The sequence below is a fragment of the Gobio gobio genome, assembly GCF_949357685.1.
Source record: "Gobio gobio genome assembly, chromosome: 13".
NCBI classification, from domain to species: Eukaryota; Metazoa; Chordata; class Actinopteri; order Cypriniformes; family Gobionidae; genus Gobio; species Gobio gobio.
In genome coordinates this window covers 41,497,139-41,625,296 of record NC_137106.1, presented here as the reverse complement: position 1 = coordinate 41,625,296, position 128,158 = coordinate 41,497,139, and the positions used below count along the sequence as shown (strand labels likewise).

At 38.7% G+C, this 128,158-nt stretch overlaps 2 protein-coding genes across 3 annotated transcripts; one reads left to right on the top strand and one right to left on the bottom strand.

Moving 5' to 3' along the window:
* Window positions 1–36,927: 36,927 nt before the first annotated feature.
* kcnk5a (potassium channel, subfamily K, member 5a) lies at window positions 36,928–108,440 on the bottom strand. The gene is made up of 5 exons (XM_079832393.1): window positions 108,028–108,440; window positions 50,286–50,397; window positions 49,874–50,040; window positions 49,558–49,726; window positions 36,928–39,635 (listed from the first exon to the last, which is right to left on the bottom strand). Exons 1-5 carry the CDS (start codon window positions 108,211–108,213, stop codon window positions 38,710–38,712), a joined length of 1,560 nt encoding a protein of 519 aa, XP_079688519.1. The 5' UTR covers window positions 108,214–108,440; the 3' UTR covers window positions 36,928–38,709.
* Window positions 74,127–80,671, top strand: LOC307135757 (uncharacterized protein). Of its 2 annotated transcripts, XM_079832396.1 has the most exons (6): window positions 74,127–74,154; window positions 74,654–74,713; window positions 75,229–75,274; window positions 75,426–75,581; window positions 78,538–78,591; window positions 78,717–80,671. In XM_079832396.1, exons 4-6 carry the CDS (start codon window positions 75,450–75,452, stop codon window positions 79,029–79,031), a joined length of 501 nt encoding a protein of 166 aa, XP_079688522.1. In that variant the 5' UTR covers window positions 74,127–74,154; window positions 74,654–74,713; window positions 75,229–75,274; window positions 75,426–75,449; the 3' UTR covers window positions 79,032–80,671. The 2 variants fall into 2 exon arrangements, with proteins under 2 accessions (XP_079688522.1, XP_079688523.1); XM_079832397.1 differs by lacking the exon at window positions 74,127–74,154 and having other exon boundaries at window positions 74,671–74,713; window positions 75,229–75,307.
* Window positions 108,441–128,158: the final 19,718 nt, after the last annotated feature.

Sequence of the window (128,158 nt, the reverse complement as noted above, 5' to 3'; positions counted from 1 at the left end):
CGGCGAGCCCGTGTCTTTCCCTCGGCAGAGTCTCCTCTGCCGTCCCAGGTACGTGTTGTCCCCCTCCACGAATTGGCCGGGGCCACCCCTGGGACTTCCGTATTTTGTGCTGCCCACGGCCAGCCCATACGTGTATTCTCCACATGTTAACTCCCTCTGGGCATGATGTGGCTTCCGCAGCTGCCTTCACAGGCACGTTTTCCCAGCGTTATCCAATACAGTCAGCTGAATGGGTCTTGCGGAACAGCAGCTTGGACTCTCCCTGCGTGAACTTTCCCGCCCGCATCAGATCGGGGTCTGAGGGGCTCATCGCTGGGCGCTGGAAGTGGTAGTAACTGTGGCGTTTTCCATAGGGGATCCCAATTCGTCGGTACGTCCGACGTACGTCGAACGTGACCGACTGAATGGGAACGTCTCGGTTACGTATGGTAACCCTCGTTCCCTGAAGGAGGGAACGGAGACGTACGTCCCGTCGCCACAGTTGCTGTACCATCACTGCAGGTTGAGCCACTAAGTTCGGCTCCTCAGTGAAAAACAGCGTGCATTCGCTCTCGCTTCCTGTTTATACCCGCGGCGCGGGGCGGAGCGCGAGATGCAAATCTCGCACGCCAATGGCCCATTGGCCTGTTCTCTATATCTCGAAGCTGATAGGGGCTCCCTGAAGTGATCCCAATTCGTCGGTACGTCCGACGTACGTCTCTGTTCCCTCCTTCAGGGAACGAGGGTTACCATACGTAACCGAGACGTTTTTTACAATAAATTTGTTTTTTCCTTTTAATGTATTTCATTTAATTTGATCTTTATCTCATTTTTAATAATGTTAGTCTGTATTTTTATTTTTAACTAAAAGTCCTATAGGACAAGTGTTGTGCAATTAGCTTTAGCTAAAAACACTAGGATGGATACATCAGATGACTGTTTAAGTTTATCTATGTTTTTTGTATCTGTCCCTATCTAAATAAACTTAAATACACCAAATAAACCACTTTTATGGAAAGACAAAAACGTTTTGGGTGCTCAGGGAGTTCAGTGAGATGTTTGAAGGTGCTCTTTGGGGTCGGGAATTTAAATGAATGTAGAAAAAAGGAAAATGGCATTCTTTTTCAAAATTATTAAAAGCCTTTATTTTACTGGCTATTTCATTATGTACAATTTAAAAGACATGGGGAAAAGCAACCCACGCATAGCGACGCAGGCAGCCTTCTTCCAGGTGTGCTTCTCAAACAAACAATTTCCCCTTTAGTGTATACTAATTACACCTGAGTGACAGGGGCTGCGTTCGAAACCGCATACTTCCCTACTATATAGTATGTAAAAAGCAGTAGGCGAGCGAAGAGTATGCTCGAATCCTTTGTATTCATAAAAGAGTAGGCGAGAACTACCAGGGTTTTGGAGTATTTCTCGCGAGATTCGGACGTGCGTATACTGATGTTGCGTTCGAATATGCCTACTTACCTACTATATAGTAGGCGAAAACAGTACGTGAAAGGAGAAGTATGTTCGAAACCTCAGTAATCATAAATGAGTAGGCGAGAAGTTCCCGGATGGCCTACTGATTCCGCCCAGATTGTGAAGCACCCATCGTCGGATACTTTTCTATCCCTGCCTTCCCATGAGGCCACAGTAAAGGATACGTCAGGCGGAGAAAAGCGAATCAAATGTGAGTATTACAAACCAAAATCACGGTTCCTTGTGTTAAAATCGCATTTGTTGGACTACTGTAGAGTAACGTTAAACTGTTGAATTTGTTGAAAGTGTAAAGACGACAGACAGTATAGTGTAGTTGTGATTGGGCTGTAAAAACACGTTTGATGTATGAGCTCCAGTAGGCTAACACACACACACACACACACACACACACACGTCTCCAAAGTGGATTTACATAAACGATATACTTAAAGATAAAGATGCTCAATAAATGTTTATTTAACATCTGACAGGAACATTTTCGATAAGTATTGCAGATGACATCACAGCATGAAATAGACATCTGATCAGAGTGATGTGTGTGTGTGTGTGCTATAATGTAGAGTTCACTGTGGTCAACACTGCTTACTTTACATGAACGTGAGTAATGTTAATAGATCTACATAAAGTAACTAAACATAAGTTATCTTTTTTATTTGTCCATTATACTGTTGATGAATTGAGGAACATTAACACATCAGCAACTACCTCAACATTTAAGGCTACTGAGCACATAAACTTTTATGCTTTTATCAAGGTGTTGTTTAAGATCCAGGTAACATGAATGTTGTCTGATGTTACAGGGGCAGAAGAGCACGTGTGTGTTTATCTGGTGGAGACTGGAGAGAGGGTGATGAAGGAAGGCTGTCATCAAAGGCTTTGAGTATACTACAGAAATTAATAAAACATACATTTAAATCTTAAGTTGTATTTTATTTTAATTTCAAACAGAGTTATTTAAGCACTTTTCTGATTCTTGATGTCTGTTCATTTGCTGCAGAGCTTCTGTGGTTGAGCCTTGCTCAAGGACACACTGGTGGTGACGGCTGCGGAGATCCAAGCAGAAACCTTCAGCTTATCAGTTCAGTGTTTAGCCCACTACACCACAAAAGTCATAAAGCTACAATACAAATAGCATGTAATTGTAAAAAATATTAAATCAAATATGGCAAGAAATAGGATGCGGACAACATGAATTGTAAAGCGTTTTAAGAAGTCATGCTGATGGAGAGCAGGCACACGGATGTTTGGAGTAGACATCAGCAGTCAGATTGTCCCGCACATGTTCTCCACTCTTGCTTCAAGGTTGTGGGGTTCAGAAGGGACAGGAGGGACATGATGGACGGCTAGGACAGGCGAAGGTGTTTACGGTGGTCAACTGCTTCATCAAGCTGTGTTGAGATGGCAGCAGATGTGGGGTTCACCGTCTGTAAATGTGTGATGGTTTGTTAGAACAATACGTTTGAATAAAGCTTTGTTTCATGGTGACTTATTCATTTGTGATGTTTACTTTTATTCATTATTTTACTCATTAATTCATGTTTCCTATTGTTGTCAGTAAATAAAATATTTTATTAACTCATGCATTTATTCATTGCTTGACTGAAAATTGGTATTCACATCGGCTGCATTTGTTCTAGTGTATTTTCATGCATCGCTATGTCATATGACAACAAGTTGCATTTTGCTTGTTTTACTAAAACAATATCATTTTCAGTAAAAAAAAGTAATATAATTAAGTATTGGTCAGCATTTGTTATTATTATTATTGTAAGTGTTTTAGTGGGCAATTTTGAATAGTAATAACTTACATTTTAAGAGTATAAAATCAACAGTGTTCTCCCAAGGTGAGATCTTCGAGCAGCTGAAAGAGGTCCTCGTTGCAGACTGAGGGAAACTGCACAGGTTGGGCTGTGGAGTTATTGATGCTTTGAGCTGTTACTGCACCTGTCACTCATAGGCCTATCTTTTAATTTATAATTACATGGTTGTATCTTGAACAATCCTAATAATAAAACAAATATCATGGGTTTGCATACATTATATACAAAGAAAAAACAATAACAAGGTTAGATATCTTTGAATAAGGGATTGAGGGATAAAACAGGAGTTAAATTTAAAAAGGAAAATATAAAGGAGATTTAGGCCAATTTTGCTTGTGGATGACATGTTTTGCATATAAAATAAAGAAATTAACAACATATTTCAGAGATCACGATTGTGGGTTTTGGTAAGGATAAAACTGGGTCAGATTAGTAGGGTTAATATCACAAAATAAATGGGCAGCTGTTTCTTCAACAAGCCCACACAATTAGCAAGTTTAATCAATATTAAGATATTTATAGATCGATTAATTAAACCTGTCACTCGTCTTTCAAGTTGTTGCGCTTGAGATAACGTCGTAAGGTCACATGATAACGTCAACATGGCGCATAAAGTGCGGATCGCATTCATACTTAACGAGATCAGGCAATATAGTACCTACTCTTTTAGAGCTCGTTAAGTAAGTACATATTGAAAATGAGTACCTACTCAATGAGTATGCGGTTTCGAACGCAGCCACGGTAAATTACCACATAAATCATGCCAAAACAATCCACTAGGTGGCAGGCTGTAAATGTTCACATGCAAAAAAATAAAGAACAACAATCCACTAGGTGGCTATACATCGTGAATATCCACATACAGAGAGAGTCCTATGAGGCGCCACGTAGGATTTAAATCAAACTTCGCTTATCAATACATACATAACACACGTGCATATACACCTATAAATTAATCGCATATACATGTATACTATTGGATGTTCAAAATACATATATGAAATACACGTGCACACTAATATGAAATCCACACCAATACATATTATGTTAGTAATGAATGCATACACACTTGTGAATAACTTGCATATACATATAAACTTGACGCACGCATAGACCTATAAATACTCGCATATACATATAAACTTCCTTGCATATACATAAACACTCGCACATACATATACACTCACTGCACGCAGACACACCTATACACACTCGCACATACATATAAACTTCCATGCATATACACCTATAAACACTCGCACATACATATAAACTCGATGCGCGCATACACATCCATAAAACACTCGCGCACACATACAAAATAAAACGTGGATGCATGCTTTAGTTGTGTATATATGTATATGCGAGTGATTTCATATGTAGATGTGCGTGAACTTTTCAGTGCCAACGGAAGGCATTTCAGTGTAAAAGGAAGTCATTTCAGTGTAAAAGGAAGTCATTTGTATGTACTCGGAAGTAACCTGCCTATTTACCGCATTTGCAACTTTGCAATCATGGAGAGGGATCGTGCTACAACTGAAGCAATTGGCATTTTGCGAAATGTGCTTGCTTCGCCCACTATTATTATAAGATCAATTGCTAATTCAGTTTAATCGAATGTGTCGCCTTCTGCTCAACTGCAGTCAGAATCAGAAACTGAATTGCGCACTTTGTTTCGGCCATCGGCGCCTGCTGTACAAAGCATCAATCACAGGCCAACATCATCTGCCGGCAAAGTATATCGCAGGGCTCTCAAGTCTCACACACGCATTTCAACCTGCTCACACGCCACACCTTGTATTTCTCACGCAGAGAAATTTCCAGGATAATGCCCACCAAATTGCGCTGCTATTAGAGAGGAATCAAGTGAGTTCCACATAGAGTTCAGAAGTCCCTGCCTCACACCAGCCAATGAAATAAAAAATACAGCTACCGAACAGCCAATCAGAAAATAGCATTGCTGTATCCGGGTAAGATTTAGATATTCCCGCAACAACAACGTTTACATTCTGCCACCTACTGGTGGTTTAGTTTAGTGTTTTCTTTCCAACATTTCTTAATTGTATATTCAAAAATATTCTTAATTGTATATTCAATTTTTTTTTAAAACAATCTCATAACATTTTTCAGTGTAAATGATTTAATTTGATTGGCAACAGCCCTACAGTGTCTTTTTTATAGATCAAATTTAAGAATATAAAATGAAAGCTGAATCATAGCCTATATTTAATAAGATTATGGGAAAATGCACTTAATAAAAAGGTAAAAATATCAAAGATATGCAGATTTAAATATCTCAAAGCTGACTGAACACTGGTGAGACTATTGCTTCAGAATAAATTATATTTGCAACACAGTAAATTCTGAAAAGAAATATTCCAAATTATTATGGATTATTAATTTGCCTCTTCCCTGACATATTTCTTGGAAATAGAGAAATGCAAGAATTAATACTATGTACACACACACACACAGGGCTGGACTGGGGCTAAAATTCGGCCCTGGCAAATCCAGCCCAATCGGCCCATGAGTCCCTCTTGAATGTTTTAACTGGGGCCTTAAATTGGAGTAAATAAATAAATCTAGGACAGGGACAACTAATGATGGATATTATCGAATTTACTGCAAATGCAGATAACAAACGTAATATTGCACTTTTGTCACACAGAAATGCACTTGACAGTAAACCACTGATTTTGAGCTAGGATACATTAAAGTGAATTTACTGCTTTTAAAATCTGTCATCATTTACTCACTCTCATGTCGTTCCAAATCTGTATGACTACCTCTTCCATGAAACATAAAAGAAGATATTTTGAAGAATGTTTGTAACAAAGCAGATAGAGCAACTATTGACTACCATAGTATTTTTTTCCTACTATGGTAGTCAATAGTTGCTCTATCTGCTTTGTTACACACATTCTTCAAAATATCTTCTTTTGTGTTCAGCAGAACAAAAAAACTCATACAGGTTTGGAACAACTTGAGGGTGAGTAAATGACAGAATTTTGAATTTTTGGGTGAACTATCCCTTTAATGCATGGGATCCAGGCTTTAAAGCTGTTTTGTTGAATTATAATTTAATTACTCTACACTCTAAAAAAAAAAAGGTTCTATATGGCACCAAAAATGGTTCTTGGCTCGTAATGATAGGGGAACCTTTTTTAGTGCTATATAGCACCAATTTTGGTTTAACTGTAGGTCAGTTTGGGCATGGTAGTCACAGGTAAAATCATGCTCCTCATTGCCATAGGTATAATATGATTTCGAAAATAAATAAATAATAATAAACTATTGAATTTGGTTGTGCTAGAGTGACAAGTTTGTAGTTGTGTGTACATTGCTGTTTTGCTGTATTGCTGTTTTCCAATTTACCTCGTGATGTATTTACATGGTCGCGGCTGTTTTCAGCTGATTCACCACAGAATCTTTAATGTTCCCATATCACACGATTGTATAAAACAACATTCGGAGTCAAAGTGCCGGTTCATCACTTCATAGAGCAGCAGAAACGCAGCGCACGTTCGTCGGCGGCAGCGCTATTGCACCAATATTCGCCTTTTGCAGTTTCATGCGCCCAAATGTTTAAACAGCGTCTAATATGGACACAGTCTATGGAGGAGGGAAGGTCTCTCTCGCTTTGGCCTGTCAATTCAGAAGACAAACCAATGGGCCGCTGTCCCTGCATGATGGGCCAGTCCGTGGCAAATAAATAACCTTGTATCGGGCCCAAAGTGCGTCGGCCCACCGGGAAAATGCCCGGTATGCCAGATTACCAGTCCAGCCCTGCACACACACACACACACACACACACACACACACACACACACACACACACACACACACACACACACACACACACACACACACACACACACACACACACACACACACACACACACACACACACACACACACACACACACACACACACACACACACACACACACACACACACACACACACACACACACACACACACACACACACACACACACACACACACAGAAATGTTAAATTAAATAAAAAAATATATCATTATTTATTATATATATATATCATTATATATAAATCTAAATGTAAAATCTAAATGTTAAATCTAAATGTTAAATCTAAATACAAAATCTAAATCTAAATGTTAAATCTAAATGTTAAATCTAAATATAAATGTTGAATCTAGATTTAACATTTAGATTTTACATTTAGATTTAGATGTAACATTTAGATTTAACGTTTAGATTTAACATTTAGAATTAGCATTTAGATTTAGATTCAACATTTAGATTTAGATTTAACATTTAGATTTAGATTTAACATTTAGATTTAGATTTAGCATTTAGATTTAGATTTAACATTTAGATTTAACATTTAGATTTAGATTTAGATTTAACATTTAGATTTAACATTTAGATATAACATTTAGATTTAGATTTAACATTTAGATTTAACATTTAGATTTAACAATTAACATTTAGATTTAACATTTAACATTTAGATTTAACTAGGCCTATTTAAAATATCTCTAAGTTGACAAATATTGTTGTAAATGTGCTAAAAAAGTGACCGCCAAAAATTCATACCAGTTTTTTAAACATTGTTTAAAGCTAAATGTGTCAAAATGTTGCTGTTATTTTCAGCGTGAGTCGCTTTACAAACGGCGCCCCATATAACAGCTATTAAGGTCACTCTGAAATTCATGTCGATCTGCATGAGGAAGACCCCATTAATGACTTCCTTTTACACTGAAATGCCTTCCGTTTGCACTGAAAAGTCACGCACATCTACATATGAAATCACTCGCATATACATATATACACAACTAAAGCATGCATCCACGTTTTATTTTGTATGTGTGCGCGAGTGTTTTATGGATGTGTATGCGCGCATCGAGTTCATATGTATGTGCGAGTGTTTATAGGTGTATATGCATGGAAGTTTATATGTATGTGCGAGTGTTTATAGGTGTATGGAAGTTTATATGTATATGCGAGTATTTAAAGGTCTATGCGTGCGTCAAGTTTATATGTATATGCAAGTTATTCACAAGTGTGTATGCATTCATTACTAACATAATATGGATTGGTGTGGATTTCATATTAGTGTGCACGTGTATTTCATATATGTATTTTGAACATCCAATAGCATACATGTATATGCGAGTAATTTATAGGTGTATATGCATGCACGTGTGTTATGTATGTATTGATAAGCGAAGTTTGATTTAAATCCTACGTGGCGCCTCATAGAGTCCACTAGGTGGCTACATTGCAAGTTAAGCCCAAACAAATACATACAGAAAATGATTACAAGAAAGGACTGAAATCTATATATATATAAAATGCTTCTCTCTGTAAAAGTAATTTTAATTGGTCACCACCCCAAATGTTCTTTTTAATCGTTTCTAAACCCTCAACCATTAGGCCTTCTGGATTATTGTTGTGCACATTTTGGAAGTGTTTTGCCATAGGATAATCCAAAATGGCTTTTTTAATGGCCTGTTTGTGCTCGGATACTCTGACGTCTCATGGTCCGGCCTACGTAAAAGCATCCACATTTACATGATAACCTGAATACCACAAAAGTAGTGTTACAATTAATGAATGCTTTTATGTTATACATCTTATTTGTCTTGAAATCACATAATGGTTTACATTCTTTAATGTTGGAACAATGATTGCAAGAGCCACATTTGTAAGTACCATTTAACTGTCTGTGAAGCCAAGTAATCTGTTTTTTGGCAGGAAGATGACTTGGTACTAACATCTCGTAGTGTGGGAGCCCTCTTAAAGCTAATTTTTGGAGGTGCAGAAAATACTTCTCTAAGCACAGGTTCACTCTTAATAAGATTCCAATTTGAATGTATTATCCTTTTTATGGGATTGGCCAAAGAGCTATATCTTGTAACACAATAAGCCTGGTTTTGATTAGAAGATTTTTTTTTTCTTTTTCTGCAGTAGCTCTGATCTAGGAATGGACTGAGCATTATATACAATTTCTGTGTGATAGCCCCTTTGTGAAAATCGACTAGACATGATTTTGGCTTGCACTTCATATTCACTGTCGGTATCACAAAAATGTCTAAGACGTTGGAACTGGCCAAAAGATATATTATTTTTGAGCCAATTTGGATGAAAGCTATCTGCTTTTAACATGATGTTTCTATCTATTGTTTTACAATACACATTATGGAGCTTCCCATCTTTAAATGGTTAGATCTAAAAAGTTAATAGTCGTTTTGGAATGTTCCATGTACAGTTTTACATGTCATTGTTGTTCAAGTGATCATAAAACAGTAACCACTCCATATCAAGAAAATATAATCAATGCACCCCCCCCCCACCATTTTATCATGTCACTGTAGTTGTTAAAATAGACAAAATTCTTCTCACATAAACCTAAAAAAAAGGTTAGTTAGGGGCAAAGCATGCACCCATTGCAGTACCCCGAACCTGAATGTACAATAGGTCTTGGAAAAGGAAAACATTATTTTTAAGTGTCCAGTCAGTGAGCTGAATAATGAATTCAGAAGGAGGCAAAGAATCATAGGCATATTCATTTGAAAATGTTGTAAAGCTTTCAGTCCGTCATCACGAGCAATATTTGTGTACAGGGACTCCACATCCAATGTGACTAAAAAACAGTTGTCTGGAACTATAATGTCACTTAAGACCTTCAACACATGAGTAGTGTCCTGTACATATAGGAGGGAAGCTGTTGAGCCAATGGCTTGATGTTGAAGTCTATAAATTGCGAGGCTGGCTCTGTGAGAGAACCATTAGACTATATGATAGGCCTGCCCCGAGGAGATTCGAGAGACTTATGAACCTTTGGGAGCATGTAGGTATTCTAGGATGTTGACAATGAAGGAAATCATGCTCCTGTTTTGAAATCCACCCAGTGTCCTTGGCTGTGAGCAACAGTTCTTTTAATCTCTCTTTTGTGTTGTCTATTGGATTGGACAATAGCCGTTGATAATAGTCTTGATTGTTCAGTTGACATAAGGCTTCTTCAACATATTTGTCTTTGTCCATTACCATCTTGGATAAGATTTGCATATTTAATGAGCTTCAGCTTCCCTCAGTATACATGTGGGAATTGTTTTGAAAGCGTCTGGAGAAACGCTCACAGGACTCGCAAAATATCTTTATCAAACAAATCTCTCATTACCACCTTTGTCCATTGATCACTTGAACAACAATGACAGGAATGTAAAACTGTGCATGGATGGAACATTCCAAAATGACCATTAAGTTTTTAGATCGAACCATTTTTAATAGTAAAGATGGGAAGCTCCATACTACTACGTTTCATAAAACAACAGATAGAAACACCATGTTAAAAGCAGATAGCTTCCATCCAAATTGGCTGAAAAGTAATATACCTTTTGGCCAGTTCCAACGTCTTAGACGTATTTGTGATACCGACAGTGAATATGAAGTGCAAGCCAAAGACATGTCTAACCGATTTTCACAAAGGGGCTATCACACAGAAATTGTATATAGGCTAATGCTTATAGGAGAGCCCAGTCCATTCATAGATCAGAGCTACTCCAGATAAATAAAAAAAGATTTTCTAAACAAAACCAGGCTTCTTTTGTTACAAGATATACAGTGGCAAGAAAAAGTATGTTGACCACTTGCAGAATCTGTGAAAGTGTGAATAATTTTAACTAAATAAAAGAGATCATACAAAATGCATGTTATTTTTTATTTTGGACTGTCCTGAAGATATTGGTTGATTAATGCGTTATTTAAGCAATATGGTTGAGTTTTTGCGTTAGCAAAGTTATGTGTGTTTATGTTCAAGTTAGTTTAGTTCATTTACTGCCTTATGTAAAAATGTGTGGCTCTCACTGTCATGGAGAGAGATGTGTAGGGGAGGGGCATGCCGATTTGGCCTTGACTGCAATGTGCTTATTCTGTGTTCAGAATAAAAGGAGAATTAAGACATTACTGTCTCCTGCTGGTCTGTACTGACTGTGCTTTTATTTATCAGAGACACTAATGGTCGTGTGGTGTATGGCTGACGAGCGCTCATATTTTCTGTTAGCAATTAGCTTAGTACAAGATCAATTGCTTAGCTTAACTCTGGTCAGCCCGTACTGCAATATTTTGCATAGAAAATGAAATACATGTAGTCCACAAGACAAAAAAATAGCTGAATTTATTAAATTAACCCTGTTCAAAAGTTTATGAACCATTATTTTCTCTATACTGTGTGTCGTTTCCTGATGATCCATGGCTGTTATTTTGTTTTATGATGGTTGTTCATGAGTCCCTTGTTTGTCTTGAGCAGTTAAACTGCCCAATGTTCTTCAGAAAAATCCTCCAGGTCCTGACCTGCACATTCTTCTTTTCCAGCATCTTTTGCATATTTGAACCCTCTCCAGCAGGAACTGTATGATTTTGAGATCCATCTTTTCACACTGAGGACAATTGAGGGGCTCAAACACAACTAAGTTGAAACATTCTCTGATGCCAGGGATGGGCAGTATTTCAGATACATGTATTTAAAATATGTATTTGAAATACAAAATACTATTTCGTATTTTAAGGCCTTTGGAAAAAATTAAATGTAATTTGTATTTAAAAACATTTAAGATGAGTATTTTTGTATTTTCAAAATACTTTGAGCCAGTCAACCTCTTTATCAGGGTGTTGTTTTCATGCATCAACCAGTTCAGACCAGACATGCCTCTCCCCCCAACCCCAACATTAAAGCACAACTTTTCTGGAATAAGTTTGTCATGGTCAATATCGCCGATGGTTGACGTCACACAGCCTAAACTCCGCCATTTTGGCAGGGAAACAGGCGGGCGCTAGAGCGGCTGTTACATTGGTATCTAATAGACTGTTACAACCTTACTATTTCAATATGATGGACAGTTGATGTGCGCCAGGATGCCAGAACAGGCGGGGAAAGCAAATGGGAAATAATTTTATCACAGTAAGTTGTTGAAATGCCGTGAATTTAAGTTTATTCTTCATTCATACTTTTTCCTCATGCACCCAATGATAAAAATAAGTTCCCATTAAATACAATACTTAATCGTGAATAACATAAGTGCTTTTATATATAGATAACACCAAGAAAGGCTATTTTAAACGAAATTAAGGATCAATAAATAAATAAATAAATAAATACTGAAACAAAAATAAGTACATTTATTGATTATGATTTATTTGACATGCACAACACGGACCTATGGAACAGATGCCCACAGCGGTGCGCTGTTTTGGATGGGTTCGTGTTAACTGCTAACATATAACGTTAATATAACATATAACCATTCACATGTTTTCTCTCTTAAAATGTAAGCGCATGTAGGCCTGTATGTCAGCATTGTCATATACGTGTAAAGAATTGAAGGGTGCGTCTCAATCAGCTCCCTGGTTCAGTAGTCAGGGCACTGAACAGGACATAAGTAAATGGGCTGACTCCCTGATCAGTGTCCTGAAGTGTCTGGAGTCTCTCTCTCTCATAGGATCAAAGGGATGAGTCGTTTTGAGAAAAATCAGAGATGCTTTTCTCTTCCCCAGCTCTGCATATTAATTAGTATCCCTACTACAAAGTTAGATTACACCACTGACTGGTTTATGACCAGCCAGAGTGTTACCAGAAGATACGATGATGGTCCTGTGAGAGCTTCAATCAGATCCTAATCAGCCAGACCTCTAACTCACCCTCATTTGAGAATGGCCGGAGAATCACCTCAACATGCACATACACAAGCATTCCTCTTTATTTAGCCTTTAATTAAACTATCCCAGAAATTACAGATATGATGATTTCTTAAAGGGTAACTAAACCCTAAACCAACTTTTTTTAGTTAATGATCTGTAATACTGGGGCTTTATTAATGCTGTTCATTGATTCGAGTAAATGTTTTGACATTTGAGTATAAAGTGTTTTAATTCTATAAAATATGGTGTAAAACCGCCAAAGTGCTGCCCTCTTAAGGTTGAACTGTGGCTACTGCAGTTGAATTTTCCTATTGGACGTTGTGGTACATCGTGACGTATGATGGTACCTCCAACGGCTCACTATCCGCGCCCCTAGCACGAGCTCACCACGCCCTCAGAAATGTTTCCCCCAATCACATGATGAGAACGGCTTCACTCCAGTATGAACTGTCATGTTACATGAAGTAGAAACATTATGAATGAAACTGACTTGACACTTGCTTTAACATTGTATTGAAGAAAATACGATTAAATAATGCAGTACGCGTCAGGCTTTTCTTGCGATATTATTGCCGCCCGTCATGTATACAGATAATTTTCATACATGAGACGCGCTTTCAAACCCTGACACGCAAGTGGTTGCCGCGGACGCAGATAGATTAGGTCAGTTCTCTTGCGCGGCTGCTTTACTGGCATCGTCGGCATAGGGAGTTAACGCAGTTTGAGCCAGCGGCTCGCATTGATAAGGCTCCGGGTTTGTGTCTACAGACAATCCACCCTCCTCCACTTCAGGTGAAGGTAGGAGAAATGACCGCTCTGTTGCAAAGCTGGCGTCACTCCAGTCATTCTCCATCTTTGCGACTCGCGAGTCTGACAGCTGTCAATCAATCCGTCACTGCGGGTCTCAGGTGCACGCCCTCCGCTCAGTCCCGCCCTCAGTTCGTCTCCTCTGTCTCCGCTGGGCTCTGCCCACTTTTCCAGCATTTTTCAAAATTTGCCAGTGGGTGGAGTTAAGCTCTGAGCAGGGGATTAGTTACCCTTTAAGTATATGCATGCTTCCTATATTGTATATGTTCATGTGATGTAAAAGTCATCTTAAATGCTCAAAATGGCTCTGTAAAGAAGATATACTGCTTTTATGTGTTTAAAACCAAGGCATGTTTGATGTCTAAAGGTTTCTTTTTATTTGTCTTAGTCAATGGTACAAAGTATATGATTATGAAATGAACCGTTAGTATGTTTAGTTCTTTTGGAGTAAAACGTTACTGATTCTGGCCTCCCGCAAGAACATTCCATCGAGTAATAAAATCCGAACAAAGAAATTTGAAGCTTGTGCGGCCCAATCAAGCTGGTTGTTTAATTTGAAGATCGACGCGCTGCGCGACACAGCCGGCGGTGTGCTCCATCAGCGCTCCATCATTGCGCACGAGGAACCTTCTTAGCTTGGATGAAATTAACTTTCCCTTCCAAGACACTCGCTTCTAAACACCTTTAAATCTCCCGCGGACCGACCGAGAAACGCCAGCGCACGCATCTTGCTTTACACAACACAAAGAAACCATGCAAGTATCAATTCTATCGAAATTTAGATGCGTTTTAAGATATTGTACCCCTGTTTAAGGTGATAATGGTTCTTGCTGGCTCTAGTGGTTACGTTTGGGAAAGTGTCGGATCAGAGCCGATCATACCCTTCTTCCCTTCCTTTTCTTCTCATGCTCTTTCTTTACTTTTCGTTATTCTGTATCAGGGACGTCGTTAGGCCTATTTTAGGGGGGCTTAAGCTACCCCAAAATGTTCCTAAGCCCCCCTAAATGATAATAAGAACAAGAATAACAATTTGATTTATCAATAACCGCATCCTCATTCATATTTAGACACAACAAATTATATATATCCAGCTACAAAAAAATAGCAGAAAAGTCGGAAGTTGGACAGAAGTACAAAGACGCGTTGTGCTATCAAGATGATGCACCGCGTCTCGTTGCATTGGTGTGAACTGTGGCAGCTTTCAGAGCGTTGCAGACCAGAGCGCTACTGCAACTAACTGCCTGGACTTTACCAAGGTTATAATCGTTAACGAAAAAACGAAAACTAGGTGGGTTGTCGTTAACTGAAATAAAAATAAAAACGAGGCATTACAAAAAAACGATAACTAACCAAATCTGTAATGTGTGTTTGGCAAAACTAACTAAAATAAAATTATAGATTAAATGTCCTTAGTTTTCGTCTTTATCAATGTCTTTCATAGAGCAAATAACGTTCAGCTGCATTTCCTTTCCCTGCGTCTCTCACTCACACTCTCTCTCACATACACGCGCGCCCCACACACACACACACACACACACACACACACACAGCCCCTCCCCTCCATGCACACCGCCGTCTTCATGAGAACGAGTGTTCGACGTTGAAAGCAAGTTCGCGAAAGGTTGGTATCTCGTGAACACCTTTACACAATCACACATTAAAAAGTGGTATACAAATATTTTTTATTCAGAATATAATTTTTTCAGTGTGTTAATGTCGACCCGAGAAGCGATTGCTACTTTAGAAAGTTAACTAGTCGCAAGTTTGAGGTAAAATGCACTTGGGTTGTCGATGTCAAAACACTATACAAGCAGTGATTCAAATATTAAATAATGTTATGTCAATGTTATGGCTATTGTATAGGGTAAATTTAGTATAGGGTGTGAAAATTGTACAGCTGTGGTATATAGATTTAGCTCAATTTAGGTTTAGCTGTATATTTGTATTTTAGCTCAAAAATGGGTTGAATACATGCGGTTCTGTGTAATTAAATAGCATTCTGTGGACAACTTATATAGAGAGGAATTAGATATAGTATGCTATTACTTTACCATACATTTACATGAGCAGACTGATAGCATTTAAGTCATTGCTTATAGTAACTCATCAGGAGCAAAGTCTGGCCTAAGTAAATTCCCCCATGCAGCTTTGATGTGTCTAAAAGCTAACATTACAGTAACTTTTCTTTAACAGAGTAGAAATGGAAGAAGAGGATATGTCTGTCACGTTTTACTTGTTAACATCTTGGTTTCTTGACTGGTTGTTGACATAAGTGTAGCTCTAGATGTGAGTGCAAAGATTTTGCAAACGCAAGTTACAAATACCCTGGGGGCTAAGCCCCCCCTGTCTTCCAATCCTAGTGACGTCCCTGATACAGACACGCGATTTTACTTTCACTTTAGACATAACCAACTGTGTTTATGTTAACCTTGTGTGTATTTGACAGTATTAGCGCAGTAAGACGACTATTTAGTCCTGTAATCACGTGTTTGACAGGCGTTTAGTGTGCGCGCTCGGAAAAGCGCATGTTAAAACCGTGCACGCGAATGAAACCGGCAAGGCTTTAAAACGCATGCAAATAATGAACTTTCGTGATTGTTAATAACTATAGTGTTCCGTGAGTATAACTCTACCACTAACGTGTGATATGAATGTATGTCGCGTTCTTTAGTATATTGGGATGGAGGCAAATTATAGAATTTGTAGAAAAATAATTAATTAAATGCAATTCATATATATATATATATATGTATTAAGGCCTACTACTTTAGTAACTGAAGGCCTACTATAAGTCATCCCCAGGGAACTAGTACTCTACACTGTAAAAAAAAAAAATCCTAATTCTATGGAAAATAACTCTAAATTGTTTACAGTATTTTCCTGTTATTTTTTAATTATGTTTAAAACTATGTAAAATTACAAACAATATCTGTAAATAAACAACTTGACTGTTATTTTAAGGATTATATCATTAATTACAAATTACAGTAATTCTCATTTTTATACAGGAAAATCACTGTATTATTTATACAGTATTTTTCTGTTTTCATAAATTACATACAAATTCATGTAAAATTACAAAAAATATCTGTAAATTAACAACTTGACCATTATTTTATCATTAATGACAAATCACAGTCATTCTCATATTTTATAAAAGGAAATTACTGTTTTCTTAAATTACATACAAATGTATGTAAAATTACAAAACTAATCTGTAATAAAATATTTAGCTCATTATATTAAAGGTTTATGTCCATACTAACAATTAAAAATTATTCTTTGTAATTTTAAAGTAAATCTTATTAGTTTCACTGTAAAAATAAAATCGTAAAAAAAAGGTAAATGACTGTCAGCTACGGCTGCCAAACAAAAAACGTAAAATTAAAGTAAAATATCTTAATTCAAATAAAGTGCAAAAACTTTACGGAAATTTACATTAAAAGTTTGAGAGAAAACTGTTATTTTACAGATTTTTCCTTATTTAAATTAAGATATTTTACTTTAATTTTATATTTTTGTTTGGCAGCCGTAGCTGCCAGTCATTTACCTTCTTTTTACGAAATTTTTTTTTTTTTACAGTGTACATATCGACCCTCTTAACGAGGGGAGTACCAAATAAGCTCAATATCGTGGATGCTCCTGCTGGGCCTTACAACATGCTCAACATGCTACAACATGGTCATCCTCAATAAACCCGTCTCTGGCGTGTTGCCTCCGATCTTTTGAATATTCTGATCTAATATGACCCATGACCTGTAAAGTTGCCAGAATATTAATCATACGCTGTTTGTTAATTGGCCAAAGGAGAACTGGCACACCGACTGAGCCTGGTTTCTCCCAAGGGTTATTTTCCTGCATTAGGCCACCTGATGGAGTTTTGGTTTCCTTGCCACTGTCGCCTTTGGCTTGGCTTGCTCAGTTGGGGATACTAAATTTTCAACTAAATATCCAAATAAATCTAATTAGTAAACAAAGTTAACCATATAAACTAAATTACTGATCTGCCCACATTGTCACTGTATGATAATTGAAATAAGATAGATGACATCACCGTTTTCTCCGGAGCGGCTGTACGGCCGAATAAAATTATGTTGCATTATTTTCCTGTTTAACACTGTGAAGCTGCTTTGAAACAATCTGCATTGTAAAAAGCACTATATAAATAAAGTTGACTTAACTTGACTTGACTAGGGAGCGGATTGAGACGCACCCACACAAAAGAAAGGCAAAAAATGGTCTACATAAAGCTCTAAAGGGAGTGGAGGCCTTAGAAGAAAGACTTTCACATGAGAGGAGAGCTACAACACTGAAATTAAGTGTTGACAGAGCTCAAAGAGAGAAATGCTTAAACAATTCTATAGATCAAGAGACAAAAGCATTATCGTTTTAACTCCTAGCAAAGACAAATATTGACTACCTAAAACTCTCAAGGAGTCCTCAGCAGAATGACTCCCAGATCGAAAGGAAGCCTTCAACACTCAGGAGACATACAATACCCACAAGTTTAGTCAAACACAAAGCTTAAAGACAATAAACTGTCTACACTGAGCTCTGGGGGCAGAGGCATCAGCAGAATGACTGTCAAGAACGAGGGGAATCCTAAAACGCTCGCCATGGGTTTCTAAACACTACTTCTGAATAATACACTAGCTATACTGAATGTAGCTCTGAGAAGGCAGATAGGCCTACTACTGATCACTATTCTAGCACAGCAAACAAGGTCTCAACAGAATAACTCTCATAGTGAGAGCAAGCCATGAAGAATACATACAATGTAATCTAGCAAAATGTGCTTATTTCAGAACCACATTCCTAGTTACAAAAAGCTGCGCTAGAAGCTAGATTACCATAGGCTTTACAAGACAGCATCCATAAACCCATACACTTCGTAAAGAGGGAACGGAGACCAACAAACTGTCCCTTTTTTTTCCTTCTCCTAAAGGCTGGCTTGGGGAAGCTAAAAAAACAACAACAACTCTGCTATGCTTAAATACAAAGTTATAGGGAACTGGGATCTCTACAAAACAACTCACATTATTGGGAGTAGATATCTGGTGAGTGGAAACCTTTCACAAAACTCTCATATTAAGAGGAGGCCTGCCATGCAGAAGCATCGAGGAGAAAGGATTTTTCTTTTCTTCGAAAGGATGCTGGCACCTCGGCAACCGCATCAGGGGAAAGACCCTGGTCCAAGTCCTTCATCAGGTCTGCTTAAGCACTGCAATTGTATGCAGTGCAGCACCAGCCTGACCCGCAGCTGTGTATGCCCTGCCATTTAAACTTGATGTTGTTTTCAACGGTTTAGATGGCAGGGTTGGAGCTCTCAGTGTCGACGCTTCTCCTTAGCTTCTCCTATTCCCTCGATATTAGCATAGTTTGCATGCTGATATTGATGGATGCGTGCAGAGTATGGGTTCTTCCATGCCTTCTTGAGCTCAGAATGGATATCTGAAAAGAATTTCAGTTTGTCCTTCTTCCCTTGAGAAGACGCTCACAGTGCACAGACCCCTCAAGGACCAAGCGTGTGTGCTCTTCACCCAGGCATGAAATGCATAGGTCGTGTGTGTCTTCTGGTGTCCAATACCTCGGACACGGATCGGCCCACTTCCTGAAGCACTTGTCACTTGCCATAATTTCAATATGTACTTCAGCAAAACGAAGAAGAGGATGACATGTTCTCTATGTGCCCCTTTTATACTTCTGGGTAGCACTAGTAGTGACATCATGGCTGTCGCCGGCCAATACAATTGTCGTGATTTTACAGTGCTTCAGTCATCAGTCACGCTGAGGCGTTCCCCAAAGTGTCTCAGGAGCAAATCATTTGTAACACAGATATAGCAAAATTAAAAGCGTTGCAGCTCTTCCTGGTAAATATTGGTTGCTCCCTACATGTGACAATTATCTCCCAAATTCTTCAACTGTCTGGGCTATGGGGCAAGGTGATAGAAAGCCTGGCTTTGCAAAAAACATGTGCAAAATATATTATGGTCTGATGAGACCAAGATTTAACTTTTTGGCCAATCTTGTAAAAGGTATGCTCGACACAAAAACAACACAAAACAAAATTATATTGTTCTGTATTTTACTGCATATGATAATTCATACTGAGAAAGTAGATCTGAAGTGGCTTCCCTGAAGTGTCAGCACAGATTGTGTCAACAAGACTGTGAAGGCCTCATCGACACGATAGCCAATGGCACTAATCCTCAACAAGCCTGTCTCCGTCGTGATGAGTAAATTGATTTTCAACCAGAGGGAACTGGACAAATATTCAGGGAAAGAACACAAAGGATTTGAGCTGTGCTCTTTTGGGGCTAAGCAGACGGGTAGAGAGTGGGAGCTGGTCGGGAGTGAGAGGTGCCCCTGGCTTGCTGAGGGCCAGCTGTGGCGGCCCGTTCCTACGTGGGTAGACGGCAGCATTGTCCAAGACAATTTTGGGGTTGGGGTTCAACGGGCCTTACTTGCTTGGTTGGTTTTAGGAGAAGGATTGACAGACTGCAGGGAAACGTACAGGTTGTATAGTGGCGCTTTATTCAGTCTGTGTGAGAATTGAATGTCTAAGTTAAACAGGGCTTTTCTTAACCTTCTCTCTCTATGGCAGGGAATAGGCCGGAGTAGAAAAAGATGCAGAGGAAGATGGAACAGCATTTTTTCGGTGTAAATTCTAAAAATAGAACTATCCAAAACAAATGTTTTAGAACAAACGTCAATTTATTAAATTATAAGCTATTTTCCCACAAAATAAACTGCTTTTGTGGGAAAACAGCTTATAGTTTAATAAACTGACGTTTGTTCTTAAACATATGTTTTGGATTGTTCTATTTTTCAGTGTAGTGAAGCCTCTCCTCCATTGACATCCATAAAAAAACTCTGGTCTCTGGTCTCCTTCCCTGCATACCACAGCATTAGCAGGTGTTATGCTCTTTTTGCCTTCAAGGGGCTTTGCTAGTAAGACCTTGATTAGCTAGTTCAGATGTGTTTAATTGGGGTTGGAGCTAAACTTTGCAGGACAATGGCCTGTTATACTGTTATCATTTACACCCGTAGAGCACGTGCTCAGAAACTCGGTTAACAAACTCCATCCATCCATCCATCCATCCATCCATCATCTTCCACTTATCCGGGGCCGGGTCGCGGGGGCAACATTCTAAGCAGAGATGCCCAGACTTCCCTCTCCCTAGCCACTTCCTCCAGCTCTTCCGGGGGGACCCCGAGGCGTTCCCAGGCCAGCAGGGAGACATAATCCCTCCAGCGTGTCCTAGGTCTTCCCCAGGGTCTCCTCCTGGTGGGACGTGCCCGGAACACCTCCCTGGGAAGGCGTCCAGGAGGCATCCGAAAAAGATGCGGAGGAGCAACGGCTCTATTCTGAGCTCCTCCCGAGTGACCAAGCTTCTCACCCTATCTCTAAGGGAGCGCCCAGCCACCCTGCGGAGAAAGCTTATTTCGGCCGCCTGTATCCGGGATCTTGTCCTTTTGGTCATGACCCACAGCTCAAACAACAAAAACATGTGCAAAATATATTATGGTCTGATGAGACCAAGATTTAACTTTTTGGCCAATCTTGGGAGACCCTACCAGGGGCATATAGCCCCGGACAACATAGCTCCTAGGATCATTCGGGTACTCAAACCCCTCCACCACGATAAGGTGACAGTTCAAGGAGGGGGTTAACAAACTCCATCTCTGCATATGATGTGCGTCTGGGTTGCTTATAACGTTTACACAGGAGAATACATCAATATGTTTCTAAATATGCAAATTGTTGTTCATCACGATTTAAAAAATAAAACCCTTATTCTGAGTTTGCATGTTTTGATGTCCACATGTTCTTGTTCAAGAAATTACAGTGGCTGTAAGATTCCTATCCTAAAGAAGTGGACAAATATTAAAGATTGTGGCCAGATTTGGACAATATTAAACAAGAGTTTGATAATGCTGTAAAGTGTAACAACAACAATCACCAGGTTGTTCGCGCCCTCTGCGGGCCTTTGTACAAAAGTGTATATTTTGTTATGCATTTTAACAGTTGTTAAATACAACCATATGATGGTTTTATGATAAAACCGACCTGATGCAGACGAGGACGAATCGGTATTGGTTCAGTAATAGACCATAACCGATTATAATGTACTGATCCTTTTCTGACGTCATTTGTCGCGTACATGCTTTGTCGTGGTAGCATACAATGGCAGAGGGAGGCGAGACGCGAGTGTGAGTAATTAAAATGCTCCAACTATTTTAAAAGCCAACATCTGGATACATTTCGGCTTTTATGAACAAGCTAAGCACGACCTGGAGAACACACGCGCTGTGTGTAAATCAAAGCTATCTTATTTATAAAAACAATTTAATTTACACTTTTACACAAAAGTGTATTTCATTACACTTTACACATAAATGTATCTCCGCAAAACGGATATAAATCCAATCTTCAATTCCCGCACTATATGCAGATTTCATGGAGTTCACGTCACCGAAAAAACAGATATGAGCTGCATTTTATTGATCATCAGCTAATTTCAAGATCAAAGACCGCAATAGGAGCGAGCGCGGCAACAGCACTGGTAAGATCATTCAGTTTCTTTACTTTTACTGAATATGATTGTATGTTGAGCACCTACGACTTTACTTTCGGTAGTGTGTGCACTGGCTTGATGAAGAGATACGCAGCTGCTCGTCTGCGACGATGCGTGCTTCAGTAGCGCTGTCATATCGGGTTATAACATGTCATATAGCCCATGACACACTTTCACCTGTTAATTTTTAGCATTGTTGCAAATTTACATATGTGGTTTCAACAACCAGATGCATTTAGACTTTAGTTTTGACTGTAATGCGGCCCAGACCATCTCCTGAAGTGGCTTTTAGTATTTTGTGTATTTGTTCTAAATGCTCCTGTTGTCTCCTGTGCCCAGACTTGAGTTTTGTTTGATACATTCAAGAAGTGTGTTTTCTTTGAGCAGGTCAAATTAAAGGTTCAGTTCATATAACTGACTGACAAAATTGTATACATGAGGATGGAGTGCATCGTCAATGCATTGTGATGCATCGTGATATCGAATTGAACCGAATCAATGGCATAATAATCAAACTGAATTGTGAGATCAGTGTAGGTTCAACTTCACACCCTTAATGATTACTTGCTTTAGATACTTATTAGATCCAACTTTTGCCTCATTGTTATTATGTATTTTTATTAATAATACATAAAATAATATTTTTTTAAATCATAAAAAAATCTGATTACTCATACTTGAGACTGGTCTTGGTCTTGAGACCATTTTGTGAAGGTCTTTCTCGACCACATTCGTACTCGGTCGATCAGTCTCAGACTTAGAGGACTCTGGATTTAGTTTCAAGACCGGTAAGACCACAACTGCTGGGATATTACTAAATTGCTGATTTATTTATTAATGTCATTAAGTGATTGGATGTAAAATGTACTGCTTCAGATGCAATCAATAACTCATTTCTAATTTGATTTATTTATTGGGGTAGTTCAGAAATGAATGAGGGATTGTGTCAAAAATGTCACCAAAATTAAAACAAATGCACACAAATTGCATCTCAGAATGGAGATCCTAATCTTGTATTTATATAAGTACTTGTATGAGATCTAGTGTTGGGTCCGAGTCCACCTTTGTCAAGTCCAAGTCTTAAACAATCAAGTCAGAGTCCAAAAGGGGCCGAGTTGGACTCAAGTCCGAGTTCTTATCGGCCGATTCCGAGTCGAGTTTGCCCGAGTCCAGAGTGTAATTAAATTGAAAAAAGATTAGAAATTGCTATTGTAAATTTTTATCTTCTATTAATATTTTAACCTTTCAACCCATTAAACCAATGGGAATATAAAATGTAACAAAAATACCACTATTACATCTAGCCATTGCCATTTAACATTTTTATTTTGTAAACAGATCAACTAGTTTCCAATCAAAAATGGTTTCAAACAATAGAATGGACATAGATATATGTAGAACTTTTATTATTACAAGTGCAAGAAAAACACAAATTAACCTGTTTTATTGTATTTAAATTATTTAAGGCCTCTGGTATCACCAAATGCTAATGTTTAGGGGTGGGGGATACTAAAATCTTATTTCACGATAATTATATGTTTTCTCAAGTATGATTATTCAAGAAAGAATAAATAATATAGAAATTGAATAAAACTATTAAATGTAAAATAAAACAAACTTCACTGTATTACATGTACAGTGATTCTTATTAAATTTACTAAAGTTAGTCAGGAGTGAGTGAGTGAGTGAGTGAGTGATTTTCTCTTTGTCTTTTGTTGTTTGATTAACAATACAGCAGCAGGTTTATTGGACTGCTATATAGACGATTAACTGTTTACATTTACTTAAGACATAATCGACTGTGTTTACATGAATACTCCGTCAGACTTGCATTTTGACATGATATATATGAATTTATTTGACAGTCCAAGTGTAAACCATTCGATAATTTGTTACTGATGATGCACAATGAGGTGGCCTCATTTCTGTCTGCCGCTTCAAGTGTATGCACCAGGGAGGCAACAATACAATCAGTCCACGGTTCAAAACATACTGCGGTTTTTAACCACAGTTTTCGGTGTGGTTGGGTTTATGTGAATTACATATAATTCACGTCTTTCAAATTCAAATCTTATATATATATATATGTAATGGGGTAGTTGTAGGACTACAAATTAGATGGACTACGAACCCCATGAGTCACACTATAAAAGGAAATCAGACATGTTGGTGCTTCCTCTTTGTGGTACCATGTGCTGGGTTTGAAAAACATCACAGCTTCTTATGCTTGTGTAATGGCAGATGAAAAGACCAGTGATTGAGCAGCATAGAACTGAAATGTGACGGTAAGGGTTGTGAGTTATGATGAATAGAGTGAGTATCTAGTTTTAACATTTGTATTTGCTTTGTTTTAGTATCCTTAAGGGAATGGTGTTGACTGTTGCCTCAGAGAATTAAGCAGATATCTTTAGCAACACAGGTATTTCTGTTAATGTAATTTACTGAACAGGGAGATTTGTTTCTAAGCTTTTTATATTGTAATTTGTGTTTTATGTTTAATGGTTTTAAGGGTTTTAATTCCTAATCTTTTATAGGGTAATCATGATTTGTATTTTCTTTGTTTTTACAGATGATGCATGATTGCCGTTTACTTTATTGAAAGGGTTTATGGCTAAATGAGTATCTGAAGAGATGACTAATATTGATTGGTGTCTTGTGCATTGAAGTGGCAAAGTGTTTGTGTTTTGTCATTTTATTTTGTTTTGTACTATAACCAGTGGGGTTCCCATTGTCTTATATATGGTTTACTCTGTTAAGATGGGAGGGAGCAATTTGTAGTGGTTTGATTTGGTGATTTACTTTTGCTTTTAAGTTTGGAGTGAAAAGGTGTTTTATTGGTGATTGAGTGTGCACTTATTTGCAGAGTTATTTCCATTGGATATGATTGGGAACCCTGTCTGTAATGGTTATATGTTTGTTTCTTTGTTTTTATTGTTTTGACCCTTTGCCAGTTCTGATTACTTGTTGGGCTATTCGTGAATGTTGTACAATAAACCTTGTTATATTTGCAAAGAAACACACTGTGGTCGTTGCCCTTTTTGAGTTCTCATCTCTTGTTAAATGATGGGGTTACATATATACATATACATATACACACTGGCAGCTCAGAGCTGTACAGCAGGATTTAAGTATGAAATTGAATGAATAAATGTAAAAAAAAAAACAGACTTCACAATAAAATATACAATGATTCTTATTAAAGGTACTGTATTAATGTTTTTCAGTCAAAAGCAGTGAGTGATTTTCTCTTTGTCTTGTGTTGTTTTATTAACATTAAAGGGATAGTTCACTCAAATGAAAATTCTGTCATTGATTATTCGCGCTCAAGTTGTTTTACACCTGAATAAAGTTCTTTCTTGTGGTGGGGAGTAATTAGATGACAAACACCAACTCCTTGGTGGTAACACTAAATAATAAGCTGACTACGCCACTCCTTTTCAGAGAAAGGGGAAATAACTACCCAATGGAAATAGGGCACACAGGTTCGTTACCATGGGAGGCAAAGAGAGGTGGATATCGGTACAAACAATTTATTTATTAAGTTCACATAAATGGATAAAACTTTCAGCCTACTGTTGCAATGCAGAGCGTCACTCAAGTCAGAATAAGACAGCGTGTATATCAACACACGGAAATTAAATTCAAATGTCTGAGACTTACCCGTAGCGGGTTGGGCTAGCTGGAAGGTGACTTATACACACCACACACTCCAAGTGATGTGTAAGCAGTTATACACCGCAAACCACTCGGTGTGCAAAAAACCACCACCAGAAGGGCAGGAAAAGCTAGCCTCCCGACCCGGGGCCCGTCAGCCTAAAATAAACACAGAAAAGAGACAACCAATATACATACACACCAATGCACTGAATACAACAAAAAAACACCAAACAAATCATACAATCATTTTCAGATGTTGTTGATGTAAAACACTCACCACAAATGAGCACTGACTTGCAGACAACAAAAAGCAAGCAAAATATTACAACTGAATAAGTTACAAAATAAACAAAATCGAACTAAAACAAAGACAGACAAAAACCAAAATAAAGAAAACAAACTAATTAACACACTTGTAGCCAGTATCAATGACTGACGAGCAAGACCGCGTGCACAGCTCAGGCATATAGAGCGGTAGAGATAAAGAGATCAAGCGGCTTTAGCGTGAAAATAAAGCTGGGAGCTAACAATGACGCATACCGCGGTAGGCTAAACTAAGTTCTTATATAGGAAGGAATCGAGTTACTGATAGGCTCTCAATAAATACATGGGAGGGAATTTACTCATCCTGCCACATTCTGTTGGACATAAAATATATTTTGGAGAATGTTGGAAACTTACCAGTTGGTCCCATTGTAGGAAATAATAATATGGATGTCAATGGCTACCATCAGCTGTCTGGTATTCAACTGTTTGTGTTCAACAGAAGAAATGAATACAGGTTTGGAACAACATTAGAGTGAGTAAATAATGACATAATTTTAGAGGTGAACTGTCCCTTTAAGGACAAGCGGCAGCTTGTTCACTAGGCTACGCTGCTGTCATTGTAAGACCTGCACACATCTAATATACAGACACACGCCAAATTTACTTTCATTTTAGACATAACCGACTGTGTTTATGTTAACCTTATGTGTATTTGACAGTATTAGTGCAGTAAGACTACTAAGTCCAGTAATCACGTGTGTTTGACAGGCTTTTAGTAGGGATGGCAGACGCGAAACAGGCGTTTCGGGGCTTTGCCGAGATCCCGAAGCGCAGATGTTTCGAAACACTGCTCCGAACTGTGGTTCGAAACACCCATGTCACGTGACTATGGCTAAATGAAGCTTCAAAGTGTTTCATCAGGTGGCACCTTCCGAAACTGCGTTGATTAAAGGGGGCGGGAACAAGCCACACAGTCACACATCTGTATAAACCTAATTCACCACAGTTTAAAAGTGAAGTAAATCCATCTTCACCTCGTGGGTTTTTGTGAGAGGAGAGTGATTTTGTGATAGCAGTGATTTTGTGATAGCAGTGAGATTTATAGTGCGCTTTGGTTAGTTATATTTAGGCTAGATTTAAATTAGATATATTGACTGATAGGTATAGACAGTGACATATAGTATAGATATAGTGACACATTCATATAGGCTAAGTTAGATAGTGACAGATAGATAGCACAGCATAAGTTAGATATATAGAATTATATTGATATAGATTCATAGGTGATATATAGATAGATATATTAATAGAATATATAAAAATGGAGGCTGCACGCAAGAGTACAGTACATCTGTGGTGTGGGAGCATTTCCATTTGGAAGCACCAAATAAAGTGAGATGTGTGTATTGTGATAGGCAGCTAGCCTTCTGCAACAATACATCATCCATGTATTTACATCATCCAAAAATATTTGTGCATGCCAGCAACAAGTGTCCCTTGTGAGAGGATTTTTTCAAAGGCTGGAGAAATTATATGTAAAAAAAGAAGTCAGCTGAGTCCTTCAACAGCAGAGCAATTCATATTTTTGAATAAAAATGTTTTGTGACAAATGTGACACATTGTGGCTTTATTTATTTTATTAATGTTCATTTTGTATAACAAACAAAATATATATAGTTCTTTACAATGACGAGGCTACAGGTTCCATAAACCCAAAAAAAATTCCATAAAACCAAGATCATGTAGTTGTCAGACAGATGGTAAATTTTTTTTTTTACATGGATCATTGTCAAGGTATTTCAGATCAACACATGGAAATGACCACTAGATGGCGCCGTAGAGACGGGTGTCAGATTGATTCGAAGCTTCGAAACAATATGACACATTTGTATGAAGGTATATTTGGTGCAAAACACCTGAACACGCGTGAGAGTGGAATTTGTAGCTGTAGATCATATCCACACATGTGTACCAATAAATTTGAAGTCACAGAGAAAAATATTTTAGGAGTTGTAAACTTGTAGACTTTTTTTCTCACTTACAAACACAACACAACAGTTACACCTTCACACACTCTTCACTGCAGGTGCACAAATCCTGTTCTACGAATCACACATGAAGAAACTCATACGCTCACATTTTTGCTCCAGTTGCTGCAGTGAATATGGTGCAAAACGCATTCACACACCCGCATCAAAAATGTGAAGTCACAGACAAATTTTGCACACCCGCGAATTAAAATGTGAATCCATGCAATGAGAGTTGCACACTTGTAGAATATTTGGTCACAAATGTATTTCTTTTCTTGGATATTTTTCTAACACAATCACAAGTTCAATCACTACAACTGCTTGAATCTGCTGCTGCGAGTCTCAAACGCAGTTTTTCCGCCTTCAAGTGACACGTTCCGCGCGCTCTCACTTTTGCACCATATATCACGCGAAATGTGGAGCAAAAGAGATTTGTGCATCTGTGAGGCAGCGGTTCAGAGAGCAGAGGATTTCGGCCAATCAGAAGAGCTCTTTTAAACCGGTGGCGCGCGACCGAGAACGGGAAAAATTCATGAGCAATCTCTCCCTAGCAGGCGAAGGCAACTTGTTCCTCTATATAGTAAAACATAGTAGGCTATAATTAATGAATGTATATAGTAGGCCTATAATTAATGCAATAATAATTGGGGGGTTGAAGTGTGAACCATTTAGGGTTTATTTTTTGCAAAATCCACATTCAAAGTAATTACAATTAAAAACAATTACAGGTGAGATGTCTCCTCATTAGCATAATGCCAACGTTAACATGTTTTATCTATAGCATAGTTATGAAAAATTGCATCCTACACATAGAAACTATAGCCACCACAACATGCCACAGATGTAATATAAATCTTAGTGAAAAACCTATTCCCTTATCTTATATTCTATTATAAAAGTATATATTATAAATCTATTATACAGTTAATCAACATGTAACATAATAAATAGGCTACAGTAGAACGTGAGATCTACTAAAGGTGGTCATGAGTAGTTTATTAAAACGCTTATTGTCATGTTGGTGCAGGAGGATGTTTTCTCAGACTCAGTGTTGCGATAGGAACGGCTCACACTTATTTTGGAGTGTTTGTGGAGTTGATGGTTATCCGCGCGCCATGCATGCACAGTTAAATGAACCGGGCTTCAGTCATGCTGCGCAGATAATTGGTCCGTTCCGTTCGTACGAGAACTGGTGCTTATAAAAGCTCAAAACGCGCGGTGTATAATTCATATCCTGATTCATGTTTCCATTACCCATGTTAATGTAGGTGTTTTTAGGCTACTTGCTTGAATTGTATATTAATTATACAATTATGCATTAATTATACTATACATTCATTAATTATAGCCTACTATGTTTTACTATATAGAGGAACAAGTTGCCTTCGCCTGCTAGGGAGAGATTGCTCATGAATTTTTCCCGTTCTCGGTCGCGCGCCACCGGTTTAAAAAAGTTCTTCCGATTGGCCGAAATCCTCTGCTCTCTGAACCGCTGCCTCACAGATGCACAAATCTCTTTTGCTCCACATTTCGCGTGATATATGGTGCAAAAGTGAGAGCGCGCGGAACGTGTCACTTGAAGGCGGAAAAACTGCGTTTGAGACTCGCAGCAGCAGATTCAAGCAGTTGTAGTGATTGAACTTGTGATTGTGTTAGAAAAATATCCAAGAAAAGAAATACATTTGTGACCAAATATTCTACAAGTGTGCAACTCTCATTGCATGGATTCACATTTTAATTCGCGGGTGTGCAAAATTTGTCTGTGACTTCACATTTTTGATGCGGGTGTGTGAATGCGTTTTGCACCATATTCACTGCAGCAACTGGAGCAAAAATGTGAGCGTATGAGTTTCTTCATGTGTGATTCGTAGAACAGGATTTGTGCACCTGCAGTGAAGGGTGTGTGAAGGTGTAACTGTTGTGTTGTGTTTGTAAGTGAGAAAAAAAGTCTACAAGTTTACAACTCCTAAAATATTTTTCTCTGTGACTTCAAATTTATTGGTACACATGTGTGGATATGATCTACAGCTACAAATTCCACTCTCACGCGTGTTCAGGTGTTTTGCACCAAATATACCTTCATACATTTGCTTCAACTGCTTCAGTGCTTCACGAAGCCTCGGTCTGCCCATCACTAGCTTTTAGTGCGCACACTCAACGCATGTTAACACAGTGCATAAGCACGCAAATTAAATGTTTAACCGGTAAGGCTTTAAAACGCATGCAAATAATGAACTTTCGTGATTGTGAATAACTATAGTGTTCCTTGAGTATAACTCTCTGACACCAGCATTGCGAGCGTGGCTAAACACCCCTAACTTTAGTGCATATGATTGGATATTTGCTTGTATCAGCGCATAGACTCACAGGCACACTCAAACAGAGCCGAAATAAACTGAGAGAAATATTTCAAACAGAGAAAAAATAATAATAATTAATTAAATGCAAAAATGAAAAGAAAAAAATAAATAATAATAATAATACGCAATTCACAAGCATGTATTCAACCGTGAATGCCGTACCGAATGGTTCAATATTATATTAAGAATTGTGGCATCCATAGTATGCACACGCAAATCCGATATATATATCGTCATATCACCCAGCCCTAAGTTATTTGGATTTAAGTTGGTATTAAAAGTTATAATAAGCAACTTACATTTCTCTAGGTTTTCTTTGAACATGTCGGTTGAAAGTCGTGCCAGTCACATCAGTAAGAGTTGATTTGCAATCCGCTGACTTTGAAGACATTGGCTGCGTTCGAAACCGCATACTTCCCTACTATATAGTATGTAAAAAGCAGTAGGCGAGCGAAGAGTATGCTCGAATCCTTTGTATTCATAAAAGAGTAGGCGAGAACTACCAGGGTTTTGGAGTATTTCTCGCGAGATTCGGACGTGCGTATACTGATGTTGCGTTCGAATATGCCTACTTACCTACTATATAGTAGGCGAAAACAGTACGTGAAAGGAGAAGTATGTTCGAAACCTCAGTAATCATAAAAGAGTAGGCGAGAAGTTCCCGGATGGCTTACTGATTCCGCCCAGATTGTGAAGTACCCATCGTCGGATACTTTTCTATCCCTGCCTTCCCATGAGGCCACAGGAAAGGATACGTCAGGCGGAGAAAAGCCAATCAAATGTGAGTATTACAAACCAAAATCACCGTTCCTTGTGTTAAAATCGCATTTGTTGGACTACTGTAGAGTAACGTTAAACTGTTGAATTGTTAAAAGTGTAAAGACGACAGACAGTATGTAGTTGTGATTGGGCTGTAAAAACACGTTTTATTATGTATGAGCTCCAGTAACACACACACACACACGTCTACAAAGTGGATTTACATAAACGATATACTTAAAGATAAAGATGCTTACTAAATGTCTATTTAACATCTGACAGGAACATTTTCGATAAGTATTGCAGATGACATCACAGCATGAAATAGACATCTGATCAGAGTGATGTGTGTGTGCTATAATGTAGAGTTCACTGTGGTCAACACTGCTTTACATGAACGTCAGTAATGTTAATAGATCTACATAAAGTAACTAAACATAAGTTATCTTTTTTTATTTGTCCATTAGTACTGTTGATGAATTGAGGAACATTAACACATCAGCAACTACCTCAACATTTAAGGCTATTGAGCACGTAAACTTTTATGCTTTTATCAAGGTGTTGTTTAAGATACAGGTAACATGAAAGTTGTCTGATGTTACAGGGGCAGAAGAGCACGTGTGTGTGTGTGTGTGTGTGTGTGTGTGTGTGTGTGTGTGTGTGTGTGTGTGTGTGTGTGTGTGTGTGTTTATCTGGTGGACACTGGAGAGAGGGTGATGAAGGAAGCCGGTTATCAAAGGCTTTGAGTATACTACAGAAATGAATAAAACATACATTTAAATCTTAAGTTGTATTTTATTTTAATTTCAAACAGAGTTATTTCAGCACTTTTCTGATTCTTGATGTCTGTGCATTTGCTGCAGAGCTTCTGTGGTTGAGCCTTGATCAAGGACACACTGGTGGTGACGGCTGCGGAGATCCAAGCAGAAACCTTCTGCTTATCAGTTCAGTGTTTAGCCCACTACACCACAAAAGTCATAAAGCTACAATACAAGTAGCATGTAATTGTAAAAAATATTAAATCAAATATGGCAAGAAATGGGATGCTGACAACATGAATTGTAAAACGTTTTAAGTAGTCATGCTGATGGAGAGCTGGCACACGGATGTTTGGAGCAGACATCAGCAGTCAGAGATTGTCCCGCACATGTTCTCACTCTTGCTTCAGGGTTGTGGGGTTCAGAAGGGACATGATGGACGGCTACGACAGGCGAAGGTGTTCACGGTGGTCAACTGCTTCATCAATATAAAGCCACAGAATTGGCACAGCTGTGTTGAGATGGCAGCAGATGTGGGGTTCACCGTCTGTAAATGTGTGATGGTTTGTTAGAACAATACGTTTGAATAAAGCTTTGTTTCATGGTGACTTATTCATTTGTGATGTTTACTTTTATTCATTCTTTTACTCATTAATTCATGTTTCCTATTGTTGTCAGTAAATAAAATATTTTATTAACTCATGCATTTATTCATTGCTTGACTGAAAATTGGTATTCACATCGGCTGCATTTGTTCTAGTGTATTTTCATGCATCGCTATGCATATGACAAGTTGCATTTTGCTTGTTTTACTAAAACAATATAATTTTCAGTAAAAAAAAAAGTAATATAATTAAGTATTGGTCAGCATTTGTTATTATTATTATTGTAAGTGTTTTAGTGGGCTAGCAATGCAATTCATTCTGGGGTAATCTTAATTTTGAATAGTAATAACTTACATTTTAAGAGTATAAAATCAACAGTGTTCTCCCAAGGTGAGATCTTCGAGCAGCTGAAAGACGTCCTCGTTGCAGACTCTGTGGGAAACTGCACAGGTCGGGCTGTGGAGTTATTGATGCTTTGAGCTGTTACTGCACCTGTCACTCATAGGCCTATCTTTTATTTTATAATTACATGGTTGTATATTTAACAATCCTAATAATAAAACAAATATCATGGGTTTGCATACATTATATACAAAGAAAAAACAATAACAAGGTTAGATATCTTTGAATAAGGGATTGAGGGATAAAACAGGAGTTAAATTTAAAAAGGAAAATATAAAGGAGATTTAGGCCAATTTTGCTTGTGGATGACATGTTTTGCATATAAAATAAAGAAATTAACAACATATTTAAGAGATCACGATTGTGGGTTTTGGTAAGGATAAAACTGGGTCAGATTAGTAGGGTTAATATCACAAAATAAATGGGCAGCTGTTTCTTCAACAAGCCCACACAATTAGCAAGTTTAATCAATATTAAGATATTTATAGATCGATGAATTAAACCTGTCACTCGTCTTTCAAGTCGTTGTGCTTGAGATAACGTCGTAGGTCACATGATAACGTCAACATGGCGCATAAAGTGCGGATCGCATTCATACTTCACGAGATCAGGCAATATAGTACCTACTCTTTTAGAGCTCGTTAAGTAAGTACTTATTGAAAATGAGTACCTACTCAAAGAGTATGCGGTTTCGAACGCAGCCATTGTCCTAGCCATGCATTGCGATTCAGTGTGTGATGTGTGTATTGTCTGCAAGCATAAGATGATGCTACTGCTGCCTGCCGGTGTGGTGCGGTAAAATCACAGGCGGGGAGACGTTAAATAATTTCTTATTTTAGTTTTATGCCGGTTTTGTTGTTACACATGACGCGCACTGGACTGCACTCTGGATATTTTCTGAGTCCAAAATGTCCAAGTCTTTGTCAAGTCTGAGTACAAATTCACCCGAGTGCGTGACAAGTCCGAGTTCATTCAAAATTGGACTCTAGTCCGAACTCGAGTCCGAGTCCAAGTTCGAGTACCCCAACTCTAATGAGATCTGGATTTTTTGATTATAACATGCAATATCACAAGAGCAAGAGAGCTGATTTCACAAATTTGAGCATGACTGCAACCATGATATTGTTTTTATAGAAACATAATTTGTTTTTTAAATTTAATACAAATTTTCTCAACATTAATTATGCTTTTGTAATTTACCAATTCAGATGAATCTTTTGTATCAATTAACACCATTTCCATAGAAGCTCAGACTGCCTTCCCACAGTTAACACCTTTTATACGGGAAGGAGAGAAACAGTGCACCAAACCTTCTCCCTCTGACTCTTGCCTGCTGAATATAGCTAGGGACTGGCAAATGTGTGTCGACTTAAACCAGAGACTAACCTTTCCACCTGAAATTTCAATGACCAACCTGCACCCAAACCTGGTCTTCTGGTCTAATTCCTGCCATTGTGGAATTGACAGGCCCTTAGGAGGAGGGTATCGAGGAGGCTTATGAAAGGAAGAAGCTGCGGTATGCCACATTGGCAGCTTGTTACGTACTGCTCCGAGACTCAAAAGGTTGGATAAGCTTTTATTAGAGGGACAATCCAGTCACGTAATCCAAAATACAGGCAACAAGTCAATATCCAGGCAGACAGTCCAAACAAGCAAACAAGGCTGGGAACGCAGGCAAAAGGGTAATCCAAGAGACAGGCAATGAATCCAAGAGACAGGCAAGAAATCCAAAAACCAAGAGCCATGAACCAGGAATAATGCTCAGAGATGCAATGTAGGCCTAACAATAGGCAAAACCTTGCAGTGAGAGACTTTGGCTGCGTCCGAAACCTGGAAAATGCTGCCTTCGGAGGACACATTTCAAGGTAGGAAGGCATCAAGGAACGTCCGAATCTAATGTTAGCTTCACTTCCTGTCTCCTGAGATACTTTTATCTGATCAATTTTTGTAGGCAGCATAAATGTATCCTTCGCTGCCTTTGATATCCCACAATCCTATGCGTTCTATTCTGTGACAGTTGACCAAAAAAAAAGATGGCGTCCGAAAGTTGCGTTTGCTGGTCAGTTAGTGTGTAAATGTACATTTTTGACCAACATTTTCAACTTCTGATGTAATTTCTAACGATAAATTATTCATGTAGTAATTACATATTTGTTAAATTCTCACCAAAGCTCTCTCTGTTTTGCTGTACATCATTAAACTGTTACACTGCCTTAGAAGTCTGTCCGAAAATCAGTTTGGCGAGGTGCCCCCTATACCCTTAAATAGGGCACTATTTGAGGGGACAGCCATTTGTAGTGGTGTCCGAAACCATAGTGGACATTTTTGAGTGCATTCATTCTATCCCACATTGCTAGGCAATAAGGAGTGTACAGCCGATGTACACACAGCTGCTGTCCGAATTTCTTGTTTTCATTCACTCCTTCAAGTGAACTGTATTAGTGGACTAAAGTAGGGAATAGTGATTGAGGGATTAGGGAGCGATTTCGGATTCAGCCAATGAGTGCTGATGACTCCGGGCAAAAGATTCTGGTTAATGTAGTCCTTGATGGATTAACAGTCTGGAATGGAGTGCCCTCTGGTGGTAATCATGACACAGCTGAAGCAGAGAAGCTGCAGGGGCTTTGTAGCCAGTTCCACCGTAAGGCTGCTGCTGATGAATTTATGGGTAAGATGAATTTGGTTGTTAATGATTTTATTTGATTGGTAACAGCTGTACTGTATATAGTGTCATTGCATAAATTGTAATTTTTACATTAAAGGTGAAAAAAGTTCTGGTATGAATTATCTTTTTTTTACATTCCAGAAACAGCTGTTTTAACAGGAGTGTGTAGACATTTGGTATCCACTGAACATAATATAAGCAAAACAAACTCATTTATTTTTCAATTTAGGCTGGAGCATATTTCATGCAAATACACACAGATAATTTGTTATTTCACATTTCCTTTCAAAGAAATATAGCTTCAAATACAATAAGTCCAAGAGCCAGATTTACTAAGTTTGCGCCAGCATTAACCCTTTTTTTTGGCATTAAAAAAAAACGAATGTCAGCTGAACTTATTGCATATGCATTTGTAGGAGTTTCCCTTTCAGACGCAAAATGTATGGGAGGACAGTATTTAAATTAAAGGGATAGTTCACCCAAAAATTAAAATTCTGTCATCATTTACTCACCCTCACGTTGTTCCAAACCTGTATGAGTTTCTTTGTTCTGCTGAACACAAAAGATGATATTTTGAAGAATGTTTGTAAAAAAGCAGATAGAGCAACCATTGACTACCATAGTATTTTTTTTCCCTACTATGGAAGTCAATGGTTGCTCTATCTGCTTGGTTACAAACATTCTTCGAAATATCTTTTGTGTTCAGCAGAACAAAGAAACTCATACAGGTTTGGAACAACATGAGGGTGACGAAATGACAGAATTTTCATTTTGGGGTGAACTATCCCTTTAATCATGCAATGTGATTTACTAAGGTCAATTTACTGCCGTTATTTACCGCCCCAAAAATGCATGTCTTTAACCAAACGCTAATTTGAGCTTCTCTTGGTAGATTGCGTTGGTCATTATGGAAATGATCTGGCATCTGTGTTCTTCAATTTCCACTCCCATCTGTGCTTTTTGTTTTGGAATTGCACCCCCACTCTAATTTGCTCTTTTTAGTAAATCTAGCCCCAAGTGTCTTCCTGAACCCACTGGTCAAAGATGAGCGAGAAAAAGAGCAAGGCAGAAATCCTATTTGTTTATTTCAAAGGGAAAATGCTCATTCAGTCCAACATTTAAAACCATACAGAGATCATCTGAACAGAAGTAAAAGTAGCACCACCAGGGAATAATTAAAATATTACAAAATAATTGAAAGATAGCATTACAAAGCACAGGAAATTCAAAACATAAAAAAAAATAAAATAAAAACCTACTTCAACCTTTTATATCACTTGGAGTGTGAAATCACATTTGCAATATGAACAAAAACCAATGCCATTAGGTTAAACTAAGGTTAGTTAAACTTGGACAGTTATGTAAATTCTGGTTTTGGCATGCATTTAGCTCATAGCTAAATAAAAAGAGTGCAGGAAACCACCAGTAACAGCTACTGACAGACCATTTTCCAATGTTTACATAGCAAACACACCGTTCTCTCAAGTGAGAGAGACTGCACATTGAGAACGAAAGAGATCTCTGGTTAAAGTGTAGCTGGCTGGGAAAACAGGGGTGGGCCTATAAGAAAAGATTGATAGTAACACCATAAAAGAGCCTTATTAAAAGAAAGGCAAATTGGTGCAAAATGTACTTACAACACTGAATATTAGAAGATATACAGTAGAATGCATATTTCAGTGCTAAAAAAAAGAGAATTATTTTAAAGGGCAAAAGGAGATTAAGAGAGATCGCTCAACACATTCTTTAACACATCTTAACACATTTGAAATGCAAACATCTACAAACAGGAAACTGACTCAGGATGCAGCTCTACACACCAGGGGGACTCGGTAGCATGACGCAAGAGGACAGCGAGAGAACACGCATTGCTAGAGCTCAGCAGAGGAAATCACATCCAGGATTTCCATGTTTCTTTATTTCTATTTCTTTTTTTTGCTTGGTGTATTATAAAGGTTATTTTGTCAGTATGCTGGTTTCATGTCAACACGGAACTAGCATCATGTCAACAAATTAGTCAGTCACCAAAACGGTAGTTATGTTAGTAAATCCTACAATGTAATAAAAATGGGTTACTCATATCTTATGCCGACTGATTCAACTACCATCTTCTTGACTTAACAGTGACACATTGAGGAAGGCCGATAGAGTATTTGGTAGAGGTAGATTATCTTTGGATAGGAGTGAACAACACATTTCAGGTACATTAAAACAGTGTCTGCATAAACAAAGGACTTGGAATAAAATCACAATGTAAAAAAAAACAGGCCAACATGATAACCCAAAACAATATTTCGGGAAGAAAATAAAAATTTGGTTTAACATCCAATAAGGATTTAACTTTTTTTTTTAAATGTACTTTTTTATATATATATAAAAAAATCACCAATATGGTGAAAAAATGCAAACATCTTAATCTATACTGTCTATAATTGATATTGTCAGTGAACTGGTTCACAGTGAATCTGAGACCCCAGAAGGAACCTAAATTGTCTAATTGTATTCATTTGCTATACAATAATTAAAAACCTAATCAGGACAAGAGCCAATGCAATATTAGTCAGCTATTGATATACATCTCTTTAAGTCTCTATGCCAATAGCTGCCCATAGTTTGGTCATTTATAAAATTGTTTTTTAATTTAAATGTCAATTCAAAAGTACAAAATCCTTAAAGAAAACAACAGAAATTCTAATTTGTCACATAAGGCTGCTCACATTGGAAGACCGATGGAAATGGGTTGTGAGTAATAACTTCTATTTTTATAGTATACACCATTTCAAGTTCATGAAAGAAAAACTTTACAAAGGTTTGAGACAGAAGACCAAATCCTATTCTGAGACGGGATCAAATGTCAGTGTTGTCCTCTTTTGAATACTCTTCCACTAGTTGCTCATAGGAGTGGCCATGGTCAGACCCATCTGTGGTGAATATGGAGGTCTCAGACTCTGAGCCCTGTACCTCTCTGAAATCGGCCTCATCTGAAGTTAAGAACTTAGGCATTAAGTCATTATCATCATCCTCCAGGTTGTTGTTTAGCAAATTCTCCTCATCAATGAAGGTGATGTTGGCATTGGGAAACATGAGGATCTGGAAACCTTTGGAGTCCCGCTTGATCAGGCCATTACTGCAGCTTCCAGGTTCAAGACATTCGTGGTTCTCTTCTGCCTCCTTGTCCAACTGATTCTCATACAGTCTCATATGGTCTCGGTCAGTGTCTAGCTCTCCTCCCCCATGCATTTCATTCATGAGAAGACATTCCTCTTGGTTAAGAAGGAAACCCTTTGATTTTGAGAGGGCAACAGCAACTCTGTCACTTAAGCTATAGCGGCGCTTCTGTCGAGGTGAGCGGTCTAGACTGAGGATGGCATTTCCGTTTATTGAAAGAGAATCACTGCAGCTATATGAACGATTTGGCGCTTTATTCTTGCTACCAGTGATGGAGCTGACACATTGATCTTCTCCTTCCTTTTCGACACCCATCTGCTTGATTAAGTCATTGTAACCTTCTTTTTTCTTGGACAGGAAGCTGAAGATGTTGATATCATTAGGAGTTGGTGGCATGTGTAGGGTCTTGTGACTTTCCTTGATGCACTGTAACTCATCCAGAGAAAGTTTGCGCCTTTTACGGCGCTTCTTTAGAGCTTTGTGAGCCTCCACAACCATGCGCACCTTCCAATTGAAGAACAGAGAGAGCCATGCCAGACCAAGATAGATCCACACCTCCACAAAGTAGCGATAGAGAGTAGGATACTCAGTATTGGGATCAACACCTAAACAAAATACAAATATAGAGGAAAAAAAGTTAGCAAAATTATATCACAATCTATCAAAAAACTTTTGTGAATTCCTTTAGTTTCAGTGTTGGAAGTGAACACCAAAATATTGTTGTTAGCATCTTTAGAACATTGCTAGGATTGCTTCTACAATGCTACAATTTAGCATTTTGCTTGCATGATTTAACAACATGCTAATGTGTTTAATAGTGCTAACATGTTTCTAGCATGACCTAACATGCTACATATTCTAATATGTCTGATTTATGTTGAAACTTGGTTGAAGATCTGCACAGGCACGTCACCTGAATCGTACTGTACGCTGAAGTAAACTGATTAATTATATATCTTTAATTTGTCATTTTTACACAGTTTAAATTTTTTATATTTTAAAGCATTTAACACTTTTCTCAAAAGTTTGTAACTTGTCATGTTTGCGCAAATGTTGGAACTTATGTAAATTAGAAAATTGTAAATTTCAACATGGTAAACGCATCCTTTTATAACTTCAATATATTCTAAACTGTAAGACAGTAAGGTCATTTTGCCTGGAAATGAGCCTAAAAAGCTGTTATACATGCCTTTCGCATATGGAATGACATCGTTATAGCAGATGAGATACTTTGTAATGGGTATGACTGTAATTGAACTGTACTGGAAGCCTCAGTTGAAGGCAACAATAACTTTTTTTTTCAAGCAGCTTTCGGCTTAAATGTGTCAGCCTGGACAGATGTCTATTCCATTCCTACAACACAATCAACAATCAATCAAACTACAACAATCTGTTTTTGGCTGACCACTACCATTTAAGGTATTACTGAAACTGAGGACCTGTGACAGTGGAATTTGCAGTTGTAGAGAATACCTCGTGTAAATTTGTAAAGTCACAAAGAAAAAATGTTTTAGGATTTGCAAATGTATTTTTTCCCCTCTCTCCCACAAATACAACACAACAGTTAGGCTACTCTTCTCAAATTCGTCATTGCAGTGAACAAATTCTATTCTATGAACCACGATACACTCATACACTCACATTTTTTGCTACCATTGCTGCAGTGAATATGGTCCAAAACATTCACACACCCGTATCAAAAATGTTAAGTCATGGACAAATTTTGCCCATCCCTAAATCAGTATGTGAATTCATGCAATGAGAGTTGTACACCTCAACTCAAATTTTATTCATAAAGCACTTTCAAAACCATAAGACTGGAGCAATCAAGTCATCCATCATACAGCAAACTCACATTTCTCAGACCTAATCAAGTGCCAAAAGCCAGACAAAATAAGTCTTTAGATTACTTTTGAAAGTGTCGAAACTTGAATATTTTATAGATAAGGGGAGTTAATTCCAAAGTGCAGGAGCTAAAACAGCAATCTCCTCTAGGCCTCAAATGAGACCGTGGAACAGTTAAAAATACTCTGAGAGGAACGAAAGAGTCTTTGAGATCGGTAGGGGATTAACATATCTTTTAAATTCTTTTATCAAGCAGTGCTTTTTAAATAAACATTAACACTGTGTATTGTATTCTGTATTGAAGCATTATCAACACAGGTGTTACATGATCCCTTTTCCTGGAATATTTAAGTCTTGCTGCTGTATTTTGGATAAACTGAAAGCATGCAACCAAGGCTTCACTTCCAGCCGTATGGAAAAAAAAGCCTGCACAACAGTCTCCAAATCCTTGGTTGAAAGCATAGTTTTCAGCTTAGACAATTTTAATAACTGAAAAAAGAAGCTTTCACAACTCAGGAGTAATTTTCAAATCCGATCTCCATTTCGATCATCAAATAAACTAAGTTCTTCACATAACACTGCATATTACTAGACAGTAGTCCAGTTTATTTCCAAACATCATAAACTCAGTCTTACCCTCATTTAGTTTTAATTACATGCAATCCACCCCTTTACACTTATGAAAATGAACAAAAGGGCCACACCCTTGATACCTACATAATCTCTAAGGCGTTCTATTCAAATAAAATGATCTATATCAAAGACTGCACACTAATCTACCAACATTAAAGCAACACCTTTCCAGGTGTCAATGCTTAAAATATAATTAGCAACCATGAATAAAGCTGACTATGTGCTATGTTTAGTCTTAAATCCAGATTGAAAAATAACCATAATATTATTTCCAGCTAAAAAAAACACACAAAAAAACACTAGTTGATTGTAATAAACGAAAATATAAAATCATAAAACAAAACAATGCAGTTCATGACCCTTTAAAACTGGTTCAACAATGGTATGCTTAAACCCTTATGGCAAAGTGCCATAAAATAAACTGCTATTAATAAATCAATAAAAAACTAGGTCTAATAAATGTCAATAACCTCCTTAAGTAGTCACGATGGAAGAACATCATAGAGGTAGTCAGCTTTAAACGCAATATGATATCTTTCAACTGAGCTAAGGAAATGAATTCAAATTTACTCAGCAATATGGAAGATTCATTGCGTCAACTACAAAGTTCCCTACTGGCGGAATATTCAACCTTATAAAAATCAACCTTAAAAAAAAAAAAAAAAAAACTCAACCCAAATCAAGCGTAATCATAATGGTCCAGACACACAAAGATAAATTAAAGGAAATCAACCACATTCAAAAATTCTTTGATTATAGGTTTACAAAGAAAACAAACATGAATATTAAAATCACCCAGGATTAAAAAAAAATATCTAGAGATAACTATAGAAACTAAAAATTCTTGTATCTGGGAGACCTATATATCAGGAAACAAAGCACCAGTAAGGGCAGGTCAATCTTCATTAATTAAACTTAAAAACTCTTGAAACTTTCAACAGGCAATAACTTGTGCTTAAATCATATTAAAAATTGCAACCAAACTTCTACCCCGACGAGTAGACCTTGAGATACTTAAATTAAACATAGTGGGTAAGAGTTCAGCAAGAGGGCTCATATCAGCACCATTTAACCAAGTCTCAGTAATAAAAAGAAAAGTCCAATCCATGCGTTACATAAAAGCCATTTAAAGTAAATGAGCATTTATCAAGGCCATATGAACTGTAGTTGACTCAAGCTGATTAGAAGAAATGAACTTAGCTCTGTTGACCCAGTTCATCTCACAGGACACAGATCTGAGTGAACCACTCCCTTACGTTTGGTCCCTCTCCCCATTGTCTGAGCACGTTATCAGATAGGAAGGCCATGGCTCTGTCGCTGATCTTACTCCACTGTAAAGGGGTCCGTTTTTCATACCTCCCTTAATACATCTGAGATGATTTGACAGATCCCAGATCTTTTAATCGGGATAACTGATCTCTGGATAATTTGGTTCTTCAAACGAATTTGCGAATTGGAATAAAATATCTGGATTAAGTTATTACTGTGCGTTCTTGTGTTCCCTGAAGAGGGCAGATGCATCGATTCGCGAAACCACGATCAGTGATGCAGCGATCAGCTGGCGGCAAGACCGCAACGTAATGACATAATTAAAAAAGCCACCTGGCAAAAAAACTTAAAAGAAAAAAACACATTTCTGAACCTTTATAAGGAAACAGCCAAACGTCCAAACCAACATAAGTTATAATAGATAAATGAAATGTGTTTAGATGAATATGATTCACAATTATATAGTATTTGTACACCCTTTACTTTTTTATTTCAATGTTGTAATTACATTTTTGACAGTTTTAAAGTTTCTTAAGGGTCAATATCAAATTATCTGCATCTCTTGCGCTGCATCAAGCCACTCCCATAATATCCATCATCACTCACATTAATGCACGGCTCAGATTAACTGTACAACATGCGTGTAAACCTCCAATAAAATTATAAAGTTATTATTCCATCACAAATAAATCTCTCAATCAAGTGGCTGGGTTTATAGTATTATACACATTATAATATTATTTTCAAATACATTTATTATTATTATTTAAAAATATTATTGCCCCTGGTTCAGTAATGAACTCTTGTAATAAAGTAGCAGTGGTTGGGACATTTTAAGTATCAACGCCGCTTAAAAAGGATGCAAGCTAATCCTGTTTACATTAAATAAGCCTGCTCTCGAGCAGGTTTAAGTTTACGGACCTGTTGCTATGACAGCAAATCCAGGATGAGCGTTGAAGAACCCAACAATCCAAGATCCTGCCAAATAGTCAAATTTACTGACACCGGTGTGGCTTTTCTTTACAACTACAAATTCCACTGTCACAGGTGCTTAGTTGTTTTGCTCCAATAACACCTTCATATTTTGCATGTCTGAATTAAATGTATGCAAATATAACAAAGGGCCATAAATGAATATTGCAAGAGCTATATATATATATATATATATATATATATATATATATATATATATATATATATATATATATATATATATATATATATATATATATATATATATATATATATATATATATATATATATATATATATATATATATATATATATATATATATATATATATATATATATATATATATATATATAAAAATTTACTTTGTAAAGGAAAACTATTTATCTGCTATATTTCTCTGTCCTTTATTTTCAATAGTTACAAATGTGTCTTTTTTTTGTTGCGGAACAACAAAGTGGAAGTGGATGCATTCAGCCTCAATCATCATTCCTTTATTTAATATAAAAAGATGCAATGATAGTTAATGGTGACAGATTAGCAGTCTCTTATTCTCTACCTTTTATGCTACCTTATGCTACTCTTTTGTGTCCCACTGAAAATAAAGCCATACTTTTTTTGGTACAGAATATCAGCGTGTACTTCAGTTTTATTCTGGAAATCAACTATTTATTTTAATTTGTAACTTAGAGACTAGTTATACTAGCCTTTAAATTATTTTGTACATCTACAAAATGCATGAATGTGAATGCCTTAATGTTAGGCGTTTAATCTTACGATTTATATATTGAGTTCTTATTTGCATTAAGTTATCTAAAGATTGTTACAGTTTAATTAAATAAATTCAAAAAAAATGTTAGCATGATTTAACATGTTGGCATGTTTCTAACATGATTAAGCAAATTTATAATGTTTTATAATGTTTCTATCAGATTATAGCACATTACTAGCATGATTTAACATTAACATTTTACTAACATGTTTTTACAAGTTGCTACGTTTTAAGATGTTTCAACAGACTTCTAACATGATTTTGCTTGTTACTACCATTACCATCTAGCATGATATTAGCATGATCACGTTAACACCTTTGTTAATTTGTTACATTTATATAGAGCTTTTCTAGGCACTCAAAGCGCTTTACATAGAAGGGGGGAATCTCCTCAACCACCACCAATGTGCAGCATCCACCTGGATGATGCGATGGCAGCCATATTGCGTCAGAATGCCAACCACACACACCAGCTGATTGGTGGAGAGTAGACAGAGTGATGAAGCCAATCATATAATATATATATAATTATATGATTGGCTTCATCACTCTGTCTCCTCTCCACCAATCAGCTGGTGTGTGGTTCCTAATCATCCCCATTTATTTATTTATTTATATATATATATATATATATATATATATAATAAAACATTTAGTATGTGTATATATGTGTGCGTGCGTGCGTGCATGTTTTTGTGAAATATCAGGACACAAATGTGTATAATGACATGGGTATGACATAGGTATTACAAAAAGAGGGTGAAATATGAGGACGTTCCCCATGTCCTAACTTTTCAAAATGCTTAGAAATCACACAGAACAAGTTTTTTTTTTTCACAGAAAGTAAACTGCACAGTCTGTGATGGGTAGGGGCAGTGTAAGGGGATAGAAAATACGGTTTGTACGGTATAAAAATCATTACATACTATGGAATGTCCTCACATTTCACAAAAACAAACGTGTGTGTGTGTGTATGCGTGTATGCATATATATATATATATATATATATATATATATATATATATACAAAATTGGGGATATAATTTTAAAATCGTTTTTTCGGTTCGGTTCTGATGGCTAGTCACATCAGTTTTTTGTTATTCTATTCTTAGACGACAGGAACAGCAAGAGGTTAAGGAGAAAAAAAAAAAATATATATATATATATATATTTTTTTTTACACTGGCAGCTCAGAGCTGTACAGCTGCATTTAGGTATGAAATTGAATGAATAAATGTAAAAATAAAACACTACATAGACTTCACTATAAAATATACATTGATTCTTATTAAAGCTATACTGTATTCGTTTTTCAGTCAAGAGCAATGAGCGATTTTCTCTTTGTCTTTTGTTGTTGTGTTAACATTAAAGGGATAGTTCGTTCAAAAATGAAAATTCTGTCATCGAGAAATGAATACAGGTTTGGAACAATATTAGAGTGTGTCAATAATGCCATTATTTGAGATGTGAACTGTCCCTTTAAAAGGACAGAGTGTTCACTACTGCACTGCTGTCAATTTAAGACCTCTACACATCTAATATAGAGACACACACGATTTTACTTTCACTTTAAACATAACCGACTGTGTTTATGTTAACCTTGTGTGTATTTGAAAGTATTAGCGCAGTAAGACAACTACTTAGTTCAGTAATCACGTGTTTGACAGGCGTTTAGTGCGCGCGCTCAGAAAAGGGAATGAGCCGGCAAGGCTTTAAAAAGCATGCAAATAATTTCTTGATTGTGAATATCTATAGTGTTCCGTGAGTATAACTCTACCACTAACGTGTGATGTGAATGTATGTCGCGTTGTTCAGTATTGGGATGGAGGCAAATTATAAAATTTGTAGAAAAATATTACTATATTCACAATCAAAAAAAAATCACAAAAGTGATTTCTAAATTTACTTTGACCTGTATTTCATTGCAGACAATATGAACACAAAATATTTCATGTTTTGTCTGGTCAATTTCATGTCATTTGTAAATATGCATCCTTTCCTGTCATTCAGACCTGCAACACATTTCAAAAAAAGTTGGGACAGGAGCAATTTAGGGCTAGTAATGAGGTAAAATGGTTAAATAATGATGTGATTTGAAACAGGTGATGTCAACAGGTGATTGTAATTATGATTTGGTACAAAAGCAGAAAGGTCTAATCCTTTAGGAGCAAAGATGGGCCGAGGATCGCAAGTTTGCCAACAAATACGTGAGAAAATTATTGAAATGTTTAAAAACAATGTTCCTCAAAGAAAGATAGGAAGAGATTTGGATATTTCACATTCAACAGTGCATAACATAATAAAAGGATTCAAGGAATCTGGAGGAATTTCAGTGCGTAAAGGACAAGGGCGCAAGCTTAAGCTGAACAACCGTGATCTCCGATCCCTCAGGTGGCACTGCATCAAGAATCGTCATTCATCTATAAGCGATATCACCACATGAGCTCAGGACTACTTTGGCAAACCTTTGTCAAGTACCACAATACGTAGTTACATCCACAAATGCCAGTTAAAACTGTACTGTGCCAAAAAGAAGCCCTATGTTAACAGTGTCCAGAAGCGCCGTCGACTTCTCTGGGCTCAGAGGCATCTGGGATGGACAATCACACAGTGGAAACGTGTACTGTGGTCAGATGAATCAGTATTTGAGGTATTTTTTGGGAGGAATGGACGTCGTGTGCTCCGGACCAAAGAAGAAAAGGATCATCCAGACTGTTACAAGCAACAAGTCCAAAAGCCAGGGTCTGTCATGGTATGGGGTTGTGTCAGTGCCCTTGGCAAAGGTAACTTGCACTTCTGTGAAGGCACCATTAATGATGAAAAGTACATAGAGATTTTGGACCATAATATGCTGCCTTTAAGAAGACATCTTTTCCAGGGACGTCCATGCATATTTCAAAAAGACAATGCAAAACCACATTATGCACACATTACAAAGTCCTGGCTGCGGAGGAAGAGGGTACGGGTACTTGACTGGCCTGCCTGCAGTCCCGACCTGTTTCCAATAGAGAATGTGGCGCATTCTGAAGCGCAAAATGCGACAACGAAGTACTGTTGCCCACCTTAAGACTTGTTTGCAGGAAGAATGGGACAAAATTACACCTGAAACACTTCATCACTTGGTGTCTTCAGTCCCTAAACGTCTTTTAAGTGTTGTGAAAAGGAATGGCAACATTACAAAGTGGTAAATGCTTTACTGTCCCAACTTTTTTAAAAATGTGTTGCAGGTCTGAATGACAGGAAAGGATGCATATTTACAAATTACATGAAGTTGACCAGACAAAACATGAAATATTTTTTGTTCATATTGTCTGCAATGAAATACAAGTCAAAGTAAATTTAGAAATCACTTCTTTTTTTATTTATTTGCATTTTCCATACTGTCCCAACTTTTTCTGATTTGGGGTTGTATATCTGCCGGAGTTGCAAAGAATTGTGGGTTATCTGCAGCAGCGAAGGATACATATCACGAACACTCCAAATGCGCCCTTCTTTCACAGGAATTTGAAGGTCACATTCAGAGTGTCCTACTTACTTTTCTGAAATGAGACAGCCTTGATGACGCATGCAGCCTTCGAATGCAACCTCTGGAGGATGCAGCCTTCGAAATGAGACAGCTATTGATTAGCTTGTTCAGGTGTGTTTGATTAGGCTTGGAGCTAAAAATGTGCACAACAGTGGCCCTCCAGGGGTGGACATTTTTTTCTACCCCTGATACAAATTATAAAATTAAGAAAAACAAAAGAAAAAAAAAGGGTTTCATTACACTCCTCCCTCTTTACTGCAGAGTTTTCCCTCTAACTCCAGTCAAATACACCTGAACAAGTTAATCAAGGTCTTCAGCATTACTAGGGTGTTAAAGGTCAAGGTTGGAACTAAATTGTGCAGGAAAGTAGACATTGGCTAGGTTTACAAGCAAAACTTTTGTTTCAATCAGAAACAATTCATTTCCGATTGCTGAATCTGAATCTAGTATTTACATGAATGCTAAACAAAGTTGATGTGCACGTTTATACGCTGTGTCACAAGCTTCAAATCAGAATTGCTTTTTGATATGCACACTGCACAAATATGCAAAGTTTCCTGCTGTTTGTGCATAATAACTATTCTCCTACATTGGTTATTTATTTTAAACCGCAGACTTTATATTTATCCATTTCTGGTCATAATTTGGAGACAATGAACAGATTTCGTTTTGCCATGCTGCTTATACTGTATTTATCACGCAGTAAAATGCCCCATCCTATGCCCAAAACCCAAAACCGTCTGTGGATGAGAATCCGAAACAAGGACTGGTGGGATGTTGTCCTGCTCCACTTCACAGACGCTGAGTGAATCATTTTAGAATGACAGGACACTCACTTATATGACACTTTATTCAACAGGAAGAACATTTTGCTCCGCGCATCATACATCATTATACTATTTCTGCGTCACTGCACATGTGCAGTCCTTTCAGTTTCGATTTTCAATCGGATTGGAAAAGAAATAAACCACCCCTTTCAATCCGATCGAGCTCAATCCGATCGATTGTAAGCACATGAAGGCTTTTCAGTCCGATTAAGCAGTCAATCCGATTTCTAATGGATTATTTGGTTGCATGTAAAAGTACATGTAAACTGCAGAACTTTGTCAGTGCACACCATGAACAAAACTTCAGTGTTTGCAGCATATTTCTTTTTTACTGTTGACTAATATACAGTAAATTCCATTGCATTTAGGGCTCATGGATTCCCGATCGATCGATCGACTTAAGTTGGCTTGGGTCAGCAGTGGCTCAGACCAAGTGTCGAGGTGTCCATGAGCAATACACCTAATCCCAGCTGCTTCCAACGAACTGGATGGTGCCTTGCATGGCTGACACCGCCATCGGTGTATAAATGGGTGAATGTAAGGCAATATGTGAAGCGCTTTTGATGGCCATGGATCTGTTGAAAGCGCTATATAAATGCAGTCCATTTACCATTTACCACAAGTGTCTATTCATTTTCTCAAGTGATCCATGATGACAAGCAGTTTTAACAACAAGACACCCACCTGCTACAAGATCACCGAAACCAATAGTTGTCAAAGTGACAAAAGAAAAATACAAGCCCTCGATATAGGTCCAGCCTTCTTGAGACATGAATACAAATGGAGGAATCACCAAATGGACCAGCACACCCCATAACAGAAAGACAGCTGTGCAGGTGAACTGTGTTTTCCGCTTTGAGAAGCCAAAAAAAGAAAAAGAAAAAAAGAACAACCTTATAACATAAAAATTGATTTTCAAAATGCAGTTAGAAGTTCTCATAGCTATTATTATAGTTTTATTAAGTTTTAAATACAATGGCTGTGTGTGGTTGTCCCTTACCAATGTTACTCCTTTCTTAGTAAGATATTGGCCAAGGTGTTTAGCTCTTCCACCAAAAAACTTTCCAAGTTCACTGATCCAGGTGAAACACAATGGCACTCCAAAAAGACCATAAAATATACAGAAAACCCTCCCTGTAGGCGTTTTGGGCGCAATATTTCCATAACCTGTGGAAAAAAAATTTTTTTGGTGAAAACTTATTGCACTTTATAGTAAATACAATTTATCTTATTACTTTGATGTTCCATTTACAGTCTGAACACGTATTTCTTGAGTATTAAGCAAACAAACAAAAAAATTGTGTGTCAATGATGGTAGCATAAATATATTAATCAGTTGTTGTTTATTTTTCTAAGAAAATCTATTTTCCTTTATTTCTCCAAGTTACTGCTTAAATGGACCAGATCCTTACCTATAGTTGTGATAACTGTAGCTGCGAAGATGACGGCATTGGGCCAGTTCCAGTTGTTGAAGGCTTTGTCTCCTGTGATGGTGACGCCTTGTCCTGCAGCATCAGACACCACCTATTTCAAAATTAAACAAACTGATGAAAACAGCCAATTTGAATAAAGGTATAACATCATTAGAGTTAATTTTCTAGAGAAGCATGTGGATATGTTGTGTCTGAGACCAGAGCTTATATCCTCTTATGCGAGTGATGTTATCAGCAGCCCCCTGAGAATGCTGATGGGCCTGCCATAGCCAAACTTCTCTAAGACATGAGTGGGCCATACATCAAATAAAAGTTTCTTGACGATAGATTGGAGTTCAGATCATGTAAAGATATCATAGAGGTATAGTGAACATGGCTTAATACATCCCTGATAAAAGAATATGTTCAAGTGCAATTATTATACAGAAAAACACTCAGTTCTCTCTCTCTCCTCTGAGACCTTGCGTGTAAAATTAGAGAATAAACATTTATACAGCTTGGATCTGATAACTTAGTAGGTTTGCTCATTGCATGTCTGTGTTTGTTCATAGTAACAACAAGACATGCTTCTGCTGCCACACAGATAGATAATATTACCTAAAGCAATGTGTCAGAAAAACTGTCTTTTGAAGCATCCTGAAAATATACAACCATACTGATATAGCAAACAGTAATCATGGACAGCTTGTCTAAGATGATTATTTGAAAGTAAAATAACCTGTTGTAAAACCACCGCTCACTTCAGCAGACACGCGACCACACTCATGTTAAGGAACACGAGCGCTAGGTGCATTCTCTGAGAGACGTTCTAACCATAAATATCTATGGTTCTTAAAACGTACTGGTCTAACAGAACAGTCACTGACAGACACGCGTCATATTTCTGTGTTCTTGCTCCACTTCATCTGCCAGTAAACGCCTCGCTCTAATAGCTCTGCTGCCGCCATGTTTGCAACACCTGGCCTCGCCTTGATGCGATGATTGACAGGGCGGGGCGGAGACTTGATCGGCTCGGATTGCATCTTCAATTCCACATTGAATTTTGCTACATTCATTGCGGGACATAATGAAAACGTAAATCGCAAGTATCTTAACTGTGGTGTAAGTGCAACTAAGAAAAATAACATTTAAATGATAATTTTGCTACAATTTTTGCTTGAACATTTCTGTAATACATTTTAATTCTAAAACTTATAAAGCGTTTTATAATAATATATATATAAATTATATGTTAAAACTAGTGTAGGAAATAGCAAATGTAAATTATATTCAATTTGAATTATCATTTTGCTCCAAATGTTGCACACATGTAATGGAAAATGTAAATTTAAATACTGAAATGCGTTGCATTTTACATATTGCATTGCCATTTTGCATATTGCATTGCAAATTGCTACACATAAGCTTCCATATGATCATGCGAGAGGCAGATCAAATATTTTCATGGCCTACTACCTCCCGTCGCAACAAACACATTCTCCACTGTCATCATCAGCATGTACATACCTACAGCCACTGCGCAATGACAATGTCTAGGCCTCCACACCCAACTCACCTCACCAGCAAACAAATACAAATAAACACTTACCAAATCATGCAGGGTACAGATGAAATGGAAAACAAAAGTATACTTTGTTTCTACTGAGAAATGTCATTGAGCTTTTTGGTTGAAAAACTATTTTATTAATAGTCACATTCAAGTTCCTGTTCGCATGCATGTTTCTGTGCGTGTGTGCGTGTATATATGTATGTGTGCACATCTTGACAGTCGTGGTGTCATGGTCTCATGTTGTTTCCACGAGCGCTGCACACCTCATTGTTTCTTTTAATTAATGAATGTCTAAAATATAAAATGAAGGAAAAAGCCCGCGTTTGAGGTATGACGTCAAAATTGGCCCGAAGCCCGGCCCCAGGGGCAGAAATAGGGGCTCTTAGTCTGTTCTATAACTTAACAGAATTATTTTTACTAGCTACTATAATATATCAAAACTGGGACGTAACAGATCTGTGTGTTTTGTATCACTAGTTCATTGCCCATTCGCGGAGCATACAGATCTCCAGATTCTGGATCTCCAGATTCCAGCCTTTATTAGAGAGAAGGATATGTTCAGCTCCTTCCCTCCGAAGCTTCGAATATTCAATGTTGATTACTACCAAAGCTTCGAAGCTCAAGGAAAATCTACCCGCATAAGGTAGCCACTCCCACTAGCCACTTTGGCGGGTTGAATATAATTTCAGCCTACAGCCAAATTAAATGCCAAGACCGATGTATCAAAATATTACAATTCACAAAATTACAATTCAATTACAAATCCTTATCGATTAACTTGCAGTTAGTGAAGGCGGGATAGGCAGAAGCGCACTGAATGACACACAACAGAAGGGCTCCCTCGCGTGAGCGCTCTGTCGCATGCGTGATCAGTTCTCCTTGCGCCTGAATAGTCAAATATACACGCACACGTCAAAATTTCCATCGTGTGGAGTATCTCGCATGAACACCGTCAGTTATGGCTTAAGTGTACGTAAACAGGTGGGTAATAACTCAGAATATTACATAGGGATGCACCGAAATGAAAATTCTTGGCCGAAACCGAAAAAGAGGAAACCAAAACCGAAAAAGCTAAAAAAATTATGCCAATTATTTTTATATTTATAATTATTATTTTTATCAATCCATTGCATTTATGGCTACGACTGTGTACTAACTTTACTAAAATCAAGGCATTGCAATTGCATAAATTAATATTAAAGTTTCAAATAATAAATCAATTACAAATTATGCCAATATTTATTTAGCACATTGCAACAATGCACAGTATAAAATAAAATTCTAACTAAAATGTTTAACTTGACCCCACTAATTTATTATTTAATGTACAATGTACAGGCCTACAGAAAGGTTTTAAAATTAAATGTTCTCTCATAAAAACAAAGTGCATTTAGGTCTAGTTCATTTTAATTTTTTCTCTGTAGGACTACTACAAGAAAGTGCATTCAGAACAAGTGCAACTGCTTAAAGATACAACTATTTTCTCTGTAGGCCTTCAACATAATAGTGTATCAAAACAAAGACTGCCATAGCCCATATGTTAACTGTAGAATAGGGGTGTAACGGTACACAAAACTGACGGTTCGGTACAGCAGTTTTACCAAATGGCTTTTTATTTTTATTGGTTTACTGAAAAAAAAAAAAGTATCTGTCCTTAAAGGGGCTATATGCGTTTTTCTGAAATTTAAACTCGCGACTGACACCTGTGGCCAAAAAACAGAACTGCTCTCATTTTCTGCTCGCTCTCGCAGCGGTGGTGACGTCACATCCGCAGACAGCGCTGGAAAAATAGGATAAAGGCTTATAGGTGCACCCACTGTGAGCGGACAAGGTGTCAGTATGCTCATCAGGAGATGTTTGAGTCATAAATGGTAAAATAAAAAGGCTATTGTTACGTTTATTTTGGGGGAAAAGTTGCATATAGCCCCTTTAAATGAATTAAATTATAACTAAAAGTTTATTGAAGATATTGCTGTAAACTATATAGGGAGCCCTTACTTGCACATTAATATTAAAGGCTGTGTTCGAAATCGCCCCCTATACCCTTAAATAGGGCACTATTTGAGTGAACATCCATTTGTAGTGGTGTCCGAAACAATAGTGGACGTTTTTGAGTGCACTCATTCAATCCCACCATGCACCGCAATAACGAGTGTACAGTAGATGTACGCGCTGGAGAATATTGTACGATGCCCGATCGGCGTATGACAGCAAAGTCCCGCGAGAGCATTTCGAGAGCAAACGAGAAACAACTCCTTATGCTTTTGAATCGTTCTCTCACTCAACCAGACGGTGTACTCTCAACGCACTGTGAGAGCCACGCCCTGAATGAATTAACTTACCGCTGTCCGACTCGCCCAATGTACCCTCATTCTCCATTACTCCACTACTCCAAAAACGAGCCAACAAGCTTGAAGTTAACCCTATAACTCTTTACTTGTGTGGCACTGAACTTACTTGGAAAGGGGAATAATAAAGTAACTAATAAGCATTTAATTAAAAAAAATAACAATAATATTTGTATATAATATATATACATATATATATATATATATATATATATATATATATATATATATATATATATATATACATATATATATATACATATATATATATATACATATATATACATATACATATATATACATATATATACATATATATATATATATATATATATATATATATATATATATATACATATATATATATATATAGTATAGTAGGCCTATATATTTCATACTTTATAGTAGGCTACTATTTATATTATGGGCGTCAGAAGCAAAAAAATGTCAGTGGGTCCTTTTAACAGAAACATTTTACTGGAGTAGATGCAATTTACAAAAAATATATTTAAATATATCGGCTTGTTTAAACGTCTGGTTGAGGAAGACACACCTATGGAATACACAATCTTCATCAGCAGCAGCAATAGTGTAGGGATAAGACGCATGACGTTAAGATTTGATGCAAATTGATTAAGGTTTGAATCCGCCTTTTGCCAAACTCGCACTGATCCTTTTTTCCATCATATATCAGATCGGAAAGGAATTTATTTTCTATGAATATGAAGAAAATATTAGAAAAGTGACAATAAAGCTTCTAACGCGTTTAATCAGTGTTTATCAGGATGAGTGGGCCCAATATCATTGGTCTTAAAAAGTGTGTGAGTCGATGCCATCTCCTGGCGAAACGCGGGAATTCATTCAATGCACGGCGCGACTCTCACAGTGCATTATGGGTATTCTCTAGCCGTCGAGCATACATCGGTTGCAAACTCGTTATTGTGGTGCATTGTGGGATTGAATGAGTGCACTTAATAACGTCCACTATGGTTTCGGACACCACTAAATGGCTGTTCCCTCAAATAGTGCCCACAGCTGAATCAATCAACCATCCATCTTCCGAACCGCACTGGTCCAGCCCAATATCATGCATACAGGTATAAATGATCCTTTTTAAGATGATTATTATATTGTTTGATTAAGGTTACATGCTAGTTTCCGTAGCAGAGTTCAGGATAAATCTTTTCATTATTACTGGAGCTGCCAAACTGCAAAAACGGCAGCCTTTCCGGCGCACTTAGTGTCCGAAATCACTCACTCGTTTTCGAAGTGGACTATATCAGTGGACTAATGTAGGGAATAGTGAATGAGGGTATAGGGGGCGATTTCGGAAACAGCCAAAGTTTAACAACAGAGCCCAAACTATTAGCCTAAATTCAGTTGCTATTTATTTTTAGGTCTAATAATCAACACTCAAATAACATAGTACGCAAATATGCAAACTTCTAAATCTAATTATAAAATAGTTTTTTATCCACTTCGTTGTTGAAATATAATCATTTATACACAGTGTCTGTCATTTTCATGACAGGTTTATTTAAACATACATGAAATAATCAAGATATCATTAACAGATTAAGTAGAATATAATGAATATAACGGCTAATATAGGTCACATATTTAGTGAAAGAGTTGATTTACTCTAGTGAATAAAATTCTGTGGACACTGAATGACTGCCTGAGGTAAATGTGATGCTAAAGCTAAAGTTACATGACAATGTTTAGTTTACAAGCAGTTATATTGACGTCTTTTCGCCGTTGAAACACTGATTGAGCGATTACACCACATATGATACTTGACAGTAAGTTGTAATGTATCCTCAACACACCTTAGATGTTCATTCATGTTTATTCTTAAGGAAGAGATGATCGATCGTGCTCACAGATGATCGCGTTCGCGCGCGCCGCGCTTGAACTGTGATGTGATCAGTGATGCCATTAAAGAGCGTCAAAACGGCATTTATCGTTTGAATTTCGTAATACATGTTGATCGATGTTGGTGTGGGAACTCGGATTGAAGTGTGTTCCGCGCTTAAAACATGCCCACTGTTAAAGATTGCATTCGGAAACCGTTCGGTTTCACAGTGAAGTCTGGTCCTCTTCTCATCGAGAACATGAGCTGCTGCAGCTCTCGCTGTCAGTGCTTGTGCATGGAGCAGACGTGGGTGTTTCTCAGATATTGAGAATGAGGAGATGTCGTCACGACACAGCGCCCCGCCCCGCCCCCCTTCCGCCATTTTGGGGGTCTGCCCGCCAGGTAATGGATTCGGACAGAGACTGGAGAAGAGATATTCTGATGATTACTATGTACATAGTTTTCCAAACTCAACTGAACATGAAGTTTTAATCCACCCAAGCCGATCTGAGAAAGCACCGGCTGGTAAACGTACGCCATTATTTCACCACAGGGTGTCAGTCATGGTCTTAACTAGTGAGCGCGATGCTGAAGTGTGAGACACCTGATCAATACGAACCTTTATTTATTTGTATTAAACATGTTGATCACTATTCTGTCATTTTTCATTGTCAGTCATTTTACTGTATGTTATAAACATGTTTATGCCCAAAACGCTTAATTAATATTCAAGGTAGGCCTAGTTGACTGTCATTTTCCTCTACTGTGTGCATCACTGTTTAAGATTAATTCAATATTTAAAGGAACTGTATGTAAGAAATGTATTTCAATTAATCATAAAATGGCCCTGATATGTCACTAGACATTAAGAAATCATGTTAATTTCAAATACTTATATCACTGACAACAGTTGTCAGGCCAAGATATTGTCATTTTAAAAGTGAAGTTGCAGCCCTCAACTGATGTTGATGTTGACATGTTGTGTTTTGGCCTGAAGCGCCACCCTCCACCTGTCTACCAATCACAAAGTCAGTAGTGTTTCAGCATTCGGGTTGCCAGCTCTGCTCTAGTTACCACAGCTGCAGCTACAAACTTTTTGGATAAACAATGTCTAACTTTACGAAACCTAAACAGCCGTAATCGTTATGAATCAGAAAAACGTCGTGACAGTGTCCGAGATAAAACAAGGATTTGTATAAGAGATGCCTTTGAAAGATGGAGACGGCTGAAAACAGAGAATAATTTGAAGACTGATGCCAACGTTGCTAATTTTCTCCTGGACAGCCAGGTAAGGTTCATCTATGTTTGGCTAACTTGTACTTAATGTAAATGGACATTTCAAATATTCATGACAGTCGAACAAAGTTATGCATGTTCGTGCAAAGTAACATTAGGTTAGCGCAGATGGAGGAGGTGGGTCATTGAATTGAAAAGGTAACTGTAAGAGCCATTTTGTCTTTATTTTAAACCTTATGTAAGTGTGTGTCCAGTAGGGGTCTCTCTTTTGGGTAATTGGTGGTTGAATATAGGTAGGAACCTTCCTTTAGGTGACATGTGTTGCTGGAGGGAAGGTGCACACAGTTTTTGACCGCTAAGCTATGCTACACTGTTATTATATGCCATGCTGAGGAAATCTGTACTGGTGAAGGATTTGGAACTGTGGATTTATTGACTGTTTGTTGGGCTCTTGCTTACTAGAAATGAGGACCAGTCACAGTAAAATAAATCTACAATGTAAGCATATTAACTTGGTGTGGACATTGCAGTGAATAAAAATGCAAACAAGCGCGTCCTTTAACAAGCACCTTCCAGCAGCCATCAGCTGCTTAAAGTAATAGACTTGGCTGCTTATAATTAGTCAAAAACTATGTATTTACTCAAAAGGAACTGAGTTTACCTATTTTTGCTTTGGAGTTTCGTCATTTGTTGAACGAGATTGATTGGAATGTTGGAGGAACTTTGCATCGATTTCATTCACATCTGAGATCAGCTGCAGCCGTGATAGGAGGACATCGCATATCTGTGGATTATATGTGTGCGTCTCTGCTTTGGGTCAGGGATCATCTACCAGCGCGTGGAAAGGCACCGGAGCTGCTCTACGACTGTCAGTAAGGGAGCTTTTTGTTCATATGGCGCCCAACGTGAAGAGGTATGTTTAGTAGCGCTACTTATTGTTGAATGGCCATCTTTTTTGACTTTTTGTGCACAACATGGGGACATAAATCCAATGCATTGGTGGTCAAAGAGTATAATTGTGCGAACTGGATTCACCTTTTACTTTGATTGTGCTTTGAAAACGGTAGATTATGGAGACTACTGAAGCTGAGCACATGCCAATGGAAGCGCTTCAGTTGAACACTAGTGTTTTTACTGATGTTGATGTTCAAATGGACAAACAAAAACGTGTTGTGAAATTAACTCCTAAAGCGTTTGTAGAAAAGGTTGAAAGGTTGCAGAGTGATAGAAAATCTGTATTAACTAAAGCTACTAATTTAAGGAAAAAGATACAAGGTCTGATGCAACAAAGAAATGTAAAAGAGGTGCAAAGTGCTTTTGTTGATTTGTTGGATTTGTGTGATGAAGTAAAAGGTATTCATGGTAGTTTGATGGGTATGCTACCTGAAAGTGAGAAGGAAAAACATGACACATGGTTTAAGGCAAAAATGATTGTGAATAATGATTGTATTTCTGAAGTCAAAATGTGGGTGTCACGTACTGAAAATGTTGAAAGTACTACAGCTGAAGTCATGAATGACAATGTTGATGGGGTCAATCCAGATGACAGTATTTCAAATGTTGGTAGTAGACATCCAAGTAAAACGAGTACAAGCAGTAGTGTTTCTTCTGCCAGAATTATAGCCGAGGCAAATAAGGCTGCACTGCTTACTCGTATGGCAGCTTTAAAGGAAAGACAAGACTTGGAGGAGCAAGAGCAGATGATTAAGAGGAAAAAGGAGCAACTGGAACTAAAGGCAATGCTAGCAGAATCCAATGCTAAACTTGCAGTCCTAAAGGCCTCTGAAAGTCGCAGTGTTTCTAATGCCTCTCATGTTGTTAAGTCTCAATTGGGAAAGGAAGAAAGGAAAGCATCTGCAACTATCTTAAATCCAATGGCAGAAGAGTTTGAACTTGTTGGCTATAGTAAAACTGCAAACAAAGTACCAGCAGTGGATCCTTCTTTGATGTCTTCTGTGCCATATCAGGAAATTCGTCAGCAGCCTTGGCATGAATGTATGGACCCAGAAAGGCGGAATGCTCAGCATGCATTAGGAGACAAATCAGTTCAACATAGACAACAAGCATCTTCTTCTGTGCCATATCAGGAAATTCTTCAGCAGCCTTGGCATGAATGTATGGACCCAGAAAGGCGGAATGCTCAGCATGCATTAGGAGACAAATCAGTTCAACATGGACAACAAGCATCTGAAATGATTCTTCAGCCACAAATGCAGAGTCAGTATGGTGACATTGGCACTATAATGCAAAAGCAAGTTGAAATAACATCAGCTCTTGTCCAACAGCAACGTTGTTCCTCCTTACCAGCCAGAGATTTACCTTTATTTGATGGAGATCCTTTTCAGTATGTTTCGTTTATCAGAGCATTTGAAAAGGGAGTGGAGGAGAAGACAAGTGGTAGTGATTGTTTGTATTACTTGGAACAGTTCACCAGGGGGCAGCCACAAGATTTAGTACGTAGTTGCTTGCACATGACCCCGGACCTTGGCTATGCTAAGGCAAAACAGCTATTGCAGGAACATTTTGGCAATAAGTATAAGATTGCCACTGCTTATCTGGAAAGAGCCTTGTCTTGGCCTGCAATAAAAGGGGAGAATGTCAATGCTTTGCAATCATATGCCCTTTTTTTGCGTGGTTGTTGCAATGTCACTGAGGAACTGCATTACCTTCAGGAGTTAGATATGCCAAGCAATATGAGAGCTATTATGTGTAAATTGCCTTTCAAGCTCAGAGAGCGGTGGAGAACTGTCGCACATAATATTCTGGAAACTACTCAATGTAGAGCTTTGTTCAAAGATCTTGTGAATTTTATTGAAAGGCAGGTGGGCATCCTAATGGATCCCTTGTTTGGTGATATTAGGGATTTGCCAACGATCACAAGACCTGTTAATCGACCAAGGCTATGTCCAGAAGGCAGAATTAAGGGAAACATCTTTGCCACTAACATTGCACCAGTGGAATCTGAGGAAACCTCTAAGAATATGAGGACAGAATTGCTACCAAACAGTTCTAAAGTGATTCCATTATGTGTGTGGTGTGCTAAGCATCATGTATTGGAGTACTGTCAACAATTCAAAAAGAAGAAGCAGAGGGAAAAGATGGACTTTCTAAAGGAGAAAGAGCTTTGCTTTGGTTGCTTAAGTGCTGGGCACATGAGTCGTAATTGTGGCAAGCGGTTGACTTGTAAGATATGTAGTCGGCACCATCCCACTGTGCTTCATGTTGACAGATATATGGCCAGTTCAGAGGAGGCGGAGGCATGCAAGTTTGTAGGATCTGCCGAAACATGTGGTCATACAGGGGCCGGAAAGGATCGCTGTCTGCTTTCTATCTTACCAGTTCAAGTCAAGGCCAGTAAAGGAGATCAGATAATCCAGACGTATGCATTCCTGGATCCTGGCAGTTCTGCGACCTTTTGTACTGAAAGTCTTATGCAGCGGCTTAATCTTTCTGGTAGAGGAACTCAGTTTCTGTTACAAACAATGGGACAGGAAAGAGTTGTATCAGCATATGCACTCTCAGGTTTGGAAGTGTCTGGTATTGATGGTAACATCTTCTATCAGCTTCCACAAACGCTCACACAGAAACAAATGCCTGTAAGTTCTGACAACATTGTGTCTAAAGGAGATTTGTCTAAGTGGCCTTACCTGGCAAAGGTTAAAGTTCCTCGCATAATGGCTAACGTTGATTTGTTGATTGGAAACAACGCTCCTAAGATGTTAGAGCCTTGGGAAGTCATAAACAGCCATGGGGATGGCCCTTATGCTATGAGAACGGCATTAGGTTGGGTTATTAATGGTCCTTTGCATTCAGGTAGCTTTGAGGCTGAAGACTGTTCTGCAGTGGTTAACAGGATTTCAGTGTGTAGATTGGAAGAGATGTTGTTTAAACAATACAACCATGACTTCAATGAAAGAGCTGCAGAAGAGCAAGGATTGTCAAGAGAGGATATTAGATTTTTGGAGATTGCAGAGAGTTCTGCCAAGCTTCAGGACAACCATTATACCTTGAAGTTACCATTTAAAAAAGAAAATGTGTATCTTCCTAACAATTTCTCTGTGGCAAAACAGCGGTTACTTGGATTGAAGAGGAGACTTCAGAGAGATGATCAGTTTTATCAGGAGTATGTATCATTTGTAAATGAAATGATCAAAAGGGGATATGCAGAGCAAGTGCCCACACATCAGCTTAAATGTGAGAGCGGAAAGGTGTGGTACATTCCTCACCATGGTGTACGTCATCCCAAGAAGAGGAACTTGAGGGTGGTTTTTGATTGTGGTGCTGCATTCAATGGAACATCTTTGAATCAAGTCCTTTTACAAGGTCCCAATTTCACAAGCACATTGATTGGAGTCCTCTTGAGGTTTAGGCAGGAGTCTGTAGCGGTCATGGGTGACATTCAATCAATGTTTCATCAGGTCCGGGTGGCAGAAGAGGACCGGGACTTTATCCGTTTTTTGTGGTGGCAGAACGGAGATTTTACAAAGGAAGTGGCAGTGTTTCGCATGACTGTCCATCTCTTCGGGGCTGTCTCCTCTCCGAGTTGTGCTGCCTTTGCTTTGAGAAAAACAGCAGATGATCATCAATCTGCGTTCCGAGAAGAGGTTGTTCAAACTCTCAAAGAAAACTTCTATGTAGATGATTGCCTTAAGAGTGTGGCTTCTGAAGATGAAGCGGTTTGTTTAGTTAATGACCTTTCCATTCTTTGTCAACGAGGAGGTTTCACTCTGACAAAATGGAGTAGCAACAAGCGCACTGTCCTGCAAACCATTCCCGAGGAGCACCGAGCCAAAGAGTGGAAGGAGCTGGATCTGGACAGGGACAGCCTGCCTGTTGAGAGAGCACTTGGATTGCTGTGGTGTGCGGAAACTGACTCCTTTAAGTTCAAAATGGAGGTCCAGGAGAAGTCCTGCACAAGACGTGGGATGTTGTCTGTTTCCAGCTCAGTATACGATCCACTTGGGTTTTTGGCACCAGTTGTGTTACCTGCTAAGATCATGCTACAGGAGTTATGTCGGAGGAATGTAGGATGGGATGAGACTGTGCCCTACGACATTTTGCGTGACTGGACAAGGTGGTTGAAGGAGCTGAATGCACTGTCTGAATTTAAAGTTGAGAGATGCGTTAAGCCCATAAGCTGTGGGTCTTGCGTAAATGCTCAGCTTCATAATTTTTCAGACGCAAGCGAACAGGGGTATGGTTCGGTCACTTACCTTAGAATCCAGAATAGCAACGGTGACATTCATGTTGCCTTCCTCATGGGCAAAGCCAGAGTAACACCTTTAAAGGTCATCACTGTTCCCCGTTTGGAGTTAACTGCTGCTGTGCTTGCTGTTCGTGTTGACCTGATGTTAAAGAAAGAGCTGAGACTCCAGTTGCAAGAATCTGTCTTTTGGACAGACAGCACATCAGTGCTCAAGTATGTTGTGAATGAGGACAAGCGCTTTCATACTTTCGTTGCAAACAGAGTCTCTATTATCAGAGAAGGCACAAAGACATCACAGTGGCGATATGTTGGCTCAAAGGAGAACCCAGCTGATGATGCATCCAGAGGAAGGAGAGTTGGAGATTTTATTAAGAAAAGCCGATGGATAGAAGGTCCCAAGTTTCTGTACAAAGCAGAAGAGGATTGGCCCAAAAATCTTGTGCACACTGCAGCATGGGTTGATGACCTCGAGGTTAAGAAAGAAGCTGTTGTAAATGTGGTAACTACTCAAGGTTCACTGAGGGGTACAGATTGGCTGATGGCTTACTTTTCAGATTGGAGGAAACTTCGAGTAGCAGTTGCCTGGTTGCTTAGGTTGAAGAGGATATTATTGTTGAGAAGAACTCTCAAGAGGATGGAGTCAGATAATGCTGATGCCAACAAGCAGAGTGCCTTGGTACAAAAGAGGCGGATGGTTAAAAGTGCAACAGGAGGACAAACCTTGTCAGCAGAAGATCATATGGAAGCTGAGCTGGCTATAATTTGCTACTGCCAACAGCAAAGATTCCCTGAGGAGATCGCTGCTTTGTCTTCTGGAAAGGATATAGTAAGCAAGCAGAGTACCATTTATAAGTTGGACCCATGGTTGGATGATGGGCTTTTGAGAGTCGGAGGGCGGCTGACACGAGGCTCTTTACCAGAAGACACAAAATATCCATTACTCCTAGCTAAAGATCAGCATGTGTCTACCCTCATACTGAAGGATTTACATCAACAGCTTGGCCATAGTGGGCGTAACCACATGTTGTCTACATTAAGAAGGAGGTATTGGATTACAGGCGCTACCTCAGCTGTCAGAAAGGTCATAGCAGAATGTTGTTTCTGTAAAAGATATAATGGCCGGATGATGGGGCAGAAGATGGCTGACCTACCCAAGGAGAGGATTCTGCCGGACCATCCACCATTTACCAACACGGGTGTTGACTATTTTGGACCAATAGTGGTGAAGAAGGGAAGAGGCACAGCGAAGCGTTATGGTGTCATCTTCACCTGTTTGGCCAGCAGAGCAGTTCACCTTGAATTGGCTACTTCTCTTGACACAGATGCCTGTATTAATGCTCTGCGCCGATTTATTAGTAGAAGAGGACAAGTGGAGCATCTTCTATCAGATAATGGTACAAATTTCATTGGGGCAAAGAGAGAACTTAAGGAGGCACTTGCATCATTGAATCAGGCTAACATTCAAGGAGTTTTATGCCAGAAGGGCATTAAGTGGAGTTTCAATCCTCCTGCTGGGTCCCATTATGGTGGGGTTTGGGAGCGAGTCATCCGCATGTTGAGGAAAATCCTCACTGCAGTTCTCCAACAGCAGATGCTTGATGACGATGGTTTTCATACAGTTTTGTGTGAAGTTGAGGCCATCTTAAATGATCGACCAATCACCAAATTGTCTGATGATCCAATGGATCTTGAAGCTCTGACCCCTAATCATATTCTGTTGCTGAAAGGAAAACCGACATTATCTCCTGGATTGTTTGATGCACATGATTTGTACATAAAAAGAAGGTGGAGACAGGTCCAATACATTTCTGATCTCTTTTGGAAGAGATGGGTCAGAGAATACTTACCTTTGCTGCAGGAGAGGCAGAAATGGAATAAAACTAAGAATAGCCTCAAGCCTGGGGACATTGTGACTATTATGGATCCAACAGCACCTCGAGGTTCCTGGCCACTCGGAAGAGTTTTGGAAACATTCCCTGACACAAAGGGGTTGGTTCGCTCTGTCCGTTTACAAACTAAAACCAGTGTGATAGACAGGCCTGTAGCGAAGCTTTGTTTTTTACACGAGTCCGTGGGCTAAGGGGTTTTGTGATAAGTATCACTATTTGTATTTATGTGTGGCTCTTTGTTATGTGTTGGGAATTGGTATGTTTGATTCATCCCAATTAGGGGCCGGTATGTAAGAGCCATTTTGTCTTTATTTTAAACCTTATGTAAGTGTGTGTCCAGTAGGGGTCTCTCTTTTGGGTAATTGGTGGTTGAATATAGGTAGGAACCTTCCTTTAGGTGACATGTGTTGCTGGAGGGAAGGTGCACACAGTTTTTGACCGCTAAGCTATGCTACACTGTTATTATATGCCATGCTGAGGAAATCTGTACTGGTGAAGGATTTGGAACTGTGGATTTATTGACTGTTTGTTGGGCTCTTGCTTACTAGAAATGAGGACCAGTCACAGTAAAATAAATCTACAATGTAAGCATATTAACTTGGTGTGGACATTGCAGTGAATAAAAATGCAAACAAGCGCGTCCTTTAACAAGCACCTTCCAGCAGCCATCAGCTGCTTAAAGTAATAGACTTGGCTGCTTACAGTAACGTTAAGGAATTGTTTGGTAAATAAAAACGGCGAGTCGTCATTGCTAACATTAGTAATGCATTATCAGAGCCCGTTTCTCTGTCATTATGCTGGGACGCTGAGGAAAACAACATTAGCACGCCTATATATGGCAATGTGAAAACGTATTTGAGACTGTAGCCTAACGTTACCTCAGTAAAAATTATTCATCATTCGTTCTTCGCATATATAGTGGACAAAACATGCTGCAAGTGGACCTGTATGACCATTGCTAATGTTATTTAGCTTTGCTGTAATTTTACTATAGTATTTTTTCATGTGGGAATGTACTTTCACATACGAGCGTTCATATTTACGATTATATTTGGCTAATCGCCATTAGTAAATTTTTGCGATTCATAATTACTTCACAAAACATCACTCTTGAAGCATGAACATAATTAACAGAAAGAATAAAAACTTACTGTGTACGACACGTCACTTGCCATTGAAAGCTCCGTGTAGCAGCCTTCGTTCCTGCTGGATCCTGCAGCCTATCTGGCAACCTCGAGTCAGGGGGAGGGGGAGAGGGGAGACACCGCTCTACAGTCATTTGAAAGTGATTGCAGTACCAGTTTTGGCCACAGTCCTACATACAGCTCCTTTAACATTGTTAACGTTACATTCATTTAAGGCACGTACCGAGCATTCATTCTACTTAAGAAGGCTGGAATAAAAGCACCAGCGCACACAAACGATCATTTAAATTTTTAGTCAAATTAATTTAAAAATATAAACTCAACAGGTATAAAATATGATCAGTAAGAGAAAAACACTGCTATGATGACGAGCACTGGACTGCTGCAGGATAGTGGGGAGATATATTTATTATTCAGAATGCACAGGAAATATATTTATAGAAACATTTCAGTGTAAGGTGGTAAGTTAAAGAGTTCGGAGTTCTGCCGTGGCAGCTTGTATGGGTCAACGTTTTTGATATCAGCTTCTCTAAATACCTCAGCTTGGCGCTGGTAGTAAGTTTCTCCCTGTAAGAGACCTCTTCTTCTCCATTTCTTCTAAGTTTTCTCGTAATTTCTCCGCTTAAACGCCGCGATGATAATTCCTTGAGCCGTCTTTCCTGCTCTGATCTCTGTATCGCTCTTACAATGTTACCCCTGGCAACCGATAGCGTGGGATCCCAGAATGGTGTAGGGCTCAGACTCCGCCCACGACCATGACGTATCTCCTCATTCTCAATACTGAAATGCGTACACACCGCAGACATGTTGCTTCAGACAAGCACGTGCAGGTCGCGGTTTCTGTTTGCGTCATCACAACATTTCGGCCGTGTTGTTTCGGTGAAAAGTATTTCGGCCGAAAATGCACTTTTGGGACATTTTCGGCCAAAAATTTTCGGTGGCCGAATATTCGGTGCATCCCTAATATTACGTTGTATTAAAATTAAAGAATTAAAATAGGGATAGCTCACTTAACGTAACTGGAGTTGATGCAAACACGGAGGCGATCGACATTAAACAGCTCACACTTTATTCCCTGCAAAACTCACAAGAGTGCGTCACAAACTCCATTCCGTCCACAGCATTACTTAATAAAAAAAAAATAACTAAATGTTAGCAACAAAATAATCCGCACACATGCACATGGGTGCTCGAGGCGCAGGGCGCACAAACACAAAACGCAGGCAGTTCAACAGGGAGCGCACACTCTTAAAGGGGCCACACTGTATTCATACTCGTTACAATGTCATTAATGTTAATCAAACAACTAGGTGTTAAATAAATGTATACATATTAAATAAACCTACTGTATCTATCTTTTTTTTTTTTAGAGAAATTTACTATTGTTTCTGTAATTTGCTTCTTTGTTCTTTTATATAGCCTAACAAAAATAACTTGTATATAAAATTTCTCATATTAGCCATATTGTCCACCCCTTGCCCACCTGCACACCAGCTGATATACACTGTAGTCTTGATTTGGGTGGTCACTCTGCATTGAAAGTTTGAAAGGGTTTTAAATCTTCTAAATCAAGTAAAATGACTCAAAATCAAGTGATTTAAGCATTCCAAAGTTAATCATATAAAATGTAATTTCCAAGCAGTAAAATTGTGGGCAGTGAAAATGCTGAGTGGCTAGTAACTTTTGAAAACCACTAGCCACAGTGGCTGGTGAACAAAAAAGTTAATGTCACTGAATGTTATATCAATATTTACTTATCACTTAGCTACTAAACCATGGTTATAAATATTTAAACTTAAAAGGAGTCCATTTATAATAAACCAAAATATGTAAGCAGAGACATCTAGACAAGTATCTCACCTGACATTGATATTAAAAGGGCAATCTTTGCAGTTTATGCAATTTGGCTCTATATATTAATTGTATCATTAGATTTTTTTCATTGGATACCATCCATATTGAAATGAAACGAAAGCAGCATGCGAAAGATTGGTGTGCAAACGATAGTTCAGGTATGTCACAGATATGGCAGATTCAGACAGGCTTAAAATCAAAGTACTCCTGTGAAACCAGAACTTTAATTTATGTAAATGTATTCTAGCAGACCCCAAAAAGAACTGGTGAACTTGTAAAAGAGCACTTTAAAATTAGATGAGTTTAAAATGTTAGTTTGGGTGAACAAGTCTAACTTTCAAAACTTATGAAACTGGTTGCCATTTATTAAGTTGCTGCATTTGTCTTCCACATTTGTGTATGTGGAAATACCGGTATGTAAAATACACTTTGTAAGCACAATTTTTGATGGTCAGGTGAAAGTGGTAGCCAAGTGAGAAGAGAGAAATTTTTTTTTTGCCCTCTAATAAAGAGAGAGAAAAAAAAACGGTTCTGGTCAGGAGTATTCAACAAACAACAGCCAAAGTGTGAATATCCAGAACTAACAAGCAAACTTCTAATTGTCTCTTGGTTATGAATTGAAATGTATTTATAAGAATCTGTTACAATGTGTGAATACAAGATGTCTGTTGCAGTCATTCTTGGCTTTTAAGCGCAGGTGGATATTTAGGTTACAAGTAACTGTACAATAGGTTACACTGTAAAACCAATGGCCAGAAGTGTTCATGTGGAACATGACAGAATCACTAACTGGCACTGCATGAAAAGTGGGATTTTCGTCAGTATGTGACACTGTAGATTGCCGTGAAACTTCAGGTTTACGACTGTGCACGGCAATTTGCAGGCAACACCGAAAACTGCCGTAAATTGTGGTAAATTGACGTGGGCCTTGCTTGGCAGTTGTCCCCCCATGACCCCCCCTCCCCTTAATTCTAGGGGAGGCTTTATCATGTAAATGAACATGCTGTGAGCTACACAAATGCAAATCAGAGTAGCAGCAGGGGGAGTTTTATCTAGGTTCTGAATTTTTTTGACTAAAACAAGTTTAAAGTTTAAGTTAAAATGTTATCTTAAATTTAAGTAAAATGTACTCGTTTTAGTACACATTACTAAATTTTTAGGGCAACCAGTTTGCTCCAATTTTTTAAGTAGATTCAACTTGTCCGGGCTCACAGTGTAGATTAATTACTCTGTATGTCATTAGCAATAACCAATGTTATGTAAAAAAAAAAAAAAAAATACAGGACAGCAGTTCATGTGTTCAACCTTTAGAGAGGTTATGTGATGCAACAAGACAATGAACCAAAGCACACAAATAAATCAAGTAAAGCATACAGTTTACATACCAACATTAATTTTTCCACCCTGCACTGTGAATGATTTTTTAAATGGCTATTAATCATAAATGTGAAAAGTACAAGTTTGTGTGTTTATAGTTAAGTCAGATTGTGTTTTTCTGTAATTGTCATTTAAATTGAGCTCACACCACATTTTATGAATTATCAATGCAGATTTTCAAGAGGTGGTTTCCTGGACAGGGTTTAAATTATGCCAAGAGTAGGCCTTAATCTAGTTAATCGTGAGTTAAAAAATTGTTGCCTGGAACAAAGATTAAGCACAGATTACTAACACCTGGACTATGAGTCCTGAACTAAAATAAACTGGATTCATTTACAGTTTTATCTAATTGCTTACACACAATTTCTGAAAATATTGCTCCATTTCTTGTAACTCTACACACAAAACATCAGACATCTCTTGCAAAAGCAACACTTTGTGCAAAACTATTTTAACTATTTCCAAAAATGTTGTTTTTGCATATATCTAACTACACAATGCACAACTGGGTGGCATTTATAGTGAATCGAAAGTTATCCAGGGATAATGTCATGATGTAGTGTGTGTGTGTGTGTGTGTGTGTGTGTGTGTGTGTGTGTGTGTGTGTGTGTGTGTGTGTGTGTGTGTGTGTGTGTGTGTGTGTGTGTGTGTGTGTGTGTGTGTGTGTGTGTGTGTGTGTGTGTGTGTGTGTGTGTGTGTGTCCGTGACTCTTTAGCTCTGCACGCCTGCATGAGCTCGGGTGTTTTCGAAAAGAATCGGTACAGCGTTATAAATATGATCAAACTAAAGACTCTACAGAGATATGACGGATGCAACACTACTCTATAGGTACTCAAGATTAACATGGAATTTACAGTTGAACTGAAATCAACTGAACTGAATCAACACTGAAGTCACTTGAGCTGAATATTGACACTATATTGGCTTGTTAGAGCCGGTTTACAGCAGAATTTGTTTTGAACTTGTTACTGAAGCTGCTATGAAACAATATATTTTGTTGTATGCATATTCTTTCTTTCTCAAACCTTAGTTTTGATTTCTAAGTGATCAATTTATGTATAAGTGTTTTCACACATGATCATTGGCTGTATGGGTCCTCAGTAAATGAATGTGGCATTTAAATGGCAAAAGTTATTCTTGTCTCTATAACTTATGGCTTCCTAAAGACACGTTTATGGGTAAATAAAATATCAATAATATAAATAAAATGAATATCAAAACATATTTTAAATATAATGAAGTCATTTTATTATAGCACTCATCAGATGTTCCTGGAAACAAAACAGAGACAGAACAGTATAAACAAACTATACAACAAACTAAACACCAAATTACAAAAACATTATTATGTGAAAGTGAATAAAGTTGTGTGTGTTTTCAGTTATAAATATGTGCTGTGTAAATTAGCCTATACTTTTAGAAATTATATATAGCCTAACTTTAAAAAACAAGCAATAACCCATATAGATAAATTATAATAATTGTATAATATTAAGCATTTACTTAATATACATTGTAACATTAGGCTACTTTACTCTAGCACAGTAGTCAGTTAAGCAATTAATTAATATCTTATATTAATATGTATGTAGCCTAGGCTACATCTAAAGGTAAGTCTGCTTTAAAAAAAAAAATATTACGCTTCGACATGTACAGAATGTGCGCGTTAAGAAACACGTTCAAATGTGTCTTCTTAACATGTTAAAACTGTGCGTGAAGCGGAAAACAGGGCGTGTTGAAGGTTGAAACAATCATAAGTCACGCGTTTCGTATAAAGACATTTGGCCCCGGGCGCGTTCCATATCAGAGCCCTAGTCCAATGAGGTGCGAGGTCGAGGTCATGGCCATGACGCGTAGAAGACGAGCTTTAAACTATTTTTTTGATGTTTTTTGCTGCTTTCCTTTTTCGTGATCAACAATGACAGGACACCGTCTTCAACTCAATCTCTGCATGGACGCGACGAACTTTTTGGACTCATTTTCAGGAGGCTGTCTTCGTCTTCATAACTCTGAGGCAAACTGCAGCCGCTATGAACCACAGCATGGGTAATGTAACGTTACGATTTAAAGAATATGCTTTTATTCAGCTGTATAAGGAAATGGGTGCGTTAATAGATCCGAGCTTAAAACTGCACATTTTGTTTACACAGACTATCCTCGCCTCATAACGAAGCCGTGAGCTCTTATCTGCTTGGAGAGATTTCCGCGAGTCCAGATTAAACCGCTGATCACGACGAAATTGTGTGTAAGTAACTTCTAATGTGTTTCTCATTCCTTGTTTAATTTTACCGTGACTGTTTTTATTAATACCAGTCTCATGTAATTGTTTTCCAGCTGCCTGTAAGACGTATTATGAATCGACACGCCGGAGCTTCAGATACAAACAACCTGAAACTGCGAAGTTTAGCTCGGAGTCGATCAAGAAGAAAAAGGGTAAGATTTATTATATTAGATCCGTTTTTTGTCAATGTGAGTATTTTTCAGGTTGCTTATTGTCTTTATGGATTGTATTACAGTTGCTGGAAGCAAGAGTGTGCTGGATGAGGTGGACATTTGGAAGTCCGCGACCATTGAACTCATGTTTGACGAGGAAGACGGCTTTGTTGACGGGGTGTCTGGATGGATTGTGCGGCCACCGCCCTCTCGCAGCCTGGAGCTCGACGAACTTTACATTACATTACGAGACATTACTGCTGCACTGTACATAGTTGTGTGTTTAACAATAAAGCTCTTTCTTTGAGTAAACCGCTGTGTTTTATAAATGAAGCCCTTTCTTTGAATGAACAGCTGTATGCTTATAAATGAAGCCCCTTGTTTGAATAAACGGCACGGTCCGTATAATTTTCCCATATATTCCTTGATGGTATGAATACTTCATAGCACAATAACATTAATATGAAACAAATTATTACAACATAAATTATATATTTATTATTATTATTATTGGGGTTTACATTTATAATGAGCCAGGGGGACCAATAATGATTGGTTTGCAGTGATCTGCCAACCAATCACGAGGGATTTTTCTTTTTTAAATGTAGTGGCTTCAGCCAATAGTGAGTGAGTAAATTCAAGTCTGGCCGTTGACTCTCTGGTTTCGCTGCTATTCATATGCAAATTAGAGGCGTCGCACCTCCGCGCGGTCTCTCAGCGGGGGGCTCTCCACCTACGTCATGGTTCGTTTACGACAATTTGTGGCACAGACGAACGCGACGTTCGCTGCCTCTAAATTGTCGAAAACTGCCGAAAATTAGGGAGATTTCCAGGAGTATACAGGCGTTTATGGGGTCGAAAATCCCACTTTTCATGCAGTGTGGTCAGGAAGATTCATGTTGTAAATAAATCATGCAATCAGTAGGCCTATACTGAATTCAAGTCCACAGAATTCCACAGAAAGCCAAGCAGATTTCAGCAGCAGAATTTTCCACTCTTCATTCTCAGAGTTGTACCCGTTGCATATATTTAATCCAATTCAGCAGATTTTCTCCCAAAACCAGCACAAAATGATGAATAGATTCCATGTGGGCCTATCACAGTTGCATTGTCCTTCATTTTGAACAGATTGCTTAAGACTTAATCTAGCCTGTGAGTATAAGGCATAAAATTCTATTCTGATGAGCTGTTCTATTTCATATGATATAGTTTAGCAAGATCACACGAGTGAGAGTGCTGCTTTTTCCCGAATATCTGCACAAATGAAAATGTGATCTTGTTTATTGAACTGTTGTATAAAATCAGTAAGTTAATATTGTGTTGCATATTAAACAGAATATTGACAATGTTGTCTGTTTTTGCTCAATTTTGCCAAAGAGTGAGCCATTGCTTCAGTGACCCATTTATAAAGACTGTCATTTGCTTCTTTCAGCCATTTGAATGACTCGATAAGTGAGTCATTCAGTCATTCATTCAACCAAGACAGTGACTTGCTGCAACCTACTGCCAGTTTTAGTTTTTTAGCGTATCATTTCATTTTTTTATTCAGATTTATATAAAAAAGCATATATATATATTATAATATATTATAATATATTATAATATATTATATAATATATAATATATAATATAAAATATAATATATAATATAATATATAATATAATATATAATATAAAATATAATATAAAATAAAATATAATATAAAATATAAAATATAATATAAAATATAATATAATATATAATATATAATATATAATATAATATATAATATATAATATAATATATAATATAATATATAATATAATATAATATAATATATAATATATAATATATAATATATAATATATAATATATAATATAATATAATATATAATATATAATATAATATATAATATAATATAATATAATATATAATATATAATATATAATATAATATAATATATAATATAATATATAATATAAAATATAATATATAATATAATATATAATATAATATAATATATAATATAATATATAATATAATATAATATAATATAATATATAATATATAATATATAATATAATATATAATATAATATATTATATAATATATAATATATAATATATAATATATAATATATAATATAATATATAATATAATATAATATAATATAATATAATATAATATAATATAATATAATATAATATAATATAATATATAATATATAATATATATATATATGGTAGAGGTGGAGGTAGAGATAGAGATAGAGATATAGATAGATATATAGCTATTTTTATATAAATCTGAATGAAAAATGAAATGCGCTAAAAAACTAAAACTGGTAGTAGGTTGCAGCAAGTCACTGTCTTGATAAGTGAATCATTCATATATTTTTCATATATTCATATTTTGTTCAAATGAGATGAAAGTGTTCAAAAAGAACAGATGCACACTTAAAACATTTCAACAAGTTTTAGATTTGAAAATCAACAAACAACAAATAAACCTAGCAGCTCTTTGCACTTTTTAAAGCTAGATTTTATTCTGTGGGATTTACTTCCTTATAATGGCCGTCGTCAATAGCAACACATAAATAATAATAATTTGGTGTAAATATAATATCTAATATTATCTCTGTAAATATATTCTCAAGCAATATTCTCAGTGTTCAGCTATGATGCATTTAAATCTACACTGTAAAAAGTGAACATGGGTATAAATTGGATTACTCGAACTATCTGAGTCTATTTACTTCGTATTTCTGCTTTCCTAATTGTAATTGGTTATTGTACACTCAACTTGAACGCATAGACATTCATAGACACACAAATATCTCACTTTCACCCAAAGTATAATTTCCCTTTAAGGACCCTCGCGTCAGACGTTTTATTCTGACGTCATGACGCACGAGCCTGTCTTGAACTTCTGCACAACCGCCATTTTCTTTTTCTCTCGGGACACGGATGAAAAAGGTAGGTTGGAAGTTTGTTCTAATTAATATACCCGAAAATGCAACTTTTGGACGTGTGGTTTAGTTTATGAGCTAATTAATGTTGTTTGTGAACATGAATACAAACAAAATTGTAAATTAACAGTTTTTGAACGTATGTTTGTGATATAGCGTTACTGAATATGTTCTATGTATACAAGATGTATTTAACGTTACTCGTTTGTTTTATAAAAATTTTGAAATGATTGAATGAGTGCAATCAATAACGTCCACTATTCGGTTTCGGACACCACTACAAATAGCTGTCCCCTCAAATAATGCCCTATTTGAGGATATAGTGGGCGATTTCGGATTCAGCCGAGGTGTTTCATCTAGGAAAAAATGTCAGGGTTTTCTTAAGTATTTAAATATTTTTTTTTTTTTTTTGTAGAAATAGTAGTATTTTCAAATAATTAATTACTTGACCTGTAGCAAAATGTTTTCTACCACTTAACTAACATGCTACATTTTTCTCCCCTTAGGACCGGAAGCTTTTTTAATGTTTTAAGACTGAGGAGGACACTTTGCTATAACGTTGCATGGCAAGTCATTTCTTTTAAATTGAATTTCTTATTTCTTCTATAATTGACAATAGATGGAATTTACTTAAACATATCTAACATTAGTAATTCATATGATCTAATGTTGTCTAATTTTTTTGACCTGCATTTTATCCTCATTAAGAATTTTCCAATTAAAATTTGCATTAACTCACCCATATGATATCCCAAATGCATGTGCCTTTTAGATTTTCAGAAAAATATATCTCTTTTGTTAGTCCATACAGTGTAAACCAATTTTAAAACTCAAAATGATTATATGACGTGAAATGTATTGTGCATGTAAAAGGTGCACAAGTACTACAGGGCTCGACATTAAGCCTTTTCATGGGCTTGTCCTTCGGACAAGTAAATCTGTCATTCACTTGTCCGAATAAAATATTTGCTTGTCCGGAAATTTGTATTTATTTTTTTTGGTATAATTTATTCTGAAGCAATATTTTAAAATAGAATAGAAATAAATATAAATAGAAAATGTCTCTCACGTTTGCTTACAGACGGCAGGAGGTAGTGAACCAGGAGCCCAGTGTCAGGAATTTCAAGGTGAGGTGGCCTGCACTTTTCAGACAGTACGAGGTATTGAAAAGAGAATTTAAAGTTCTAGTTTTACTGGCTCAATACTATTTGAGTTGATATACAATTTTGCATGTGCAGTTTGACTGTTGTTGACAATTTCTTTTTTTTCTGATTTCAGATCAATGCAGAGCTCCATAGGCTTATGGCTGTTCCACTGGAAGACACGTTCCTTGCCCAGTTAGATGTGTACTTGATTCATCTAATCAGAGTAATCCGTTCAAAAGGAGGAGCAACCCGTGAGAAGACTGCTGCAATTTTTAAAATTTTGGATCAGGTACGTCTGTGTTTTTCATTAATATCAACTACATGATCTTATTTTAGTCACAGTATGTTTAACAGTAACATTTAATTGTTAAATACTTGTTTTATAGCATAGAAATTTGAAATCGTCATCACCACCCAATCAAAATGGACAATTTAAATAAAATAAAAAAATGCTCTTAATTTACTTACCCTCAGGCCATCCAAGATGTACGTGACTTTTTTCTTCAGCAGAACAGTAAAGTTTTTTTTTTTTTTTTTTTAGCTGAAACTGGTCCATGGTGGTTACATATAATGCCATTTTTTATAAAGTCAAAAAGAGTCAATACAGAAAAAAAAAAATACAGGCAAATTTTTTTTTTTTTACAGACTGATCGTTTCAATTCATAAGACCTCAATGTATTGTTACAGGGGCCACATGTATTCATTTTTTTGTTTGCATGTTTTGTTTTGTTTTATTTACTTTTAAAGTGATGGTAGCCATTAACTTGCATTATATGAATCACAGAGAACTACGGTTTCAGCTAAAAAACTGCTATACTGAAGAAAAAAAGTCACCTACATACATCTTAGATGGCCTGTAAATTAACAGAAAATTAGAATTTTTGGTGAACTATCCCTTTAATCAAGAATGATTAAATATATTAGGGTGTAAAGCTAATAAATGATTTGTTGATGCATGTTTTATTTTCAGACTAAATTATAAATGCAACCAATGACTGATTCAGATGTAGTTCATAAAGAATTACTACACTTAAGAATTAATTTTTTGATATTTTACCCACCCCATGTCATCCAAGATGTCTTAGTTACTTCAATTGAAAAGAAATTAAGGTTTTTGAGGAAAACATTCCAGGATTTTTCTCTATATAGTGGACTTCACTGGGGTTCAACAGGTTGAAGGTCCTAATTGCGGTTTCAGTGCAGCTTCAAATGGCTCTACGTAATCCTAGACGAGGAATTAAAGGATTAGTTCACCTCAAAATGAAGTTTTTTGAGGAAATCATTCCAGGATTTTTCTCCAAACCACTGACTTCCATGACAACCACAATGTTGAAGGTCCAAATCAATGCAGTTTCAAAGGAAGGGCTTCAGAGGCTCTGCACGATCCCAGAATAGGGTCTTATCTAGTGAAACCATCGGCCATTTAAAAAAAATAAAAACACAATGAATATACTTTTTAACCCAAATAGCTCATCTTGCACTGTTCTGTGGCTCGCAGTGATTGCACAATCACGCCGAAAACGTCACACTAGACGTAGGCGGAAGTACTGCCCCAAGTGAACATGCGAGGACGAATACAAACTCCCGTAACCAAAAAACACTCCATCTTCAAAATCATCCGACATTGTTGTTTTACCTTTTTTTTTTTTGCTAAAGGACGTTTGTATTAGTCTTTGCATGTGCGCTTTGTAAACACGGGGGCGGTACTTCCGCCTACAACTAGTGTGACGTTTTTCGACGTGATTACACAATCACTGCTGAGCGTAGAGCCGCGCAAGATGAGCAATTTAGGTCCAAAATAGTTCCAAAAATATTATTTTTTATTTTATTTTTTAAATGACCGATCGTTTCGCTAGATAAGACCCTATTCCTCGTCTGGGATCACGCAGAGCCTCTGAAGCCCTTTGAAACTGCATTGATGTGGACATTCAACATTTTGGTTGTCATGGAAGTCAATGGTGTGAAGAATTTTTTTTTGTTTGAAAATTACCGATTGTTTCACTAGATAAGACCCTTATTCCTCATCTAGGATTGTGTCGAGCTCTTTGAAGCTGCACTAAAATTGGGACCTTCAACCTGTTGGTAACCGTTGAACTACACTATATAGAGAAAAATCCTGATATGTTTTCCTCAAAAACCTTAATTTCTTTTCAACTGAAGAAAGAAAGACATTAATATCTTGGATGACATGGGTCAGTAAACTTGAATTCTGAAGTGAAGTAATCCTTTAAAGGGTTAGTTCACCTAAAAATTTGATTTCTATAATTTATTACTCACCCTTACAACTATCCGTTAAAAATAAATCACAATTGCTTTATCACAGACTGAAAACATTCACATGAAAAGAGAGTGTGTACTGAACAGAGGTGGACAAAGTACACAACTCCATTACTCGAGTGAAAGTAAAAGTATTACTGGTCAAATATTACTCTGTTACAAGTGAAAGTTGTTAAAAACAATTTTTACTTAAGTAAAAGTACAGAAGTACTTGCTTCTAAAAGTACTTAAGTATCAAAAGTAAATTTCCTTTTTTATGTCAATGCATTATTTTATTATTGTTGCATTTTTGTATAAATGCACGCTATGCCATTGTAGTTTAAGCCAGTCAGTGATGCTCCATACGACTACCTTGAACTAATTTAAATACTTAAAAGTTAGAAAGCTTTTTACAAAGCTGCTGTCACTTTAAAGCAGAATGCACAAATCCTACACACTGATACACATACGATATTCCCCCAACTGTTTACGTTCACTTAAGACATAATCAACTTTGTTTACGTGAATACTTTCCAAAATGAAAATGTTTACATTTTGTGTGTATTGGTCTGTTTAAGTGCTAAGAAAGCTCTATTCAGTACTCGTGCTCTGGCATCTCAGAGACACAAAAAAAAAAAACAGACTGAACTGAACTCTTTCATCATGCTTTTTCAGATTCATCCATATGTCTATGCTTCTCTTTCTCCCAGACATTTACATTTTGCAAAAAAAAAAAAAAACTTTTAAAGAAGAAACAAAATCATCCACTGACTTGCAAAGCTGCTACAGAAATTACTTTCGACTTTGAGGACCTTGATAGAAATGTAGTGGAGTAAAAAGTACGATATTTGTCTTTCAAATGTAGTGAAGTTAAAGTAAAAGTTCCCCTAAAAAATAATACTTCAGTAAAGTACAGATACTCAAAAAGTGTACTTAAGTACAGTACTCAAGTAAATGTACTTTGTTACTGTCCACCTCTGGTACTGAAGGCCCTCATCGTTTTCCTTGGGAAAAATCCACAAGACCTTATCAAGGAGTACCTTGTGAGTTGAAAGTCTGCATATTCTATTTTGATTTTATTTTTCAGAAAAAGTTTAAAGTTGTGTTTTGTAGTTATGAATGCAAAATGTTTTTATTTTGAAAACATTTATTATGTACATTACTTTAGGTGAACCAGCGAGGTGATTGCGAGGGTGAGCTGGAGCAGCTCACCATGGCGGTGTATGTTATTCGTAAGGAGGGGGGAGAACATCACAAACCACCAGCTGACATAGGTGTCGTCATCGAGGGTGTTACAGTTTTGAATGAACTGCCTTCGTTCACATCAGCTTGTGCCTTGCTTCTTAGGATGATATACATTATGAATCTGGCCTGTCCAAAACCACTTCGCTTTACATTTGAGGTATTCCAGAAAGTTCTCTTGCAGCTCGATCAGCACAAGATGTCACCAAAAGTTCAAAGTCTGTTCAGTAGACTACAGTGAACTTAAGGTAATGTTTGAATGTCTGTGTTTACAAGAGTGTCTCAGTTTTAGTTGGATGTTTCATTTGTTTTCTTAAGTTTGTAAGACTATCCATTTGTTCATTCAAATGTCTAGTATGAATGTGTAGTTCGAATCTTTAGTTGATTGGTTCACTTTAAATTGGTGAAAGTGTAATTACCTATAACTCTAAGGTGTTATAAACATTTTCCATGATCTCCTTCCATGAAAGCACTTCTCATAATACACTTATATGGTTAAGGGATAGTTCACCCAAAAATGGTTCAAGTTGTTCCAAACCTGTATGGGTTTCTTTCTTCTACTGAACACAAAAGATGATGTGTTGAAGAATGTTGGTAACCAGACAGTTGTCGGTAGCCATTGACTTCCAGAGTATTTTTTTTTTCCTGCTATGGAAGTCGATGGGTACCGTCAACTGCCAGGTTACCAACATTCTTCAACCCATCTTCTTTTGTATTCAGCAGAAGAAAGAAACTCGTACAGGTTTGGAACAACTTGAACAATTTTTGGGTGAACTATCCCTTTAATTGTTTTTAGGTGGCTCTTTTATGGGCATATGCACTGTTTTTATATATTTTTTCTTTCAAAAATGCTTTGAATCACCATCTTATTTTCACCCAATTGACTTCAAACTTCATCAGTATAATGTGAAAACATGACAGATAGAGACATATGATATTTTATCCTGATATTTTAAATACTGTTGCCATGGCAACGTGTCAAAGATTAATAATATTTTGGCTTCTTTTAGCATTCTTGAAATAGCTTGAAACTCACACACAGATGTCAGTCAGTACACATGGGGAAAGCCTCAGAAACGGGCGGGGATGAGGGGCTCTATAGCGCCACCTTTTGACAAAAGTGGGGGGGTTCGTTTTATCTTCAGTCACCAAACTCGGTACATAGTTCTCTTCGAGCCGGACAACTTTCTAATTTACAGTCATTAGCTCCGACCAACAGGAAGTCAGATATTTTGGTTTGAACGTGAGTTTTGGGTTAAATCGGGCTCTGAGTTTTCACGTTCTCCTCGTAGGCGATTTATTCAATCTCCACCAAACTCAGTCAACATGAAACAAAGATACTGAAAATGCTAAAATGCGAACGGATATTGGATATCTCAAACTGTGTTGCCATGGCGAGGGATTAAATAAGGACAAAAAAGGGGAACAGAAATTCTCTCATATCTTGTAAAATCATATTTTGATTTCAATTAAATTAAGATTTTATGTTCGGTAATTGAACTTGGATTTATTTAAAATGACTACTATTTTTCAGATCAATATATTTATTTATTTAAAATATTTCTTTGAATTATCTATTCGGTGTCTGTGTGTGCTGCTCTCCCCTCAATGAACAGAAGATGGCAGCATTGTGTTAGTTTTGAAGCAGGATAAAAAAAAACTTGTTTCTCTCTCTCTCTCTCTCTCTCTCTCTCTCTTGTTTATGTGATTTATGAGGACACAAATTTGTATAATGATATGGGTATTACACTGGTATTACAACGTGTATGTGTGTGTGTTTAAAAACATACTAAACAATGTTTTATTAAAATGTAACCAAATAGCTTTAAAATAATATTTTTCAGATCAATATATTTATTTTATTTAATATATTTCTTCTGAATATTTATTCTCTGTCTGCCCTCCCCTCACTAAAAGGTAGCAGTGTAGTGTTATTTTTGAAACTCTTTCTCTCTCTGTGTGTGTGTGTGTGTGTGTGTTTGTTTATGTGATTTATTAGGGAAACAAATTTGTATAATGACATGGGTATTACACTGTTATTACAACGTAGTGGTTAATGAGGACATTTCATGTGTTCACATAAAAAATCTTTAAAAACATACTAAACAATGTATTATTAAAATGTAACCAAGTAGCTTTAAAAATATACTACAAATTACAATGTAAACATGGTTTATGAGCACATTTCCTGTGTCCCATAAATCAAATAGCTTTAAGGGGTTTGTGTGTGTGTGTGTGTGTGTGTGTGTGTGTGTGTGTGTGTGTGGCCACCAACTGGCAGCAGGAAGTGTGTCACTTTCAAAAATGCTAAATCACTGTCTTGTTTTCACCCGATTTACTTCAAACTTCATCAGTATAATGACAAAACATGGCAGATTTAGACATACGAATGGATTCCTGATATTTTAAATACTGTTGCCATGGCAGTGTGTCAAAGTTTAATCATCTTTTGGCTGTTTTTGAGGCTCTTAGCATGCTTGAAATTGCTTGAAACTCACACAGAGATGTCAGTCAGTGGAAATGGGCAAAGCCTCAGAAATGGGTGTGTTGGAGGGGTGTTTATCACAACATAATAGGGATGAAACGGTATGGAAATTTAACATCACGATTATAGTGACCCAAATTATCACGGTTATCAATATTATCACGGTTTTGTTCAAACGAGATGAAAGTGTTCAAAAAGAACAGATGCACACACTTAAAACATTTCAACAAGTTTTATATTTGAAATTCAACAAACAAAAAATAACTAAAGCAGCTCTAAGCACTTTTTTAAGCTAGATTCTGTGGGATTTCTTTACTTAATGGCCGTCGTCAATAGCAACGCATAACGCATAAATAATAATAATTTGTCGTAAATATAATCTCTAATATTATCTCTGTAAATATATTCTCAAGAAATATTCTCATCAGTGTTCAGCTATGATGCATTTAAATCTAGCATATTTTGTGTTAGAGCCCAAACAGTATCCAAGTGAAATAATGCATATCCATATTTCCATATGATTTGACAGTTTATTTTATTAAATATCAAAATGTGTGCATCATACCTGACACCTAGATGAACACTTTACAGTCAGTTTTATGACTGTCATTCTCTTTAAATGCTAGTGAAGTTTGGTAACGTTATACACGTTTCAATGTTGTATGTAACTTTAGAGACGGTCCCTAAATTTGCCAGCGTTATGCCAGTCATATCAGATGCGTTGTGGTTCTGCTGAGTTTTTTAAAACCATTTTCGCTGCTGAAATAGAACAAAAACAGTCAACCTATGTATGCTGAGTGAATCTCTTGCGTACATCGCACGTTTTTCTCTGCTTTGAGTGCAGATTTCAGTGATTGAGCGCGGCACGCGCTCTGAACGCCTCTGATTATGAGACATTGCATTCATAAACTCAATAGAAACACGTGTGAGTGGTTATAATGCGCAACGCGATTATAACAGATGGCTTTTGAGAAGACTATAATAAGTTCAACAGCCAGAGTGGCTAGTGTGCAGCCGAAATAACGTTATACCCGCAAATGGCGGTTGTTGTTAATGTCAAGCCCTGATTATTATCCCTTAAATGTCACCTTAGTCTTGACTGAATTTGTTCGTTCGCTTCACATTATAATTTGCCAGACGTAGTTTTGGTATGAGGTCAAAGTCCACTTGCCTTGCGTTTGTAGTTTTGAAGTGTTTTCCCCATTACAGTGACTTTCTTCTGGCATGTTCTGCAGAAGGTGACCATCTTAGATTAAGTTTCCCTCAGGACTTTTGTAAAAGCCAAAATATGACCACGCCTCAGATTTGGTCCTTTTAGAAGGCAGAACAATCCCCCAGCGCTGTCACTGCCTTCTGCCATTTCTTCTCATTCAAAAACAGCGGTGCTGCGTCAGACTGACGCTGACTGGACAAGACTTACCGCGAGTTTTCACAACCGTGATAATCACACGCGGTTTTAATGATAATACAATTTTATACGATATTACTAACCGTCACTAAATTTTATCGTGGTTTATCGTGAAACCGGTAATCGTTTCATCCCTACAACATAATTATGGTTTATGAAGACATTTCATGTGTCCCTGTAAATCAAAATAGCTTTAAAAACATACTAAATGTTTTAATAAAAATGTAAAAATGCAGAATGCTTTCTGTGATATGTAGGTTTAGGGGTAGTGTAGGGGGATAGAATGTACAGTTTGTACAGTATAAAAACCATTAAGTCTATGGAATGCAATCTGCCCGTCTTTCCCCTTCCCCCTCTCTATCACTCTGTGTGTGTGTGTGTGTGTGTGTGTGTGTGTGTGTGTGTGTGTGTGTGTGTGTGTGTGTGTGTGTGTGTGTGTGTGTGTCTTTCGGTCTTGATGATGATAATTTAACCCTTTCATATAGGCTATCACTTGAAAAAAAACGTCATGTGATGTGTTTGCCAAGATCACGTATGATACACATGTCTTTAAATTAATTATTTACTGATATAATATAAATGTATTAAAACATAAATTTCACATGATTTTATAAAAGTAGCCATTTATAATAAACTTTCACATACAGCTATGAAATTCGGTAGACACATGTAACAGCCCAATACCTACAAAAAAGTCTCTTGGTACGAAATCTGAAAACCAACAGGAAGTCAGATTTTTTTATTTTTCTTTGCTAAATTGTTGCAAATTTTGCCATTTCCAGACGTTGTACTTTAATCAACTCCGCCAAGAGATTTAATCAGATCAACATCATATTTGGTCAGTCTAATCTAAAGGCCTTTGCAACGTTAAATTGCGAAGTTTTCACTGAAGGGTGTGTCTGTGGCGGCCTCAGAAATTGTTGTTTCGCCATGAAAATGGACATTGTTGTAACTCGGACATACAATGTCTGATCTGCGCCAAACTTCACATGTTTTATTAGAGTCCTTGCCTGAAGACATCAACATGCCAATATTCAGTGACAGTCATAGCGCCACCTGTGGGCAACAGGAAATGGCATGTTTAACACTGTGATTAACTCCTCATTGAGATGCAGGGCTCCAGAGTGCGACTAAATGGTCGCATTTTGCGACTAAAATTTGAGAGTGTGCGACTGAATTTTACATCCAGTCGCACATGTGCGACCAGTAAATTTGCCTGCTGTCGGTAGGCTACTGGAGAAATTAAGAAAATACACTTACTAATTATAATTGATAGACGTTATGTCTGGCAAATTCTATCTTTGCCAGCCGTTTCTATATGAGAGAGAATATTAAACCATTTGTCCGTGATGCATTTTTGCCATTCGCAATCCAGAAGAGAGAGAAAGCGAGCGAGCTCTCACGTGGAGCTACAGCGAACACAACACCACAGTCAGCTTAATGAGTGACGATGGCCAAGAACTAAACAAAAGTTTAGTCTGCTTAAACTTTAGGGATGTGCTGTGATATTAATCTACTTTTATTTTCGATTTTGGCTTCCACCAAGAATTATAAAAAGATGGTATGAGGTAAAACTATTCCTATAGCCGTGTTCAGTCGAGCGCGACATTCTTCACTTCACAGCCTTGTGCTGTCATTTCTCCTTAAACCTAAACTAAACGTCAGATTCAGTGATTGTTGTAAACTGCAGTCTCTACTGTTGCTAAACTGCGGGATGTGTTTGATAATAAAGAGCTATTAAATGCACAATAATCCGCGCAAGGCGGATTATTTCCACCTTCAAGGCGGCTTGTGTGTGCTGCGAAATGGACCGACTTGCACGTAATATTTTAGGCTTCGTGTGCGCATCTAAACCATCAAATAAACAACAAATATCCGGTGTCAAAATGACCGGATTGGAGAGTAGTTTAACAGTTTATATCTTAAATGGGTGTAAATAGTTTGGATGATTGATAAATGATTAGTTCTACATTCGATCGGTCTTAAAGGGGCAGCGTCTAATAAACCTGCTGACGATTGAGCCATTAATTCGAATCGAACAAAAGGCAAATAGAAAATATTCACATCTCTTGAATTAATAACTTTAGCTTTTATAAGCATTAATCTATCAATTTATACAGTGAAAACTATGCAGTGTTATTTTACATTTCATTACTTTATTAGATTTCTTTGTAGGTTTGTTCTTTCTGTAATATTAATGTTAGCAGACCTTCCGAATGCCTGCACACGGGTCCATTTACAAATAGATGTTTTATATTTTTGTTCAAACTTTGCGGTTTCTTTTGCTATAGATATTTTACTTTTCAGATTATAAAGCCATGTTAATTATGTTCTTAATTATGTTTTTTTTTTTTTATAAAAAAAAAAAAAAAAAAGTATAATAAAAAGAACCGGTAAGAATACTGTTAAAATACCGGATCGATAAGCAGTCTCGCTAAGAGTAGTAATACCATTAAAACCTTAACGATACCGATACCTATTAGTAATACAGTGGAAATTAGTAGATTTGGTTAGCATGTTGATTTATGGTGTGCGCCCCTAAAATTTTCAGTTGGGGGCCACTGTGCTCCTAGTGAAAAAAGTTAGTCTGGAGCCCTGCGATGTAACCAAATCAACATCCTATTTGGTCAGTCTAATCTAAAGGCCTTGGTGATGTTATATTGTGAAGATCTTGAGTTTTCCCTGAAGGGCATGTCCGTGGTGGCCTTACAAAGTCTGATGTTTCGCCATGACACAGGAAGCTGTAGTAAGTCAGGCATAAAATGTCCGATCTGCCCCAAACTTCACATGTTTGATAAGAGTCCTGACCTAAACCCATCTACATGCCAATATTCAGTTAGTCATAGCGCCACCTGCTGGCAACGGGAAATGGCATGCTTTATACTATAATTCACTCACAGAAACACTTTTAAATATGCCATGAAATCCCAAGCATGCTAGAAACACAATAAATCTTGCAACACGTGGATACGTGCTACTGTATGTGATTTACGCCATTAAACAGGAAGTTGTTGTAACTCAGGTATACAATGTCCTATCTGCCTCAAACTTCACGTTTGATAATAGTCCTGACCTGAAGACTCTACATGGCAATATTCAGTTATAGTCGAAGCACCACCTGCTGGCAGAAGGAAGTGTGGCACATTGAAGTGAGTTTGCCATATTTCTCCTATATTGACCCGCTTAAATGCATGTCGCCCACTATTCACTGTTTTCCTGAGGCCACCGGGTGGCGGTGCATGTGCGAGGGCCCTTTCATTGCTGCTAGTAGCTTTAATGTTTTTATTATGACTGTACACAAAAAAATAGAAACTTAACAGATTATAATGATGTATAACACTTGCCTGAATGATTAAAAAAACGACAGTTATTTGAGTCTCTTTGGCACTGATAAGAAAAAAAGATCCGATCGATGAGAGGGTTAAGCTACTTGACCATCAGTTGCCATTTCGTGACACGAACATTTAAAATGATAAGCACTGTATTGACAACTAGAGGTCAACCGATAGTGGATTTACAGATACCGATAACTAGGTTGGACCGCACTTGCCGATAACAGATTAATCGACCGATAGTTTTTAAAATGGATACTGGATTAAAAAAAACATAAGTAAATTGTGCTGAACTTTATAACAATAAATAAAAACACAGTACTGATCCATTAAAATGTGCTAAATTAAAAACATAAATATGAATATTAAAATGAGAAGTTCTAACAGAAATTCTTCAGAAAATAATAACCTATAACCTAGAAACATGCATGAACATTTCATAGGTAACACTATGCAAGTCCCATGCAACAAGGATGCATTAGCTTACATGAACTATATGCATTATCTATACATTTTTACAGCATGAATTAATGAGAAATACAATTGTACCTTGATCATTCATGTTAGTTGATGCTCCGACTGTTGCAGACACTTTGCAAGCTACCAAGGCACTGGTCAAATATGTCAAAAAGATGGGCATAGCAGCTTTGCTGTCAAAAACAGTCATGAGGTTTAGTATGGTATATCTGACCTTAAAGTCTGTCCGCTCGGTTTATCAAGAACTATGCGAAAAACTAGATGACTGTGCAGAGGGCTGGCGGATTGATGCCATATCTCCAGAGGTCCTTGACTTTCTTGTTGAGTTCCTGCAACCATTTTATGATGCCCAGCGTGAACTTGAAGGGGACCAGTACCCAACCATAAACCTGGTGTTTCTGTGGTTTGAGCGACTGAAGCGTCACTGCAACATAAAAACGACTGACAGCCCCTATTAAGCCATCATCCGCAAAGATTTTGCGCAAAGTGGAGATCAAAGAACTCCAAAAAAATTGCAACTTTCCTTTGGCCTAAATATAGCCAGCTCCGAATGTTGTCCTCCTCCGAGAGACAACCTTCACCTGGAGGTTCGGAGACAGCTCAGTGACCTCCGCACCGAGGAGACTGCCACTGAAGGACCGCACCCAAGAAAGCTGCAGTTGACTTTGAGGTAGGGATGGGCGATATGGACTTAATTTATCCCGATATTTTCTAGTATTTATTGCGATAACTATATCAGTGACGATAAATGTAATGTCATTCCCCATGTTTTTGGATACAAGTGAAAGCTCAGTGTTTCCCCTACCATTGTTTTGGGGGGGGCGCCCCGCCCTCCCAAAACGCCCCCCCGCCCCCCCTGAATGAATGGCAAAAAATATTTTATCGGTTTAAAAATTAAAATTATCATTACGGTCGACAATAAGAATTGCCCGATGGTCCAGTGCCAGCGTGAAAGACACTCGGGCCAATGCTGCATCTTAACGGAAACTGATCATTTGCGCATTTTTAAGCCTTGCCAATTTAAATATTCAAGCGCTCATAGAAGAGAAAGTGTCTCTCAGTTTGCTCGTCGCGAAGCGCAGCAACAGCACACACAAGCACGGCCACGCGTCTCACAGCGCGCGAATATTCACACAAAATTATATCAAAATGACTGTCTTGTTGAGTATCATCGTAAACATAGTCGGTTAAGTCTTTTAAATGAACGTAAACATGAAATTTGCCATTCACCGCCAGCATTTATGGTCATTTTCACAAGTTTTAATGGTCCACAGAATATCTAAACATGAAATATATCAAAAGAAAGAAAATACCCACTGTTTTATTCCAGCTTCATACATTATTTTTTTAATCAACACGTGAATGTTGCAAGTTTTATGTAAAAGCAACATTTTGAGCATAAAGCTGAGAAAATCACGTTTTTGTAAAAGACTAACGTTACGTCCAAACGATGAACAAAACACAGATGTTGTAGATCGAGTCCATCAACAGCCCAAAGCTTCACAGTCCTAGAACTCGTCCTGGGGCGACATTTCATTCAATAACATAAGGCAGTTGTGATTTATATTCTGTTTAATGTTGATTTAATGTTGCGTTATTTTACATATGCATCTGCTTATGATATCGCACATTGCTGCTTCTTCGGCTGTTGTTTTGATCAGGAGATTCTGTTCTCGTCCAGGAAATGCGCTACAGCGCCCCCTATCGTATAACAGTGAAAGACGGAAAATATCGTCATTGGCTATATAAATAAATAAATAACAAGACCAAAAAAAAATATAAAAAAAATCACTCACTGCTCTTACCAGAATAACTTTTAAAAAGGGTTAATCTATATTTATATGCAGTGACATATAATTGTATGCAGACTATGCAGTGATATTTTACATTTGATAACTATTTTTGTACCTGACTATCTAGTTTAGACCTACATGAAAATAACTATTTCATATGTATATGTTTGTTCTGTTGTATTTATTTCTGCTTTGCTCGTAATTTGATTATTTGTTCTTATTTTATTACTGACTGTCTTTAACAATATAATTTTTTTTAGAGGATTTAGAAAATCCTAGAGTTAGGATATTAGTTTTTAGAGTCATAACCTTATTGGTTACATGGCTCAAAAACAATACTAGGCCTATTTTATTTTATTTATCAGTTTTTTGTGGTGGGGCCAGTCAAAATTCTGGCAGAGCAAGTTAAAATTTGAACCCCTGAAAAAAATCCTTAGCATTGAGCCCTGAAATATATTCCCCCCCAAAAATAAAACACGGATTTGCGAGTAGTAACTTTAGTGGTAAAAATGTTGTAGAGGAATGGAGAAGGTGACGAACCTAAACAGGCAAAAATTAGGTTTCTTTTTTCTTAAAAGCAACAAAATCCGGAGAAACAACTTAAGCAAAGCCAACCTCTTTTGTGTTGTAAATAGTTATGTGATGTATAAATAAATAAATGTTGTTTATATTTATTTACCAAATTAATTAATTTATTGTCTATGGCAACACCACGTATCTGTAACACTCCAGCTCCGTGACACTATTAGTTTCGGAATTTTTCGGGAACCCCCCCCCCCCTCCATACATTATATATATATATATATATATATATATATATATATATATAATACATTTTTTTTATGTAAAATTCCACACCAGCCTTTTCAGAAATGGAAAAGTTGCAGATATAATTGTCTTCTGTAAAAGTGCAGGTAATGTTTAAATAGTGCAACTGTGCTAAAAAACAATCACACAATACAAACAATAATAATTTTGAAATCAATTACAAGTTTTACATGTAAACCGATTCTGTATTTATTCATACATGGTGCAAACAGTGGTAAAAATAGCAGAAAGAGCAAAAGTAATTATCCCAAAAATGTCTTCAGATTACAAAAAAGTTTAATATAATGATTTAATGATAGAACTTCTGTAATTTGAGTTGATAAGATAATACCACGAATTCTTCCACTAATAAAAATAAACTGTACTAAGGAATAATGAGCTTCTGGGTTCATGAATATTAATCACGTTGTCAGCGCTCATTCTAACTAATTTGCTGAAATCAAAACAGGCACCGTAATAGGTGCATGCCAGCCAATGAGATTCCCGTTTGTGCATTTGTTTCTTCCTGTTCACGAAAGGCTGAATAATTCCAAATAAACGCCATTATTTTACAGGAAAATACAACAAAGGATATTGTTTACATGTAGCACGTCAATTCTGTGTGGTATAAGACTCTCTCGCTCTCTCGCTCTCTCTTTGAGTGTGTGCGAAACACTGAGCGATCTCAGTCGCGCGCCTCACACTAGTGTTTAATGTGCGTCAAATGCACTGCGCATTCATTGAGATGAACTGAAATCGTGCTTTACCGGTCGATTGAGACAGAGCGAATCTCTTAAGCGCTCAGTCCAAGTGCTCAGTGAGTGAAAATACATCTGTATGTACAGGTTCAGATTGCCCTCAGGTAGCCCCTCGTTTAGCTATGAACTCTTCCACAGCTTCCGCCATAGTTGTTTTCGCTCTGCACGCGAGATGTGGATTCAGTGCCGCCGCTCCCATTGCGCGGCGCTTAGGGCACCGAGTGCTGCGGGGGGCACCACAAGAAAATTATCTCCAACCCCCGTTCAGCTATACAAATTGACGAACGCAGCCACCGCGGCCATCATAAAGTAAACGCTTTAAGCATCAAGAGACGGCCAGCGGTGGCACGGTGCGGATGGGTCGCGCTATCAACTAGGCTTTATCGTTATTATTGCGGGAAGACAAATTCTTATTGTGGGGAGAATTTTTACCGGTATATCGCAAACGATAAGATATCGCCCATCCTTACTTTGAGGAGTGGGAAAATGTACCTGTGGCAGATGCCACTGACGATGCAGGACGACAGATGTTTTGGGCTGGTGAGGAGATCAGCAACTCAACTACCCGAAGCTTAGTGTCCTTGCCCGCGGCATCCTTGCTATTCCAGCCAGCAGCAGTAGCAGTGAGCGCAACTTCAGCACTGCTGGCAGGACCCTCGAGCCTTGAAGCCATCCACAGTTCATGCAATCCTTTTTTTTAGTGATGCACCGAAATGAAAATTCTGGGCCGAAAGCGAAAATTTTGGATGCACTTGGCCGAAAAACATGCATGCATACATATAAATATATATTTATAATTGAATGAATCTGAAAAGAAAAAAAAAATTGGCGCCGCAATTTCGGTGCACCCCTACTTTTTTTGCATAAAAACCTGGATTAGCCTAAATTTTGATGGATGGATTATGTAAATTAATCCCATGTTGCAGTTTAGCCATACAGTTTAAGATAAAAAATAGTAATGTTTGGGTAAGAGTTATTTTCATTTCAATAATCTGCATTTGTGTTACGTTAATGTTTTGTTCTGTTAGCATGGACCATTTTTGATAGACCTTTGTTCATTTAATTTAAATTGGCTATTTGATTGGGCCCCGTGTGCGCGCTGATGCGCTCATCTGTAAACATTTCAGAATGCCTTACTGCAGTTGCTTAATAAAAGCAGGCTTTCCACATTAACAAATATACATGTGTTATTGGTATGAGAAAAATAAATAGATTTCAACTGTGTCGGGCTCGGACATAAATATCTTAATGCCTGTCGGGCTCGGGTTCGGTTACTGCTCTGTCGGAATCGGGCCGGGCTCAGACAGAAAAATGCGGCCCGATCCGCTCTCCGAATACCGGCACATGTCTAGCGTATACGTATTTTTTTTTGAGTCACAGCAAATTCAGAAAACAGCCATGTTCTGCGACATTTTGATAAGTAAAGGATAAACTAGGGCTGAACGATTAATTGCATTTGCGATAATATCGCGATATGCTATAACGCGATTTCCTAACCGCAAAGGCTCTCTCACACACACACACACACACACACACACACGCACACACGAACCATAAAATAATATTTCATAACGTTCAGAAAGGTTGACGGCGCGAATTGCAATGACATTCGCAGGCTTCTTTGCACAGGATAAGCGCTGTGAGAAACTGATGTCACGCTTACAGTGTGTTCTCGCCCGCCGGTATTTTCCTTACAAATGCTCAACGAAGGCTTCATTCATGTCGTTAGAAACTTACTGACAGAAGGTTTTCCATTTCAAATGCTCACGCGGCGCATTGTGAAGAGTGCTTGCGAGCACGCGTCTGTGCGCGTCTCAAAATGCTTTTATGACGCAAAATTAATGTAAACACCATAAACACCGTAAACAGACAGGGCAAAAACATCTTATATTTCAAAAGAGATCTGTGCATTAGTGTGAATGCAGGTCTCCCGCTGTCTATGATGATGTCATGATTAATAATCAAACAGTACAGCTGAGAAAGAGAAAAATCCCTCACAGTTCAGACACTCTTAAATACTGAAAGCACTCTTGTTCATTGCTTGTAATTAGAGATGCTCCGATCAGCATTTTTGGGGCCGATCACCGATTACCAAGTTCATGATCTGCCGATTGCTGATCACAGAATGGCAGGGGAATGGGAATCTTTTATCTATAATCTTGCAGAGTTTGCACCATTTGTAGAAATGAAACTAACTCTAAATTAACTGTATTGAGAAAAAAAACTGTAGAAATAGGCTAGAGTCAAGATCTTGAAGAACCACCAAGTGTTTATTTTAGAAAACGAGATAACTTAAGGCTAATGTAGGCCATCTTTCCCAAATAAATGTATATAATAAATGTATATAATTATCTCACCTAAATATCTGATCATGCAGTGCATTTTTGTTTTTAAAGACAAATTTTCAGGTAGGTCTAACATTAGTATTGAGATAAGAAATACTTAAGACATTTAATAAGAAATCAAATGTAAATTAATATTGGTCTTCCCTGAATAAATTTAATTGGATTAATCCTTACACTTAAGGTTGCAAAAGTTAGTCATTCAAGAGCAGTGAGTGTCATAAAGGTTCATCAAACAACACAAGACAAAGAGAAACTCAGAGACAACAGCAGTTTATTCGACAGCTGTCACTTTAAGAGTGAACACGGATACGGTTACATGCAGTTCCACAAACATGAGTGTGTATCTGACCATTTCACCGCAATTTGTTCTCGCAAGCTTTTTGTGAGATGGCCTGTGTGTGTCTGTGTGTGTGTGTGTGTGTGTCTGTGTGTGTGTGTGTACATGTTTTTCTAGCCTGGTGGGGACTTCAACCTGACTGTAGACAGACTCATGGGGACTCGTGTCACCGTGGGGACCTAAATTGAGGTGTGTGTGTGTGTGTGGGCACGCGCGCGCTCACGGTCTGGAGAGCGCGCGAGTGCTGAGCGGTTTGAACACAGGCAAGACTTCAAAATAAATGCAAATGATAAACTTTAGTGACGATGTGACACTGCCTCGATTGTACAAGTGGCAAATCCTGTCAACAGTGGCAAATCCTGTCAACTGTGCAGCTCGATGTTAGTGCAGATGCGATGCGCTGATGTGAAGCCATTTGAGCATTTTGAAAGGGAGAGAGAGTGCGCGCGCACGCAGTGATTCACTCGCGCTGTTTGTGAACTTACGCAGTCATTTGAAAACTTTCTGTGAGACGCAAGTTATTTAATATAGAAATATGAATTGTACCTCACCTTCAGCGTTATAATTATTTTACCCGCGCCGGAAAGAGAATGAGACGGTGTCGCTTAGGGGTGGTGAAAAAAAGCGATTATCGATTAATCGCGAGTATGTTATGGACGAGCATGAATCGATCATTAAATTTTCAAAAATCGATTTTTTTATTTATCTAAACCTGACACTACCACCGTGTGTGTGTGTGTGTGCGTGTGTGTGTGTGTTCATTAGATGAATGTAAATCTGTCGTTAATGCTGAGATGATTCTGAGGGAACACTCAAGAAATCCTCCCGCCTCGCCTCCTCTGGAGCTCAGCTACATTAGCATTAGCGTGTTAGCACGGCTCAGATTCGCGCACAAACACAGAATAAATGCCTTCAATCCGCAGATTTATGAGCGCTTCAGATGAGCGAGCGCGACACACATCGACGCGCACATTCGCGGGAATTAAGGCGATCCTGAGGACGCGATGAGCGGATCTCACACACACACACACAGCCGGACTGATGCTGGAAACACACCGCCGCACCGACCCGCGGCTCCCGCTCACGGAACCGAACGGGCCTCGACACTCCTCCGACACGAACCCGTTTTTCTTCTGTCGTTTTTTCCCCTTTTGTCTTTCTCACGTCAGGAAACGAACGAGAGGAGCTCGAGCGCTCCCGCCCCCCTCACGCGCGCACCGCATCCATCACTCTTGACATTTTGTCACTGTGTTCTACAGTACAGTATATAAGCTGAAGCTACAGTAAGTTGTTCAAAAATTTTCATTTTGTCTTCTTAATGATTAAATTGGACAATTTTCTTCTAGAAAGACAAGGTGTTTGGAGAAAAAACTTCTTCTTTACCTTGACATGTTTCGACTGCAACCTGCAGTCTTCCTCCACCTGAACACGTTGTCTTTCTAGAAGAAAATTGTCCAATTTCTACAGTATGTTGGTTCTGATCTACTTCCTAAAGGAAATAAGCCTTTCATGTATTTGTTATTGTTTAGTTCAACTTGATGAGTCACAACACTGTGATGTATTCATTTCTGTGTAACTACACGACACTACACGACAAGTGCTTTGAGTTGTTGTTACTCAATAAAAGAGTTAAGTAATTCAGTAGCTGACTTTTTTTTATACCGCAATCACTTTGTAGTGTATTTTCGTTTACTGTTGTGAAATGGAAAATCAATAATCGCTAATCGAGAATCGTTAATAATCGAAAATCGACTGTAATCGAATCGGGACTTCAATAATCGTAATCGAATCGAATCGGGAAATCAGACAGATTAACCACCCCTAGTGTCGCTGCATATCATGCCCTCGCTCTCACGGCAGGTGTGGGTTTTATGTGTCGTCAGCATGCGATCGGTTCATGAGATCAGCCTTTTTAGAGACCGCCGATCAATCATCCCAAAGCGATTATCGACCGATCGAGATCGGTTGCCGATCAATCGGAGCACCCCTACTTGTAATATGTTTTTTTGTTTCTCTTTATGATTTACTACTTTATGTTTTGCAGCTATATTAGTTTATATATTTAAAATTATTAACATGCAATTGTTTTAATTAAAATGTTATAATGTGTAGTTATTTTAAAAAGCTTATAATTACATATATCATAATAAAAAACATTAATTATTAATATCAATCTTATTAATTTATTAAAAACTTAAAAAGGAAAAAGTTCAAGAATTGTTTTGGAATCGGATCGTGACTCCCAGAATCGGAATCGGATCGTGAGGTACCAATTAAAGATTTCCACCATTACTATACAATAATGTATTGTTGAATAATACAGAAGATAAAGAGTTTAAAAAATAATCGCATATTAAATCGCAATCTTGGTAAAAAAAAATAAAATAAAAAAAATCGCAATTAGATTTTTTCCAAAATCGTTCAGCCCTAGGATAAACCGTTACATAAATGTTATTAATTTCACACTGACAGCAAACGGCACTTTACTTGAATGCACTAAAAAAATACTTAACCTTCTGGCGCTCTACGTTTAAGAGTATAACGTACTCCATTAGCTAACATTAGTTAAAGGGGGGGTGAAACACTTAGTTTTAGTCAATCTCATGTCAATCTTGAGTGCCTATAGAGTAGTATTGCATGCTTCATATCTCTGAAAAGTCTTTAGTTTTATTATATTTATAAAAGATAGGCTGTACCGAGTCTTTCAAAAAAAACCAGCGGCTGGAGGCGCATCGTGTGGGCGGAGCTAAAGAATCACGAGCGCGCAAAGCTATTCCGTTGAGAGCGTCTGAAAGCTGACATCCTTAACTGTGGGTGGAAAAAAAAACATCCTAAATAAACCATGGCTATTAATCAGATTCAGCCATACACATGATCCAGAATCAGATCTAGAGGCTGAAATTGAACAGGAGAAGCAGCAACGACGACTACAGCAGGACGTCTCAATGGTATGTACTGTAACTTATATACTTGCTTAGTTTTACCTCATTTTTGTGTGTTTACTCGTGGTTTATGAGAACAATTTGGTTTATGGACTATTGGATGCGATTTAATGCAAGCAGTAGCAAGCGGAACGGTTTTGAACGTCAGACTAGTGCGTGTTTACATACAGGGTATATACAGAACTTCTCAAGTTGAATTTAATACCTTTTACTACCTTTTTTTAATACCTTAAAATATTTTTTAATACCAGCGCGACTTCAAGCTGCAACTATAGTAGCGTAAATGAAATATCTTTCCAAATGGAATAACATATTGCATCCCAATGTAACGAGGTCATTATAACTTAACATCAACTGCCCACAGAGATGAGAATAGAAATAAAGACAGAAGAGGAAGGAGACATCATCTTCATAGTTCGTGCAGTGAACAGAGGGAAACGAGAGCAATTTTCACAGCGCAATATAGATTTTTCTTCTTTTTCGTTTTACAGTTTCTCAATCGATTTGGTACATTTCTCCAAACTCAGGTAACAGCTCTCAATACAGTTAACACAGTGATCAGTACACTTTGTAATTGTCCTAAACAGATAGTAAATTCTCCTTCATTTCATACAAATCAAAAGCATAATTTTCTCAAAACACTGTGCACAAAAATCTAAATTTTTATCACAGCAGTTCATACAGCAAACCAAATCTTTAATATATCAGGAAAAACATTTGTAACTTTTTCATTGTTCTTCACAAAGATCACAAGCATTTTTGTACCATTTTCAAAACACAACAAACAAAACTTTGTGAATTGTAAAATAGTCAGTTGCACACCTTGTGGCTTCTATTAATGCCAAATTGTTATCTGATGAGTTAGTAATCCACTCAACACAGAAAAAGCCAATTTCCTAATCAGTCCTTCCAGAAAAATGCGGCTTTTTTTTGTGATTGTTGCGGGCAAAAATCCTTGATTATGCGGCACGTTTTCTTAAAAAATGCGATGAAAAATGCGGGATATTTATGCAATTTTATGCGATAAAATTGCGGGAACTTGCAAAAACTGTGGTTTGATGAGAAAGAGAAAAAAAGCACTACATCACAGAAAGTGCTGGAATATTTAAGTTCTCATCTTGTTTTATTGAAGACCTTAATAATGGCTCAAATTTACAAAACATTTAGTCAATCAAGTTCTGTAGCTTTACAAAAGGAATATGCTACAACTTCTGAAAAAATTAATAAATAACTTCCTGTTTTACAGATGTCGCTATACAAAACAGACATTTGAGTGCTTCCAATGCACAAAGTGCAATCTCTTAAAGGGTTAGTTCACCTAAAAATGAAAATTCTGTCATTAATGACTTCCCTTTATGTTGTTGGACACAAATTAAGATATTTTAGTTGAATTCCGATGGCTCAGAAAGGCCTCCATTGGCACAATGTACACTCTCAAGACCCATAAAAGGTAGCCTACTAAAGACGTCGTTACAAAGTCCATCTCACTACAGTGGTTCTACAATAACTTTATGAAGCGACGATAATAGTTATTGTGTGCAAAAAAAACTAAATAACGACTTATATAGTGATGACTGATTTCAAAACACAGCATCATGATGCTATGAATCATCGAGTCGATTCATGATTCGGATCGCGTGTCAAACTGCTGAAATACGTGACTTTGGCGATCCAACCCGCTGAATCGACTCATTGATTCATAACGCTTCAAACCGCTGAATCAACTCATTGATTCATAACGCTTCAAACCGCTGAATCGACTCATTGATTCATAACGCTTCAAAGCTGTGTTTTGAAATCAGTCAGCACACAGGGAAACTGCTTTGCTCTTTTGCTGTTATTTTTGTTGGCCAATGGGAGTTTGTGCTTCATCATGGTTTCACCGGTATCTATGGTTTCTCCACGGGGTTTGAAGCTTTTCGATGACGTTCGCGTCGGGTAATCACGTCACTTCAAAACGTTCCCATGGCAATAGGCGGAAATGGCGGCTCTTGTGTGAAGTAAACGAAAATTTTTCAACTTTCTGCTAATATATATGACTTTTTTTGCAACGAAAATGCGGGGATTATGAAATCATGATAGCCCCGCATATTTTGCACGCGGAAATAGGCAATTTATGCGGCGAAAGTGCGGCGTATTTGAAAAAATGCGGCCCCCGCATGAATATGCGGACTTTGGCTGATTATGCGTTAAATCGATCGCATAATCGCGTTTTTCTGGAGGGACTGCCTAATTGTTCACACAGCTGTCTTACGTAATTACAACAACTACAAAAGGGGAAGAGAAGAACAAAGACAAATGAGGAGATACAGTAAGACAAAAAAAGAAGTATGAGCAGTGGAAACAGAAGAGGTTTAAGAGTGAGAGGTGGTGGCCAGGGTAGAGGGAGAAGAGGAAGAGGAGATAGAGAAAGAGAAAGAAGAGCTGAAGATGTAGGAGGAAGAGCTGAAGATGTAGGAGGAAGAGCTGAAGATGTAGGAGGAAGAGCGAGAAGACCTGAGGATGTAGGAAGAGGAAAAGAGATTGAAGAGCTGGATAGATTGGAGGGCAATGGTATAGTGGAAAGAAAATATGAGAAGAGGTGGACAGGGAGGAAGAGGAGGGCAAAGAGGAAGAGGAGGCCAAGGTGTAAGAGGAGGGAGGAGAGGTAGAATGAGGGTAGGGTACATGCGTGTTTCAAATTAAATCAGAGCCACACTTATTGACCATGTCATAAATCATGGTCTCTCACTGAGAGAAGCTGGCCAGAGAGTTCAGCCCAATATAAACAGATCCACAGTGGCTTCAATTATCCGTACATTTCAGAGGGAAAACCGGTAAGTAACTATATCATTCTACTTTTACAATGAGAGTCTATGTAGTCTTGTTTGACATAGGTCTAGATCTCTACAGTAAATGTTCCTGCCTGTCCAAACCTTTTTCAGAATTGAAGTTAGAGAACATTCAGGTGGACGAACAAGACTTTTTTCAGTTGAACAAGAGCATGCCATTGTTGACATGGTGGTCCGGAAAAACACCCTCCGCCTCAAAGAAATTCAGCAAAGAATAACACAGGACAATCAACTGTTCCACAATATCCACCAATGCAGTCTCTCCACAACTGACCGTGTTCTAAGAAGAAATGCTATCCGAATGAAGCAAGTATACAAAGTGCCCTTTGAGAGGAACTTCGTTAGAGTAAAGGAGTTGCGATTCCAGTTTGTTCAAGTAAGTGCAACCCAATTATTGCAATTTTACTGTCAACTCAAAGATATATATTTTCCTGAATTTTAAGTATGTGTCCATAAACTATTCCATGCTACTATATGTGAAAAGATTTAGGCATGGTATGTATTCTGCTGCTTCAAAGTGTGAACTCAAACTTCAGCAACAATTTCACAGTAGTATTGACTGCAATCAATGCCATTACTGTAAAACACAAATTTACTATATTTTACCTTGCGTTCTTTTTACTCTAGAGAATCTTAGAGTTGGATAGCAGTGCAACTCATTATGAGTACCTGTATATTGATGAAGCAGGCTTCAATCTTCAAAAAAAAAAGAAGAGGGAGAAATGTGATTGGCCATCGTGCTACAGTCAATGTCCCTGGACAACGAGGAGGCAACATCACTCTCTGTGCAGCAATTTCTACAACTGGTGTTGTGGCACACAATGCTGTCTTGGGACCATACAACACAGAAAGGCTCCTACATTTTTTAAACCTCCTCAATTAAATCCTCTTTCCGCAGGGTGATCAGGAGCAAATGGTGCGGAATTTTATAGTTGTTTGGGACAATGTCCAATTCCACCATTCAGCACTAGTGCGAGTGGTTTGAGAATCACCCACAATTCAGGATGGTGTTTCTTCCACCATATTCTCCTTTCCTGAATCCAATTGAGGAATTCTTCTCCTCATGGAGATGGAAAGTACATGATCGCAACCCTTACAACCAAGTAAGTCCTGTGGAGATATTGGGGCACAAGCATGTCAAGGATGGATACAGCATTCAAGGCGTTTTTTTCCCACGATGCATGACTCTTGAAAATATTTTCTGTGATGTTGATGAAATTCTCTGGCCAGATGTAATTGAGAGGCATGATCAATAAAATAATTGATTCAATGAATGCAGTAAATTTATCACTTTATTTTTTTATTTACTTATGTACTTATTTGCATTATATATATATATATATATATATATATATATATGTGTGTGTGTGTGTGTGTGTGTGTGTGTGTGTGGTGACAACTTATTGTTATACACCTGAACCTTAAAGAACTTAATGAAAAACATGTATTTTCATTTATTTCTTTGTGTATCTTCAGCTGAATTTGTTATAAAATCAACAGAGAACACACTTTTAGTTTTGATGTTAATATTGAATTTTAATAAATGCATTACTAGAATAAAATGCTGTGTTTCATTGTGCAGTGAATACTTAACGGTTTCGCCAGCATAAGAGTGTGTTTAGTTTGCTGTGTTAACTGTTTTGAGAGCTGTTACCTGAGTTTGGAGAAATGTACCAAAACGATTGAGAAAAACTGTAAATCATGAAGGCGAGTCAGTGGATATCACACAAAAACGCAATGTTCGCGAGAGTCGGTGAAGTCTCAAACCTAGTCAATTATTCACTACAGAAAGTGAACGTAAAATCTGACAAGCTTTCGGTGCATATTCTCACAGAGACAAGATATATCTCATTATTTATATAAATCTGCCTTAACATATGCTGATAACGTATAGCCTATAACTGTCTGAATTTATATTCTTAATATTTCTCTGGTGGCCCATATTGTGAAACAAATTAGAAGAGAAGTATAGGCCCATTTCGTGTTAAACAAGTTGTTTTTGAAATAAAGCTGCTCTTACTTTCTGATAATACTGATATTATTGTAGTGTTCTGACATATTATAGACTGATAATCATTTTAATTATAGGCCTATAATTCCTTGTTTAATTGGGCAAAATGTATTTAAATAATGAGGAGTAAGCTAATCTATCTATTCTTTTATTATGCAGCGGTTATGCATTGATGTATTATGAAATTATCACGGGGGCAAATTAAATGTAATATCAATTTAATAATAAAAGTAGGCCTACCCTAATAATAATAATAATTTATATACATAAATTGTAAATGCTAAATCCTCTTGATATCGATAGCTGATGCATTTGATAGGCTCTCTCTGTTATAGGTTTTCACGCATATTTCACTCGTACAGTAAGCAGACAAGTCGCGCTCGACGATCCGAGCCATGGTGTGAGCACACAAACCGTGAGCTTTGGCTTTACATCACATGCGATCTACTCGTACAGTGTGACGTTAGGCTACTGCTGACTGCAGTGATTTGAATCGGGAGAGCAGTCGGGGTTGAGGGCAAAGCAGTGGAGGTTGAGGTCGTTGATGCATCCGTAGCGCAGAACATTGATATGGGAAGCTGCTCGCTACGTCCGCGCATCCTAGCTTGGTGGCTGCTATATGATTACATATTGCGATTTGATGCCATTCACCCCCACCCAGGTTATATTAATTGTCTTCTTGCAAACGTGGCAATAAGCCTCGCGGCTGTTGCAAACTACTGGCCTAAGCCAGTCTTTAAATCGTGAGTCCTCCAGCCAGAGGTTCGAAGACTCACATTTCCCCATGCTTTACTTACTGAATACTTACTGAATGGAAGCGAGCTCGCGTACATGTTTGGCAGCAAGCCAGCCGGGTACCCAGTTTGTTTCAGCGCGCGCGCGAACGAACATCACCTCACATGATATCGTGCAGGTCCTACTCTCAACATATAAATAAATCCACGCGAATTTAAAGGTCCCATGGCATTACATTTTCATTTTATGAGGTATTTCAACATTAATATGAGTTCCCCAAGCCTGAATATTGTCCCCAAGTGGATAGAAATGTTGATCGGTGTAAACCCGAGTTCTGGCTGTCTCTCTCTGCCTTTGAGAAAATGACAGGCCAGACAAGCCAATCCTGAAGTCTCCTGGTTTGACGTCCAAGCAGGAACGGTTTCCTCCCTTTCCCCCGCCCAGAGAATCTGCCACACCCATGCAAACGCTCAAGATCATTAACGTTACTTGTGAACGAGTGAACACTGGCAGTTTCTCAGTGTTTGGATGTACAAATGAAAACAGAAGTCCTTCTTCAGTTCCTTCTGATCTGTGATAATTGATTTCTTATGTGTAGCTTATTATTTATTATTTGTGGACACGCAGCGGCTTCTCTCTCTCCCGACAGAACGGTGTTTTCGTGTTTTCTATCTTGTGAGTCAGTGTTTTTGTACGTCCTTGTCGCGTCTATCTGTTCTAAAATGTGCATACAGTCTTTTCTGTTTAACATCAGCAGTCACATCTTTAGAGATAAACTTCACGCACGCCAAAGCTCGGCCTCCAACATCCCCGACCCCCAGTACTGCATCTGGCCCACAGCGGAGGCACCAAACGCGGCGTGAGATTAAGCAGAAGGAGGGTAAGCGTGAGGGTATCCGGCTAGGCTAGCCAGCTTTCCCCACAATAAACTGGATTACATTCGATTACAGCTGTTGTGTCTTTGTTTGCGCTGTGTAACGTTACTCAATGCGCGTCAATGACGCTATTCATATGATTGGAACATATCTAGAAATAATGCTATACTCAACACTTACTAACTCGTTCATCTCGCTGTAATGGTACATTGCATGTGTTACAAAGTTGGTAGAATAATGATGAAGAGGACTCGGTGTGACTGGGACTCGTGTTTATTCAGAACTCTCAGATACAAACACAATAAACTCGGGCTGACTGACAGCGCTCTCATAACTCAGTAGTTACTATAAATAACTTTGTTAGCAATCGCTTCGTCTCCGTGATGTCCGGTTCGCGAACGAATCATTCTTTTGAATCGGTTCTTTTTAGTGAACCGAACCAGTTCACCAAATCAGACTGAATCGTTCTAAACGGTTCGCGTCTCGAGTCAGCGCTGATCCATAATTTACTAAAGTTACTAACTTTCTGACATGAGTGACAGCCCCTCCGACTAGAAATAAACTAATAACCTGAAGTATATGCTAGTAACTACAACAGTTCACCCTGAACTGAGACATGCTGAGAGAACTGATGAGAAGTGAACACAGGTCCATCCGTCTCTCTGGCAGACTCGTGCCTGCTCGTGCCTCGTTAAACCACGCCCCCTCCGCTCATTTAAAATGCAAAGATGTCAGCCAATCACAACAGTGGGCGTTTTTACTGAAGTCTCACAGCAGACACGCCTCTTGAAGCAGGGCATTCAGCCACAGGGCAAACAGCAGTATAGAAAAAATGCCTTTTATTTCTAAATTATGACATTTCATGATGTAAAAATCATACTAATAATATAAGTACACCTCAGAAAACACTATAAAATAATAGAAAAATGCCATGCCATGGGACCTTTAAGAAAAAAAAAGGCCTGTACTTAATACAAATTGAAAATGTATCTAAAAAAAATTGGGCTCGAAAATTTAATACCTCGTCAGATGACGTTTACTACTTTTTAATGCCCTTAATTTTGGCTAATTTCATTTACTACCTTTTACAACCCCGCGGACACCCTGACATAGAAAAAACAATGGAATAGTGGCACATTTGAATGAACGAGTCGATAGCTAACACCGTGAACCTTAATCGCTGGAACCACTCCGTCTTTCTGCATTAGACCACCGACAAAAGTTGAACTGGGTCTTTGCACGAAACAAACAAAAACATTTGCACAACTCCGTTGCTGCTCCGGAAAAACAAACTCCATCCACTGTCCCATTAACACTGGGTTCTTTGGGACACTGTACAGGGTTGTCTTGCCCTGACAACCAAAAACACACTTTCGTGAAGTCCTGTGACTGCAGCGTGCAGCCAATTACTTCCCTAAAGCCGAGCAGAGCGTGTTAATGGGCATGTATTTGCCCTCTCGCTCTGGTTGTGCGCACGCCCTTCCGGGAGAAGAGCCCGTACGGCCCTTACAAGGACATTCCGCCCTTGTTGACATCACTTTGGCTCATACTCGAAAAAGAGTAGAGTATTTATAACTAAGAGTAGAGTATTTTTGGCACAGAAATACTCCATCAAACGTCCAACTTCTTTTTTTTTTTTTTACTTTGTCCATGTTTGATCATAAATAGCAGAATCAACTGTTTAATTTGACGAATCAAATATTCGTAACTTAAAGGGTTAGTTCACCCAAAAATGAAAATTCTGTCATCAATTACTTACCCTCATGTCGTTCGACACCCGTAAGTAGGGTTGGGAATCGTGAGAAATTTTTCGGTTCCGGTTCCGGTTTCGGTTCCGCCTAACGATTCCGGTTCCGATTCCGGTTCCATTAAAATTATTACACAAATAGTGGTAAAGGAAAAAGGCACAATACGCAACTCAAACAATCCATTTTGTGTTTATTACTTGCTCTAAAATTAATTTACAGGTTGGCAATGTCAAAAAAGTCCTGTACTGTACATATATTACAGTATTAATTAAGCCATTCTTGCAACACATTGTTTTTCAAATGAACACCTCTGAAATTGTCTTATTACATTTTATCTCTCTGTCTCTGAATAAAACCAAGTTATAAATTATATTTATTAGTTATATTTATTAATTAGTTGTATATTAATTTAATAGTATTTCAGTTATTCAGTGAACTTGTAAATAATAAATTGCAATTCAGCATTACAAAGGTAATTGTGCCTAAACGCTTACCTAAACCATGGTGACTCAACGGTTGACATATATATATATATATATATAGGCCTTACACTATAAATCTGGTATAAGCCCTGAGGCACTTTGTGCTGTAGCAAATGTTTTGTCAAATTGCTAGTGCAGCCTCCTTTGCATGTTATTAACTTTTCACATTTTGCTTCATTATCATTCATTCTTTGGAAATGAATCCATACTTGTGACTTTCTCTTCGCCATGCTGGTGGTCAACGAGAAAATATCTGACGCAAAACCGTAAATGTGTAGCGCGAGGGCTTTCAGTGCTGAACTGCTGCACTCCTGGAAGCGGCAGGCAACGTAATTAATATTCATGATGAGGTGAGCCAGGGTTGCCAGGTTTTCACAACAAAACCCGATCGCTTCAACCCGCGGACATGAAACACAGCCCGCGGCAACAGTGGAAAGCGGGAAAGCGGGAAAACCACGGACTTGGCAACACTGGCTGTCACTCGCTATGAAAGGATACGCTTCCAGCGCTTCGCACACACATTGCACCAGAACCGTTTTCGGAACCGAAACTTAGGAATTTCGCGCGGTTCTGGTATTTTTCAAAAATCAGTTTCGGTTCTGAATAAGAACCGGTTCTCGGTTCCCAACCCTACCCGTAAGGCCTCCGTTCATCTTCGGAACACAAATTAAGATATTTTAGTTGAAATCCGATGGCTCAGAAAGGCCTCCATTGGCACAATGCACTGTACACTCTTAAGACCCATAAAAGGTACTAAAGATGTCGTTGCAAAGTCTATCTCACTACAGTGGTTCTACAACAACTTTATGAAGCGCCGAGAATATTTTTTGTGCGCAAAAAAACCCCTAAATAACGACTTCTATAGAGATGACGATTGCAAAACACGGCATCATGAAGCTTCGAAGTGTTATGAATCAGCAAGTCGAATCATGATTCGGATCGCGTGTCAAACCGCCAAATTGCTGAAATCACGTGACTTTGGCGATCCAAACCGCTGAAGCGACTCACTGATTCTTAACGCTTCATGATGCAGTGTTTTGAAACCGGTCATCATATTATAAGCCGTTATTTAGGTTTTTTTTTGCGCACAAAAACTAATTCTCGTCTCTCCATAAAGTTATTGTAGAACCACTGTAGTGAGATGGACTTTGTAACGACGTCTTTAGAGAGTATAGTGCATTGTGCCAATGGAGGCCTTTCTGAGCCATCGGATTTCAACTAATATATCTTCATTTGTGTTCTGAAGATGAACGGAGGTCTTACGGCGGGTGTCGAACGACATGAGGGTAAGTAATTAATGACAGAATTAAAATTTTTGGGTGAACCCTTTAAATAAGATTTTGTAAACATTTTGTACATCTGTAAAGCTTACATAAATGATTTGATTTAGATGCTGTCAATACGTGTATAATTAGTGCTTATGCAAGCTTATATACATGCACTGTAAACCCTAATGCTCAAAATAATTAAATGTAGGGCAAACTTAAACAGTTCAATCAACTTAGGTTTTATGAGTATATAGAACTTTTTTCTTTTGATTTCCCAAATTAAGTAATCTGAATTGTTTCAATTTGTAGCGCTTATATACCATCGATTTCAAAATTCAAAACTTCTTAATTCTGCTTTGGAAAATAGTTGAGTGTCAGGAAATGAATACGAAAAAAAAAATTTTGGCTCACTCATCAGCTTGTGAATGCACTTATCAGCTTAGCTGTAAATGATACACTAGTTGTAGAGGTTCAGTAAAATGGTGCTGGTCTAATATAGAACCACTGTCGAGCATGCAAGATTAATAAACAAGTTTAAGACAATCAATCCCCCATCTTGGACTTAAGCAAATTACCAAAAGCTGTACCCAGTTACTTTATTCTCTTTCCAATGAAATGTCTATACATAAAAATAAAAAAACCCAAGACAACAGGCTGATTCAAACCTGCAAAGCATTGCGAATTACAAAGCATTGTGAATCTACTAAATTAATACAAAATCATTCATCATGCCAACATCTTTATCAACCTGGACATCCTGTAATGATTGAGGAGTGAATGATCACAGTTTCAAATAGATGGATGCTGCATTTTCATTGTACACTTGGCAGCTATTACTTTAATGTCACATATTCATTGCCTTACATGCAGTCACCGCTTTCACTGAATCACCTTTTTATGGGTTGCGAGGAGAAGATAATGGTATAGTTTCAAAACTATATCAAACCCATTTCATGGTTTGCGTTCTCCGGGGTTTTCTGTTTTAATTGAGGATGGTGTTGTTTAAATGGCACCAAATTAAATAACTAATCAGCTTTTACAACAGAAATTAATCAAAACTTTTCTTCAAAAACGAAATTAATTTCCTATCATCGCGGTAAAGATGCTTTGAAGCAATCTGTGTTGCAAAATCGCTATATAAATGAAGGTGACTTGACCTTACAGATTCATAAAAGGATGACAGTACAGTCAAGAATGTCGTTAACCCTGAGGGCAGATGAAAGTTAATTATTTAGCCAACAGGTATTTTACAGATGGACAATTTCAGTGTTATGAATGACACAGTTCAAAGGTTATAGATGAGACTAATAATAAAAAAGCCACCAAAAACCTTACCCTTTTCTATGACACGTTTGACATTTGCATGGAATTGCCTAGATTTCATATTAGTGCCAATTATAACTCCACCACTTGCTTCCCTGGATTTATTTACACTTTGATTTAACAAACCATAAAACCACAGAAAATTTCAATAATGGTTCTTTGTTGTTAAAAAATTCAAATGCTTTAAACCAGTGTGAATCAGTATACACCACAAATTATACTCATCCTTGTCAAATGCAGCAATATGTTTTTTTTTTCTTTTTCAGATTAGCACAGGGAAAAGCACAGGAATACAAATGACCAAAATAGGAAACAGGCTAATGTAGGAATCCAGGAAGCCCGTACACAACCCTATAACCATGTCTGGTTCTTTGTAATAATTATGTGGCTTATTTAATATTTTCCATTGTTGTGAGTTATACATTTAGAAGGTGCTGCTGCTGTAACAATCTTGTCTTGGGTCACACTGGTTGTGTTTTAAAGTCATGTGGCAGACAGCCAGCCCAAAATGTTGTACAAGACGGCAAGTCTTTTACTCTGTCCCTCATACTTTGAAACAAAAGTGAACAAAGAAGTGAATGTGAATGTGACTAGAGTTTGGAGAGGGTCATTCTCACTGGGAGCAACATATACCCAATCCATTCAAATGTCAGTTGCTTTGGGGGATGGGGCAGGAAAACATACAACTTTTTTTTCTGGATTCAAGCAATTGAATGACCTAAGAGCCATCTCCTTACACTCCTTTACATTTTGTCCAGTCCTAAAATATTGTAATCAGGTTGACATTTAAAATCAGGTCTTACTGCCACTATCAAATTCATGTATTGCCATAAACATCAAATATTAACGTCACAAAAATTAAGCATGGTTCTGTTCCCTAAACAGTAGCCTACTACATTATTGTTTCAAATGTTTCTCAAAAGCCCATGAGAGCTGCCTGTTATATAATGCTTTTTTCACACAAGGCAAGTGGATAAAATATTTGTAGAAAACACATTTGATACATTATAGATTTTTAATTGGCTAAAAGAGCAGGTGCAATAAACAGAGCAGACCTTCTACTCAATTCACAGTACCCATACATTTTACTCGTACTTTTCTTCCTCCATACTATACCTCATGCATTACAGATTTCTCACAGAGGGCTGTAACCAGTTACATTTATTAATACAATTGGAATGCATTTAGCTTTCGGTTTTCTACATTCCAACGTGAAGACGAGTTGCAACAAGTAATTTTGCTCATTTGTTAGAATTAACGTAGCACAAACTAACTCCTACCTCTAGAATGCGGTCCAGGTCCGCCTTTGTAAGACACGGGAATTGTTTTAATATTTTCTCCTTTTCGGCTTTATAGTGGTCCACTGCAATATCCCAGTTCGGTTCTTCGATGACTTGGAATATTGCTGCCCCAATAGACAAGTAGAAAATGATAGCCGAAGTCAGAAGGGGACCCTTGTCCACCATAATGAACTCAAGTTAAGTGGAGTGACTCTTAAAAAAAATAAACTAACAGCGCCCACATTCTCAAAATGAATTAATTTAGCGCGAGCTCAAACTCGTCATCGCAGATAGGTCTAATCCTTAACGATGGAAAAAAAAGGTGCGTTTTGGTGCGAGTAAAGTCGCCGGGAGTGTTTGCGGTCCACGTGCGCCACTCGCACAGCTAATGTAGTTCCCTGATGAAACTACTCATCTGGTTGCTCAACAAACCATGAGAGAAGGAAGTTGGCCAAGATCCACCCACTATACGCTAGTCCTCCCTCTTTTGCAGTCTGTTTCATCACAACATTTAACTTTGTTTGAATTTCACATTTCGTTATTGATTTATATTTATCTAGGCTACACGTTTATATTATAAGTAAATAAAAAATAAACGAACGAATGAATGATGCCTTTTAATGATTTGAAAATTAATGAATGACACAACACTTAAACAAGTAAGTGCATGCCCTACTCCACTGATAGTTTTTCCACGTGAAAATTTAGAAAAAAAGTAAGCCATCATCCAATTTCGAAAACCAAGATCTCTTTCTAAGCTCAACCCTAATCTTTACCTCCATTTGTGAATCTGTTTGATAGGGAAGAGTAAAGTAGGCTTTATCACCATTTTTAATTTTGTACTGTCCAGTGACGGAAGCTATAGTAACGAACAAAACTTTAACGTGTTACCCTGTTATAGAAATGTATATTCATATTTACAAGTAAATACGAAGATAGGCTACTGAAGATGCATTAAACTCGCACTTTGATAGCATGCAAATAGGCCTATTTCTGCCCGTTTTTACTAAGGGCCTCTATGTGATTTCAAGTTGACAGCTTCTCATCTGCTTTAAATCTATTTATGGACAAACTAATGGCAGGTTATAGCTTTAGCATAGTGATTTGATTATTTGCCATAGCAACAACAATATAACTCACTCTGATAATGACGAGACCATAAAATAAAATAAAATAAATTCGAATTTTATTTTATTTTGTTGTTGTTTTATCTACAACAAGGTTTGCATATTGTTTTTCATCTTTGTTTACTAACATTCCATGCATGCCATTTTGACATCCTGCAGGTTTTTTTTTAGGAATCTCATGTATGTTTATTATGTACACGTACAGTACTGCATTACCTATGGTGGCAGAGAGAGCTCAACACACTGCAAATGAAGAAAACACATGCAGATAGAAAAAACACCAGCAAATAAAGAAAACACCTTCATCAGTTTGACAACACATGTGCTGCAAATACTCACAATACATGCAAATACAAAAACGTGCTGCAAATACTCACAACACATGCAAATAGAGAAACGCTGCAAATACTCACAGCACATGCAAATAGAGGAACGCGGCAAATACTCACAACACATGCAAATAGAGAAACGCTGCAAATACTCACAACACATGCAAATAGAGAAACGCGCTGCAAAAAGTCCACAACACATGCAAATAGAGAAACACTGCAAATACTCACAACACATGCAAATAGAGAAACACTGCAAAAAGTCCACAACACATGCAAATAGAGAAACGCGCTGCAAAAGTCCACAACACATGCAAATAGAGAAACGCGCTGCAAAAAGTCTGCAATACATGCAAAAAGAGAAACGCTGCAAATACTCACAACACATGCAAATAGAGAAACGCTGCAAAAAGTCCACAACACATGCAAATAGAGAAACGCTTTAAAAGTCCACAACACATGCAAATAGAGAAACGCGCTGCAAAAGTCCACAACACATGCAAATAGAGAAACGCAGCTGCAAAAGTCCACAACACATGCAAATAGAGAAACTGCAAAAGTTCACAACACATGCAAATAGAGAAACGCGCTGCAAAAGTTCACAACACATGCAAATACCAAAACGCCACAGCAAATGGGCCTGGGGCACGTTCAGAGCTCAAACCAGTGCGCAAAGTTTTGCTACGTTCTCCGATTGAACGTCATTGTAACGCGGTTCGTTGTTATAATGTGCAGGAAGGAAGAAGGCGGGGTCGGTGTGACTGGGACTTGCGACTTTAATGCTCACACTTTTTAGATACAAACATAACAAACGCACGTGGGCGCATAAACACATCAATGAATCACTCAAAACTTGTCTAGATGATCTCTCTGGTTCCACTCGGTTTTCCTCAGCCAGAAAGCGTGCTCATAGTCCCAGTCCAACTCTCTCTCTCATCTCTCTCCCGGCAGCGGCTTATATGCGGTCTCTCCACGCCAATTACTGCAATCAGAGACAGGTGTTCGTCATTTGCACTTGACCTACTTACCGACCGCTCGGCTCCGCTCCACCTACCCCCCGCCACATACCCCCACCGCCCGACTCAGTCCGGGGTGCCATCCGGCCTGCAGCCCCCCCTCCCTCCTGGAGAGGAAGTCAGCCACAGCCATCTGAGCTCAGAAAAGCATTTCTCTGCGGCTTTTAGGCCCCAACAACTGTGTTTTATCTTGCTTTGACTGGGTGTCTTGGGTCAGCCGATACAACCTATCTTTTATAACAGAAAAATACGGAGAAGAGAGCGGCTGGTCAGGGTGGAGGAGGTGGCCGTCGATGGAACGGACCTGACTAAACGCGTGTTTGAGCGTTTCATCCTGGGACTGCTCCAGGGGGAAGTCATCGCGGTCTGTGAGAATGGGCACCTCCAGACCGCTCTGTTCCCCCGGAACAGCTCCCAGAGGTCCTGAATCCACCTCTCCCAAGTGAGCAACCGTCTCCTTCCTCTTTACACATTTTCCCCAAGAGGCATCCGCACACAAGTGCCCAAATAATTTATTATATGTTGGCCAATTGGTACCCAGAATTAGCGGATGCTTAGGTTGAATCAGACTTTGATGGATGGAGGTCTGGTTACAACCTGAATCCACCAAAGCCTGATAAGTACCCCCCTTGATACTCACGGGTATCTGGTACAGGCCAGCTTGATCGGGGGAAGCTTGTGGTGCGTCGGGGACCCGGATCAGTGTCCCCACCTCCATCACCGGACACCGATCGATGAAATGCCCTGGGTCCCCGCAATGCCAGCAAGCCGGCCCAGACTTCCCCGCCGCCCTAGTAAGAGGTTCCTCAAATTGGCGTGGAGAGAGCGCCGGTGCGGATGTGGAGGGGAACGGGTCGGTGGTCACTCCCCCTCCCCTAGGTGCCAGTCTGGGAGCTGCTGGAGCCTTGGCTGGATGTCCCGTCCTCCACCTTGGGGCAGGCCTGGGCAGCAACCCGCAGCGAGACCTGGGAAGGGAGACAGGTTTGGAGAGAAGAGAGGAGGGGGGAGAAGAAGAGAGAGAGAGAGAGAGAGAGAGAGAGAGAGAGAAGCCGAAGGAAGGGGCTCGCCGACCCCGTGGCACGCCACCATCTGGTCCTCCGACAACTGGATGGCCTGGTTCAGCAACGTCGGGCGGTAGCACTGGGCGACGAATTGCTCCAGCACCACACGGGCGATGATTCCCTCGACGTTGCTTCCGTCGGCCATCAGCCACTTGCGGCAGGAGTCCCGGAACTGTTGCGCGAACGCAAAGGGCCGGCCGGACTCGTCGAGAGCCAGGGTCCGGAAGCTTTGGCGGTGTTGTTCCGGGGTCCGGCCGACTCGCTGAAGGATGGCGCGCTTCAGGTCTTCTTAGACCAGGAGATTCTGGACTGGTAGTTGGTGTGCGGCTACCTGCGCCTCTCCGGATAACAGCGGCAGGAGCCTCATTGACCCCTCCGTCTGGGGCCATCCCCGGACCTCGGCGGACCTCTCAAAAAGGTCAATGAAGGCCTCTGGGTCATCCTGAGGATCCATTTTGGAGAGAGGCACGGCGGCGGTTGAGTCTGTGGCGGGGGTGGGGACGGCCCGAATCTCCCGGTCCATCCAGCTCCGGAACAGCTCGCGGTCTTCATGCTGGGCACGAAGGAGGGCCTCGAAACGTTTCTGCTGCTCCTCCCTCACGGTGCTCCTGGTGAAGACCGGCGAGCGATTGGACGATGTCCGCAAGTGGCGTTCTTGGCGGAGTCTGCATGGCGGCGGCGATCTTCTTCCCTTCCGGGTTTCGGCACCAGACCGCTCGGCTCCGCTCCCTCTCTCCCGCTACAGACCTCGCAAACTTTATTTATATAAAGTTTATTTATATACCAAATTTCATATATAAATAAGTGCTTTACATAAAAATGAGAAAGAAAATACAAGCTATTAAAAAAGTAAGAACTAGAAATAAAATGATTTAAATTAGAATTGATTACCAGGAGATAAAAAAGTTAAATAAATGGGATTGGGATGTTGTCTTTTATTCTGGACAGCAAGGGCAGTGATTGAATGTATTTTGCAATATTAAACACGTATTTATATTGATTTCATCATGCTCTGAAAATTCCTCAAAAAGAACACAAAGAATGTCCTGCTTAGCTGAAATAGTTGCAACTCTTGCGTCATCAGAACAGGGTGTTCAACGCAGCCCCGTTTCCGTTTAAAAAACGTTTTGTCGGGGCTGAAAGCAGCCCTGCTCATAATGCACATACGATCAGAAATGTTAAAATAAACAAAAAAACACCTTTCAGGTGCACCACACTGAGGAGTAAACATTGAACAAGCAATGTACGTCACTTGTTGGTGTTCCCTTATAACACTTCCGTTGTGGTCTATGCCAGTCCCGGTGCCAGGACAAACAATTTGGGGTATTATTATGTGTTAAAAAATATTATTAACAAATTATTAATAATAAATAATATATATTTTTAATAATTTACTTGATTTTATGTCTCAAATCCCAGTCAATTATTTACTGCAGAAAGTGAAACCAAAAACTCAGCGATGAGAGCTCTTCTTCAACATGTTCTGATAACGCTACGGTTACTAACGTAACCTCGGTTCCCCGAGAAGAGGGAACGAGTATTGCGTTTAGCTAACGGAGTTGAAAGCACTTTAGGTACATATCCATGTCTTGGTTAGCAGAAATACCAATCTTTCGTTTGAAAGCCACGTTTCTAGCATCTGTAAAACTGCATTCTACCATCTTAAAAATATATCTAAATTACGGCACATGCTCTCAATGCAAAATGCTGAACAGTTAGTTCATGCGTTCATGACCTCAAGGCTAGACTATTGTAATGCTCTACTGGGTGGTTGCCCTGCTCGCTTAATAAATAACCTCCTGCTGGTCCAAAACACAGCAGCTCGAGTTCTTACTAGAACCAGGAAGTATGACCATATTAGCCCAGTTCTGTCAACACTGCACTGGCTGCCTATTAAACATTGCATACATTTTAAAATCTTGCTTATTACTTACAAAGCACTAAATGGTTTAGCTCCCCAGTACTTGAGCGAGCTCTTAACATATTATACTCCATCACGTCTACTGCGGTCTCAAAATTCTGGCCAGTTGATAATACGAGAATATCCAAATCAACTGCAGGCGGTCGATCCTTTTCCTATTTAGCTCCGAAACTCTGGAACAGTCTTCCTAACATTGTTCGGGAAGCAGACACACTCTGTCAGTTTAAATCTAGACTAAAAACACATCTCTTTACTGTGGCATACACATAAAACACTTTTTCAATGAAATGATTGTTAGGCTGCATTAACTAGGTCAGCCGGAACCGGGAACACTTCCCATAACACCTGATGTACTCGTTACATCATCAGAAGAATGGCATCTACGCTAATGATAGTCTCTCTGTTTTATCCCGAGGTTTACTGCAGTCAGCCGGATCCGGGCCGTATCCAGTTCAGATGGTGGACCTGCGCCCAGAGAAGACCAACACAGGACCCCGAAGTGTCTGCAGAGACCGTGATTAGACTCCCCCTGCAACTGCCTCATCGACACGGCATCTCAATAAACCCGTCTCCGGCGTGTTGACTCCGATTGTTCGAATATTACAATTAAATAATACTTAAATCGATATGTAATCCTCAATAAACCCGTCTCCAGCGTGTTGCCTCCGATCATTCGAATATTGCACTTTAATAATTATTTAATCAACATCATCCTCAATAAACCCGTCTCCAGCATGTTGCCCCCGGTCCCTCGAATATTCCGATCTATTATGACCTCTGAGCTGTAAAGCTGCCAGAATAATAATAATAATATGCTGTTTGTTAATTGGCCAGAGGAGGACTGGCACCCCGACTGAGCTTTTTTTTTTTCCATTAGGTCACCTAATGGGGTTTTGGTTTCCTTGCCACTGTTGCCTCTGGCTTGGCGTGCTCAGTTGGGGACAGTAAATTTTTCAACTAAACATCGAAATAAATCTAATTAATAAACTAAATTAACCATTTAAACTAAATTAGTGATCTAATTATTGATCTAAAGCCCACACTGTCACTGTATGATAATTGAAATGAACTGATGACATCAGCGTTTTTTCCAGAATGGCCATACAGCTGAATAAAATTATGCTGCATTATTTTCCTGTTTAACACTGTAAAGCTGCTTTGAAACAATCTACATTGTTAAAAGCGCTATATAAATAAAGTTGACTTGACTTGACTTGGTTTGAGGACGACTTTAGAGTCGTTTGGCCCAAATTCCAGACAAGAGGCGCTCACTGAGAGCGCATACAGATCACCCACTCGCTTAACTGATGCGATCGCTAGCAGAAAAGCGGTCTTGAGTGATAGGAGCTTTAAGCTCACCGAATGCAGAGGCTCGAATGTTGAGCCTTTGTTCGCATCCAGGACACTGGACAGGTCCCATATAGGGACTGAAGGGGGCGAGGTGGGTGAAGCCTTCTAGCCCCTTTGAGGAAGCGCACGATAAGATCGTTCTTCCCCAGTGACAGTCCATTCACTTGAATGTGATACGCTGCTATAGCAGCCACATAAACTTTGAGCGTGGAGGGGGAACGACCCGCATCCAGTAGCTCTTGTAAAAAAGTGAGCACTTCTGACACTTCACAATTATGTGGGGTCAAGCTTCGTGCTTTGCACCAGTCCAAAAAGACTGACCATTTGCCTGAATAGAGCCACCTGGTCGCGGGGGCTCTAGCTTCAAAAATAGTGTTTAATACACTTTCTGAGAGGTTCTCATGTACCCGTTGATGGGCCAGACATGAAGCGCCCATAGATCGGGACGGGGATGCCAGATCTGCCGTTTCGCCTGCATGAGGAGGTCTCTCCTCAGCGGTATTGGCCACGGGGCTGTATCTGACATCCGACTTAGCAGTGAGAACCATGGTTGATTTCTCCAAAGCGGGGCTATTAAAAGCACAGCACATTTGCTCTCCCTGATCCTCTATATGACATGAGGTAACATTGAGATTGGGGGAAAAGCATAAAGAGGAAGGTTGGGCCATTCGCGTCCTTGTGCTTGGAGAAATATATTAGGCATTGAGCATTGTCTTACGAGGCGAAAAGATCCACTTTTGCCTCTCCAAACATGCCCCAAATTGTCTGAATCATTTGTGGGTGAAGAGACCATTCTGCTGGGGACACTTTGCCCCTGGACAGCATGTCCGGACCCAAATTCAGAATGTCTGGCACATGAGTCGCTCTCAGCGAGCTCAGACCGGGAGCTCAGAAAGGGCTCGTTCCTCGTCCGAGTATTTGTCGTTCCTCGTCCGGGAGAAAGCCTCTACACGAGGCGCAAGAGGAACGAGACATTTGCAACAACGTCTCGGCTCTTTTCGTGAGTGTGTAGCAACGGCAAACACACGGATTGGTATAAAAGGATATGTACCAGATGGCGCAGCTGGAAGGCAGGCTGAAGGCGGAGAATCCGACGTCCTCAGGCTGCAGAGTTCCGCTGGGTGCGTGTCGACGGCAGGCTTCAATCCAGAGCTCACCGAGGTGAGTCACTGAAGATGAAATAATCTGACGAACCTGGCGAGACAGGGTCTTTTATACCCTTCGCTATGCAAATTCTGCTGCCCCTTGTGGCGGGAATATTAGAGGGACCTGATTGGTCCTTCCCGCCCAGCGGGCTCGCCATAGGTTCCTGCAGTTGCAGCGGCACAGCCAATCAGCACGCAGCTGTTTCCTGCTGAGAGCTGTGCAGCTGCACTGCGTTTTACATGGTATTTTTAGGATAAAAATTTGCTTCAAAATCTCGAGGAATGGAAATTCCCCTAGCGTTTAGCTAAACGCAATACGAGAGTACTCTCGAAAGGAACACTATTTTACCTACATTTATTTCTTAATATTTCCCCTGTGGCTGGCGTGTTGGGTTCTTACTATTTTGAATAAAGACGCAGCAGCGCATGTTTACCGTAAAAAATATGGACAACGCGACTTCATTGACCTCCGCTGACCAGAGTTGAAGCTTTCGTAGGCCCACACACGACGCTGACATCTTGGGACTGAGTCTGCGCAGTAGCGATCTCGGGAACGGAGTTGCGCAGTAGAGAGCAGGAAGTAGAGGCGTGATTATTAAAAGCCTGCCCACACTCTCACAGATGCAGAACAAATCATTATGTTGGTGTGAAATAAACAGTTATAGAAATGTAGAAATTAGAGCTAAAGATTTGTCTGTAAGGGTAATGTTTAAATGCACAGTTACCTGACAAATATTTTTGAGTACTCCCTCCGTGCGAGGAAGACCCGTTTAGATCTGCTCTGGCAGGTAAAACATCTAGAGAACGCCCTCAAGTTAGGCCAAGAAGATTTGTCTGTAAGGGTACTGTCTAAACGCACAGTTACCTGACAAATATTTTTAAAGTAAACCTGACTCTCCATTTTCTTCCACCCCAGATAGGGGATTTCATCTTTATTTTTATTTCCTTTTAATTTCCTTTTAATTCCTATTATAACTATTATACTATACATATTTTTATTTTATTCACTTATAACTATTTTAACTTCATTTCTGTGTAAAGCACTTTGAATTGCCTCTGTGTATGAAATGTGCTATACAAATAAACTTGCCTTGCCTTGCCTAAAGCTCCAATCTCCTCCCAAAAATCCAGAAAAAAGTCTGTTAGTGCCTTAGTGACTCAGAGAAGCCGTCAATCTCAGCTGTCAATCATGACATCACACCACCCGTTTTTATAGTATCAAACAACCAACTAAAATTAAACTTATTTAAAAAACAAACACTTGAAATTAAATCATCGTGATAAAAACTGCCTAAAATGACAGAAACCATCTTTAGGAAACAATTATTTGAAGTGTAATTTAATTGTTTAGTGTGTCACTCGTCCATTCTAATACATGGAGAGGTGGGGTTTAGGAGCTATACTGGGACCAACCACCGGGGGGGCGATCAAGGCACGGAGGCTTCAGTTTCTGAGAGGAATGCTGGAAGCTGGGCTTAAAGGGGTGGTAAAACACATTCTTTTGAAGGCTTGATTGTGTTTGTGGGGTGCATTGTAACGTGTTCATGCTTCGTTTAAAAATAAATTGCATTATTTTTCATATATTTGACCTTTATTCTACACTGCTCTGTCCCTCCTTGTAAAACGGTCTTATGCTTTCCGGGTTGTATGAAGCCAGTCCCTCAAAAATACGCGATGGGCTCAGATTGGTCAGCTGGCCCAGTGTGTTCTGATTCGCTAACCGCAGTGCACGTTTGTTGGAAACGCCACGCCCCTTACCTGGAGGCTGTGCTTTGGTCAGTATTAGAAACAATGGCGTCAATAAAACCATACCAATCTGAGCCCAAATCAGACACAGAACATTTTAGTGAAGATGATCGAGCAGAAACTGTTCATTCCTCAAGAGTAAAGACTGCGGATCTATACTGATCGCTACTGAATGGCACTGTTACTTTTGTATTTTTAGAACGATTATAGCCAAATATCTGTCGCAAGAACTATTAACCCAAAACGAACACTAAACATTGGCTCTACTAGTTAGTTAGCCAAATCACACACAGAACCATGTTTAGCATGCCTGTAGATAAACAATACATAAAAGCTCTAATCAAAGAATCATTTAAACTAATGCCAAGTTCGCTGTTGAGATTTTAACATTAGTGTTTGTAACGTTAGGTGTTCGTCGGATAACGTTAAGTATGAATGAGCATTTAACAGACTGGTTTGCAGAACAGCGTTGTCATCTGTTTACTTCCTTGCTACAACGTACAATTAACGTATTACAGGAAAACACATTGATGAAAAATAAATCAGACTTACAGGTTGTGGCCCGTAAACAGCTTCTGTTTGTAAATCCAGCTTTCAGGACAAGCCGTTGTGCATATCCTGCATTGAACTCGCGAAGATTGTGGAAGTTTTCCTCCGTGAAATGTGCTGCGGGAGCCCCGCTCACGTCGTGCATCCACACACTGGCCGTGTTTGTCTCACGCAGCTGACGTTGTACGAATCCTGCATTGAACTCGCGAAGATTGTGGAAGTTTTCCTCCGTGAGATGTGCAGCGGGAGCCCCGTGCGCGCCTGTTCCCCTCTGTCTCAAACACACATGTGCATATAACATGCTGTATGTTAAACGCACTTCCCACAAGGAAGGCTGAACAAAGCAAGTACCCCAGACCTGCAATCCGGATGAAAATAACAGCGTTTCGTCGGCATTGCAGCAACACCACTCCAGCCTAACTATACCACAACAGCGGCGCAATACAAAATGGCCTCACCCCCCCCTCCCCTTATTTAATATTCTCGGAGGAGGGGTTTATGTAAATATTAAGGCTGGTGATGTCACCAACCCTGGAGGAATGTCTGTAGTCGCCTACTGGCCGTTTGCTGTAGTCCTTAGAAATTGATTTCTTTAAAAGCAAATATCTCCCTTTGCTTTAAACTTTGAACGTTGTAACTTTGTAGATGTTGTTTATGCTCAAGCAGCAACATTACACGCTAGCTAAAGTTAGAATAGTGAAATCGTGGTTTACCACCCCTTTAAAGGAACACGTCGACTTTTTGGGACTTTAGCTTATTCACCGTATCCCCAGAGTTAGATAAGTCCATACATACCATTCTCATCTCCGTGTGTGCAATAACTCTGTCTGACGCACCCACCGCTAGCCTAGCTTAGCACAAAGACTAGAGGTAAATGGCTCCAGCTAGCCTACTGTTCAATAAGTGACAAAATTACGGCAACATTTTCCTATTTACATGTTGTGATGTGTACCTGTAGATCTTGTATCTGTAATCCACTGCCCCTCTCCGATCCAAGATGGTGCCGCTGTGTTTGGCCTGCCACTTGCTCCTCTGTTTTTTCATGTTTGTTTTCGCTACTGTCTCGCCGTTTATTGTCTATGACCGTTCCACGCTGCCGGAATTGCGTTTTACAACTAATCGCCTCCTAAATGCCCAGGCCTTTAAACATCCACCGCCATTGTTGACATTAATTCCTCCTTTCCTGAGACGCCCTGTCTGTCTGCTACCAGGCAGTAAGCGCCATAGAAGGCGCGGTCGGAGAGGCGGATTACATGTCAGGCTAAGGACTCACCTGGATTCTCTGTCGCCGAGGTGTGAAGATCAATCAGGATGTGGCAATGTTAGAAGATTGCGGGAATGCTACCGGTGGCTTCGGCCGGTTAGCTCCAACACTGGCGTCCCATTTTCATGTCCCCGGCGTGTTGGAACATCCATCCGGGGTTGCGTCCAAGGAAACCTCGGTCTAATCCCTTGTGTGACATCGCCGCCTGTCAGCTTGACTGCGTTCCACTTTGTAACACCAGATATATATAACAAATATCAATAACAAAACATTTGTCCTTAATGATATCATCTCCTCTCACAATCTGGATTTGTTTTTCCTCACCGAAACCTGGCTTCCCCCAGGTGACGTCAGTGCTTTCTCGGAGCTCCTCCCCTCTGGCTACCTTTACTTAAACACCCCATGGCAAGCGGGCAGGGGCGGGGGGATAGCCACCATACATAGACAGTACCTGAAGTGTCGCCAGCTGTCCTCTAGAGCAGAGTTTCCCAACCGGGGTGCCGCGGCACGCTGGGGTGCAGTGTGATGAGAGCAGGGGTGCCGTGTAAAAGTCATTAAAGGGGGGGGGAAACACTCAGTTTCAGTCAGTCTCATGTCAATCTTGAGTACCTATAGAGTAGCACTGCATCCTGCATATCTCCGAAAAGTCTTTATTTTTATTATAATTATAAAAGAAAGATGCGCTGTTCCGAGTCTTTCCGGAAAAAGCTGTGCGGCTGGGGGCGTATCGTGTGGGCGGAGCTAAAGAATGTCGAGCGCGCGCCGCTGTTACTGTGTTGCGTGCGTCTGAGAGCTGCGTCATCCCTAAAAGTGGAAAAAAACTTTATTCAACATAAAAAATGGCTTTTAATCAGATACAGCCATACATCTATGATCCGGAATCAGACCCAGAGGCTGAAGTTGAACAGGAGCAGCAGCAAAAACGACTAGAGCAGGACGTCGACTATGTGGTATAAGTTACACTAACTATATAATATGTTTAGCGGCTTGTGTTATTTAGAACACCATGTCAAGCGCGAGTGTTACAATGTGTGTGTGTGTGTGTGTGTGTGTTTACGCGTGGTTTGTGAAGACATGATTTGTAGTAAGCGGACTGGTTTTGCGCGTCAGGCTAGTGTTTACATAGAAAGACATGGAATAGTAGCGCATTTGAATGAAGAACCGCGCTTATTTAGTTCAACATATTTCCCCATTCTTTGTGTATTGTTGTTTGGAGTGCTTTTACAATACACAAACATACACATATAGTGGCCAGCTAAACAAATGTACACAATATACATCGCATGCTCCATTGATCAATACGTGATCATGTTTGGGCTAACGTTACTTGATGGGCATAGACAAAAACAGACATTTGAAGCAGTCAAACCTGCGGTTCCAACGTTGGGACCTTTATCGTTGGGACCGCTCCACCCTTCAGTATTAGGCGATCTGAAAATCCGGCGTCGAACTGGGCCTTGTTTATAAAACAATCGGCACCGAAATGCAGGGAACAGACATAAATATTTGCGCAACTCAGTTGTTGATCCGGAAAAGCAAATTCCATCTGTACGAGCCAGCGCTTTGATGGGCGTAGCCTATTGCTTTCACGCGCTCTTCCGGTAGAATTGTCCGTACGGCCCATATAAGGAAATTCCGCCCTGTTGACGTCAAGCGGACCCATGATCGAAAAAAACTTTCCGAAACTTATGACTAACAGGAAGTACTAATTTTGGCAAAGAAATACTCCCATCAAACGTCCACCTTAGCTTATGAAACGGTGTCCATGTTTAGCATGGGAATCCAAGTCTTTAACAGTGCCAAAAGATCAGTATGCATGAAACAGCATTTCACCCCCCCTTTAAAATCCTATATATATATATAATTATTATTATTTTTTAAATAATTCTCTCTTTGTAAACTTTGTTCAATGCATGCGAATGCTGCCGTATGTTCGAATATGACCAGTCATTTTCGCCGTCATCACCCGAGTGACGTGCCAGAAGACGCGAATGAGAAGTCGCGCGCGCTGTGAGAAAATTTGTCTCTGTGCACTCATCCGAAAGCGCGCACATGTCTCACAGCGTCAGGGCCGGCCCTGACCAATTTGCTGCCCTAGGCAAGATTTTACTTGGTGCCCCTTGTATCAAGGTTTAGCACTACACGTTATCAGTCTAAGTTGTGGAAACACTCGTACTGTTTTATTTTTGTAATGCATTGATGTTTTATTTTTATTGTTGTTGTTGTTTTATATGATGTCCAGTGCATTCTACCCTGTCATTATGTTCATGATATTATTATTATTTTTAATTTTTTAAAGGCTGATGATAGTAAAACTGTACAAAAATTGCACCTATGTCACATTACAGCCTAAACACAAAGAGCAAGAGTGCATCTAACATTCATTGCCAAACTATTAATTGAGAACTAGCAAAAGTGTTTGTTTTCCAGTAGATGGCAGCAATCTTCCACTAAACTATGAGCATTTTCATGTTTTCACCAGGAATTCAACTGAGAAATTTTGATATTTAATGTGAATTTTACATAAAATGTTGCTATTTTAAATAAACCTGTATATAAATATCATTACTAATTTCGGCAAATACATTTTAAAATTGCTATACACCCCCTTAAAACTGCACAACTGCAGAGTAAAAACATTAGGCTATTAAAAAAGTGATATTACATGCGTTTAATATTTTTATATTATTTATTTTTTACAAAATCACACTGGCTGTGGCCTCTGGAGAACCCGGAACAGCTGCTTGCATAAAGTGTAAGGTAAAAATAACTGGAATTAATTAGCAAACATTAGTATTTTACTACTATGCAAATAAATAAACTGTTGATTTATTTGCCTACATCACTTTACTTCTGTCTTTACACTGCAAAAAATGCTCTTCTTATTTAGAATCTTTTTCTTGTTTCCAGTCCAAATATCAAAAAATTCTTAAATCAAGGTGCATTTACTAGATAAGTAAAATGACATGACATTTTTCTTGTTTACTTGAATATACAATCAAAATGAAGTGAGTTTTTGCTTAAAACAAGCAAAATTATCTGCCAATGGGCTGAGAAAAATAATCTAATTTATGTTTGGGACAGAAACAAGATTTCAATCAGAAACAAGATTATTTTTCTCACTCCATTGGCAGATAATTTTGCTTGTTTTAAGCAAAAACTCACATCATTTTGATTTTATTTTCAAGAAAATTATCTTCTGTCATTTTACTTATCTAGTAAATGCACCTTGATTTAAGAATTTTTAGATATTTAGACTAGAAACAAGACACAAATACTATGTAAGAAGAGCAGTGTATCCCTTTTCTTCCCTGCATCAGAGGGCATCTGTCTTTTTTGACACTTCAATTCGGCCATCCGTCATAAACAATCAGGCAACTTACACTGTGTCAACACCTGGTGCGAACGGCCACCCTAAAAAATGAAAGCAATTCTGTCTGCGTCGGATGCGGCGAGAGGCGACGCAACACAACAAATTCCCCTAACGATAAACTGATCTCGCGTTGTATTTCCGACGCACTTCAAGTAGATCGGCGGGGGGAGATTGATGAGGCGGACCGGGAAGATGCGGGGGACTTAGTTACGTTTTTTTTGCGCTTTATTTGGTAATATTTCAAATTAATATTAATAAAATAGTATCATTAATACATTTTGGCGCCCCTATGGATGAGTGGCGCCCCTAGCATTTGCCTATTCCGCCTATGCCACGGGCCGGCCCTGCACAGCGTGCAAATATTGAGTTCTCTTTCAAGTCTTGCTCTTTATCTTGACCTTTTCCTCTCCTCCTTCCATACAATCTTTTCCCAGATTATGGACTCTGTTGCGCCCTACAAGGTAAAGTCGACCAATGGTCCATTGGACCCCTGGCTCAATGATACAACTCGGGCCCTCAGGCGCCGCTGTAGACAGGCTGAGCGAAAATGGAAGAAGGATAGGCTGCAGGTGTCACTGGAGGTGTTCAGAGACAGTCTGGCCATTTATCAGAGAGCAATGAAGGAAGCTAAAGGAGAGTACCTCTCCTATCTCATCAACAGCAATAGCCACCGCCCTGGGATTTTATTCAGTACTATTAATTCTGTAATAAATCCGGTGTCTGTTGCCTTGAATTATGTTTCTGAAAATACATGCAAATGCATTTAAACAATATTTTTTGGACAAGGTTTTGGCTGTTAGGGAAACCATTACACAAGCTTCTACTGTTGCCATGCCTTCTGGTGCGGCGCAATGTGTGCTAGAGAACTTTGATGCAGTTACTCTTGTGGACCTCAAGAAAGCTGTCCACTAGTTGAAGTCTACCACCTGTCCTCTAGACGCTGTTCCCGCAAAGATTCTGAAGGAGGCTGTTGACATCATAGGTCCCTGCCTTGTCTCCTTCATAAACAGCTGTCTTAGTTTGGGTACTGTTCCTACTGCTCTTAAACACGCCATTGTTAGACCGCTGCTCAAGAAACCCAACCTTGATCCCTCCATACTGTCCAACTTCCACCCTATTTCTCACCTGTCATTTCTGTCTAAGTTGACGGAGAAGCTTGTTTTTGCCCAGCTCCAGACTCATCTTCAACTGCACGTCATTGGTGATAAATTTCAGTCTGGTTTCAGGTCTAGACATAGCACCGAATCAGCGTTACTGAGGGTCCATAATGACATTCTTGGAGCCCTGGATAGTAAAAGCTCTATGGTTTTGGTGTTACTGGACCTTACCGCTGCATTTGACACCGTGGATCATGCCATCCTCATGTCTCGTCTTCAACATGTTGCTGGTCTGGAGGGTGCGGTGCTAAATTGGTTCTTCTCATACCTCACTAACAGAACTTTCTCAGTAATGCTTAATGACTTTTCCTACGTCTCCCTATGTCATCTGGTCTGCCTCAAGGTTCCATTCTCGGTCCTATTTTGTTCTCACTCTATATGCTGCCACTGTGTCAACTCATCTCCAATCACAACGTTCAATTTCATTTCTATGCAGACGACCTCCAGATCTATCTCCCTGTGATTCTGAGTAACCGTTCTGTATTGGACCCTCTCCATAATTGCCTTCAGGACATCAAACAGTGGCTTTCCCAGAATTTCCTTCATTTGAATGAAGAAAAGACTGAGTACATCCTGTTCAGCCAGGACTCATTCAGCAGTTCTTTTAATTTTAAGTTTGGTCCTCTAACACCTCAGTTTGCTCCCACTGTGCGTAACCTGGGTGTTATTTTTGACAGAAGTTTGCAGTACGATAAACAGATTGGTGCAGTAGTGAGGGCAAGCTTTTACCAGCTAAGACTACTCAGTAAGGTCAAATCATTCTTGTCCCAAGCTGACCTTGAAAAAGCAATTCATGCCTTCATCAGCTCAAGGATAGACTACTACAGTACAAAAAGTTTGGAAGCCGGTCATTTGCCGTCCAGGGACCTAAGCTGTGGAACGCACTTCCAGCACACTTACGAAGCATCAATGTGCTGAGTGTTTTTAAATCGCAGTTGAAAACACATTTATTGATACAAGCTTTTAACACGTAGCCTCTGACTGGACTGCTATTTTATGTACAGTTATGTTGTTACATTTTGTTGTCTATTGATGTTTTACTGGAAAGTGCCTTGTGCTCCTTTTGGTTGTTGTAAGGCGCTATATAAATAAAATTTGATTGATTGATTGATTGATCCCCTGGTGACAGGTCAGAGAGTTTTCTCACTCTGTGTCTGCAGTCATAATTGTTCAAGTCCATCCATCTCTTCTCTCTTTCCTTAGGCTGCAACGACTGAAGGTCGGGATGGCTGGCTCCAACACAGCCGGGAGAACTGGCACTGTTGTGCGCAGGTGGCGCCCCATGAGCAGCTGGGCCGGACTGAAGCCATTGCTCAAAGGAGTGTTCCTGTAAGCCAGCAGCGCACGGTAGGGGTCAGTTGCTTTCTTTAGCAAGTTTTTGATGATTTGGACGGCACGCTCGGCCTCTCCGTTGCTTTGAGGGTATCTTGGGCTGCTAGTTACATGCTCAAACTAATACTCTGTGGCGAAGGCTGTCATGTGAGCCCCCGCGAACTGAGGCCCATTGTCTGTGACTAGAGTCTACTATGGTCTGGCCAGCCTTCGATGCAGTATTTCATCACCTCGGCGCACACGCTCTCTGCACTTAGCTGCATCCACAGTTCGGACAGGTAAGTCTCACTTGCTGGTAAGTGTGCAATTACAGAGTCCACATAAATGTTAGTTTCCTCCATCAAGCCATCTCCATCAGTCTCACCACTCTTCAGCGGCGCCCGTGACAGTGTGTCTGCTGTAGTGAGGCTGTTCCCTGGGATGAGTCTCATCCTGAATCTTTGTATTCTAGGTGGGAGGGAATCCAGCGCTTGTCCGCCCAGCAGGCTCACAAGGGGTTTGTGGTCTGTCTCCAGCTCAAAATGGAGACCGGTGATGAAGTCACTGAATCGCTCACATGCCCAGGTTAGGGCCAGTGCTTCTTTCTCCACTTGAGCATAACGCTGTTCTGTGCTTGTGAGCGCCCTGGACGCATATGCCACCGGCGCCCAGGTTTCCAGGCATTTCTGCAGAAGGACGCTGCCTAGACCATACGACGAGGCATCGGCTGAGATTTTGAGTTCCACTTGGGTCATACAACTGCAGGACCAGAGTGGACACTAACCCTTGTTTGAGACTGGTGAATGCCCTCTGCTGATCAGGCCCCCAATACCACAGATTCTTTTTACACAGATGGGAGGATGAACTTTTCCCTGCACATTGCTTCGTTGAGGGGAGAGAGATTTACGCAGATCCTGATTTCATCCTTAGATTTCTTTGGTGCGACCACCATGCCAGAGCACCACTCTGTCGGCTGCTCGATCTGGCTGATGACTCCTAGCTGCTCCATGCGCTGGTGTTCCTGCTTAACTTTTCCCATCAAGGGCAGTGGGACACGGTGAGGCACTTTCAAAGACACAGGCTTGGCATCTGGTCTGAGCTTAATTGTGTACTGCTGCTGTACTAAACCTAACCCGCCGCACAGTTTTGGATATTGCTGTTTTACAGAGCCTAAGTCGATCTTGCCCCTGCATCAATCTTGAATCTCACATTAACACGCCTCACTTGTAAGTCTACAGTCCATGCATCATCTCCTGCATCAACAGTTTCCAGAAATATGTCATCGTCTTCCATGACAGCACTCACACTTTTGGTAGACTTGCACATTTTGCCATAATGTCCTCTCTTATCTCAGTTGTGGCAGTCTGTATTCTTTGCTGGGCACTGGAATTTAGCATGTGACTTTCCACATTTAGGGCATGACCTATGCTCTGTTCCTGATTGTGCTTCGTGCTTGTCTTTGTAATGTTTTGCTGGCTGTCTTTTATTTTTTCCAGGCTTGCTGTTTTGCTTTCCTAGTGTGCACTGCATCCACTGTAGTTTTAATCGCATGTGCAGCATCTCCTCTCAGATAATTTTTTTGCCGTTTGATGTCCTCAGCTTGTCTGACCATATTAATGGCTTTTGCCAGATCCAGCCTGCTCTCCATCTGCATTTTCTATGAAAGCACAGTGTCTCTAATGCCAACTACAATCCTGTCTCTCAACAGTTCATCACGCAGTGCCCCATATTTACAATCTTCCGGCAGTGCATATAACGCAGTTATGAATGAGTCGGCAGATTTGGACGGCCCCTGAGCTTGCTGGTTAAATTTAGCTCTTTGGTAGATCACATTTTTCTTCGGCACGAAAAAGTTTGTGAAGCCGTCTCTGATGGAGCTGTATATCAGTTTCTCTTCCGCGGTTAATGTTAGCCCTTTTAACACATCATCTGCCTGATTAGTGTCTGATGACTTATCCAGATCACTAGCCACTCTGAAGCGCTCAAACCGTCTTTTCCACTTTTCCCAGTCTTGTGGCTTCGAAAAGTCGAAGGATTCCGATGGATTTATTGAGAACGTTGCAGATGCTTTAGCAGGAAGCTGTGGAGGATCGTTCAGTTCAGCTTGCTGTCCTCATTGTGCATGCGAAATGCTTGCTAAATTTTCATGAGCTTCTCCACTTACAGTTTTTTTTTTACTTTCACCCTCTTCCCGTATACTGTCCACTAGTGCTGGGTGGTATACCGGTTCATACCGAATACCGGTATTTTTTTTATGATATGAATTTTGATGATACTGCAATACTGGTATATGTCGCTTAAACAATGTTCGGAATGTGGCACAACGCGTCATTGTTTGAGAGGGGACCCATTTTATTGATGCACTGTAGTAAGAGCAGTCTGTTCCCATTACAGCCTACAGCCTATGGCTGAATCCTATACTCTCATTCACTATTCCCTACATTATCACTTTATTTGAAGGAGTGAATGAAAATGTCACGGGCTGACAAAAACCGAACGGGACTAAGATCCTGGTGAATGCAGTTATTAAGGATTTTCCAGTGAACATCCGTTCTATGCACTGTGAATCTGTTGCCATGGCAGCGGGGCTGATTGCCTGAGTGACAGCAGGTGTGGGGCAATTACAGAGAACGCTGTGAGAGGGACACATATTCAGATGGGGCTTTAAAAAACAGAGAGAAAACAGACTGTGGTGTGGATCTCCTCCCGTATGATGCTGTGTTTGTCAGCGGGTTGTTCTTTTTATTTAGGCTGGGCTGTGGAGTGGGGAAGATTGAAGCTG

What these genes read in the sequence shown, in the direction of transcription:
- LOC307135757 (XM_079832396.1), top strand. Translation starts at nt 75,450, where the DNA reads ATGGCTGTTCCACTGGAAGACACGTTCCTTGCCCAGTTAGATGTGTAC. An exon ending in TTTTTAAAATTTTGGATCAG is followed by an intron (nt 75,582 to 78,537) that starts GTACGTCTGTGT and finishes CTGGTACTGAAG; the next exon opens with GCCCTCATCGTTTTCCTTGG. An exon ending in ACCTTATCAAGGAGTACCTT is followed by an intron (nt 78,592 to 78,716) that starts GTGAGTTGAAAG and finishes ACATTACTTTAG; the next exon opens with GTGAACCAGCGAGGTGATTG.
- kcnk5a (XM_079832393.1), bottom strand. Translation starts at nt 108,213, where the DNA reads ATGGTGGACAAGGGTCCCCTTCTGACTTCGGCTATCATTTTCTACTTG. An exon ending in ACCTGGACCGCATTCTAGAG is followed by an intron (nt 50,398 to 108,027) that starts GTAGGAGTTAGT and finishes ATTTTGAAATAG; the next exon opens with GTGGTGTCTGATGCTGCAGG. An exon ending in CTAAGAAAGGAGTAACATTG is followed by an intron (nt 49,727 to 49,873) that starts GTAAGGGACAAC and finishes GGCTTCTCAAAG; the next exon opens with CGGAAAACACAGTTCACCTG.